Below are 144,179 nucleotides of genomic sequence, written 5' to 3'. Positions count from 1 at the left end.
TTCTAGTGAACATTTTGTCACTCTAAAACTGGTGCTGAGCTTTGGTCAAAGTTCCAGAGTGTTGGGATTTTATTTCAACTGGAAAAAAATAATTAGGCCATTCTGGAGGATTATTTGCACCAGGAATTTGAAGAAGTGCAAGACTGGAAACAGACCAAAGTATATGAAGAGCATGGTTGAGGCAGTTGGCCTATATAAATACCAAATCTTATTTCTCCTTCTCCAGAAAGAACACAAAGTGATCTGCAGCATTTTACTTCAGCTGAATGGCCCTTCCATCCCCTGCTCTGACAACTATTTTAAGAGAAGCCTTTATGTGACAGTATCAGATTTTCTGTGTCACACCTCCCATACCCACATTTCAATTATCATGTTCCATGGGACAGCAGCAGCAAACAAATTTAAGCAGCTTTTTCCACAGAGCTCTGTGGGCCCACACAGGCACGAAGAGGGATGACATCTAATTCATTCCCACTATTGTGTGTGATGAAAAACAAAGCTCAAGGGGACTCAAATGGGAATTGAACACTTTAATTGTGATCTGTGCCTCTCAAAAACCCTGAAATTTTAATATAAAAATGGCTCTGACAGAGCAGAGCCATATTGCTATTATATTCAGTGTTAAAATCTGACTGCTACTGGCACATTATGGTATACTATTTGAATTCACTATGCTTAGAAACCTCTTCCATTCTCATCTGTCTCACTTTTTCACTGAACTGCACTCCTTTCCATTGCCAAAATGCTTTTGGAATACATTCTTCTAAACAACAGGATGGAGAGACATCCAAACAGTGTCTAATACCAAGGGTCTTCCTGCAATAATTGCACTCCCATTAACTCGTCCTCATTTGCAAGGTATATCAATTTCTAATCTACCCTGAAGTCCTCACAATTAATTAAGTCTGACGTTTCAAATGACATCTTTTATCACAGAAAACTTTGTACATGGTATACTTGGTGTTCCCTTCACAATAAAAAGGAACATTGATTGAAAAGCTGACAATCATTGCAACACTTTTGGGTCACAGCCAAAAAGTTTGCATACAGAAATAAGCCTCCAGTGCCCACCTCCCCTTCTCTGAGCTAGCTTTAATTTTCCTTCTTGCACCATGGTCACAGACTCTCAGATGCAAACTCACAGGGTTGTTCAATGGGAAAAGACAGGGATTCAGACTGAAATCCCAAAGCACCACCAGGGCCCTTGCAAGTAGCTCTTCTCAGATCCTGACCAGGAGCTTTTGGCAGAAAACTGTACTATTCAGTCCCAAATTTTTCATTCCCAGTTTTCATCACTTTGACCAAAAGAGAAGCAGGTAATTATGAAATCCTAACCAGCCCTGTAAAGGATATGAAGTTATTTTGAAATGTGAGTTGTTGGAAAGATAAAAGATAAACAGGGGTTAACCCACACCTCACATAAGTGCTGTCAGTGCTGCCCAGGCTCTGGCTACTCACTGAACTCCCCCACATTATTGTATCACCTGAGTAATGATGAATTGTGTACAAGATCATTCCAATCAATCAGCCTCTACTTTACCTAGGAAAGCTCAATATTATTGAGGGAAGTAGCTGTGAGCTAAGGAGAAAAAAATGCAATTCATTATTTCTAAGGAGTAATTTGAAATATACACCCATATGCATTTGCAAACCCAAGTCACTGCCATCCTTCAAATCCTTCCTGAAATCTCCATGCTACAACACACCCTGAACCCAACCAGGAAACCACCAGGCTCAGCAGCAGTGCACCCTTTATCCCCATTTGTCTGGGACCATGGGATCCTTAGGCACAGTGTATTTTCTGTTTTGTATTTCTAGTATGACCAACACAATGACTGCAGTTTCTCTGCAGCACCAGGGGCCATCCATGTGAACATTCCTGAGTTTTTTTCCTTTCATTTTTGGTTTGATGCTTGTTAGATACATTATATAAAATGCTTCCAAAAAAACCCCAAAAGAATACTCCCTTATTTGCACAACTTCCTATTTCCTTATTTAAATGGTTCAGTGCAGTTCTTCCTAGGAATAGCATTTTTTGTAGGAGAAGGAAGGTGAAATCCGCCTTTAGACCCCCTTTCCAGAGGGACTCCATACTCCTTTACCAAGTGTTTGTTAATAGCCTCTCTGACAAACATACTATTTGGCCTAAGAAGACAATGAAGTAACGTGGGGCTGCTGTCATCACCACGTGTGACCAATTCTGGTCACTTGCAGGTCACTTATTGTCCCCTCTCCACTCAGCCTCTCCCCAGGAGCAGAACCCCTGCAGGCAGTCAGGACCCCAGATGGGGAGCAGTGATGTGAATAAATCCTTCTTTCCAGCAGTCCCTCCCTGGAGCTGCATCCTGCAGCTTCACTGCTGGCACCCTCTGGAGGTACCAGACTGATCAGGAAGAAGAGAACCAACAATGCCTTGAGGAACAGGGCCTGTGTCCAAATCTCTTTGTGATTTACAAGGGCACTGAAAGAACATCCACCCTTTTCTTACCTGCTGCATCCCTGCCAACAGTGAAAGGTGAGTCACCAATGACTTTCCCATTGTCCTTCCAGCCACAGGGACTGTGTCCCACTGCACATCCAGGGGAATTGGAGCTTTCTGGGTTCAGGAATTAACTTCTCACAACACTCCCAGTGTGGGACCAGTCTCTGCCCATCCTTGTCCAATTTGCACAAGTTCTTAGACAGAGAACTAAGCTAAGAAAGATAAACTCACTGGAAAGTTTTCCCATAAAAGAGAAATAAAAAGTATGAGCAATTCACAGGAAATAAAAAATGGCAATTGTAACAACTTGGAGCCACCAGCTCTGAGATGAACAACCACTCTCCAATAAGCAAAGCAAACACGATGTCTGATTACATTAACAAAAAGAATAGAATTTAAATCACATGTAACTGGATTTCTAAAAATTGCATAGATCTCTAACAAACCGTGTCAATCACTTCAATGACATTCCAGTAACTAATAAAATAATAGAAAAAGGAACAAGAGGTAGAGCACTCTGTCATAATTCTGTGGATGTAAAAGAAAGAATGTACTTAACCAATTTAATAATGCAGTTGTAAAATATCTGTGTCTGGGTCAGCAAAGGGATTACCAGGCTCACAGTGGCAGGAAAGCAAGACACCAGAATACTTGAAAGAGGGGAGGGAACAACATCTTCCTTCCACAGTACTGCTTTTTGGATCTGTGGGGTGCCACATTCTAAACTAAATTATTATTTGTGACACTCAGCAGGAAACATTTTGCATATAAACAATTTTGCTGAGTTAAATCTGTCAAAAAGTGGTGCACTGATTATATTTTTAGCTACAGCTAAAATTATGCCCTGGAAACTCAATACCAATTTAATATGTTTATATAAAGAAAAAAAAAAAAACAATTATTCTGAGGTTGTTGAACCATGCTACTTCTACATGATTCACATGTTTTAAGCCCATGTTTCACACTTGGCCTATTTGCTTCTCAGAGGAGGCAAACAGCAGAAAACTCACAAGAAACTATGAACTGCAAGGAGCTGGGGATGTGGGTTTTAATGAGTTACAGCAAACAGACCCTCTCACTTGGGACCAAAGCAGCCATGTGAGCATAAAACAGAGCAACTCCATTCCCAGTCTGCCAAGTGTCATCACACCTGCAACTCAATGGGATGGAAAATATTTGGTCATGGACAAGACAAGACTAGACTTGCACTCCTCTCCTTCCCTTAAAGCTTGTTGTCATTTATTAGAAAGCAAAACATGAAAAGAGGATATAGGTGCATGGTAGTGTTAAAATAAGGTCATTTGGGGACTAAAATTTCTGAGACATCCAGGGGAGATGCCATTAGTTCATGTAAGTCAAGACTTCATTCAGAACAACAGGCAGACACATAGAAGATTAAACCTCCCATAATGGTGCACACTCTTCCTTCCATTTTGCTGTTCATAAGGATCATTTCATATTGCTTACTCAGAAAACAGTTGAGAAATTATGTGTAATAAATATTTCCTTAAGTTGAGCTGGCAGAATCTATTTCTTCTTTTAAAATATATTGTTCCCAGTTTACTTATTACTCTGTGCTGGGACTTGCCTCCTAAAGAGAAATATGGCTTGAGGGACCACTCCTCATTTAAACAAATGCTATTAAGCTGGAGTGTGAAGATAGCATGGAAAGAACTGAAAGGCTTCCCTGGCTGCACTAAATCAAAGCTAATGGTTCGAGATAAAGTAAGTGGAGTTGTTCTTCTGTTCTTTGTCAGTATTAATATTTTAAGTTACAGCTTCTCACTAGACTGTCTCTGCTTCCACATCCTCTTATTTTAGGCCAGGACTTCTAGAAGGCTCCTCTTACGCACAGCTCATGCTTTTTTTCCTGGTGTTTTGCTGCTGCTGCCTCCTGACTCGGCTGTCTGACATTTACTGAGCTTGGAGTAGTGCTCACATGACATTCAATTTTTCATCTGAATGCTTGTTAATCACAAACAAGCACCAGGCCAATTGCAAGCACAATTTACCTGGAATATGTGGTCTGGTAAACTAATTAGGGCAACATGGAGTGCTAATGCCCTGCTTCACAGAGGGTAATTACATCAGGAATTAAGAGCTTTCAGAAGCTTTTGCTCTTGAACTACAAATTGTTTCCTGACCTTTAAATATACTTTTCTGCCTTGCAACAAGCAGTTTTTCCATCGCTGTAGCCCAAATCTCACTCTTGAATGCACCCCAGAGTTAAGTCTTTTAATGACTCTTTCCCACTCCCTTTAATTGAAAAAAGATCTTCAAAGTATCTTTCCTGTAAGCATTAGATGGTCTTTTTGGCTGTTTCTGAATAAAAGATTTCTCAGGGACCACAGAAACTCTCCCCCATATATTATAGTGCTCCAATAATTTCCAATAATGCAATTAGATCTGGGGGTATTTTTTTCAAAAAGCAGTACAACCATTAGAGAGTGTGGTTTTAGAGGCATCAAAATTCTCATAAATCTGATTTCAGTTTAGGGAACAGACTCTGCCAAAATGAGAGCAAGGAGACATTTTTAGAAAAGTCCAGGCTTTGGGCTTTTGTAATTATTTTTGTCACCCAGTCTAGCAACCATCAGGAAGCAGTTGCCCATGACTCTTGGCTGGAGGGAAGGAGAAAAATGGAGAAGATAAACCATGGATAATGATAAGAAAATATCTATGGTGTGGCAGAAAAAACAGCAGCTCCACATAAATAAATGTGGGATGAGGACAACCCAGGAAAGTGTAAGAAAGGCTTGAAAAGAGAAGACTGTGGAGAGAGGGTGCTTTCTTTTTTTCCCTTAGATAAATTAAGTAGTTAATGTTATAGGGAATTTGTAAAGAATGAGAAATATATGTTTATTCACTAAAAAAGTGTATGGACAAAATCAGAGAGATCAAGACTCACAGCTGTAAAAGATGTGAAGAATAAGGAATCACTCTCAAGTAACATCAGGAAGAGAAGGAAGTCCAAAGAAAAAGAAAATATCAACAGTGAACACAAGAGAACAATATACAGAGGAGAGCCCTGCAATATCAGTGGCCTTTCTGAATGAACCTTTATTTAAAACATTACTTTGCAAGTAAATGGTTGGTAATGAAATGAGCAAACTTTCAGACAGACAGAGCCTGACAAACACTATTGAGGCTGCCAAAAGAGCTGGTGGAAGCTATCAAAGAACTATTAGCATTCATCTTTGTGATCCTACAGAGGAGGGATAAGCTACTGAAAGACTGAAAAAAGATCAGCATAGTGCAGTTCTTTAAAGAGAGAAAAAAGAAGTAGCTGGGAGATTGATAAATCAATCGGATTAACTCCAGTTCCTGCAGAAACAAATCAAACCATTTGTCAGAATCAGGAAGATAACAAGGAGATGAGATGCAGCCAGCAGTAGATTTGTTAAGAGTAAAGCATGGCAAAGAAATGTGTTTTATTTCTACAGCAGGTAACAAACTTCTGGAGGTAAAAACAGTAGCTGTCATCGATCTCAAAGCAAGACCTTCAATGCTGTTCCACTCACCAGTCTCAGAAACAAACCAGGGAAAATTTCTTGCTAAACTTTTTCTCTGTTATAGGTGAAGCAGAGCATGACAGGGTGGCTGTATCCAAAGACTCTTCCCCCATGGAACAATCACAGTACTTTAGAATCTACTCGTGGATGCTGCAGGGCCTCTCCCAAATCTCACAGTGTTACCAAAATTTTCATTAATTATCAAGGTGACAGAATGGGGAGTATGCTATTCAATTTTCAGGTGAGGGGAAGTCTGGAAGTACTGTGGTCATAATAAATGACCCATTCAGAATTCAAAATGCTTTTAAGAAATAGAGGAAAATATCTCTGGTATTCAGCCATGACATGCACATTGCTGCTTACCTTAGATAGGATAATCCACTGCTGAAATTCGGAAATCCTTTGAACAAATAAAATGAAATCAGTCTGAGGGTAGTGGACTACCAGGGAAAGTTGGGCTGTGCAATAATACCCTGTTGGGAGGGTTTAATGGGAGGATAGTTTCAAGCATCACCTTCCCCTGCTCTGTGTTAGCCTTATCTGAAAGACTGCAAAAATCCTAAAGAAACACCAAATCCTTGAGGTTGAATTTTGGTTTGTTGTCTTGTAGGGTTTTTGTTTTTTTGTGGTTTTTTTTTGTTTGTTTGTTTTTTTGGTTTTTTTTTTTTGTTTGTTTTTTGTAATGCAAGTACACCATTAAGCCAGCCATCAAACCATCCTCTCTCACTCTGTTCAAATACCAATTGCACCTCCACGTTTCTTATTGCTGCTGTCCTCAAATCCCTCATTTGCAGTGACCCTCAGCCTCCTCTCAGGCAGTTTCTATAGGGCAAGGACTACTTTTTCTTCTGGGACATGTGCTTGCTGTTTACTCCAGATTAATGGAAAATAAAGGCACTGGCTAGAAACCAAAACAAGCAAAGGATTATTGAAAAACAGCAACTTTCAAAAATTCAGAGAACTTGATAATACAAACAAATTAACATGAAGAAACTCTGCAGGGGATTTGAGATACAGGTGAGGCAAAAGAATTATTCCATTCTGGCTGATGTTGAAAGCAACTAAGGACTGCCCAAAATCTTATTCCAAGTCTAGTGTAAATCACTAAGAGAGCAGCATACTAATCCTCCCTTCTACATGAACAGTTCCTGAAAACAAAGTCAGTGGCAGAGATTTGTCACAGGGCACATGCTACCCTGCACTGTCACCTGAGCTAAAAGGGATGAGCATCACTTACAGCCTCATCTTTGATAGACACAGCAGCTTCCCTCTCCTTATGAGAATGGTCTCTCATGTTGAGTAGGTGATGATGCACTTTTCTCCTCCAAGGACTTTTTTAGCCTTTTTCTTTGGAGTATTAGGCTTTGCTCTCTGCATGCAGTGCCACAGCATCACTGTCCTGGGTTGTGGTTTGTGCCAAGGGAGATCTGGTCTGGCAGAAAAAGGCATTTTTAGAACCAACCTAAGCTTTGAAGCAGAGCAGAATAGAGCAGCTTTTTGTGAATCCAAAAGTTCCATTCAAACTGTTATTCTGAGATGCTGAGTCCTTCAGAGCTCAGAGACTTCCAGCAGTTTGAGTGCAAACTTGCAACACCCAAGTCCCAGGTAAGGCTTTTTCTCTTCAAGGTGTGAAAAATATTTAGGCACGTTTTCATAGCAGCAGTTCCACCACACCTTTCTCAAATCCTGGTTTTCATGTGAGTGAGTGCTCCAGCACCAGCACACATTTGAGTTCTGCTCTTCCAGCTGAGGCCCCTTCCCCAAGCTGCCATTCCCACCCATTGCTCACAGCCACAGGAAACTCAAAATTTCAGTGCATATCTGTTGAAACAGTAATACACAGCAATCTAGCTGAGTGAAGCAGCCCTGTGAGTATGTCCTAGCTTGACACTGCCTGGCATTAAGGACTTTATTTTTCCCAGACTCCTGTCTCCGTGAAGCTGTGCCACCAGACTCATCTGTGCATCACAAACTGTTGCTGCTTCAGAGGTTCTTCTTGATTTACTGTCAGGAGCTCAAGGATATGAAACACAAAGTTTCAGCTGCTGCCACAGCAAAACTCCAGACATCAGGGAGCAAACAAAATGACCAGTTGCAGCAAGATAACAGGATATTTATGATTTTCCAGGCAAAGCAGTATATTCTAACCAAGCACAAGCACTCCTATTTTCCTTTATGATCTAGTCTATACATTCTTGTACATGAACACCACATCAGAAAATAAAAGGTATTTCAAAACAATGAATGCATGTAGCTCTAGATGAAGAATTTTTTTTCTTTTCTTCTTTTTTCTCATCTGACTCACCAGCTTGGGTATTTAGCTGTGAGAAAAAGCTTTTAAGATACTGAACATTGGAAGTGTTCAAGAGAAATGATTTCTCAAGACAATAAAGTTACTACTCAATTGTGATGCTTTCTGTGACCAACTGGAAGACCAGCTCAGAAGGCAGAAAATGCCACACTTCAGAAAGCGGTGAACTGGAAATGAATCCACATTTAGCTTATTCACATTTGTGGGAAGACCTTCACACATATTTGAAAGTGTTCAAAAGAGAAATCCCATGGGAGGCAACACAGCAACACTGAAAGTTGTCCTAAAGCTTAAAAGAAAAATAATTGCCCCAAAACAATATCCTTCTTTCTAACAGGTTTAAGGGAAATGTCATTATTTTATTAAAGTGATCCATCTAGTCCTTCAGGACTGGCTCTGTGGCAGTGCTCTGGATTCAAGAGGATGTTATGAGGTGCAGATTCCAATATAAACCTGAAAGAAAATAGCCACGGAAATATTCCTTCAGCAGTCTCTGAGATACATGGTCAGACATTATCATAGAGGGGTTATTATCAGCTTTTATGCCACTGTCCCTTTCTGTTGCAAACAAGATACAGCCAAGAAGAAATTAAAAAAATACATCAGAGAAGTTACAAAAAAGCATCAAATACAATGCCCAACATGCTTTTGGCAGCTTCTCACCTTGCATAGCACACAAATCATTAGAAGTTGGTAAAACCAGAATTTTGGAGTAAGATAAAGCCATCAGTATCTTCTCTGGGCAGAAGGGAAATGGCTGCATAAAATTATTTGTGAGATCTGGCCCTGAGAGAGATGCTCACACAGGAGATGGGCTCCTCACCCACAAAAGTGCCCTGACATGACTGAGATAAAAATTTGCTACACCTCCCATGGCAATGCTTGCTAGACTCTGCACTATGCCAGTGGGTTATAATCCATTTAAAATTCAGTCTTCAACTCTTTCAACCCAATAAAACTGACTATTAGCACTAGCACAAAATTCCTGTTTTGGTACAGAAATTCAAGCATATGAGTCAAATTCATATACCCCTAAATTTAGGTCTGGTATTAATATTCTCTGAGAATCTGGCCTGGAGATGGGCATATGATCAGCCTCTGAAAGAGCACCATATGTTGAGTCCAATACTTTTTAATCTTCTTTTCAGAACCTTAAACTCTGCACTGAAATCAGAATTAAAGGAGGCACAAGTGAAGCACGTGGCACAGCAGTACCTATACCTAAGAACCAGCAGGTTAAACAAGCATCTTCATTGGCCCCAGGAATGATTAAACAGACAGGTCTTCCCTCCAGTTTGGCTTCTTATAAAAAACCAGACTAAGCCAGAGTTAAATAAAGCACACCTATCAGCTGGAACAGCCCTTCCCTTCTGCAGCATAAGAAAGCAGGACAAGGGCAGCTCAATTAATTAATGACACCTTTCTCTGCAAAATGCTGACCTTGTGTATGTATGGATCCTTCCTGCTTCAGACACCTCCTTCTCCTCCACTGCACCAGTCCCAGAGGCCTTTCAGTGGCCTTTCCACATCTTAATGTCAGCACAGCAGTAATCCTGTTACACCTGAAGGATGATGCTGTACAACAGGTACTCTGCCTTGAAGGAAGTGAAACCTTAAAAAAGGACAGGGCTTTCTTGTTAAGATGAACAATGCTCTTAGCACTAATAGTGAGCAACTATTTTAGAGGTTCCTCTCAAAGAGGAATAGTTTAGAGGCTCCTCTAAAATAGGTTCTTCTATTTGTTCCCAAATGACAAAATTTAGTTAAATGTCCAGTGCTAGACTTCTATCTAAAAGCAGGATTTTCATCTCTCCCTTCCAGCCTGTTGTCAATCCTGAAAACAAGAAGCCCCATAACCTTCCTTAGGAGAAGAGGTGCCACTCCTTGCTCCTTCCCACCAGGGAGTTTACAAAAGCCAAATACCAGCACTCCTCTTGGGGTACCACAACCAAGAATTAGTTACCCTCATTACAAAACTGGCCTCAATTAGAATAGAGTTCTCCCCATTCTCCTCTCTATTTCATGTTTCCAAGTCTCTTTATGTCACAAAAGTCTGTGCAGTTTTGGGTCAGTCACTTGTAGGACATCTGTAAAATAACAAGAGTAATACCCTTTTATACAGGATATTTATCTTCCTAAGGTACTCTCGAGAACCAGTAGAGATCCCAGGTTAACAGTATAGTGTTATTTCTAACAGCCTCTTCATTAGGGTCAATTACTGTGACATGTTAAAGAGCAAGAACCAGTTTATAGTTATCTCTATGTAAATGTTATTATATATGATATTTGTCACATAGCAAATCAGTATCTTTCTTGTTCTGATATACAACTAGTTTCTGACAGTAAAATCATATCAGTGCACCCTCCTGCCCTGTGCTCTGCTATTCCCCCTCGTTCCTGGAACATGGATGTCTATAAGCACTCACTTCCTTGTGGCCTGCAAGGTAGGAGTTATTTTAAATGCCGAAGACTTCAGCTTACTCACAAACAAAGGTTTCTGCGCCATCAAGAGCGAGTTTGCCAGACTGCTCAAATCCCCTATTCCCTTCTCATGAGACTCCTGTGTCTTTTATCATCTCAGAAATGCCAATCTAATGCACCTAAAACTGGCAGGCACTTGCACTCCTGCCTGCTGGCATCCCCCTCCCACGGGAGCCAGGGGAAATGTCTGGTGGAAGGCAGGATTTGTGAGAACATCCATGGTGAATGGCAGAGTGCTGAGAGTGACGTTTGGCCCTTGGACCTTCCCACTGCAGACTGACACTTCAGCTTGATTTATTTTGTCATTCTTCCATTTCCCTCCTGGTCACGAAACCTCGTTTGGTTTCACCAGCAAATGAGTGTTTGGCCTTTGATTTTGCTGGGGACCAGAAATTCAATCCATGCCCTGACTGCTCAGCTCTGTCACCAAGTATTCAGAGAATATTAACCTTTCCCAACACCCCCACAAGCAAATCTTGCTCAGGATCTTGGCAGCAGAAAAGCAATGACTTGATTAATACAAAGCATGGTGTGGTTATGGAAGGAGCATTTCTTGTAAGGAAAATCAGCTCTTTCTTGTCAGTAAATGAAAGCTAATACTCTTTCCCTATTAAAGTCGGCTCTTGCTTTAAAACTTTTATACCTTCCATATATCATGTTTTTGGAAGAAAGTTTTGCTATTTAAATAGCTGCCAGAGTGTTACAGGCTTATATGATTGCAATTTACAGTACTTCATAAATCAGCAGACCTTAGATGCATTGGGTAGATGAGAGCTTAAATTGACATCCTGCCTTTTTATTAACATTAAAAGGCTGAATCTCATGACATATTTACACAGAAGTATCCCTGCTGCCTTGGCCAAATTGTTCCTGAAGCACTTTACATGAAGGGACATAATAACGAAAACCTCAAATAATCTAAGCATTACAGCTACTCCAGAGGGGTTAGCTCAAATCCAGGAGAAATCTGTGGTTCCTGCTGCTCCCACATAAAAATGCTGGAAATTTGTCCTGCAAATAAGAATCACATGCAGGAATCCCATGGACAATCTATCCTCACTTGCCTGCAGAAGGCTGGGGCATCCCACTGACTGGATCAACTTCCAAACCAGCCCAGCTTGACAGGGCACTGCTGCAGGCACGACAAAAACAACAGCATGTCTGAATCACAGCTCCTCTCAGCTCCTTCAGCTACACCAAACACATCTCTTCTCTGCTGACATCCTGGCTGGGGTCTGCACTTGGCTCCAGCAGATATTCAGTACCCCCAGCCTCCCTGAGGCACCATTCAGCTCCTGCACAGCAACTCCTGATCCAGACCTGATGCTGGTTTTTACAGACAAACTGGAAGATGATAGCAATATTGAATAGAATTAATGTGGGGGAGGTCTTCTTAGGATTTTGCCTCACAGGCACTTTTTTGGGGTCAGCTGTCTTTGCATAACCTTTACAGACTGGGATTACCTCAGGAGTAGAATAATTTTAATCACTCAGTAGTCAATTCTCCTGCAAATCTAGCTGATACATTTCAAGTAGAAATCACAGTTAAATATTTACATACTGTCACCTAACTAGACTGGTCATCTAATCACCACAGATCTCCCAGCAAAGCCAGAGACAGCTATTTCAGAGCTTCTTTCCATTCAGAGGGCAAGAATACATTTCTTTATGAAGCAAAAGGAGTAAATAAGCCAGGGGAAAATATCACATCATTGGAAACAACCCAGGAGATAGAAGACTGCCTTAAATGATGTAACTAATATTGGCTGTGAGAGGATAACAAAGAAATTACTCTGTTTTTAAGAAGAACCAAGCAAAAGAGATTACCCTCCGGCCTCGATTGCTGGTTCTAATCAAGTAAGCATTCCTGCTCAGTCCTTATCACTGACACACATGCTCCAAAAAGCTGAAAGAATAAAACCAATCCACTTCAATAATAAACTCCACCTTGTTCATGGTAAACTTAATTCACTTTTTCAGTCATACTTCACCACTTAAGAAGTGGTGAAGTATGACTGAAAAAATCACATCCTCCCCCTTCCCTCCTGCCAACAAAAGACAAGGAAAATATTATGGCTATCACTGTTGCCCTTGGATAAGCCAACCTTCCTGAAGAGTTTCCCTTCCCTGCAGCAACAGAGCAGAATGGTCACAGCCAAGAGAGGAGCAAAGAGCAATCCTTGCTGTTGGTTACAGCAGTGTAAAACTCTGTCAGCAGCTGAATCAGTCGTTAACACCAGCAGAATTATTGTTCCAGCCAATTTGCCTCATGGTTGCCTCAGGTTCATTTTCCTAAGCACTGTGGAAGAAACAACCCCTGTATGCAGTCCCTTCTCTGGCTGTGATGTGCAGAAGTTGTGCAGGATCACAGAACACCTCAAACATGGCTGAATTATGGATGAGGGAATTCAGGTGTAGAGATGCTGAAAAAGACATTAAGTAGCCAAATGTACAGTGAGGAGACTCCTAAACATGGATGGGTTTAGCTTCCTTGCTCTCCAGGTACATCTGCATTCCTCCACTGCACAGGGAAATTATGTTGTAGGCAAAAGAGTACTATACTTCAAAGTTATTTTTGACACTTTAGTGTTGGTTTGCCCTGCCTAGTCTCAAGCGCCTGATTTAGGCTAATAAATAGTGGCTATTTTGCAAATCAACTCCCCTTTGTTAGCATATAAATCCCTCTGTGGACTACAACACTCCCAACCAAAGTTACCTCTGCTACTTATGACAAATTCATCCCCCATTTCCCCAAATGCAGACACATCCCAAAAACCCCCAAGCTCAGCAAAGTAGCCACATCAGGAATGAATGAGAGCCAAGTCTGGTCCTCCTCCAGCCACCTGCAGGGCTCTGCTCCTGCAAGGGATCCTGCCCAAACTTCCCACCTGCCAGAGGAACGCACTTTGTCCCTCCTGCTCACTGCCATGGGGCAGCTGACGCTGCAACACAAGGGCTCACATCATCTTTCACCCATTTTTTACTCATAAATATAATAAAATGCATTACATGATAACTAATCTCCAGGTAGACATTAAACATTATAAATTCTGACACTTAAGTATGGTCTCAGACATAACAACATCATCATGTTCTTGGTCATGTCCCCAGAAGAGGCTTCCCAAAATTAAACTTGGTAGAGGCACAAAAGGATCTTTTTTTCCTATGAGCTCAGTCAGCAAGTGTAAGAAAATATAATAAATTCTGTAACAAAGAAACACCATAAGAAACTGCATAATCAATGCAAACTCAGTGGATGTTTTGGAAAATTCAGTAGCACACAAGCAGCAAGTGGGAAAAAACAAAAAAAGCAGGAATAACAGTTCAGTTTGTCTTGATCCTGATATGGAAACCCAGCAAGGCGGTCAGTGCACATGCATTTTGTATTTAGCACTAATTAGCAAGTTTAATCCAATATCTATCTTGATCTTCCCAACTGCTGTGAAGCACCTTCATTGATTGTGTAACAGTTTACAAAGCTCTGCCAATTTTCAGTGATTAAAATCTTGGCAGCAGTTGCCCACCATCATGGTGCAGCCTTTAAAATAATTTTTAAAACCCCACTCGACAAATAATGACAGCATTTAATAACAATATGTGGATGAATGGTGCTTTTCTGGGTAGGACCTAACTCCTGATCTTTGAAATGCAGGGTTATGTTTGCTTAATGTTTTAAACTTTTCTCTGGCTCAGGAAGATGAGAGCCTAACCTTTCCTTTTCTTTCCTTTTTAATGAAAGCTGAGATTTGCCTAAAATATTGTGACTATAGCAACCGGACTAGTTTTGATTATGGGGGTATTTTTAGCTGGTAGACCAGGTGACACAACAGCAGCAGAGCCACTTGGATGCCACCTGCCCAGTTTATTATTGTTGTGGCACAGCCCAAACCAGCCCTGTTACTGCCTGGTTGCTCTGAGGTGACCAGAGTTACTGTGGTGGAGCCAGGTCCCTTTTCTGTTGCCCCCACAGTCTGTGCAGGGTGGGTTTGTGTCCACGGATTTGCAGTGCAAAATGATTTCAGTGTTAGTGCAATGTTCTGTCCAGCTTTCTGAGGGTGCTGCCCCACAGCACAGTCCTGGAGAAGGTCAGGTTCTCTGCGTGATCATCGCCATGGAAATATTCACACCAGGGGAGAGCAAACTCTGAGGAGCATTTTCCTGATCCGTTTTCCTCTTCCTGCCCATACTCAATTTATGTCCTTCTGACAATCATAAAATACAGGCTTTTCCAGTGCAAACTTTGTGAAATTAAGTGGTTTACCTAGCCAGAGCCAAAGGTTAAAGACACATATTTTCCTGCTGACTTCACTGCATTTAACCTTTGAAGTTTGGTTGTGAAAATCCCTAGCCCATCCATGTAAAACAAATGGAAAAACTCAGAGAGCAGCACTATTTGGGATTACTTAAGGATGTTTGAGTAGGTATTACCTTGCCTCTCTCAAAGCACTGCAAAAATGATTTCTCTTCCTCTAAAAAAACAAAGCATCCCTTTTCCCTGCACACACCTGCCCAGGGGCAGGGCAGAGGGGCAAAGTTACTCCCCACCCTCCCTGTTTTAAAGATAATATTGACCCATTTGTCTACCAGCCTGTGTACCATGTCACAGCCACAACCATTTTACACCAGGAAATTCCTCTGGGACAGAGATGGCTCCCAGCAGATCCAGGACAGGACTTGGAGGCACAAGCACAGCAGGACCTGTCCTACAGGCATCTGTGAGAGCAGAGCTGCTCCAGGGATCTGGTGAGAACCCTGGGGACACAGACCTGTCACAGCTTCCTGGGGGAAGGATGAAAAGGCAGAGGGAGGGAAATTTTGGGGTATGTGTTCAATAGGGGAAAAAATTACTATTTAATTAATCAGGTCAACTAAACAGGCAAGAGCTTCAGTCTAGACTAAGATTTTCATTCATATTCCCTCTCAAACTCATGTTTGAGAGGGAAGAGAGCTTTCCAGCTATCTACAGGTTCTCCTGAAAACCCTGCACTGCTTTATCCCTCCCCAAGGGTCTCCTCTCACATCAGTTCTCCAACACGTTTGTGCTGGTAAGGACAAGGATTCATGTGGCGCACGAGGTAAGTTGGAGCTGGGGCAGAGCTCTACAGAAAAGGCCTTTGGAGGATTCTGCCTTGCAAGAGGGCATGTTGGAGCAGGGAGAAATTATTTTCCAAGAGTGTGATACATTTCATTACACTTGCTGTTGTCCAGTGAGGGCTTCAATTCAGAAAAACAAATGCAATTTTGCCCAGTTTGGGTTCATCCAAATCCTTAATTTTTAGCATTCTCCATCAGCAGCATCAGAAGTCAATAAAATCAAACCTACCTGAGTTCCACAGAGGTCAGCAGCCTCAGGAGCTGGAGGCAATGTCCCCACCTGGTCTGTGGGAGTCCCTGTCCCGCTGTGACATGTGTTGCAGAACTCAAGCAGTTTATTGAGCTGAGACTGGCCAAGGGCACGAGTGTCACTGCCTCCTGCTCAGGAAACATCCTTGCTACAGAAAACACGGGCAGCAAACAATCAATTAGAGGAACAAATGAAGAGTTCAGAGCCAGGACCACAAATGCATCAGCATTTTTTTTCTCTTTTGTCACCAGTGTCATCCTGTGCTTCCTGCAAAAGCCTTGGTGAGAGCTGCATGAACATGGCAAGGAGAGACCCTGTGAGGAAAATCACTCAACACTGCCAGAGCACACCTCAGGCAGCTGAAAATGCTTTTGACATGGGGAGAGATGCAGGAGCACACCTGTAGGTATGCAGCACATATGTGAACATCAGCTCTCACTGTGTTTATGAAGAATTTCATTGGATAAAAGATCTGGCAAAACACGCCTTGAGTGATTGCAGTCTGCAGCACACACACCCCAGGACCTGCCTTCTCTCCCCCTAGAGTGTTTTATTTCACCAAACAAGTGTTACGTGCCACAGGCTGCAAACCACCCACAGGGAGCAGTGGTTTCCTCACCATTTGCCCCTGTGCCTTCCCAAGAACAGCAATTCCTGCAGGATGCCAAAGCCCCCACATCTCACACAGGGACACACCCTGTGCTTTAGTGGGAACACAGCACAGGTACAGGGGCCTCTGATAGCAAAAGGTAATTTGTTCAGATCTTTGCCTTCAGGGTGAACACCGAGATGCTGCCAACAGCCAGAAAAATTTGTGATCTAATTTAGAGGCAGCGAGGCATGCCTTTTCTGCAGGCCCTTTGGAAAACAGAGCTGGGTTTCCACTTTTACATGGTATAGCTTTTTTTTTTTTTTTTTTTTTTTACTTTTTTTTTTCTTTTTGAAGTACTAAACAGTGTTCATCTCCACAGAGCAGCATGCTGAGACAGAAATGAAGGCATGCTGTTGGCTGGGCATGAAGCCTCATACTCTCACAGGATGGCAGGTCAGGCACTGGGACACTGAGTTTGGTGCTGGGCAGTGATCAATCACAACCTCCAGAAAAGGGGGAGAGTAGGGGTTTGCAGTTAATTTTTGCCACAGATGCACCACTAAATGTTTAGATGGCTGTTCTACAATTTTCTGTGCACTTTCTCCCTAGTCCTTCATGGCAATACAAAAAAGGTGGTTACAATGAGTGACAGGAGATTTCTGCTGCAATTTTAATACACAACATTCCATTTTCCCTGTTTAACCCTGCCTTCTGTGGAGTGTTAGAGATGGGCTTGGAAATATCTCACAGACAGACTAGGGATCTCTTTTTGCTCTCTCTTCCAGAAAATTTCTGGGTAAAATCTGCTTCTTCCAGTCAAGCTAAACTACCGCAAGAAAGTCTTTCATTGTGAAGCAGCCCTTGGAAAGGTTTCCTTAAAGTCACAGGCTGGGACTGAGAGTTTGAGCTCCTGAGATTTACACTTGGCTCTTGCACTGAGCTGTTGTGTGCTCTATGGTTTTGTTCTCCTTGGACAAGTGACAAGCAGGGCTGGAGGTGCCAGCACAGCCAGATTGCCCAAGCTCTGCCCAGCTGCAGCTGGGGCATGAGGTGCCCACACATCCCTGGCACCACAGATTTGTCAGGGAGACACCGCCTTGGCCCCTGGTAGTTTGGAGGAGGAGGCTCTTTCCTGGGAAAGGCATTCAAGGGTGACACCGCCCCATCTCTTGCCTGTCTCCCCTGTGATACCTCGTTCTGGTTTTGTCCCCTGGAGATCACCCAGCACAGAATGGGTGACATGGATTTGGGACAAAGAGACAAAAAGATATCCCATACCTTGGCACAGCCATCCCTTCTCCTAAAGGAAAAAGCCTCCCCTTTCCCACCTTGTCTTCCCAGAAGCACCAGGTGACTTGTGTCATCTATGCTGACTAAGGCAATGCTGGTTTTTAGCCATCAGCACCTCCTAGCTGTGCCCATTACCAAAAAAAATGTGAGTTTTTTTCAACTCTACCATCCCTGCTTGCCTCCCTAGGACTCTCTCGGTGCAGGGGAGGAGACATGAAAATCCAGAGCCGAAAGTGAGTCCTGAAGATGAAATTTGTACCCCCAGCCCAGCTCCTTGTTTCCAACAGAGTGCAGGGATAGTCAGCGGGATGCATTGCTGCTTCGGTCAGGATAACCCTCCGGAGGTAAGGCCTGGCAAGGGCTCAGCCCTGTGGGGAGCCCGCACCCCTCTCCCTGAGGCAGATCCAGCTTATACGAGGAATTCCTTCCGTGTGCTCTCTTTGGGGCTCTCAAGCAGATATTCAAGAATTTGGAAAGAAAACCCTAAACGCCTGCCTCCCTAGCGAGTGCTTATTTGCAAATAAGCATTTGCGAATAATTATTTGCAAATAAGCCACGCAACAAAAATGTTCCCCGGCTCTTTTCGGTGGCGGCAGCAGCGCTGAGGGGAGGCCGAGGCGGAGCGGCGCTAAGGGGCTCACGAGTGAGACGGGAGAGTGAGCCCTGCGCCTTCAGACAGCCTCAGCGCGACAAGGGGCATCAGTCCGTCAGTCCATCTGTCCCTCAGTCCGCCTGTCCATCTGTCCCTCAGTCCATCTGTCCCTCAGTCCGCCTGTCCATCTGTCCCTCAGTCCGCCTGTCCATCTGTCCCTCAGTCCATCTGTCCCTCAGTCCGCCTGTCCATCTGTCCCTCAGTCCGTCTGTCCATCTGTCCCTCAGTCCGCCAGTCCATCCCTCGATCCGTCAGTCCATCTGTCCCTCAGTCCGTCTGTCCCTCAGTCCATCTGTCCCTCAGTCCGCCTGTCCATCTGTCCCTCAGTCCCTCAGTCCATCTGTCCCTCAGTCCGCCTGTCCATCTGTCCCTCAGTCCATCCCTCGATCCGTCAGTCCATCTGTCCCTCAGTCCGTCAGTCCATCTGTCCCTCAGTCCGCCTGTCCATCTGTCCCTCAGTCCCTCAGTCCATCTGTCCCTCAGTCCGCCTGTCCATCTGTCCCTCAGTCCGTCAGTCCATCCCTCGATCCGTCAGTCCATCTGTCCCTCAGTCCATCTGTCCATCTGTCCCTCGGTCCATCCCTCGCTCCGTCCGTCCCGGGCGCTCCCGGCGCGGTCTCGGGGCCGGGAGCGGCGCGCGGGCGCCACCTGGCGGCGCCGGGCGGTCACTGCAGCGCGGGGACCGGCACGCGGCACTCCCGGGATTCGTTCGGCATTCCCGGGATTCGTTCGGCATTCCCGAGGTTCTGCATTCCCGGGGTTCGTTCGGCATTCCCGGGGTTCTGCATTCCCGGGATTCGTTCGGCATTCCCGGGGTTCGGCATTCCCGGGGTTCGTTCGGCATTCCCGGGGTTCTGCATTCCCGGGGTTCGTTCAGTATTCCCGGGTTCGGCATTCCCGGGGTTCGGTATTCCCGGGGTCCGTTGGCATTCCCGCCCCTGGGAAGAGCCGGGGCACGGCCGGGCCTTCCCTCGCCTGGCAAAAAGGGAGCCGGTCATGGTGTGCCCACGGCCGCTGAGCAGCCAGCAGCCACCTATTCGCTGCCCTCTATAACTGCGTTATTTACAATTATTTACGATTCTACCGGCTCAGGTATCGAGCTCTTTGATGCTCCTTGCCTGGGACAGCGCGGCACAGCTCAGCGTGCTGCCGTGCACAAGAATGGTCACTGTCAGCAAGCAGGATTTGGCTCCCGAGGCAGATTCCCGGGAGACACAATGCCACCTGCACTGTATTCCTAAAACACGTTTCCCGGTGGCTCAGCTGCTCAGCTGGGCTGTGCATGCGAGCTGCAGCGCTGGGCTGGGACCAGCATCACATTGGTGAGCTCTGGCACGGGTGAATTTGGGGCTGGGAATCTGCACCTCCTCTGCAGAGTCTCTGTGTGAGCCCTGGAGAGCCAGCTGCCAGCTCCAGTCAGGAACTGAGCCGGTGATGCCCATTCCTGGCTCCCAAATGACTTTGTCTCACCCAGGATAAGAGCAGGCAGAAATGAGCATTACTGGCATTTGTGTTCAGCTCCTGCCCTGCAGGAATTTATCTCTTCCAGCAGTTAAAGACAGTCAGCAATGTCCTCAACACGTGGAGCAATAATCACTGATATCACTTCCCCATCGGAGCTGCTGGCTGCTGCCACCCCTCCACTTTTCCACTTAATAAAACCTGACCAAGACCACAGCCAAACAAAACAACAAACCATTTTACATTGAACAATCACAACACACCATCTGAGACACACCTGGCTGCATCAGTCCTTAAATCACTTCAGTAGTGTGAAAGAATCTGGCTCAAGCTACTCACGGATGATGGTGGATAATTGGACATGTCCAGTTCCACAGGCTAAGGGTCAGATCCTCAACTGAAGGACTTAGCAATGCAGCACTGTCTGCTTTCAAGGTGAGAAGAGCTGAAATGCAAACTGGAGACTCATCTTTAATTCTCAGCCATTCCCCAAAGCTCCCAAAGCTGATGTGAGAGGCCCTTCCCAGCACCACAACCCGGACATACACAGGCTGTTCCACAGCACTGCAGTATTGGTGATTTTGTATAAGTGGACCTGTAGTTCAGTTTCCATCAGTGGAATGATGGAAACTCTGTGAAACTCTGGTATGTGAGTTAAGCTGGCCACAAACCTTCCCCTTCCAGCTCTCTCCCATCTGAGGGAACAGACACGTCAGCACAGTGCCCTGCTGCCAGCCTGGGACAGCACAGGGGTGACACAGGATATGCCCAGAGGCTGCCTGCTCCCTGCATTGGCACGAGCTGGAGCTGTTGGGAAGCCATCAGCCTGATTTTGCAGATGCCTTGTACAAACATTTACATTTCTCTGCAGACACCAGTTGGTTTTATCTGTCTGCTTAAGCTTTTCTGCTGTAGCCAGCTGGGAGGGAAGAGGGTGATCCCAGACCACACCGTGAGGTGCTGTGGATGCTCCAAGCTCACAGCCCCAAGGAGGATCCCAAGCAGGGGGGTCTGGGGTATTCAGCATCACCAGGGACTAAAGGGGTGCAAAGACAACATTAGGCAAAGGTCAAGTTGTACTTTTGAACTGTATCTTACCTCAGAATTGCTTCTTGGGAGCACTCTGCTTCTCTCAGTGCCTCCTGAGGATGATCTGAATAACCAGTGATGTTCCCTTTCATGGGGGGGTGAGGAGGTGACAAAAGGACTCCACATGTCCCATCAGCCAACTCCACACCAGCAGTCACACCAAGGAATTCCCAGGCTTAAACCTGTCTTTATTTTCTGTCTGCTTTCCACTAGGAAAGGCAACTTAAAAGTATAAATCTCACCAAGGTTGAGTGATATAAAATGAAAGCTTTCCAGAAAGCTGAATTTATGAATTTAAGGGGAAATACTGACATCTCAAAATACATTGTTATTCACTATTAGGAGAAAAACAAGCAAAGACGAAGTCATAGAAATGTTCCGTTTCCATGATATCAAGCCATTTCATTTTGATAATGTCAAAACATTCTAAAATATTGTCTTATGCAAAATAGTAAACAGATTAAGCAGTTCAATAAGGCAAAATGAAATTAATTTACACAAGCAAGTCAAAATTATTTGTTTTGATATCCTCCTTTAAAAATTGTCAAATTACCAGAAACCTGAGATTTCAATACTGACAATACAAGGTAACTGCTCCAGACTGTTTTGGACCAGCTCTTCACATATCAGCCCCAGCAATATCCATTGTTTTGTTGTTACCTGGCCCACACCCCACTCCTCTGGAGGGGTAAAGAGCTGAGCACAGTTATGATGTGTGTACAACACCCGTGCTAAAGCCTTGGGGCTGCCTTTGCTTTATTTTCTACAGGTCCTGTGACTTTACCTGGGCCTGAGCAGGTAAAAGTGAAGAAAGCAGCACTCAGGTGACAGCTCACAGGAAAATTGTGGCAATCAAAGGCAAGAACCTGGAAAAGAATTGTTGTCACTCTGTGGAATCACTGAGAGCACACATGGCTGGAGACTGGGCACTTCCATCTCCACTTCTGAAGCTGTACCAAACCACTCAGTCTGTGCTAACTTGCAATTAGGAGTGGGTGATTTCTTGTATTGACATCTCTTTTAAATCAAGCTGAAAAACTCGTCCTGCTAGAGTCTGTCTGTCAGCATTTCTATTTCTCTCTATGGTTACTGCTACCTAAGAAACTTCAGACTGTGCTGTTCCAGGCTTCACCTTTCATTCACATGAAATATTCAAATATTTCAGCTCCTATGAAAGGGCTGAGACTCTGTTTTTTGATGCTGCAAGACATGGCCCAAAATATCCTCCCTGTGTCTTTTTCTCCTGAAAACACCAAATCTACCCCAGTTTGTGCCCTGCTTTTAAGAAATGCACACAGCTTGAAATTCTGATTACAGCTCCCACAAGTGGCAAGGCCAGCCAGCTACAATGCAGTGCAGGCTCAAAGAAATGAGAGAAAATTTTAATTTTCACAAACCCAGTCTACAGGCAGCCTGGCTCCCTGCACACATCACATGAGTGCCACTGCAGACCATTCTGACAAGGGAAGGATCCTCTCTCTGACATTTTATTTCCCTTCTCCCCTGGCTGTCAGCCCTTGCATCACCACATCCCTTGTCTGAGCCCACTGCTGGGGCATTAAATGGTTTCTCCATCTCTCTTCAAAGGATGGCAAAAGAGAGATCCATAAAACTTTCTCTTAATAGATTTATGCCAGGTAACCCCTCCCACAGGCCAGTCTGGCCTCCCTAGGGAAGGACCACAAAGTCCAGATACATTTTTCCCAGTCTGCCCTTTCAGAGTGGCTTTTCCCAATTTCAACGCTGTGTTTTACTTTTCAGGCTGTTTCTTCCTGACCCCATCAAGTAGTGCCCTGAAACACAACAATAGATCAATTTACTGATGACAGTTTTAATTCAAACCATAATCTCTGTTTTTATAAATGTATCCTAAGTTTCTTGGTTGTTTGCATACTAAATAGCCTGTCTTGTTTTCCCTTTGCCACCTCTTTGTATTATATTATTTTTACAGCTGACAAGCACCGTTAGACTGCGAGAATGCTGCAGTGTCAAAAGCAGATTGAATTTGCTGATTGCTGGAGTTCTTTGTGCTGCTCACACAAAATTCCTTCTTTTCCCCTATAATACATCTGTTGTTTGTATATTCGATAAAGTTAATATCTGTGAAATCAGTCATTTCCCCCAGCTCTAAATTATACTGCAACAGACAGAAGATTGACTTCATTGTATTGACAAGAGACAACTCTCAACACTTATTATTTGTGGGGACTTGGAGAGATTACAAAAGCACACAGCTTTATCTGGAGAGTGTATTTCTGTAAAAGCTGATAAGGTGGATGTATGCACATTAATGTGGGGATAGTTTTAAACAAACTTCTACCTTTCTAACATTTTAGGGATGAAGAACTAAAGAAATAGCATAAATCAATACATCATCCCCTTCCTCTCTTCATGCCAGTGTCCTCTTTAACACCGATCTCATGTGCGATAATTTATGTCTACATAAATAATTCAGGAACCAATTAATCCAATTCTTTTATAATTACCTCTTATAATGGCATACAGCCCAAATCCCAGCAGCTTAATTGCTACTTAGTGGAGATATTTATGACACCAACACTAGTAAAGAATATAGGCACTCTCACTTATGTCAATTAGGGACAGGGTTTAAGCTAATAAATGCCTGATTTGGATTTCAAACACCTCTGAACTCCTGGAATTTGAAGGCAGACAAGTTTTTAATTCAGAGCAGGAGGCTCCAGCTCTCCTGTTTCTCATGAGTGAGGGCTCAGGAGTCAGCCCTCACTCACTGCAAGGTGACAACCCCAAGGTGCTGCCCTGTCCCCAGCTCTCCCAGCAGAGCTCTCTGCTGGGTTTTGTGTCTTTACTCCAGATCTGAGCTCACCTGCCCAGGCTGGCTTCACACCCCATGGGTGCATGAGCACAGATCACCCTGGGCTGAGCCTGAGTGCTGAGGGCATCTCAGATGGGAATTCTGGGGTGCACTATGGACCTGCCCTAAGGAACCACCCTCAGCACCACTTTGAGGACACCACTCAAACAAGGGAGAGCAGAAATGGGGAGATGTCAGAAGGGAAAATTTCCTCTGTCTTGGTTTAGAAATTAAGCTCTTCCCACTTCAATTTACCAGGCCTGGGATTTTCCCATTATCCCTTCAGAAGAACATCTGAAAGAGAAGCCTTGAAAAAAGGAATGAGTGTTTCGTGTCCTACCTAATGTGGTATTTGTACTCAAGTGAGGAGGATATTTCCTGAGCACAGTGTGACACGCACTGCCTGCTATAAAAGCATCTTGCGAGGTTGTCTCACACATCCCTTAAAATAATCCTCCTTGGAAACACGAGAGCATTGCTTGGAATTCCTGTCAGGGATGTTTTAAGCAACCTGCTACAGGGTCAGCCAAAAAAGGCACAGATATTGGGGTAAACAGAGGCAATGTGGTGTTTTTGAGAAAGGCTTTGTCTGCATTTGGCTGTATCAACCTGCTTTGCTTCAGTCCCAGAAACCCTAAAGTTAACAGCCACAGGGTTTAGGCACTTTGGATTCAAGGGACTGCATTCAGCTCAACCTGAATGCATTTTTGATTGATTTAAGGGAAAATAAACAGTTCTTAAATGAAAAATGAACACCCACGGATTGGCTGGCACAGGTTTAAGTACATTCACAGAAAATCACTCCTTCTCCCAGTGCAATTTTCCCTTTGTTACTAAGTTCTAAAATGTTAATGGCTTTCAACTTGAAAAAACCACAAATGCTCTGAAACTTTGTCCTGTTACTTGTAAAGTGCATTGCATCGAGAAATATTGGTAATTAGAGGGAATGTGCATTTAAAAGCTTAAGGATACAGCTCCTAACTGAGTCACTTAGTTTTTATGATTGCTTTTACCTTTACAAGCAGCTGAAGACATCCTCTGAAGTCTTAAACTTGTCCTAATCAAATGTTTCAGTCAGTGTATTTTGATGAGACCTGGCAAATTTATTCCATTATGCTGCTATTAATGGTGGATATTTATGCATTAGGATGCAAAGAGGTGACTCCTGCAACTAACATTTCACTAAGGAAAGTTTTGTAATTACACCAAGAGATTGGGAATTGGAATTCCTGGGTTTCTGCTGAGCTGTGGGACAGACACAATGTGCTATTCCTTTATCCTCTGAAGGCACAGTAATGTTTGTAAGGAATTACTGTGAACTTATTTGATAAAAAGGCGACTTTCTTTGGCATTTAAACCCTTCACCTGCATGCTCACTCCAGGGCATGTTAGAGCTCCTAATGTTTTTAAGAGATCCTCAGAGTTTTATTGGTGTTTATGGGTGGTTAATGAGTTAATCCCTTTCTCTCTGACCTGGGTCACAAAGCTGAAAAGCAGAATTTCAAGCAACAACCCTGGATAAGAGGTAGAACAGAGAAGTTTATGAGGAAATCAAAGAGAAATTGAGTTGTTACTAAAGGTGTTTTCAAATCAGTCCTTTTCATTTGGGGAGAGGATTAAATTTTTTTCTGAAATTATCCATTCTTTGAATTTTATCTAAATTTCAGAAAGAAAATGAAGCCACTACTACTCCAAGACCCAAAGACTGAAAGCTTCTCCATTTCTAATACAATCTTAGAGATTTGTTTGTTCAGTAAAAACAGAAGAACATCTGACCTTCATGCTGCTCAATCCTTCACTCCCAGCAGGTGATGAGCAGCAGGGCAGACAGGCAGTAGGATCCCCTGGAGAACAGCAGGCAGCAGAAGGGCCACAGGGACTCAGCTCCAGCTGCTGCAGAGACCCCAAGGGAAGCTTGGAGGGAGCATCCAGGTTCCTCTCCCACACTGCAGAGAGCCAGGCAGGTAGCTCCAGCCAGGGATTGTTCTGATCTCAGCCTCTGGTTCTAATAGACCTGTCCCCAAGGACAAGGATGTGAACAATTCCCTGGAGAATCCAGGGTCTTTTAGCCTTGCTTGTTTCTCCTGTGAGAACTTCATCACCAGTGGTGCCACACCAGCATGGTGCTGGACCAGCACAGATGCTGGGGGCCACTGCTGATCTCCAGGGTCTTCCCTTGCCCTGGGGACCAAATACCCAGGAATATTCAAGATATGGGAACAAAACTGAGCCCTGTCAAAGCCTCTCATGAAAAAAAGGGAAGAATCCCATGCCAGGACAGCCTCTAGCCTAGGACAGGTCTCCAGTGGTGCCCTCTCTGGTCTGCCACGTGCCAGGTGGGCAGCCCAGCCTTTGGCTTTTGCATGTGCAGGTGTAGCCCAGAGACCAAGGATCTGCTGGGTTGAAATTTCCCATTGAAACAGCTCTATCTGGCTGAAATGCTCAGCAAAAGATTTTGCAGAGAAATATATTTTATTCAAAGGAGTGTCTTGATTTTTATAACTGCCCTGACTTTGGTGGAAGAAGTCTCCTCTCTGAGCTGATGGTGATTTATCTGCTCTATTAAGTCCAGTGACAAAGCCCTGGTGCTTTCAATGGGACCAGAAATTAGACTGTCTGTGAAAAGGCAGGAATGGAGGTTTCACCTCAGTTGCTCTGATTTAAATGCAGAGAAGCTCTTGTGGCTCCTTTTGTATTATTTCAGCTCTAAAGGAACAGAATGGGGAGCAGAGCTGTGCCATAATTGCCTAGGCTGAAACCAGCAAGGAGTTCAATCAAAAATATTTTATCTGGAATTCCCAAGCACATTTGGGAAACTACTGATTAATTTCTCAAAAGTGACTTAATTTCTTTTAATTTAATTCTAACAAAACCAACAAGTGATAATAATAAAAAAATAACCCACGAACCCCCAAAAAACCAAACAAAATCCTTTACCACTTCTCACATTAAGAATATACTTACCTGGACGTGTGTATTTTTTTCCCTCACTCTTCTCTCAAGCTACAATTCAGCCAACAATAAATGCCTACATTTTATCCTCTGATTTAACAAATAAAATTCTATGGTAATTTCACAATCAACAATGCCTCGTGTTAGGAATTCCATTATTAAATCTGATTGAATATGATTAAATATGGCTCATGCTTTCCAAAATGGGTTGCATGATGGATTTAAATGAACTCATTAGTGGCTAATGCAGCAAAGCACTTTCTAAATGCTAATGTTTGGCTGCCTTTGGCTCGTTAATTAATTTGAAGATTGTGTAATTATGGGAGCTTTCGATTAGCATACGTCTCTTCTTTTTATTCCCAAACGACAGTTGTTTGTGTGCAACTACTGGAAATTCAATTATATTTATAATAAAAATAGGACATCAAACTGTCCAAACAAGCACGCTCTGCAGGGGACGGCATCTTTTCCTTTAAAGTCTCCTTTATTACTGTTATTTTTGAAAAGAACATGGGCCCAGCAGCTTTCTCCCAGCACAGAGAAGGGAGAGCAAAGTACACAGCACTGCCAGATAATTACACACCCCTGAAGAGCTGTGCAGGATGTGTGAGGGCTGAATATGGCTTGGGAAGAAGCAGGAGCAGAGCCTGGCTTGTTTCCTCACTCTCTTCCCTCCCCCTCTTTCCTTTTTTCAGATTTATTTATTTTGTACTTTGTTTTTAAAGGCCAGCAGCCCTGGAATGAGCTGGTATGTGTGAGCCAGGGCAGGCACAGCCCTGGGCTCCTGGTGGATGAGCAGAGCCACAGATTCCAAGGATTCTGCACCAGCTGGAAAAGCACCACCTGTTAAACTCTGCTGGTATTTTGGGCAATGAATGCACTGGCAGCTCCACTTTAAATAACACCACAAATGGACATAAAGCAGAAATGGCCTCTTAGGCAGATATCAGGCACAAGGATGGGGCTATAAATGTAACAGGAACAGAACTGAGCCAAGTGCTTCAGTCAAGGCTTGTGCCTGCAGCAGAGACATGGGTTAAAAGAGCTGTGGACTCGTGGGGGATGCTACAGGATAACCCATGCCAAGACTCCTGGAGCTGGAAGGCTCCTGGGTGGCAGAAGAAAAAAAGAGCTGAACCTCCTGGAGGCATTTTGACTGACAATGACTAAAAAATAAAATCAACTCCCTCAAGCATTCCTCCCATGCTTTTCAAAGGCACATCTGATCTCTCCAACAGGTCCATGGTTGTCTTCCCAGCACACACTGAAGTCACATCAGTCCTCATCATAACAGGAAACTTGTTTGTCATCAATAGGTTTGGTTTCCACTAAGTACAGGGTTCTCTGCTGTATATCCAGGGCCACACACAGCTGGATGGAGGGGCATCACAAGTGTAAAAACCAGGAAAGCAAACCTTGGGATTCATTAGTATGCACAACACTGCCCGAAAGGAGCCTTTCTCTGCCAGCAGCTGCAAGAGCAGCAAGGCACTAACATATGGAATAATTAAGCCAAATAAGTAACTACTGCATTTTCTAGTGAAACAGAACAACTTCATTTTCTCAGTCAACTTGTATCTCCAAAACACCCAATGTGCATCACTTAGATAAATCACCTGAGGACTGTGTTTTTTTTAATTGCTGTTAACCATGGATGTTCATCCTCTGCACTTCTATATGGCTAAATAATATTAAAAAAATGAGCAACTAGGCATGATTTAATAGGTAGCATCAAAATCTCAACACCCTCACCACATCTTCCTTCAGGGGAAAAGGGCAAGGAATGACTATGAAGAAAGACCTGTTGGCTGAGCTGAACCACTGCTGCTTCCAAAACCAGAACCCCTGATCCATTCAGCTCCAGAGAGCCCTGGGACGGTGCCAGAGATGACCTGCACTGAAATGTCACCTCCTAAGGCAGCTGGGGAAGTGCATCACTGCCTCAGCAGCTGACTGAAACCAGCAGAAGATGCAGGGACAGACAAATACCAGGAAAATCAGCAGAGCTTCTGCCAGTCTCTGGAGGGAGTGAGAAGGAAGGAACCAGGCTCCCAGACAGCTCCTGCCACCTGCAAAGCCTCTTGGGCAGATGAAAAATAAATGAAACAAAACCCAAAACGTGCATCTCAACCATGGCATTGGCACTAGGAAAAGGTGTGGCACAGTTAAACAGGACAGCATCAAAAATGACAGAAAAGCAGTGGATTTTCATTCAAAACTTCAACCCCTGAGATTACACCAAATGTAGTCAATGTTTAAAGCCAAAGTCACAGAAACAGGGGTTGGGTTTTTTTGTACTGCATTTCCCAGGGATTTGGCTGCTGAACTTAAAGTCAGCCACCCTAGAAATATCTATAATTTCAAGAGGGAAAAAGCCTTCCCCCTCCTGGGATATAACATTTATGGCATTGCTCCTAGCCCCCTCCCTGTTGCTGTTAGGGGACTGCTCTGCTGTTAATGACATCCAGCCCTGTCCTGATGCTGACGGTGCCTCGGGAGCCAGGACAGGGGAGAGCCACTCCTGCAGGACAAACTGATGCAAGGAAACACCAGGAACGTCTGGAAGCACACAGCAGCCATTTCCAACATCCAACTGTGCCTGTGGAAGTTTCCCTGTTGCTCTGTGAAGCTGACAGCCTGGTACTCTTCCTGAAATCCTCATCCTTCCCTGCACCCCCCATACACCCACACAGACACCTGCACCTGCTGTAATTCCCTTTGGAAGAGCACTCCATGCACCCTTCAGCTGGAAGGATCACGGTCCCAGTGCATCAGCTCTTTTATCTGCCTTTTAATCTCCTTTTCTCCACCCTTGAGGCATGCTCCATCTTCCCATCTGCAGACAGGGAGGGCCTGTACCACCATCATTTACTCAGCGGACGGTGAATCTGACAGTCTAATCTTAACTTCTTAACAGCTGTGTTTATTTACTTAAGTAGTAAATTGTTTCCTCTAAAGCACAGAGGGGTTGGTTTGAACAGACACACATCTCTGCAGTTGGAGGAGGTTTGGTACTTGCACATGCTTTCTCTAGAAACTGCACATTTTTCTATCACTGAAGTATCTGAATTACAGGCAATCTTGGGATCCCAGCTTTGTTTTAATGACTCCTGGCTGCTGCTTTGTATGGAGGGGAAGGCAGGCTTGAAGTGCAGCAAATTGCCTTGCAGGAACTGGGAAATAATAACACCATTTATGCTCTGAATCTGCCTGACTACACTTGCTCCCATTCCAAGGCACTTCTCTGTTACCCATCTGCAGTTCAGTTCAGGTTGCACGAGCAATTGCAGCAGCACATTGCCCTTTGCTGTCTCACACTTACCCACATGGGATAGCCCTGTACAAACAGCATCACTCGAGGTCAGAAGAGCTGCCAGGATACTTTAGTGAGTCACTCACCCACACCTGACACTTACAATCCAGCCCTATTAGTCCAGATCAAGCTGGGGTTTGTATTTCCTGGTTTTTGAGGGAACTATCCCTCGTGGCAGGTCCTGCTGGGACAGCAGCAGCTCCTGAGCTCTGCTGGATGCTCCTGCTCACAACAGACTGTGACTGCTTAGGAACCTGCCCAAAGCACTAACAACTCCTGCCCTAACACTGGGAGAAGGAAACAAACCTAAATCTCACAGTTTACCGTGAACCAAGCACTGCTGCAGCCATCCCAGCAGGAATTGCAAGTTTTGGAAAAGAGAGGAGATGCAGAAATCTCATGGGAAAAGAGCACATCCTTCCTGCTCAGCAGCAGTGGTAATTTCTTCACGTTAATGAACACGTACCGTGATATGTGATCCCCTGCTAATAAAATCTCTTCTGGCATCCACTTCTCCTAGGGGATATGGAGGCAGCTGAAAATACAGCACACACCTACCCTCTCTGCCACCACTGGGACTGTGGCTCCTTAAAACTGCTCTCTCAAACAGGGCTGTAAAAGGAGATGCATTTTCTCCATGGCAGCAGTCTCAGTTGAGCAATGGTCTGTGTTTAGCCTACCGGTGTTTGGGGTTTTCCAGTTCTAAAACATTGTGTGTGCTTAAAGCTTAAAGTGTTTTAAATCTATTCACAATAGATTTGGATGTTGTTGAAGCCTTATGACTTTGGTCTATTTAAAAGAAGTCCTTCTTAAGACAGAAACTGGTCAGAAACCAGGAATATGTGGGTCTCCATGAGACAGAAGCAGCCCTGTCTGAAATACATTTTTACCATATTAAAAAGCATTTATTGCCTGAAAGCATATTTAATATAGAGCAGTTAAAATTTTTAATGCCTTTGTCACTATTAACGGTGTCTGAATGTATCACTGGAGCATTTCCTAAATTCACTTTTCTGTTTTGCTTCAGTGCAGGTCCTGCTTCCCAGGGGCCCTTCTCCACTCTCACTGCTTCTGGAACATTTCTGTCACAGTGTTGGTTTGGGAGCAGGGTCCCAGGTGGAAGCCCTGGGCAGATACAACCTCAGCCTGGTCCCCTGTCCAATTTGGGGGAAATTTTGAGTTTAATTCCTAGCTTTGCCACAGACCTGCTGGGCAGCCTTGGACAAAAACCTGTCACTAGCTGAAAACCATGAAGGGAGAACAGCACAAAGGTTGCAGAAAGGAAAAAAGGTGTTTATGTAAAACTTCCAAAAACCTGGGGGGTCATTGCTGGGACATCAGCCAAGGAAAAATTATAAATTTCTATAAATTACTGAGCTACTTCTCAGAGTTGTTATAGCTGAACTGCAAAATCAGAAATCTTATTTTGTTTTCAGTTTCTCCCTGCCTTGTTTCAGAGACTGTATTTCTTATAAATAAGATTCTTATTTCAGTATTCATTAGATTGTCTGTCAAGGAGAGCAGCTGGTGTTGATGAATTGATTAAGACACTCTGAGGACGATTCAGTTTAAAGAAGAAAAGACACAGATTTCAAAGATGTAAAAGGCTGCTGTGAACAATAAACAGCTTTCTTCCCCCCCCACATTCAGGATGGACAAAATGCCACGTTTTTAATTGCACAGAAGATTCAGAATAGAGAGGGAAGTGTTTTACCATTAAGGTAACTGCAGTATTTCAACAGGAAAGCCTTGGAGAACAGCCTGGCAGGACCAGGCACGTGCAGCTCCCCGAGTGCCAAGAGTCATCCCACACCTCCAGCCTCAGACATTGCTCCTCACCTTCCTCACCTTCATCATTTGGTGACTCCCATTATTTTCAAACAGAAACTCCAAAAAGCAAAAGTATTCCCCTTTATTCTGCTCACTTACAAGTCCTCACAGAGAAAGTGAAATAAAATGGCTGAAGAGCTGGACAGAACTCTTGGAATTCCTATATCCATGTAAAAAAGTGATCCAGCTGCAAATGCAAAGAAAGTCACAATGTGCTGATTCCAAACTAACAGAGCACTATGGGCACAGATTTCTCATCCTTATTGTTTCTTATTGTCCAATTCAGAGGCACAATTTACGTGCAACTAGAAAAGCATTTGATGGAAACACTGAGTCAATTTATCCACCCAGCCAAGCAAACAGTAATAAGCCAGGAGATAAATAAATAAATGGGTCAACAAGTATTTCACTCTTGAATGCTCAAGGTAAGGAATCATATACCTAAAGCCCCAAATTGGAGATCAATCACTGTGCAAGACAGCAGCACCAAACTACATCTCTATAGAGCTGACATTTCCAAGAAGTACTGGAGAATTTCCTGCTTGAACAACACACAGGGCAAAGTTATAATTTGTTCCCTATGAAAACTATACTGAATGATTTTCCCATAGAATTAGCTGCAGGAACTGGATAGAAATAAATAGAATAAAATAATAGAATATTTAATGCAGCACACACAGCAAGTTTTATCAATCTGAGCATGAGATGGTAAGCAACAGAACTGCAGCTACACAAACTCCTACTTCTGTGTCTTGGGAATTGGCTCCTGGCTTCGAATTACTCACTGCTAGAAAGCAGTTTGTTCCCATCCACCTGATCAGCACCTGACCTTTCTACAGTGTTCAAGCAAACTCAAGACAGATGGGCTGCAGCAATAGAAAGGGAAAGAACTGCAAAACTTTCCAGTAACTATTTAAGACGTAAACTAAGTGCAATTCTTCACTATTGTCCTGTGGTGGGGATTTGCTACTTTAAAAACTAATCACTTATGAGAAATTAAGTGATCTATGTCAAAATTACTGTGACTCCCAAGTAATATGAATACATGGTGTTGTGTCATAAAATAAAAGGTCTTTTTCTGTATTTATAAAGCAGAGAGCCCCAGTGCAGCCTGAGTGCAGCAGGACACTGTGCTCCAGGTGGCTTCTGGAACTGCAAATGATGCAGCAACACAACTCCCTGAGCAAGAAACGCTGTGGGGACCCAGTGCAGCTTTGGAGAGCCTCCCCTGTGCCCCTCTGCCTGGCATTTATTAAAGGCAGGCCCCACACCTTCAGATATTCTCATCAGCAGAAAACATTTGAAGCAAGGACAAAGGTACAAATTAAACTAAATGGAGCCTGCAGAATGTCATGGTTTCCATCAAGGCTGAGACAACGCACAAGGAGCAAATGGTGCCTTAGGCTTGTGGTATGAGCACTTCAGCACAGTGGCACAGGAAACTTGATCTTTAATGGATGGGTTTTTGATGTGTCAGAATAAAAAGTCCTTCAACCACCAACATCTCTTTTCAGAAGTGCTGCCCTAGGTCTGCTTGCACTGAAGTAATTGGGAATTTCCCGTCAGCATCACTGTGAGCTGGCCCTTTGATTCTCTAATTGGGAAGGCAGAACACTCAGTCTGAGCTGTCACCAGTCCAGTGAAGTCTTGAAAATGTCCAAGGACATGCAACTGAGAAAACTCAAAATACAGTGTTCTCAAGGTTATAATCAGGGCACTCAGCATCTAGAACAAGACAGAAAAACTCTGTGGAAAAAAAGAAAATAGTCTGTTGAAAGTACTCAACCACTGTCAAGATGTCTTGACATTTTTTTGAAGCAAAAATCTTGACTTAGTAACTGAAGAATTAATCTGGAAGCAGAACCTTTTCATATGACATCTGCTAAGAAAACCTGTCTTTATTAATGCTTCAACCAAGCCTTTATGGCACCAATTTTCAGTTAGTCAGATAAAGCCCCTGCACTGCAGAACTCCTGGGTCAGCTTTTCTTAAGGACAAAATACTAACTGGGGCATCATCATTCTCTACAGAATCATCAATAAACTCCTCCCAAATTATTATTCCATTACAGCTGCCCTGTGCTGACATCAGCAAACCAAAGATATTGCTTCAACTTCCATTAAATCATTTCCCTGTGAGGTAGGGAACATGGACTTTATGAATACCTGAGACCAAAAGCTCCTACAGAGTTGTAAGAATCTGGCTGTAACTGAAGTCCAAAGGGAAGATTTGGGAAGCAGTGAAATAAGGCACCTACCTGGAATGCTGTCTCCTCTTCACAGGATCCGGCCATTCACTACCACGTGAGAGCAACGTGTATATAACACAACACTGCTCTGTGGCTGCTGCATTAATGAAACATCAGCTCACAGTCTGTCCCAGAACCATGAAACTGCTCCAACACTGCTGCCTCAAAATCCAGGTGATGCAGAAATCCTGCAATGAGCTCGAACTCCAGGTGAAGGGAAAGCAAGACTGGTTTTACACTTGTAAATCCAGAGTCCCTCCTTTGTTTTCAATTAATGACAGGCACTTTTCAACAGCAAGTTTCAAACTATTAGAAACAATTTTGATTTCATTACTGAGAAAGCTATTACTTTTGGATATAGAGCAAATCAGCAATCTATGAGAAAAAGCAGCAATTTCACCATAAATTGGTGACACATTGAAAAGAAACATTGACACATTGAAAAGAAACTGTCCAGGTTCCCTCACTTGGATTATGACATGGCCCACAGTTCCAAAGGAATTAAATCATTGTATGTATGATGGATGTATGTTATTTTACATGTGAATCTGGATGGTTTCACACATCTGAAATACAGTAACACAAGCAATGTTGCTCTGCACAGCCAAATTGAGTCACTCTGTAGCACCAGATCTCCCCCACGTGAGATTCCATCACCAGGGAGGAGCTGCTCCCATGCCTCCAGCATCTTCCACACAGCTGGGCTGCAGCTGCAAGCACCACTGGACTCTGCTTCTGTTCCACAGGTGTAGGGGTGAGGGGAAGATAGAGCATGTAAAACACAAAATAAATAATTTCCCCTAAATTAAACAGCAGGACACGGTGGCAGGGGATGGTGTCACCATCACAGGACAAACTGTGTGCTCACAAAGATCCTGCAGTCTCACACTGCATTAGCTCCTGCTGCTGTTTGCACCTTGTCTTATGTGAAAATGTGCCAAACCAAATATTAAAAATAGTGTTTCAGTCTGTCACTTCCCCAGCCTAATGATCTGAAAATCTTCCATCCTAAGCATCTAAAAATATTGGTATATAACATTCAGCCAAGGTAATATCAAAATATATTTTATTCTGGACCTCTTTCAGATCTGATTCAAATTACAGTTGTCAAAGCAATACAATGCAAAGGGAAACTGCAACAGAAAATGTGCCTAGAAGGGATATAAGGGCCTTGGGGACAAATCATTGTGATGTAGAACCAAAATACATCATAAAGTGTAATTAACATGGTCCAGGACAGTATAGAACATCTATATCAGTCTTCTTTAGACAATAATCATGAAAACTGAACAATAAAAGTCCTTTAAACAAGTACAAAAAACTGTCATGGGCTGGTTTACACTTTTACAACAGTTGTAGTTTAACTGGATAACTGAAGAAATGATGCAGACATTTTAATCCAGTGCTATAGGTAGGCTCACAGAATTAGACCCAAAGGATTTGTAACTCCAAATGAAACCATTACAACTACAATGTCAATGTCAGGAGAGAGAGAAAATTACTTCTGTATTCTAGAATTACTGTTCTGCACACTGCAGTCTGTTGAGGACAAGATTGCAAAGTACACTGGACTAGCAACAACATGCAGACTGTTTTCTTGTATTTACCCACAAATGTCAAAAAACATTATGAAGTAAAAATGAATGATTATTTAAAAATAAAAAAAACCCAAAAACAAAACAAAAACATGCCTCAAGTTATTGTCAAGCTTCAAACTTAAAGGCAGAGAAAGCGAATTATGTACTCAAAACTACTGATCTGAAGCACTATTAACACTAAATCTGCAATCCACTCGAAACGGCAGATTTTCCTGCTCCGTCTGCCTCCCACCAGACTGACAGTGAAGACAGTCACACTTTCACAGCTCGTGGTATTTCAGAGCTTTCTCTAGAGGGAGAAGTGAGGACTGCTCCATGTCTCTCTCCCTATGGAAAATGTCAGGGATCTCGATGGAGATTACTGCTGTCTCCTGAAGCCGCATTTGCTTCTAACATGCCACAATGCTGCTTCTGCTTTCTTCAGGCGTCTGGAGAGGGTGGAAGCGATCCCACCGGGGAATGGCTCTACAGGGCTTTGGGAAGGGAGGAGCTATCCTCTCATCAGCCAAAAAGGAATGGGCTAAATCCAGCAGCCCTGCTGTGGCAAAACCCCACAGACACCGGGGCACCCTCGGCTCGAGGGGGATGAGGCCGATTTTGTCCCCGCACCGCCAGCGCTCGCCTGGCAAGGCTGAAGTGACGGGACAGCGGGATTCCTGGTGAAGTAAAGACTGGAAAATTCGGGTCCCAAGGCTCCCCTCTGCTGAGCAGAAAACCCTCTATTTACAGGCTGAACCCCCAGTCTGCAGTGGCAATGAAGCTCCTTTAGTGAATTCATGTGTCAGCTGCTGCGGTCGCCCTGTGCCACCCACTGCTCTCCCTAAACACAAAGGACATTCCCAAGGAACAACGCCCCATCAGATGCCCCAGCATGAGGTAAGCAGTGCAAGGAAAAAGGAGTGCTTTCTAAAATGAAAAATCAATTAAAACTGGTAGAAATCTTTGGCCTTTCTCTCAAGATGCATTAAAGTGTCACAAAATCAAGAAACATGCTTCGAAATGCCACGTCGCTCTGACTCTGGTAACTACTACCTCCCCTCCACCCAACCCAGAAAAAGAGGCACTTTTAGTGTTTCATATAAGATTTCCAATCATCTAGTAGACATGCTAAATAACCCTGCACAATGGTAGTCCCAGAATAAACTCAGTTTATCAACATTACAAAGAGTCTAAAAAAGCTTTTATGAAGACCTAGATATTGTCTTAACTACACTAAAAAGTCCACTGGTTGGGAATCTTTACATCAATTTAAAAATGCAGAAAAAGGTGAAGTAAAAATAGAAAAAGACGAACTCTACAGAAATCTGGATCTGGTCATGCAAAAATGACAAACGGGATTCTGAGATGAATGCACAGAAAGACAGCGAACTCAAGAGCAGTTCATTTCTTATCCCATGATTAATTCTGAGCCCAGCTCTTCTCCTTCCTTTTATCCCCTGTTTGGATTTTTGCCTGTTATGGTGTTGAACTGATAAAAACAGGAACGACTCCATCCGTAAGACTGAGCTTGCACGGACACGCTACACAAAGTCAGGGCCTTGCTGCCATTTGGCTTCCCCTTTGAAAGGAGCAACGTGGGCAGTCTACCCCACCCTGGAACACGAGGCCTTTGTGCTGTAAGAGCCAGCAATTAACGTCACGGCTGTGTGGTGCTCTGGTTTTTGGCTGGCGGGGTGGCAGAACGCGGCGTGCGCGGCTCCGGGAGCAGGAGCAGCACTGTGGCATGCGAGGCAGGACAGCTACGGCTGGAGCTCGGCTCGGGGACACGGCCTGGGGACACTGGCCTGGCCCCAAGGCAGCAGGACACCTCGGCTCAGGGATGCTGGCCTGTCCCCAGGGCAGCGGGACACCCGGCTGGGGGACGATGGAGCCGACGGAGCCGCCGCTCCTGCCGGCCCCACACCTCACCTGGACGCGCTGGAGCTCTGCTGTTCTCTAGTTCTGAGTGTGGGATGCTATGCTGAAGCCATCAGAATTGCAACCAAAAGAGCTGATGATTGAGAAAGAGGAAAATGGCAATACCCTAAAACGTGGCTGTGTGATTTTGCAGCTATGTCACAGAATTCCACCACAATTCGGTTTAGATTGGCTGAAAGAATCATCCAATAACTTTTATGAAAATGAATAAACTGTCCATATTAAAATACAAAAGTACTATCAAGAATCACTTCTGACTTTCAGATTTAAATTCAGTGCAATTGACAAATGCATTGCTAAACGAAAAATGCAGCTTAAACATACTCAAAACATTTGTGTCTATTCCTGGGAGCACAGTTTAAAATTATTGCACAGATTTTTTTTTTATTTTTATTTTTTTTCATTAAATGACAGAGGTCAGCCACAGTCATGGACCTCCAGCAATAAAAGCAATATTTCAAGTGCCAGACACTCAATATATTAGGTTTCCTACATATTGTAACTCACAGGGTAATTGCTCTAAACATTTGCAATATGTTCCAAAACCCTAAAAATAGCTGGCACAGAACCACCACAGATAACTGTCTTATGGATATGACTTGGTGTTGGTTTTAAATGCTGTGTATGATAGCAGTATAATCCTGGGGTGTATATAAACCATGTATTATTGTTGACTTGTCTTAACCACTGGCAAATTGCTACCCTACCTTAGCCAAACTCAGACTTGCTTCAAGTCATGTTTATTTCATGGAAATAGCAGAAATTGATGCCTAAAGAACAATGGTTAAAATGTCAAAGCTGCATTATCTCAATTAAATGAATTTATACTTAACTTGGAGGGGGGGAAAAAACCCCAAATGAATAAAAAAATAGGTTAGAGACTAACAATCATAAGTCACAAAATTAATTGTGATTGAAATAGTGTTATAAAACCGATAACTTTGCAAAGCTCTGTAATATAAACCATTCCTTAAGTAAAATGTCTGTGACATAAATTTGACAACCTCTCTTTTTATAAATTTACACTCTTGGAATCTTATGCAAGACATGATGCAACCTTTTCAACTACACATACGCATAAACACAACCTCATGCTATCATTTACAAATAAAATCACTATTAGTATACTTTTAATCACATGAGCAGAAAAAGGTTTGCCATATACATCTGTCATTGTAAGAAAAATACTTGATATTGTAAACAGAGTAAAAGACACTATATAGTAGTGATTATTAAAAAAATAGCAGCTTACATCTACCCTATATTTGGAAAAAAATGTAGTCACGAGATACAATAAACTGCAGGACTGGAGCAGCAGGGGAATTAGTGCAAGTATTCATCTTTTAAATAAGCTGAATCACTGCTATTAAAATAAACTTGAAGCAAGTCCTCTGTTTAAGATCTTTCTTTTTAAAATCTAAGGTAGTAAACATTTTGCCTCTTAATGGCAGTGTTATCAAATATATGCCAAAGATTTCATTTTAATAAAGAAAAATTACATGAAATACTTTTAATACTGGAGTTTGGTTACATTTATAAATCTAAGCTCCTACAAATAATGATGGGCAACTCTCAAAGAAGCTGTGGCATGAACCCTTGTCCAGAAAGATCTTAACCTCTTAAACAAAATCCCCCAGCTATACTTTGCTCCTTTTCACAATAGTGCACAATTTAACCATATTTTAGCTATGGTCTTAAAGCAACAGAAGATGCATTTTTCCTCTATCTTTTTCTCTTTTTTTTTTGCATCCCTGTTTGTTTTCTTTTTCCTGTGTTTTTGTGCCCTTCTGTTCTTAAGTTTGGCAGAATTATGTCCCAAATAAGAAATTACTGCATTTCAGCCATGTCACCAGAAAATCAAACTTAGCATTATACCCATTTCCATCCTGCTTTGTAGATGAGGATGTGGAATATCACGCCACAAAGAAGGATTTTTTTTTTTTTTTTTTTTTAATTCTTCTCTCTCCCTAATCCCTTTTCCACCCTCCCTCTGTTCACAAAATTGTGCTCTGGGAGCCACAAAATGTACCAAACATTATCAGGTTCAAACTACCTCTTCAAAGAATGCATCAAAACATGTTTCAAAGAAATGCCTCTTTTTTTTTTTTTTTCCCAAGGTGAAAAAATATAAACAAGAAACTAAATCACTCCCTTACTTCATGCATCCGTAAACTTAACCAAAACAAAACAGAAAACCCAATGTTTAAAAGCGAAGAAAAAAAACTACTGCTGCAGATTTCTGTAAGTCCATTTTCTCTGTACACACAAACTGCTCAACTACTGAGAAGGAAAACAAAAATACCCCATAAATCCACATGAGAATGGATTTCATGGGGGAAGGGGTAATGAAGGCTGCCATTAGTATCTTCTGATTTTGGTATGTATATGGGTCTGCTCTTGTATATGGTATATTTCTCTCTCTCGCTCTCTTCTGTTTTTCATATCCAAAAACCTTTAAATGTTATTTTGGGGCACAGCAGATTCCAGCACTTGGTGAACAGGATTCACAAGCTGTGACAAAACTCTGTCATCCTCTTCAGGGTGTAATATTTTTTTTTTTTTCTTTCTCCTCTTTTTTTTTTTTTCCTCCTTTTTTTTTTTTATATACAGTATATGTATATATTTCTTTTACATTTGGCTGTAGTGGACTGGCCATGGTTCGATTGGGACTATAGCAGTACATGGGTCAGGGACAGTCATTTTGGCTATGTACACATTCATAGTCGGTCCATGGCTTCCAACTAAGAGCGCTATTTCCGGAGGTCTAGTACACAAACCTGCAAAGAGAGAGACACACATACAGCAGCTGCACAGCACCACGTGCTTCTGCAGCTCTGGGGGAATACCAGAGCAAAACCTGCCACAGGGATTGGGTAAGCTTAGCCTTGTATCTATCACAATGATTAAATAATGACCAGGTGAGCCCTCTATGAACTAAGGGCACTGCTGCCTCCAGAATTGCTATCAGAGCAGCAGCAATATCTTATGTAAGCTGTTTGTCTGTTATTAAATACTTTGAGGCTCAGAACTTACTCGAATCTAGTTTGTAAAAATAGAAAATGAAATTAAAGTACATGGACAAGTACTAAAATAGATCAGAAATCCAGTTAACGGTGTACAAATTCCAGTTTTAGTTTTCCCAAAATCTCCACTAAATAGTGCTTCTGGGTCTATCAGATAGAGAAATCTATCAGTAAAATGTAACCACACACCAGCTGCAAGCACATTTAAAACAGAGTGGAGGAGAAGGGCTTTTGCTACCTTCTACAATAGAGAACTAACTCTCTACAATGGAGAACAAAATAAGCCAAACATTTTTCAAAATACCAGAATCTAAGTGAAAACAAATGTATTCCAAGTACAATCAGCCTCTTGGGCCAAATTAATTGGAGGACTGGAAAGGTTACACAGCATGTATAAAAAAGGATCATCTGAGGAGAGTGACAATCAACTTCTACTCAGGATATGCCTTGAGCTTTTGTCCTTTTATGATATTCCCTATACTTAAAAGACTAAGATGATATAAAGACCAATCAAAATTAATTCTCTAAAATTTAGGCTTCTTAAAATCCAGAACTTCCTATTTTGTGATTTGAATTCTAACAAAACAACCTTACTTACAAGCAAGGAGCATTCAGGAGGGAATTGCTTTGGCACCTGTGCTAAGATGCCACCTGAGACTGCACTACTAAACTGCCAGGATGGCTTTTTGCTGATGTTTGTTAAAGGAAGCTGCAGCACTTCAGAACACAATTCCCTCATCAGCCTTATTTTATTTAATTTTGCTTTTCCTTAGGTTTTCCTCTTCTTTCTTTGCAAGACAGAGGCAAGCAAAAGCCCCAGGACTGTGCTCCTGATGCAGGCCCTACACATTCCCCTCCCACTGCAGCTCTCTGCAGGGCAGTGTCAGAGCAGCCAGGAGCTGATGCTCCAACACCCTGCAGTGAAATGACAGTGGGAGCATTCACGATTAGTTAAACATGATTTTGTTCCCTGCTTTTCCTAGGCAAAGTAAGCAGACTGATATTTATATATAGCTGCTGACATTTTTAGGAACTTTTTAATTACAAGCATTTAGAAATCTGCACTTTGTTTTGCTGTTGAATGCAATGCAGAAGGCATTTCATTCCTGTCATGCATTAAAATAATATCACCTACACTGAGCATTTTCCCTCAAAAAGGGCAGAGAAAAAAAAACAAATTTCTTTCCAAACCAGCCACACTGAACACACTGACATAGTAGGCACCAGAAGGAACAAAAAATATAGATTGGAGGTATCTCCACCTTCTGAGGTTTTTGGACTGGAATAAAGGTATTCTCCTTAAAATACCACAGCAGGTTTACAGTTGAAAATCTACAGGTGAGCTGGCTGTATTCAACCTTCAGCTAGAGAAGGAAATTTTGCCTCCATTGTTGGTTAAATGATTTCCAGAAGATGTTTGTTATTAGAACACCAGCCAAGTCAAGCAACACTTACTGAACCATCTGAAGCACTTGCTCCAACTTTGTCTCCTGCTGCATTCCAGCAAACCTCAAAAATCCCTCCTGTTCCCCGATAACTGTGAACTAGGGCACCTGTCTAAAAAAGGGACAAAGAAAGAAATTAATACAAAAAAATCAGAGTGAACAAGCACAATTTGTACATGTAACATTTCCCCACTGCTTTGAAAAGCTAGAATTCTCAGAAGAAAGTGGTCCAGAAGGGACTGTGGACAGTCTCAGCACCTTGGTCAACAACGTGGAACAACCATTGCATCTTGAGCTCCTGTGTTGGACGGGCAAAACTGGGCATGGTCACGACTACTTCCAATTACTAAAATGAACCTTTCAGAAATTAATACCCCATGCCCAATAGCCAGAGATTGCAGCATAACTGACAACAAGGTCTTTAGACTTTCAAACATTACAAGCCCTTTTTTTCTGTCAGAAAAACAGAACAAGTAATAGTATCCTTTTTGAGAAAGTTTCACAGAAATACTTACGTCATCATTATCTTCCCTCACTTTGCATTCTCTTGTTTGTCAGTGAAATTCAATGAAACAACCAATCAGATTAGTATGTCTACACCCATTCATCATTTATCACAAAAGCCCCTGTTTTATCAGGAATTTAAAATTCAGAGTTAATGAAGACTATTTTTAGATTAAATATGTTCTTAGAAAACTTTTTTCAAGGGGTGGGGTTTTGTTGGAGAGTTTTTAGTTGGGTCTTTTTGGTTTGTTTTTTATCTTTTTGGTTTTTTGCTAAGACAATGTAAAGACAAGTATTACTTCATCACAGCAAGCATTCAAAGTGAGAAATTACATGTACAACCATTAAAAGAAATTATCTCAAAACAAAGAGAAACCAAACCACAACCTCCTCAACACTGACAAGAGCAATACCTGTGTATTCCAGATGTGTACACATTTGTCAAAGGAGCCACTGGCCAGGTACCTGCCATCAGGACTGAAAGCTACACTGTACACAGGTTCTTGATGTTTTGTCAGAGTATGAATACAAATTCCTCTGTCTACATCCCATAACCTAACAGTAGAATCAAAGGATGCACTGTCAAGGGAAAAAAAAAACACATTAATTACATCTCAACACAACATATTTTTGTACTAATACAAACAGAATATGATTGACAATGATAAAGTTTCTTAGGTGCTTCAAAACATTCTGTGAACTTACATTTGTAGAAAATGAGGTAAAATAATGTTTAACAAGCATTTAAAATGAGGAATAAATAGTACCTTGCTAACATAAGATTGGCATTTGGATTATTTGTTCCTGGTCCTGTAGGACTCCATTTGATAGTATAAATTTCTTTGTTGTGTGCTTGTAAATCATGGACACAACTGTCTTGTTTCATACTCCAGATCTATGATAAAAAGAGAGGAAAACACAAATAATTTAGCACAATATTATACTAAAATATGTTTTACATGTTTCTTCTGTATCATTTGCAGGCTGGTTGGTCTTTTAGGCTACTCCAAACATTTACTATGAGTTCTAGATTTCTAGAGTAAGTATGCCAAATTTTATTCCAAGATGTTTCATTCTTTGTGTTCTAAGTCCCCAGTGAGGTTAATTAATAATAAAGGTGCTGCCTGTAGAAATCAAACTGCCTGAGTGAACTGTAAGCCCCTTGAAAAATGCAGGGATGAGAGCAGATGCTTAAATGAGAAGAGCAATATGTAAATGTTCACGTCTGAGTTTATAAAATATCATGGTCCTATTTTTAAATGAACTTCTTGCTACACAGACTGAGTGAAATAAAGGGATAGTAGAGAAATCTTCTGTTTTCATACAAATCCAGAGACACAAATACCACTATGGCATTTTCCTGACTTAGTATTTGCCAGATTTCGGTGTTCAGTACTTCACAGAGTTCATTAGAGGACTCCAACTACTGTATGATCATGCTCAACAAACAAAATAACTTTATTCTATTCAGAGTTTACATGTCTTCTACAGAAGGGATTTGGGAAGGCTTTTATACCTTTTCCTACATGTGACATTTGATACAGCAGATAACCACCAGAATGATATTTATAATAATATCTGCCGCAGTAATGCTTTTAGTTCACTTTTTGTTGGAAAAAGCTACCAGGAGCATGTTGAAGCCCATTCATGTTTAAGATGCAATTGAGGTGCATGTGTAAATAAATGGTGCTTTTCAGAAATGCTGCTTTGCTGAAGAGGAAATTGATTTTCAATGTGCAGATAGAACTGAAATTGTTTTCAGCTTAATAGTTTCAGTTTAATTCAGTTTAATCTAGCTTCTCTTCCCAAAACTAGCACAGATGAAAGAGTCCGTATCAGCTGCCCTAGAGAACATTATGTTATAGATAGAAACTGACCAAGTAAATAAATCACTAGGCACCTTCCATGTGCTTCCAAACCTGGTATTTATTCCTTCTGCCATTGAAAAGTGATCCACAAGTAATTAGTGATGTGTAGACTTATCCTCCAGCACTTGGCTTTTGAGTTAATCCTGAACAAAACAGTAACAATTCTTTCCAGCCTGGGCTCCATTCAAAATAGCCACCAAGAAGTTAATTACCTGAATCTCAAAAATGCTGACACATTCCCAATTGTCACCTCTTCTCATGAAGAGGCAGCAGCAACAGCAGCTCAAGCTCCAGACTGGAATTCATCACCCTGGAGTTTCAGCTGTTTAAGTATTAAATACCTGGCTCAAGCTGGCTATTTTGACTCCATCCCATGCCAGTGGAGAACAACTGATGCTCTCAGGGTTTTCCTCATCACACTTGACTTAAGACACTTAACTTAGGAAAGGATAACTTGCTCTTCAGCAGTGCTAGACAGTGCTGATGACTGGAGATGTCTAGACATCCAGCTTTAGACTGGAGGCTTAATGCTTAAGTGTTTGTATTTAGATAAGGTGATTTCCCTTGCCAGAGCCTGACCGTGTGCCAGCAGGAAGGATATGTGGCTACTCATTCAGCCATTCCCTGATTAAATAACAGTGAGCTGGATGGAATTAACTGTCCCAAGGGTTACTAGTAGGACAGTGCTGTCAATGTAAAAAATGTATCCTGAAACTCTACCAAGCACAGTGCTGAAGGTCCCAGTGAATGCAAAGCATCTGTACCATGGAAGCAGCACAGGCCTGTCAGGCATTAACAACCTCACTTCTGCTGGTGGCAGGTTTGTAAGGATCTCTAGAGTGCCCCGCAGTGACATGTGTAAGCAGCAGTGTCCTCTGCACTCACAAGTTTGCCCCTGTTGTACAAGAAAGCACACAGCTGTGAATCACTTGGAGGACAAGTGTAGGTGTGATAGAAAACTGCAGAATGACTCCTGATGAACTAGAAAAGCCCAGGAGTGCACATGGCCTCTGAAGAAACAACATGCCAAAGATCTTAACCAGAAAGAAGAGGAAAGCAGAAGAAAACCAGGAAAGGAGCAAGTCACCCATTCTTGTATGTGCTACCTGACATGCATTCCAACTGTTTTCTTTTAACCAAAAGCAACCATCAAGCGTGACAGCTTAATGATTAATGACCTGATTCTGTGAACAGCTAAAAGCACCTAATAAATCATGCTCCAAGTCTCAGGCTGGCAGCCTGTAACAAGCTCTCTAGACCAAAGCTTAGCCCTGATTAATACAGATTTCTAGGATTGCCTAACATTGTTATATTAAAAAAGAACAAATACTGGACACAGCAAGTACAGTGATACTGCCACCATGTCCAGGCTAATGGAGTGCATTCCAGAGTCTACAAAGACAAGGGCCAGCCCCAGAACTACCATTACCTTTAGAGTCATGTCATCAGAGCAGGATGCCAGCAGATTGCCAGTTGGATCCCATTTGATTGCATTTACTTCATTCTAAAAGTGAACAATGAGAGTAAGTTGGAGTCTTCCATTATAAAATTATAGCTTGCTTACAAAAGATAAAACTGGACAGCAATTATGAGCATTTGTGTAATTATCAGGATTTTAACACTTAATTTTTATTCATAACTTTGCCTTCAGTAACAACTAAGAGCTTTTTGCTATCCATTTATCACATTTTCCATGCATTCTTGTATACCACCTGGTAAAGTTTTTGGAGTTGCCATGCTTCTTCCAAAGCTCACTCTTGCACCCTGGCACTGGTAAAACAAGCTGCACATGGGGGTGAGAATTGTTCTGATAATCACAGAGACTGTGATTACTATAAGACCTTGACCACAATTACCTCTGTGTGCATCTACTGCCTGTAGCCAATTACACAAGTGCTGGGTATTGGTAAGTTTACTGAGCCCCAATCTCTCAGGAATAAAAATATCACTTTTTGCAGTACTTACTGTGTGACCCTGGAAGGTTTTGATGGGCCTATCTTGTCCTAGTTTACAAACGTGAATACACATGTCTGTACTGCAAGAGGCAAATGTGTTGTTACTCTGCCAATCAACATCTAATGCTGGTGCTAAAAGAAAAAGAAAGATATTTAAAGCTATGGTACACACTCTGCAGGAATCTGATGTACAAATTTAGCATGCACCACCTTGGAACATAAGGAAGCAATCATAAATTTTACAGCAGTTCTGAAGATAAACAATATGAACAGTAAAAAATGCAGCTAAAACGAGTCATACACTAAATGGAACAAATTTAATATAAGTCATCATATTATGGAACATATTTGAAATCAAAGTTACACAGAAGACAGTGCAGCAGGACATCAAGCTGTAGTTAAGTCATCTTTAAACAAACCTCAAGAGTCAGCACAAGGAACAGGTTCCCACAACTTCACACATCATCATGCATGAGCTCATCTCCACCAGCAGCTCCTGCTCGTGCTCAGGGATGGGTGAGGATTTATTTCCTTTCTTAATTCTAGTATTTAAGGTGTGGTAACTTGAAGCTTAATCATGGGCAACATCAAGCCAGCTATTTATGGCAGACAGCACAGAGAGAACTGCCTGGAGTAAATGCTGAGTTGATGTTTCTGACTGCTGTCATGGCACTGGAAATGTGGCACGAGGGGAAGGACTGGGAATGAGACACGTTTCTGAAAGCCCTTCAATGGCACGTCTGCCACCCTGTCCGTTCTGTTTTCCACCTAATTCTGGCAGGATTGCTCAGCATGCAGCCCACAGAACAATCTGTCTGACCTCCTGCACTCCCACCCCAGCTGGCCAGTGAACAGCTTTCAGCTGGCTTGTGACCAGACAATCCAGGGATAATGGGACACAGGGTGGGATCTCTGCAGCAGGAGGATGAAACGCAGTCCTTAGATGATAAACAATAATCCCCTGTGGCCTGGCCACATCATCTGTCTGCCATCATACTACAGAAAGTCAAGAATATTTGTATTATTTATCTCTTATGGCTTTGCTGGAACTGCAGTAAAACTACAAGTTATAAAATCAGAACAAATCTACCTTTGTTTACATTCTCAATATTCCAATATGGGAATAAGTAACCAAAGACTAGCTGTAAGATTTTTAAATTATGCAAATAAGTACCACAAACATCAGACTTTTAAATTTATTTTTTAAAATAACATGTTTTTGTCCTTTCAGATGAAAAATCTGAATGATGAAATCAAGACTTACCAGAATGAAAAGGAAACTGTTGCTTGGCTTCGCCAGTGTGGGCATCCCAAATAATTGTGGTCTGTGTTAAACAGATAAATAAATAATAAACAAACTTGTACAAATTGCTGATTCCCCCACAACTACCACCACTCACAAGTATGAGAATACCTACCCTGCCCACCATCACCCAAACCTACTCTTGATTATACATTTCTAGAGTTTGATCCAGTACTAAAAGAAATAGTAGTAGATGTACAGAAAACAGTAGAAAATTTAAGATTGCAGCAGAAAGATCTTTAGCCACAACATTTTGGGGTCTAGAGAAAAAGGGAATTTGTGGGCTTTTAAACAGTTTTATCCCCTTAGCCCTATTTATATTCTTGTCATCCATTCCACACACCTATTTTAAATTCAAATACTTGTATATTCAAATTACAGTATCAGCTCCTCACTTGCTCCTAAGGAGATGTTATTAACAATTAGTCACATATTGAAAAATTTAAGGGTGTAATTTCCTTTTATGTTGTTCTCTGCCAATACTTCCATAACCTTCTGGTTAAAGAAATCTTACATGACAAAATCGGTATCTTATCAGTATGTTATATGCCAATATCCCTGCCCTACCTCAATGATCAATGAAAATTTTAACACCAAATACAATGGAAGCATGAACTGACCACACAAAATTATGGAAAAGGAGCCTAAGGTTGGTCATTCTCTCTGCTAAAGTGGAATATTTTTCAAAGCATAATCTCAGTTTGTCTAAGTAGTTTTATTGACTGAAATAAGGTTTCTATTTCTTCCTTAATTATTTTCCTGCAAACGAAAGCTGTACCTCCACAAATATTTAAAAACTGGCATAACCATCACAGATGCCAAAAGAGTAAACACAATCCTTTCCATGCTTTGAGACATTAAATTTTCCTTCCTTTGTGCCAGCACAAGCATTTATAAAGCTGGCCAATAAAGCAAACCAAGTAAATGCATGCAGGGGAAAAACAAATAAAGGAGAAAATTTACTACTTTACATTGACACTGCCAGTTTTAAGTGGTTGTACTGAGGTTGCAGTTTGCCACTCTAAGAGAGAACCTTTGCTGACTTCTGCAACTTGAATCAGTTACAGAGGAAAAAATCAACTCTCCTAACTCTTGCTATAGTCTATTTGATTCTCTGGAATCACTTTAGGTGCATTTCCCCATCACTCTGTGCCCTTCCTACCATCCATACATAGAACCTCTCATACTAACAGCAGCTCTGAACTGGAAGACCTTGTAAACCTGAATTTGTTTAGACATGTGAAATAAAACACAGTAAACAATGAGCTCTGTGGCATTACACAACTGGCAGCTCCCCAGTCACATATATCAACTTCCCCTATGTTCCAGCTCTAATCTTTATACTTATTCTCAGGTTTGACTGATATCCAACTCAGCCTCGACCTACCCCTCTAGTACATTTATTTTTCCTAAGGCTTTGCATGAAGTGCTTCACTGAATTTAGATGGTTTGGTTTTACAAAGGTTTAATGTTTCTGGTTTCAATTAGTTTCCAACTCAGACTAACCTAAATGGGAAGAGATCAACAGACACTGTAATCTAGGAAATTAAAATATCTCAACAAACTACTATAAAACCCAAGGAAACATAGTTAAGCATAACAAGATCTTTGTAAGCACACATTTACATCCTATGCCTTTAGTGTCAGTTACTTACTTTGCATAGTTTTGCTATTTTGCTTACAGTTAGATTATAATGGTGAAGGAAAGAATTTTAATTTTACCAAAGATTATCTCACCTTGTCCACTCCTGCACTTAAAATGAAGTTTCCTTTCTTGTTCCATTTTAACGCAAATATAGGACCTTTATGTTGCCCTAAGGTGCTGGCAAGATTACCTGAAAATTTATATTGATATGAATACATTAAAAAATAAAAAACTATGCCGTGAGCCACAATATAGGAAAATATATCGTAAATTAAAAAGCATTTTGCTTACCATCTTTAGTCCATATCCTTGCAAAGCCATCGTAAGACCCAGTTGCTAGAAGTGTACCTTCACTCTGCCAGCAAAAAGGTTATTTATTTATTTATTTATTTTTACTGCTTAACTCAAAGAGCACTAAGCAAATTTGAGGTAGAATAGATCTGCATAGGATTTAGGATATTTTACTGACTGCAAGTTATTAGAAAGAAGTATAACAGAAGAAGTTACAAGAGTCATCAAAACAGAACTATTTCAGGTGCTGCCACAGAGGCACCGCTGCCGTCACCTAGAAGTTGCCCGTGAGGTGCTGTCGGCAGGGTTTTCCTGGGAGCACTGGAGCGCTGCCAGGAGCTCTGCTGCCAGGAGCTGTGCTGCCGGGAGCTGTGCTGCCGGGAGCTGTGCTGCCAGGAGCTGTGCTGCCAGGAGCTGTGCTGCCAGGAGCTGTGCTGCCAGGAGCTGTGCTGCCAGGAGCTCTGCTGCCAGGAGCACTTACGTTCCAGTCCAGCGAGGTCACGTCCTTGTTGCTGGGCACGTCCTGCCCGCCCTCGCGGATGCAGTGCCGCAGCACCAGCTGCGTGGAGCCGCTCGTGCTGTTCTCGCTCAGGTTCCAGATCCGCGCCGTCGAATCGCCGGACCTGCAGCACACCCGTGGGGACACAAACCCTGCGGGTCACCCGTGGGCCGGCCACGTGTGGGCATCGACACGTGTGGTTATAGTGACAGGCTGTAGTGTTAGGTAACATGCAGTGTGCCATATACCAATAATACACACTGTGCGGCATTATAATATGTGGTATGAAAAATAATAGAAAATATACATTGTACTTTTATATATACAGTCATATAAAGCACCATCTCTATTTTATACATATTACATATACACATTTATATTTACATTTTATGTATTACACATACTTTTAACATATATTACATTTATATGTACATTATAAAAATATTTATATAATATATATTATATATACTATACATTTTATATATATTACACATACATATATACACATATGTATATATAGTATGTAATATAGAATATAATGATATATGATACATGCTGCACAATATATATGCTATATGATGTATATTATAATATATAGACTATATATTATAATAAATATATTTATATATTATAACATTATATTATATTATATTTTATTATAAAACATTATATTATATTTTATTATATAACATTATATTATATTATATAACATTATATTATATTATATAACATTATATAACATTATATTATATAACATTATATTATATTATATTATATTATATTATATTATATTATATTATATTATATTATATTATATTATATTATATTATATTATATTATATTATATTATATATTGGTTATTTATTAATTATATATTAATAAGAAATAATAATAAAAGTCCATTTTAAAGCACTATTCTGTAAAGAACAAACACTGTGGCTATTTGATGTTTGGGGCAGGTATTCCCTGAGCCTTCTTCCCTTGCATAATCATCAATAATAATAATAATAAAAATCTCCATTTAAAAGCATAATAATAATAATAATAATAATAATAATAATCTAAATTTTAAATCACTAAAATAATATTATAACATTAATATTTAATAATTATAATAAAGATAATAATTATTATAATACTACTAATAATAATTTCAAAGCACTGTTTTCTACACAGCACCGTGCCATTTGACGCTCGGGGTAGGTGTACCCTGAGCCTGCTGCCTCCCATGCAGCAGCAGCGTGCCCCAGCACAGACCCTGCACACACTCACAGCAGGCAGTGCACATACCCTGAGGCCAGAAGGTCACTAACGGGATTCCAGGCACAGATGAACACTTCGGATTCGTGGCCACGCAGCACCACTGCCTTGTTGGGAGGGATTTCCACATCTCCATCTACTTCCATCATATCCGTGTGATTATCTGCATTATGGGAAACAACAGTACACAGAGGTGGATTTTAGTATTTGGGGATATTGTGATTCCTGTATGGTTCAGATTCTTCTGCCATGAGTGCAAGAATTCACAATTTATGTGATTCAAAAATTTGACAGAGCTGTCATGCTCTTTTATTTTTTAAGTTCCAATTAATGAAGCACTATAAACAGATGGGGAGTTTCGAAAATGTGAGAAAACTCTTCGCCCCTGTAAACCTTCCCCATCCGCATGGATTTAAATTTGGAGCTTTAGAATTAGGGCCAAAAGTGAATTTTTTGCTATGTTAAAAAATAAATGCTGTTACAAGTACTCTTGTTTTTCAGGCCCAATACTGCAGAGTACAATATGTTACTAGTCTAGCTTGTGCTGAAAGAATACATTTATAACACATTCATTTTCAAAAATCTCTCTTTTCACCAATTGCAGTCTAACAGGTTTTAAATCCGTATCTCTGACACTCCATTTACAAAATGCCTTTAATGAATATAATTACATTTGGTGATAGAGTTAACATAACCAAGCTTCTCAAACTTCATCAGCAATTACCATGGAATTATGGCAGTGTAACTTTCTGCGTGGAAGTGAGATTGAAACCATATTGTTCTGTAGAACGTACTAGGGGTAATTCAACTGACAAAATAGTTTTCTTGGCATCTACCATCAATCATTTTCTATTATTAAAAATAAATTCATGATGAGTGCAAATGCAGAATGTAAGGAATGCTGCACAGTTCACCTGCTCCATATTTATTCACTGCAGTTAAAGAAAACATTTCACAGCTATTGCTTAATTTAGCATTAAGGGTTTCTGCCACTGTTTGTGAATGTGAGAAAATAGAGGAGGCTATTAAAACATCAGTATTTTTTCAGAAAGAGCACCAACATAAAGCATTGCTTCAGTCAGAGGATCTGTGCCAGTCTGAAGTGCTGTACAGCCAGCAGGGGTTGCTGGTAGATCACATTTAACAGGGCTGAGATCCAAGGTCTACCTCTATCCAGCTCACAGTTATCAAGTAAACACTCCTTTGAGATTTTTAAATTAAAGCATCAAAGTAGAGACCTCATTTGTTTCAGCCAAAGAACATTTCTAGCTTTTTATCATATATACTAACGAAAAAAATCTAGTAAAATCAGTCTGTAAAACTTGTACGTGGCTCAATATTAGTATTTTCTCCAAAATGGCATTTTTTCAGGTGTTTTTACAGAAAGAACTGTAAATCCCACACTTAAACATACAATTCAGGCTTCCAGAAGAGTATTTACAAAATCACAGTTTAATGCCTGACCCAAACTTTTCCATACTAAGCCTTATTGCAAGATATGTTCTTTTGACCAGTGATGACAAACAGAACCCATTTATTTCACCAATCACAACTGAAATGGAATTCATGAATAAAGCAAACTTGAGAGCAGTTGCATCGAGCAATTTTGAATAAAAAAATAATGAAATTGATAAAAGTGACAAGGGACACAGGGCTTGTCCCAGCAACCCCTGACCTCAATATCACTAGAACAGCTCTTGGATTCATGTGTTTTACAGAACTTTTTGGAAGAAGTTTGAAGAGCTTCGCCAGCAATACTCAGTTTTAACCGGCCATGGACTGGCAGACTCCTTTCCTCATTTCTTGTACAGGAGTCTTTTTTTTCTTTTTCTCCTTTTTATGCAAGGGCCCTGTGACAAACATTTAGGTGATGGAAAAGAAGCAGTACTGGAACTGAGACCAGTCAAGGGAATATTGTGAATTAATGAATTCAGAACTTTGATTCCTGCAACCCCAGATATCAAAAATGGAGACAGCCAAAGGTGAGACACGATCTGTTCAAGGATGACCCATGATGAAGGAATTCTCAGCAAGATGAAGGGTTACTCCAAACTCCACATTTTTACCTCATTGTCTACAAGCTCATACAATGATAAACAACTACAAAGTGCTAACCCAGCTTAAAGCAATTTCTGTCTCAACTTACTTGCTATAGTGTGTGCTCCGTTTTCCTCTCCATTTGCAGTATTTTCTCCATTTTTTGCTGATCCCTGTTGGTTGGTAGCAGCTGCAGCTGCAGCAGCTGCTGCCTGCTGTTGTGCAAGTTTGTCTCTGTAGGCCTGTTGTCTTGTCTGTACCACATCAGGCATCACTGCATCTATCAGTGAGAGAGACTCTATCGGCCTACCATCAAACAAGGTACCATCCTAAATTACAGCACAGGGAGAAAAGAAAAAAAAAAGATAACACCAAGTACAAATTAACATTATGGACAAAGATTCCAAGCAAAACTAAAGAAAATATTTTGATTTAATATAATAAACACCATATGGTGTTGGAAGTGGTATCTCATCATTGTTGTGGTCAGGACTGGAATTTTAGTTTAAAGTGGCCACCATAAATATGTAAAAAAAGCCACCACAGGCCTCTGGGAGAGTCTGTGGAATCAAAAGTTACTTGTTTTGACTTTGCTGAATTGCCTGCTAAAGCAAAAAATTCTGTAAGCTATCTATGAATACGATTTCAAACATGAATGGCTGCAGCAAAATCTAATGGTTTGTTTGGAGTGAGAGCTGCAAACATTGCAACTCGGGTCACTGACTTGTGAAGTTATAGTCTTATTAGACTAATACTTTCCATAAACATATTATCTGGGGAGTTGACTAGTTTTCTTCCTTTTTTTAAACTGTGCTGGCATGCTTTCAAACAACAAGGAAGAATTTTATCCTGAAATGGACAAGACCCAGTTAAAAATACCCTTATACATATGCTAGGGCTTTGTAAGGATCTATTTTTAGTGAATACAAGGATTCCTTGCAATAAATATAGGGTCTTCTTCTATTCCTACCACTTGCTTTATTTTTCTGAGGCTTCCTAAAGGAAAGAATTTGCTTCACTAGGACTGTGAAAACCACACAAACAGCAGACATAAGGGAGGACTGGAAAGTGAGCAGAATTAATGGGGGGAAAAAAAAGTTTCCTTCAGTAATCTGACTGACACACAGACAGGTTTCTCACCTTCCAGGCAAAAATGAGAATGGAAATTGAGGGAGAGTGTCTGCAGCATCAGGCAGGAAGATACATAGCTTTCTGTACTGCTGGAATAACCATTTAAACATCAAATTTAACAGATCCTGCTCAAGATGAATTAGCCAGCTGAGGCAAAAGGCAAACTGGCATATACCTTCAGCCTTCCTGCCACAAATCCAAAGCCTCTCTCTCCTTGGAAATCTTGCCTCTGGGCTCACATTACTTCACTGTGATGACACAAGAGCCCAAACAAAAGCTGCACAGTGCTCTCCCCACATCCCTAGTGCCAGTCTACAAAACTAAAAAATGAAGAGATTACTGGTCTCAATTATCCTAGGATGCACTACAACATTAGAGTAGGGTCAAATCTCTGCAGACAATGGACCTTTAAGCAATGAGCCACAGCACCATGCCTGGTGTTGTGCACTGGGCAGAACCCCCACCCAGCTGTGTCACTCTGGTTCCACCACTAGAGTCATGGTGAGCAACAGAAGCAGGGAATCTGAAGTAAAAGTAAATAGGACACAAGAAAGTTAAAAAATATTAACATTCAAACTTACTGCAAGCAAGGACACAACGCTCCAGCAGGCAAAGCCTCCTTACCTCATTAATACTGACTTCTGCCTCTACATACTGCAGACCTTTCTGGATGATGGAAATCAAAGCAGCTGGTGGCACCAGAGCACCATTTATATTAGACTGGCTGATATGGCTCTCTATACCAAAGGTAAATGCTGAATGGGAAAACCCTAAAGACAAGGCAAAGACATCAGAATTGATTTACAGATAGACAATGCTACTTGCTGTACCACGGTCAGACCTTCTGTTAAAAACCTGTGCAAATTATACCAAATAAATGCTATACTTGTCAAAAACTTGTCAAAACACCTCAATTCCCTCATAGTTTAAATGTACAAAGACAGAAAAGCAAAGTTCGTCTATAAACACAACAATTATTAATTACAGTATCAATGGCAAAACATTTGTGCACGAGTCAATATAAAATACACAATTCACTGTAGCATTTAAATATGTTTGTATATTCAAAAACTAAATGTTTTGACATTGTATCATATGTAGTATTTAATTAAAAAATATATATCCAAGACACAAGACTCACTTGCTATTTTCACTCACTGATTTGATACCCATCAAAGTGAAATGGATCTGTCTGTGAACAGAATTCAGCTCATGGTACAGTGCTGCCATAATTGTACATGCTCTGGCATTTAGAGCTACATCAGCACTGTGCACTGATTAAGAAGTGGCAAACATGTTATGGTGCAGCAATGGTAGCTGCTTGCTATTTATTTGAACACCTTGAGAAAGTGAATTTAAGCAAGAGAAAAATAGTTGTTTCAGCAAGTTAACTATTGTCATGGCATTTTTTCTTAAACCATTTTATTTTTTTTCCTTTTTCCCTGCCACGTAAGCAAGAAGCTGCCTGCAAATTTTCAAATGAAGATGAAGCAATTTTGTAAGTTTGGCTTCTATGACAAAAGCAATTTGCAACTGGCATAAGAGTGTGTAGTAGTTTTCAGTACATTCAGGCAGAAAAATGAGGTTTTGCTTTCTTTTGACAAGCAGAAACTGTAAAAGTCTGCCATCCACCATTGCTTCTGGTGCTTCTCTTCTCAATTTGGGAAGTCCATGAGCAGTGGACATATGTTGCATCAGTCAAATGCATTTCCAACAAGCCTGAAGCCACCTATCAGCAATCACTAAACAAAAACTATGAATCAATAAACATTGAAACACCAAGGTAAAATATGAAATATATGTGTATATTTTCTTATATATCTGTATGTATATACATTAAAGATGATCTCTTAAAGCTCCAGTCTTAAATAACAGTGTATTTTGCTTTAATATGCAGATTTCTTTTATGTACTGCTGAGATCATATTCCCTCCTTCCAGCTGACAATCATCACTTGTTCATTTACTAGGGCATGCCCTGACTTCCAGTCAGATCTTCCCATTCTAAATGTAGGCTGTGTTAAGCAATCAATATCACAGTTGTGAGTAAAAGATGATGTTGTCTCTTACAGAGCTTCACAAATAACCACCACCACAAAACTCCCTGAAGCCATATGGCTGCATCTAGAAACCCAAACATGCAACACAAACTCAAACTGCTGATCCGACTGGGCTGGGGAAGCTTTAAAAATAAGGCAGCACTGCTGCATTCTTGTGTTGTACAGACACAGTCAGTGTGGAGGGATATGATAAGAAAAAGGTTTATTTTCAAGTCTGACAACATTCAAGTGTCTTTTGCTCTTTCTTCTAAGAAGCAGGAGAATCCAGCTACTCAGAAGGACAAGATCCTCCAAAAAAAGGTCCTGGAGGGATGGAGGCTTTTTGGGTTATTCCTCTAAAAAATCTGTTTATCTCTATTTAGAGTCAAGTGATACAAGCCATAGTCACAGTTGTCACTTCTTCCTTTCAAACACAGCCACATCTGCCCTCCCAGTCATGTTCAGGCAAGGAATTCGGCTACACAAGACCAGCTGGCAGAAACACCATCACTCCAAAACAACAGGAAAAACCAGCATTTTGCTGATCTTTCTATTTTCTTCTTCAGGCAGCCCTGAAGAAAATGGTGCAAAGTGCCATCATCACCCTGCAGAGAAGCGATCTCCAGAAAAATGCATTTTAGCAATCGAGTGAGTCCTTGACTGCCATCTGAAGACTACAAATGACTAAATCTGATTAAGTTACAGAAGGTAACTTGGCAGGAATTCATTCTCTTGTTGAGAAGAAACACCAAGAAACAGTTCAGACAGAAGCACATGCCTACTGGCAAAATAGTTAAATAAGCCTGTGTTTGCTAAAGCCAGTTGCAGATGAAGATCAAATAAATTATGCATTGTTTAATAACCAGAAGTGTAAAAACTCACCTGACTCTTGCAAGTATCTATATACCAGGAAGTTAACCTCATCACTGCTTATACTCATCTTTATTCCCAGTTAAACCATGAGGTCACAACAAAGGACACAACCCTGCAAATAATAAAAAAAAAGTAGGTCAATTAAGTATTTTTAGTACCTAATAGGTATTTCCCAACAAATGCTATATTTATAAAGTAAGTAGCTCCCTGGCAGCATTGACAATGGCTTTATTTTATAATGCAAATAAGTCTACTGGAGTCATTAAAAAGTCATTTGTCTCACCACAAAATAAAGGTCAGTAAATTAAATATTAATGGGACAGATTCTCATACGATGCAAGTTGGTATGGACTGGGGAACTCTGCTGTTTAATACCAGTACTAAAAAAGGCTTCATATCACAGGTTTTACAAAATAATCGAGCAAGCTTCATCCCATCTACATTACTGCTATGGAATACATTTTTTATAACATGGGGCTCTCTCTGCCTGGTTAACAAAGACCAAGACCGTGATTTCACATTGGCATCCTGGCAGGTTCTCACTTTTATGTTCTTATCTACTCCAGTTTTCAGGTTATGTTCTTATCTACTCCAGTTTTCAGGTACTCCTGCTCTAGTAAAAAGGTGCAGAACAGTACGAGCTACAACATGGTGTCTGTTCAAACAAGCCCAGCTAATCCCACTAAAGATTAGAAAACAGCCATGTCTTTTGGCTTTGCAAAAGGAATTCTTGACATTAGAAACAAACTTTAAACAGTCTATTTTTAGTAACATTTCCCTAGGCTTTCAATCAATGCTTCAAAAATATTGATGGGATATATATATACTTACACACACAGTTTTTTTCTTGATTTTAGTAATGGCCAATATTTAGCAAGACAAATCACGTATCGGACTATAAATACTTTTGATTATAAACTTGGAAAATATGAGGCAACAGCAGTCTTTAAGACATGAAGAGACAGAATACAGTAATTTTTCTAACTCAAAGTCTTGTTTTTGAGAACATTCTCATGATGTCTGAATGTTTGAAAACTCTGACCTTTCCAAGTAAACAAGTGAAAACATCAGCTTTCAGAACATGTTATGAAATAATGTCCACCTCCTGCTCCAATTATCTGTCCAGCACTTTCCATCAGCAAACCTTCCCAGGTTTTTACCCAGCTGACCACCACTGCTGCTTCTCCTATAGAACTGGAATCTGAGAAGGCAAAGTGACTTTCCTACTGCTATTTGACAAAGTTTTACCTGGGATCTGATGTATAAAAGTACTAGAGAATGGGTTTTCCTACATCATTCAAAATAAAAAGCTTTTGCTACATGGCTGCATGGTCAGACCACATCCCACTGCTGCTCCAGTGGGAAAATGGTGAATACAACAGAAAGTAACAACTACAAAGTTGTGATTGGCATTATAAGGCTGCCATGTGGATTCCCCCTGGGCATCTTTTCCTAGCAAAAACTCCCAAGGTAACAGGAGAAAACAACCATACTGTTTTTCTTATCATCCAACTCTGAGTTTTACCAGTCAGCTGCAACTCAGCTGGACAGTGGGAACAGTGCTCCAGGATTGACTTTCCTACAAGTCCCATCGTGCTGTAAAAACAAGACTCAAGCCCCTCATGATGAGTAGAGGCTGAAGGATGAACTCAGGTATGAAGAGGAGTTTATCTGCCTGAAACCACACATGGATATCCCCAAAACTGCCCCAGGCATGAAATCACCCAGCTCACAGCCATGCTGTGGGGGAGATGGCTTTAGTTTCTCAAGGAAAAAAATTAAATTGTAGTTCTACTTAAATCCTTTTCATTTCTAAAGGAAAAAGTTGCCCCAAGACAATTACTTCTAATTAGGTGCAACATGACTGGTACAGGGAGGTACTTGATACCAACCTTAGTCCACCTCTCCACAGCCCCAGCCACGCCTGGGGTACAAGACATCCCTGCCAAACTCCAATACATCTTTGAGGACTGTTTTACTGAGCAGAATGTAAAAGGAATGGCATTTTTAGCCATTTAATGCATTAGCAACCAATTCCACCATGTGCAGGACCAAACACTAATTTTATTCAGCTAAGTTTTGTTGCCATACGTGGAGCAAATTATCTTTCTTTAAGACTTTTTTACACAAAAATGCTGTAGGAAGAGGAACAATATTTTCCTTCAGAGAAGGTAATTAATTTTAAAGAGGCTCATAAAGAAGGTTTTTTTTACATTACATACACATACACAATTGGCAGTATTTTTTTCACAGGTCTGTCACAGAGTTTCAAAATCCTGCTGCATCACCAAAAACGATAGATCAAACCACAGAAATCTGATGAAACTGCTATTTGTCACACAGAGCGGTCCTGAATTATTTATATAAAGAGGGCTCCCCCCTCAAAGCAGAACTGTGGAGGTGCCACATCAATTCACCTGTTATGTAGCTGGGTAGCTGAAAGAAGAAAAAAAAAACCCAATGTTTTGCTTGTCTGTCAAAAGTGTTCTTCACCCTGCCTGAATCAAAGGAGCCTCAATTTTCCAAGGCTGGTTGCGAGTGTTTTCACAAGCAGCTCCTGCCCGGCCATCAGGAGGTGGCACTGCAGCACCAGCTGTGGCACCAAAAACACAGAAACAGCTCCAAGGAACGCATGGTTCGCCTGATGAGGGGCTTGAAACTGGAAATAGTGCAAAAGGTTTTACCAAAATACTGCTTTGTGCACGTTTTCAGTGCTCCTTTACATTTTGTCGGGAGGTCTTTTCTGTGTTTCCCCCACCCCAGGCTCTGTGGCTCGGGCAGAGCCTGGGGACAGCATCCCACAGCCAAGTGACACAAGAAATGTGAGAAGAATGAGCAGCAGCAAACCACCTTCCTTCCAACCCAAAGCAAAATGTCACTTTAAAAATACAGTAGAAGAGGACACACGCTGAATTAACACCAGGCTTACACTGCCAACCCTCATATTGTTTGTGACAAGGGACCCATGACTATACACATGTACCCTACATCCTAAAAAAATTACTTCATCAATGCTGGCTGATTCCCCCCCAGGTTCACTATTTCCACAAGCAATCAACTACTCATTTTGGACACTTTAATAGATATTAATATTGCTCTTCATTTTATATGCAGAAATTAAATCACCAAAGAGACACATAAAAATGAGACAAAAGTAAGTAGAAGTTAACATGCAATTCCTAGCAATCTTAGATTTGTAGCCTAATTTGCATAGGGACCATTAAAATATCTTAAAATATTTGCAGCTTTATGCCCCATTCCAAAAATGTGATGAGATCCTTAAGGCCCTTTATCTTCCTTGCCCTTAGAAACATTCCAGGTCTTCCTCAAATCATTCTGTGGAATTACATGGCAAAGAATGATGCACCCACATTGCTGTTTTAGATCCAATTCTGCTTTTAAAGGAAATCTCTCCCACTTGCCTCTACTTCTGTTTTGCACACTGGAGCAAGCACAGCACATGTGAAGTGGATTCCTCACTGGTAAAACCAGGATTAAATAAATAAATAAAATACCCTATAACAGGTAACAAAAGGATGGGCCTGAGAGCTTATGAATGATGCTCAAATTGCTCATGGGACCACACCAGGATCGATATTCCCTGCTCAAAAAAAACTCCATTTCAGCAGGCCTCTTCCCAGGATTAATTTCCCTTCCCAGAGGATGGGCCTGTAGTTTGTAACACCACTATTCAGAATCAGCACAACATCCAGATATCCCAGGTAATTTTTAAGTCTGCTATAGAAAGTCCCTAAAGTCCCAAAATTTATCAGGCATAACACACATCAGCCATAAAAGTCAACAGTCTATAGAGATGCCAGCCTTGAGATTTACTCAGTAACAGGTCAGGAGCAGACAAGACACACACACCTGTGCTTTAGACAAACTGACCCACTCAATGCATGCCAGGAATCACACAAAAATTCACTTGGAAGCTACTTTTTCCAAAGGAAAGGCAGTTTATTATCCCAGAGACAACACCAGCTCTGGCTTTGCTCCCAAGCTGTCAGAAGCATGGCTGTGTTTCTGTGCCTGCCCCAAGGGAGACAGGGCAGGTCTCACCCCAGCACCTCTGTCCCTTGAGGACCATTCACACACTTCATACCTGGGGGAAAATCTACAACTAAAATCCGTTAAAAAGGAGATTGAATTCTACTCTCAGCAACACCAGGTCTAATCAGTGCCCAACAGTGCAAACCTGGCTGTGCTTCTGACAAATCATTATTCCACCCCACATGTTTGTGCTAGCTTTGCACTCCTTTGTCCAGGTTCATGCCAAATGCTGGAGAACAGATGCCACCTGATATGGCTCCTGGCCTAATAGGTTTTTTTGGTTGTTTAGGGGATTTTTCCAGACAAACCTGAACTGGCAGAGAAGGTTTATACATCAGATTATTACTGGGTATCTCTTAATCACCATTTGATAATGTATACTGGAGTTACACTACAATTAGTGTTATTGTATCATCAAATAACAGCCTAAGAAAGTGGTATTTCTGCAGTTGTAGCTGGGCTCCAACAGATTCCCAACAGGTAGGATAACAGGAAAACCTGACATGCTGCTGTGAATAATAGTTCCCCAAAACCATACCAGTCATTAGTTTGCTACAAATATGATATGTTAAAGGGAGCAGCTAAGGCTCTGGGTAGCCCTGAAGAATGCTTAATGTTCAGACATAAACAGACTGCTACATTAATCCATGGAAAACAGAAGTCTGTCTGCAGAAACAATAAATCCCCTACAACAAAAATATTGCCATTGGAGCTTTTATTTTTCCTCTTTTGCAAGAAATCTAGACAAGTACTTTGCTAGCATATGCACACATAGATATTTTATCAATTGTTGCTTAAGATTATTTCTTGGTTTTAATGGCCATGATGATTAAAATAAAAAGAGCAAAGGGTGCTGTTTCAATACAGCCACTCAAACCTGGCAAACTCCTGGATATGTGAGGTTTCAGCAGATTTCATTCAGATACCAAAGCCAGCACAGGTCACAGAACTGGAGATTTAAACCACGAAACACCATTCCTTGTGGCTGCTGTTCTACTAAAGCTTTCTCCCAATGCTCTTCCCTGAGACACGGTGGGTCCATCCCCATTGGCTGAAGAAATTCCTAAGTTTACATCCAGAAGAGCTGTGCACAGCCTTTAGAAATGCTTTATAAAGGAAAACTCAGAAAATTAATTAATAGTTTCTTTCTATCAAGCATGCAGTCTACGACTCTTGTTGTACATCCTCTGCGTCAGAATTTATTAGACACCAATTTCAATCAAAATGAACATTTTGTCACACTGTAAAAAGGCAAAAAAGGTTGACTTTTCTTCAAGTGTACCCTTTCACATGTTTGCTTGAGCAATGGGGGCCAATATTGTATTGGACACAGTACAATTGAACCCTCAGAAAAGTTTTCCTACTATCTGATGATCTGCAGTTAGGAATTCTAACATTCTGAATGAAAAGAAAAACATTTTTTTTCAAGTTAAATGCCCAGATGTTTTCTGTAATATCTCAAAATAGTGTTCTCATTTTCTGCATTTTTACCTGTGCCTCTAAGTTGCTATTAGCTAAATGCCCTTTTGTTTTAGATTTAATAATATGTCAGATGTGCACTTGCACAAAAATTATCTGTAATTCTATCTCATTAACCTTCTTACTGATTTCTCATATCATCAGGCTTTGCTATTTTTCCTTCTAGTAATTTAAACCAAGAGATGCTTCTCATGTTCATTGTTTAACTAAACTGCTTTGCGCTCAACCTCAGGAATATAGCTTAATTCCTGAATACAAAAAAAAAAAAACAAACAAAACCACTTTTCCTTTCTTCATAATTGCCTTCCTTAGCTCAGGCAATAAATATTTGTATTCTGTACTTCAGCTTTAGTGACCTAATTTATGGCAACAGTCTCTGCCTTTCCATGCCAATTTGAGAGTATGAAGAATACGAGATGACAAAGCCAGTCTGAAATCTTCTGAAGAAAAAGAATTACAACCCTGAAAGGGAAGAGAAGGAAAAAAATAAAAACCAAACAAAACCCACAACAAAACACAAAATCACCCGGAACCTTGGCTAAAAGTAAGTTACTGTCTACTTATCTGAAAAATGCAGCCCAGTCCTGAGTACAGTTACAAAACATGCTGCAGATGAAGCCCATTTGTTGATTTTGCCTAGAGCAAAGTAGTATTTAATTACTGAACTCTGAATCTCCTCCCCAAAGTCCCATGCTGTGTGACCCAGGAGGCTGGAATTCCGGATGTGACAGCACAGACACAAGGACAGCATATCCAGTATTGTGTTTCCAGAGCTATGGCTACAGAGCTGCAAACTTCTGTGCTTTCTAGAGCTGAAAACACATCTTCCTGGACAGCTATAGGGCATCTTGCAGTGATTCTTGGCAGCCACATTTTGTAAATTCCTAGGCTGAGCAAAGATACAGGGATATTTCTGGTATTGACGCTTTAGTCAACATTTTAGGTTCTTAAACCTTCTTTTCTTTTTGTTATTACAATGCAACAGCAGAAGAAATTATGTTTGGGGAAGATTCTTCTTATTTCCTCTACAGGAACAGTAAAGACATATTGTTTATTAGTATTTTAAAGATTTTTCAACTCTCTGGGTAACAGTGAAAGTAGACACAGATGGACTAAAGGATCTCCAGAGGTCCCTTCCAATGCCAATTATTCTGTGATTCTGTGACACCTCTTTAAAGGCACAACTGTCCCGCATGACAATTACAACCTTGCTGAAATGGAGCTAGTCCTGATACAGCCTTCTGCAGATGCAAATACATTCCTTCATAACTTAAAAGCCAAACTCAGCTGCTCAGAATATGCAACAAAACCTCGAGCAGTAAATCCTGCATCGTTTTTGATTACTTCATGAAAGCCATCCCTCCCTGATTCCCCACAAGATCCCAAGCCCAAACATCTTGTTTTGGGAAGGATTTTTAATCACCGAGCTCAGGCTCCCTGATGGAGACAAACTGGGATTAAATGAAAACTGTCCAGACAGATTAAACCACCATTCTTTTTCAATACTTAAATAATTATCAGAATGCACCAGGAAATACAGCTAAACGTTATGGAATGCTCCTTGATCAATTGTCTAGTCCAGATCAAAGGCATTTTTAGAAAGGAAGAACCTGTGGTTTGATAGGATGACCTTCAGGGTTAGACTGTCCTACCCATAGGACAAGTTGGACAGATGACTATAGCAGCAAAACTGGAATGTGGCATTTGTAGAACTGATTAGAAAGTGATTGGTCCTGACTGATAACCAGAATCAGCACAATCACCTGAGGGAGCACTGGTGTAGGTTTGGCCAGTATGGATTACTTCAAGATGACCTGCAAGGTCCAAATTCTAGGCTCTGTGTGCTAAATATATCTCTGTAATGGAGAGGGAAGCACCAGACAAATGCTTGGCATTCCTCCAGGGAGAGACATCTGTCCATCTGTCCCTCAAAAAGGGAAAATCACCTTATTAGAGAGGCATCTCAGGAACAGCGGTAACATCAAACAAGCTCTGCAGCTTCCATTCCATTAGGCCATTAGAAAGATGTCCTTTTAGAGAGAGTTAGAGTCCTTCAGGAATACCTAATTCCAATAAAGACAGGCTTCTGCAATCAAACTTTTAGACCCTATCTCAAGAAGGCTTTGTGAAATTGTTCAATGGCTTTATAAGTGCTAAAATAGCTGCCTGCTAATGCTGCCTGGATCTAGACACAGAACAGCTGCTGGAATCAAGCCCAAGAAAGGTGAAAACTGGAAAAAGCCTTTTCTGCAACATTGTTTAAAATCTTCTATATGCTTTTTTGGCATGCACCTGGTTTTAAGTATGCAACTATATGGCTGCTGATCTCCTGTGCCGCATTAAAGCCTTTGCAAGAAATTAATTATGGATGAATGTGGGAGCACACCCATAAAACCTTGCTTGGATCAAACTGTAAAAAATTCTGAGAAAATAACAGATTGAGAAGAGCCCTTGAGTCAGCCAAAATGAGCCCCATCAAGGGCTTCTGCTGAGACTAAGGAGGGGAGGGGTAAGGTCCAAAAGTGCTTTTCTATTTGTGAACACCACCACTAAAAATAAACAACTCAACTCCTGTGGTTCAATGTTTTTGATCAAGAACCTGTAGAAATTAACAGCTAAATGGGGTTAAAAATCTCCATACCGTGCTAAGTTTCTGCTCTCACTTGGTTTATTCTCATTTTCACTGCTAGAAAACCCACTAAATAACATGGCCTGTAAGTCTGATCAGGAACATTCCATTTTTTCCAATATGTTCTTCCTGATGTTCCCACAATAGATCATTCAGGGCTCTAAGGGACTGTGTCAATTGAATTGAATGATGTGGTTGCCTGCTGGTACATAAATGCAAAAGCAAAGCTGAGGGGGTTTATTTTCAAAACAGGAGACATTGATCCTGTGACAATGTTCCATTACCCTGACTTTATTTCTATTAGAGACAGTGATTACATCTACATCAATTGCTTGAGCTGATGGATACTGGTGCACTAACAGTGACACAGTTTTTCACTAGGCTGCTGCTGGATGCTGATGGCTTACAAAACAAGACTCATTCTCCAGCTAATGCCACTTATTTCTCCATGGAAAACTGATGCTGTTTGGGCAGACTTTTGTAATTAGTCAGTTCTCAGCTGTCTGTGATTTTTGGGGGGAGTTTTGTGTGTTCTGTAAATCTTTTTGTAGAATGGTGATTAGTGATTGTATAGCCTGGCATGGATTCTATTTGTTATGATTGAAATATTTACATTGCTACCTGCTGGTAATAAAACAGCAGATGTAGTTCCCAGAAGCAGCTGTGGGAAGGTATTTCTGCACTCCTACAACAGCAGCCCTATCTTGTCTGGGTTTTTTTCATATGACTGTATGGGCTCCTCTTCCCTTTTCATGCAGTGTCACCCTTTTGCAGCTTCTGCCCACTGCCCTTGCTATCCTTCCCAAGCTGGTGATCCATCTTCCAGCTTTCATCTCTTCATCTGACATCCTATCTCAAGCCTGTGGCCACACATTTGCCGTGGTTTTCACCTACTCACCAAGCACTGCCCAGACATTCTCTGCACTCCTAAGCCCACCTCTCCATCTGCTCTTCAGAGCATTCATCTGTACCTCCTTCAGTCACTCCTTTTTCTATGCCCTTCTTTCATTACTTTTCCATTACAACACAAGTTGCTAACGTTTTGCACAAATAAATTCTGCTGGTTGGAAAAAAAAAAAATTTCAATTCATCATCAACAGCAGTGTTTTCTAGTCCAAGTAAACCCTGTTCATTTTATTTGTCCTTGTTTGTTTAGCCTGGTGCCCTGAGTCACGTCCTGAACAGCCTGCAGGAGAAAGGCCTTTGTCTGACGCACGTCAGTGAATTTACCAGCATGGGTTCCCTCACCCTTGATAAGGAAGTTTTTTTTAATGTTGCCATAACAACAAGAATTGGAGGTGATTCAGAGTGACACCTGCACAGAGTAACGGAGCACTGCTCTGAGCTCCCAGCACCTGGTCAGGTGCAGAAACTGGGACCAGAGCAGGTCTGCAGAGCCAGCCAGCACCTCCCCTCTGCCCCAGGCTGGTGCCCACAGCTCAGCACAGCATCTCAGCTGGGCACCTACCTACTCAAGTCCATTTCAGACTGCACATCTAGAATTTCTGCACAACCAACAGCAAAATAAAAATACTCCAAACTGTGCTTTGTGGTGTGACTGGGGACTTGCAAGGCTGAGCCTGCAGGGATCCGAGCAGCCCATGCCCAGCAGTTCTGAGAGCAGTGAATTCTGTCCAAGAGTCCAAGTTTGGAAACACTCATCAGTGGCCACTTTTTCTTGATGGTTCTCAAATAGGCTTTTTTTTTTTCAAAACACTGTATTTTTGGTGTTTATGAAGGTTGATATCATTACGTGGGTAACTAAATTAAATTTCTGCAGGTTTTCTGGGACTGGCTCCTCTTCCCTAGTGAACAACTAAATTAAAACTGAAGGCCAAACATGCATCAGTCTGGGCACAAACAGCTCCATGAAAACGACCTTTCCTAACAAAGGATCCACTCCCTCATTTACTCTGCCCCTCAGGATGAACCTGAACACTCTCATCTCACCTTTTAAGCACCTACAAAGTTATTTGGGTAGGTATTATTTTCAGTGTAAAAAGTTGACATAAATACTCCATAAATAATACTGACCACACAAATGGAGAAGAAGCATTTCCTGGAGTGGAAGGATGCTCTGTGTGTGTGTGAGCATCTTTCCTGCCCCCTACGTTATTTTAGAAAACATCAGGGATTATCAGGCACAGTACAGCTTCAGCAGTGTTGAGGATATAAACATACGAAAAAGACAGAGGCAGTAACGAGGTGCTCAGTGCACAGAACAGGTCTTGAAGAGGCTTTGATCCATTCTAAACGCAAATAAACCCAGCTTATTTCCCCATAGTTAAACCTAGGCTTTTATGCCTTTCCCATGAGAAAAGACGTTTTAGAATTATGTACTCTGGCAGAATCTAATTTGGGAATAAATAATTTTTCTGAAATTCCTTTGTGATGCATAAAAGCTGCCAATTCTTTTCCTGAGGCAGATGTCTTGTTGAACAGTAACAGCCCTGAGTCCCGGGTTTCTGAAAATTTAAGGATGAAACACAAAACCCCTGTGAGGGAATACCATAATGGGGTGAAAAAGGAAAAAAATCCAACCTAACAACCCCACAGGACATAGAGAAGATCCTTTAGTTACAATTTATTGAAATTTCAAGTCAAGAAAATATGAACTGTTAACAAGGAAAGATAATTTCCAGCTTTAGTGGCCATTAATCACAGAATCCGCTCAAGAGCAACTACATCAGAACTTGCTATTACTGAAGAGGAGGCCAGATTTCTTTGCCTATTTTTAAAATTGTGATGAAGAAAAAGAAGAGGGTGCCCTTTGGACAGGGAAAACAATTAATTAGTTATACTAACAATGCTGGGGTTTGCTGTGGATTTTTTAAAGACAAAAACCTTGAATACCTCTGACTTCTTAGGACAGGGTCAGTATTACTCATAAGTTGTGGATTAATGGCAAACAGATTGCTACTTGTGAACATTAATAGCAGAAATACACTGCACTTTAAACAAGCTTTTTTCCATTTACCCAGATATGAAACATGTTAAAAATCTAATGGAGTTTGCCAGCAGAATTTGGTATCGAAAATATAGGCTAACATTCATCATATTTAGTATTCAAACTTTTCCACAGCCATGAAACATATCCTAAAGCCTGGAATATATTAAATGTAAAATGACAAGTTCTTCTAGACCCAATATGTTCACCTCAAGAGATTTAAAGACATGTAACTCGCAACTGACTGCAGCATTATGCATGAATGGAGGTCTAAAGAAAGCTTAAGAAGTTTACCCTCAGATTAAAAACGCAACTCTTTGCTTTGCCCAAGCAGTTTCACATCCACCTCTGTTCAGTAAAGCAGCCTGAAATGAGCCTGCAGGAATCTGCAGGTAAACAACCATTATGAGTGTAGGATCTTGAAAAAAGTGGGAAACCTCCCCCCAGTTTTTGCCAAACCAAGAGTCCCAAATAACACGTTTCTTCAACTGGTCACATGAATACAAAACCAGAATACATGTGAACTTCTAAGAGCAATGTCTACTCCCACACTCCTGCACTATCCCTGCCCTACTGGCTGCTAATCTGCAGAAAAAAAAAGCCTCTTTTCCACATACCACTACACCAATGCCACCCACAACACCATCTTATTCTTTTAAATAAAACCAAAAGCAGCCCCAGTATGAAAAAGTGCAAACCACAGCTCTGAGTCTTTAAGAAGCCATCTTAGAACTACAGTACATTTTTGTTCAGGAATAATTCATCTGCAGTGTCTGAGGACAAATTACAGAAATCAGTTACCAGTGTAAACAACATCAGGTGCAAAAGGGCTGTACAAAACCATCTTCACCTGGGGGCTTTTTTTCAATAATTAAAGACCAATTAGCAGGCAAAAAATATTAAATCAGATGTTCCTCATTTAAAAAAAAAAGATGTGCTAATTAAAACAAATTTAATACTTACAAATTTATTTCAGAAAAAAGGCCTATGAAATGGATCAGAAAACCAACTACATTCACTTTGGCACCTCACAATTTAATTTCAAGTGAACTTTGAAGTTAGGCAGCTAAATTTTCCAGAAGCACCTAGATCACTTAGATGCCATATCAGAATTATTTCTAATGAAGAACAGGATGTGGAGTTCTTGCCTTTTGTGGCTACTTCCTACATCTCTCAAAAACCATAAAGAAATTAAGAAACTATGTCTGACAAACATTATTTTTGGTATTCAAAGAGGCAGAGCTCTTCTTATTTGATAAACTTAAATCAAATATTAGGGAAGGAGTACCCATTATCTAGCCCTGCCAGCTTCACTGGGCATGGCCACTCAGGAACACGAGAGACTGCAGCTGCAGACAGCCCTGATTCTCTGTCCTAGGCAGTGACACAGCATCGTCACCGTACTCATCCTATTTTCCATCTCAACCCAGAATATCAGCAATCTGAGACCAATGTAAAAATTCCCATCTCTTTTTCCATTGCTCTGCGTGTCAAGCTGCAATGCTGGTGTGGTCTATCATGAAGTGATAGAGGAATAAAGCAACAGCAACCCCAGCAACATCTCAGCAGCCGAGGCAGGAGGGAGGGAGGGAGGGAGGAGTGTGGTCCTGAGACAGCCTGGAAAAGGTGGCCCTCAGGTGGGGTAGGGGACACAGGGCTCTGTCATTAGGGCAGAGTGCTGCTTTACTTTTCCAAAATGAAAGGCTGGGCATTCCTAGGCCACCATTCTGTCATCATGGTCCCTTGAGGGCTCAGGAGGCAGTGAGGTGACAGCCAAGGGACAGAGGGGCAGGGCAGTGCCCCTCGGTCAGGTCCCACTGTGGGAGCGGACACTCAGCTCACAACACGAGACCCTGCTGGGCACACAGGCAGCTCTGACAAACACACACAGTTCCCCCAGGAACTCTGCAACACGGGACAGATTGTTTTCCAAGCCTGCAAGTATCTCTTCCCTTAATTTATACAATTTTCAGTTTCTGCTATAGGAACCACCCTCAATGCAGACATTCCATTTCTGCATCCCTACGTCCTACCCTGTACCATACCTCAAATCTGACTGGAGGTTTTCATGAGCAAAACCTGCACTGTCTAGGTATTAGTGTTGTGTATTTTGGCAGAGACATCTCCATTTGTATTAGCTATACCCAAAGTTCAATAAGAAGTTGTATTGATTTTTCCCTTCAAGCATATATATATTTTATGAAAAACTCACTCGTGCCTCCAAAAGTTGCCTAGACATTAAGCTGATCCCCCTTCTGCCTTCAGCATCTTTTTTTTCCCCTCAAAATGCAGCTCTACCAGGGGTCTTTTGACAGAATATAAAGAATAGCATGTATGCTGAAGTGATATGCCTATAATACATGGAAGAGGCACATGACACTGTCAGTGTCATCAGCCTCCTTAACCAGATTTTCCATACCCTGCAATATACTTTTTTTTTTTTTAAACTGGGAACAGTTCCAATATCTGAATCATCAAGACAAGTCTTTTCTTTCACAGAAAGCCTTGAAAAATAAAAACAAGCTTCCCTTCTTGCCTGTAGAAATTGGAATATTTTGCCTAACTCAAATTATCCCACACTAAGGACAACTTTGAATAAATGCCAAGTTCTGATACTTCATCAGTGCTTAAGTCTAAAGGCATATTTATACTACTGTAAAGGAAAAATTCCCAGAGGTTGGATGAGTGTGCCTGCCATAACACAGCCCCAGACGGCTCCTACACATTGCAAAGTCACCTGCATCTCTAGAAGTAATTGCATTGTTGATCTGAGAAGATTAAAGCAGCATACCAAATGTTCCTCTTGCTAATTTGGTACTCTACAGAAGGTCTAACTGGTAAAAGGAACCTGAACACACCTGTACACTAATATATTATGACATTCAAAAATACATTTAAAAGTAGTTTAAAAGAACACTATTTTGCTTTTCTGTATAGCACATTGGATATAAAAAAGCAGCCTGTGGTATATAAAGTTTTTGTTTTGTTGAAGACATCATCCTCCCAAGCTGTATGCAAAATCTTGCCTGAGTGCCTAACCCATACATAAAAACCTTAAAATTTAAAGCTGTTGGCTTTGTACAGTAGAAGCAGGAGACTCTACTGAATAAACTCTTATCAAATGGGCTGAGTCACAAGGGATCCAATTAAGATAAAGAGTTCAAACCCAGGACATTTCCTCTACTTTCTGACTGCTCAGGCCAACATCAGACATCTGTTCTCACTAATTTTTTAATTAATCCCCTTTGAAGCAAACTATTCAAAACCTGACAATACCTCATCTGTCTGATAAGGACCCCCCTCCAGCAGAAGGTGCTATTTTGAATTAAAATGCTCCTCCACTGATGCAATTGGAAACACAACCACAGCTTTGTGGAGAAAAACCAGTTTTGCTGAGTCAAGCTAAAACATTAGCAGAGATGGAAATACACCCTGTCCTGTAACTGCAGGCCACTGTTACACAGGCAGCTGCACTGACATGGTCTGCAGCTTGTCCCACAAGTGACCTCTGCCCTGCTTTTTGCAGAATTAACCAGTCACAGTCACTACTTCTGCTAGTTCAGCGTCAAACAAATTAGACAGGATGGCTTTTCACAAAAAGAAGCTCGTCATCTCTGGTTATCTTTACCTTACCTCAAACAGATTCTATGCACGTAAAATTCTGCTCACCCAATTCCAGTAATGGGAGCATTATTTGAAAATAAAGAGATTATAGAGATTAAGAAATACATGACTTCTCCAGATGACATTATGCTTTAATAAGTACTGCACAAATTGCTCACAACATTTTGAAAAATTTTCAGTATTTCTCAGACTCTAAAGAGCTCCCATCATCTTTCTTTTCTTACAATATTTATAAAGCTATGATGTTTTTACTTTGCAGAATTTCCATTTAACATTCTTGAGTGATGCTACTCAAACCTTCCCAAAGCCATTTCTCTCCTGTAAATCTGAAAGCCCATTTTCTGCCACTCCAAGACATAGAAACTCTAAAGTAAGCCTACATGCATGAGTGGTGCATGCTTGAGGCATTATGGACTTACAGGACTGGAAATCACACAGTGTGAGTAGTGCCATGCCCAATTATTTTAGATAAACCAACCTAATGCCATGGCAGAAGGGAAAAATGGCTTTATTCACTCAACTTCCAACACCTTTTGTTTTCTCCACTAATCAGTCCAGAGACTTCTCAAGCAAGGACACCCCTCTCTCTCCTCAGTATCTCCAACACACAAAGACCTTATTTGTTTCCTTGACCAGAAAACCCCATTGAGAAGTTCTTGTGAACCCCGCCTTGCGTTTAGAAAGTCCACATGGGTACAGATAAATCCAGAAGAATATTTAAACATATTCCAGCCCCACTGCCTCCAACTGCTTAAGTGATGTGTTGGAGCAGAGCCAGTGCAACACTACCCTGCAAGGCCACAAAGAACATCAGCAAAATCCTAATCTACCTTGTGGGGGTCTACTTGCGAGGTAAGGTTTGTTAAAATAAATTCCCTCTGTCTTTGAGTGCCCTCTAATGACCTAGGACAGCACACAAAGTTTGCCAAAAATTTTAAGGGATTGCAAATTTTAAAAATAAATAAATAAATAAATAAATAAAAGGAGGGGGGGTGCAGGGGAAAGAAAAGACATCTGCTACACCCACAAGACATTTGTTAAATTATGGTATATATTAAAAAATTCTACAGATACAAATGTGATCTCAGTTATCTCCTGATGAAAGAACAAATGCTCAGTTGTGCTCTTGCAAAATACTTGAGCATTGCTGCTGATGGCCTGGTGGCACAAGGAATTTTCCCTTAGAATAAATATAGGTAATCTCATCTCCCTTGTAACTCTAGCCATGGGGAAGAGATAAGAAAATATATTTAAGGGAAGTTTCCAAAATCAAAGGAAATGATACAGGGATTGCCATTACATACATTTAAAGAAAACAACCACAAAATCATGACTGCATATCACATTTTAGAAGACACTAACAACAACACACAGTCTGGATATCTGCCCTCTGAACCACACACTTGTATTTTCCTTTAGAAAGACAAGACTCTAGCACTTGAAAAAAACAGACTATAATCAAAATACAGTAATTTTACACTCCCTTTAAAAAACTGTTAAACACCGAGGCAATAGTGACTCCACACTTCAAGGAGACAATACAGTTTTTATAATGTGTTTTGACAAATGGTCTATTTATTAATATTTCCATACTGTGAATTGATGCATTATAACTCTCAACAAAATGAATATGGATTTACACATGAGACACTAACAGCTCCAAAAGGAGCTGTTAAAGACCACTGAATAAAAGAACACTTAATGTAAGGATTCAGTGAACTGCAGAAACTGATACCTAACAAATACTGTAAGCGCACGTAATACTAAATTGTACCAAACTACAGTCCACTTTTATGACAAATAAATAGATAAATCATTGAGTGTCCTTACCAGAACTACTCTCTGAAACCCCACAAAATTGTGATGTGGCAGCAGTACAGCCCTTGGTATTACACCACCTGTAACACAAACCATATTATGATAGTTTCTATCAATATTTATTTTAAAGGATGAAAAAAGGATAAAAAGCTATTTTTCTACCAGTGTTTTTACTGAAAGAATTAAAACAACATTCAGTTTCCTACTGATAACAATATATGTTTAGTTAAGAAAAACAAAAATTAGAGACCTTGATTATTTACATGGAATTTATTCAAAAAACAAATTACAGTTTCAACTCTATCCTCTCTCACTCTTTTAGTTGAAAGCAAATCCCCACCACAGAACAGCACATTAGCTTCAAAGAAATTTCTGTTCTTTTTGTCTGTCCACATTGACAAAGGGGAATTTTATCAGACTCCAGAAAAAGTTTACAAAGGGGTAAGTATTGATGCAATAGATATTGCAGTGTTAACCAATGCAAATAAAATTATTCAATAGGAAGATAAAAAACTGGGAAACACAAGGCCATGATCAAACCATCCAGCGTTTTCAAAAGTAACCATTCAGGAGCTGAATTTCGCACCAACAAATTATAAAGAGCCAGTTATATGAACAATCCTTAAAATATCCTCATGAAGTTAATTTCTACAGGTGACTTCAAAATTAAAACATTATACACCTGTGATCAGAATAATTACTGATCCTGTATTAGCACAATGGTGATTCCTACCAACAATATTCATTACAGATTAAATCATTAGAAAGTGATCTTATGTAAACGAAGGGATTAAGGAGAGATTTGAAAGCAGAAGCACAGGAACACTGTCTGGGCACCACAAGAAAAGAATCCACATGTCAAAAAAATGCTGTTTGAAGCAGGATGCACTCAATAGTGAAACAGCTAGTTCTGAAGAGGAGCTGGGCAAGAACAAATAAGCTTCTAAGTACTAAACTCCAGCTACAAAGGCTCACAAAATACATTACAAATAACACTAAAACTTCCAAAGCACCTCCTTAATACTAGGATTAAAACAGAGGAAGGCAACACATGCCTTAAACAGGACTTAGCATTTCAGATTTTCCATCATCCTGAAAGCAACCACTGACCTCTAAGAAACCCTCTGCTATTTAGTCTGTTGCTAAGCCCAGTAAAACTTGAAAATGTTTTTTTCCTCTTTTGACTGGGGAACCACAGGGTATTTTTGTCAGTAATCATTTTCCATGTGTAAATTCCCAAGAGAATCAAGTAAACTTCTCCTTCCCTCCCGAAAAGCCTCCAATGGCCAAATGGACAAAAATCTCCAAAACCATGAAACAGCCATCCTGGACTGGAAATGTGTCCTGGTCCTCCCTGTAACACTGACAGTAGTTCACAAGAACTGAGTGAAAAGGTCCTGACCCTCCATTAATGTCGTTTTAATTCCCTGCTAGGCTATTATGTACTGCTTTGATCATTTCTACAAACCTAACTGTATATGCCAACTGCATCGCTAAAATTTAATTTGGAAAAAACAATCAGAAGCAAAGTTTAAAAAGCTTATAAAATTTTAACTCCAAGGCAAAAGGTCATTAAAAGGGGATGTTGATCCTGCTGGTTGAACAAACAAGACAGAGCAGTAAGTTTCAACTCTTATGCTTTGAACCTTGTACACTTTATGTTTACATTAAGGATTTTTCATTCCTTTGGAACAAACTCTGCTCAAGTAAATAAGTGGAATTACCCCCAAAATGATGCCAAATGAGAGAAAGAAGCTGGAGGCCCTACAGGAGAGCAGAGAACCACCACACCCTCAACAGGAGCTGCTTTAAGAGGAATTCCTTCCTCTCCACAGAGCATACACAGAAAACACAAAACACTGAACACAGAAATTCACCATTGCATGAACCTCCCTACAAGAGCAGAAACCTGCTCACTTACCTCAGCCAAGGCACGGAGAGGGCTGAGGAACAGCAACAATTAAATGCATGGCCTAACTTACCACGGCTTTTAGGAATGACTAAGCAACAAAAGTAATTTTTCAGATGGATCCTGATAGTCAGCTACTTCTGCAGGCACTTGCAGACCATCAGAGAATCCTCTAAATTATAATTTAAGTGTTTCAAATTAGTAAATAAGAGTAAAAATTATTGCATGTGCTACAGAGATACATTACTTAAAGACTATATATAGCTATTATTTTTAATTTATGCTAGTGATGTGAATAGAATTTGTAGCAAAAAACCCCTTCACATACAGTGAAGGATGTAGGATAAAAACTTCACATTAAATTCTATTCCTACCAAGTGACATGATGAAATTAATCCCATCTCAGGGAGTTCACCTATAATCACAGGGCATAATTTCCCTTACTATATCTGCTCTTCAGCTCTGGATTGCTTCATAGTTACTTACTTAGCATTTTATTTTTATTTCTTATGAGATGCGTATCTATCTATGTGTATTTCAGAAATCTGAAGAGAATCAAACTGTAAATCTACAGTCTCATTACAGAAAAAAAAAAAGTTGAACGAGAGAGGAAGGAGTAAAGAAATTTTCCAGCCTCAGGGAGAGGACTAGAACAGAAAACACTGCAAAAATGTGCAAGGCTTCAGAGCCCAACATTTTATGTGATGCTAACAGGCAGGCTTAACAACTGTGTCTGTTACTAAAATGCTCACACTCCATAAGAATTTGTGCATCGTGAGCATGAAGTCGTCCCCTCTGCAGCTTAAAATATCTATGCATTTAAAAACCATCTGCAAAAATAGACATATACTTCCCCACTGCAAAATTAATTAGAGAGCAGGAATTTCATCTCACTACCACCAATACATGTGATGATGCCACATGTAAACACATTGCACTTACTTTGGCACTGGAGAGCAACAGAAATGGTAAATTTAATAAGATTCTGTGAAAATGTCACTTTCTTGAAGAAGCTGATTAATACCAGTGAAGGTGGAGGATGGGCACCCGAGAAGGCCATGCTGGATTAACCTGCCACTAGAGCGTGCTCCTTGATCAGCACGGAGCCCATTTACCCATTCCACTGGTGGGGGTTTTTCCACATCATTTTTTGATTTTTCTTCTCTTGTATTTCTTTTAAACAAAATCCCTACTGCTGTTAGATTGGGACTTAATCTTTAAATTAAAAAAAAAAAAAAGTATAAATAATCAAAAGTTTTTTGTTGGGTTTTTTTTTAACAAACAAGTAACCTTTTTTTTTTAATGACTGACTAGGGTTTTGCTTGTTTTCATTTTAAATCATATGCAGCTAGGGAAAACAAAACAAAAAATAAACTATGATGTCATAAAAAATAATGATGTGTATTTTAAAAATTGAATGTGGCCCATTAGGGAGAGAGGAATTACCCACTTTTAGGAAGTATTGTTTACTGCTGCCTTCCCACTAGACCACCTGTTAATAATATTTGATGTTGTTTTCTTTCTGTGCGATGAGTATGACTATAAACGAGATATTTGATCTGCTCGCTACAACTTATTCCCTCTAATGCCTCTATTTCAAAGACCATCCAACCAACAAATGACACCAGCCTCAAGGCAATGTCCCAAGTGAATGTGCATCTTTGCTTCTCTTCCTTATCCACTGTCATTTCCATAATTCATCCTCTTAACGATTTACGAAGTGCAGAGGATATTTTCAGAGCACATCAATGGTGCTCAAGAAGTCTTATAGCTGACTGACTGCCAAGGGCACATGAAGGAAGCAAGAAGTATGTACAACTATTTTGGAAACAAGATGCTGAAATTCTCATTCTTTCTATTTGACAGATATTCCAATTCTTTGGCCTGACCATAATGCACGCTATTTGGCTTAAAGCATTTAAGTTTTATAAGGATACAATTATTGGAAAAAATCAAATACAGCAATCATTTTTACAAAGCTGGAAGGCAGAACTATTTAATTTTTAAAGACTGCCTCCAATAGCACTGGTTCATGACTGGCGTTGCAAATACTACAGCCAGTATTTTGCATACTCATTAAAAATGATGTCTGGAGCTTGCAGCTCTTTTTCCAAAAAAAAGCCACCCTTCAAAACGTAAGCCACTCAAAAGCACATTAAAGCTGGTCATCATTCTCATTCCTGAAAATCCTCCATTTTACCATTTTAGAATTTGGTAAATAAATACTTTTTTTTCCCCTCCTTTTCTCCCTTGCCACTCTACACAATCTCTTTAGGAGCTTTATTTAATGCCATCAACCAACATCACTGTCAGCACTCAGAGCAGAAGGCTGCCTCTGAATTCATGACCAGAGATTCACCCTCACCACGCACAGAAAACGAGCAGCTTTCATCTTCCCATTTACCCCCATTAAGTCAGTGCCATCATGTTCTCCCAGGAGAGAAGTGCAGGAGCTGAAGCACCGCAAGCGACAGCAGCCAAGGACACTCAGAAATAAGGTCTGCCCTTGCTGCTCTTGGACTGTGAAAAGGAAAGCTCCAAACTGCAGGGAGTGACCATGTACTGCTGGAGTCTCCCTTCATTTGAACGGTTATCAAGTAGCAGGGATGGAGCACATACTCAGACTGGGCTTTAATTTGCTTGGAAATGCATATAGAAATAGTGGGACTTGGTCCTAAAACTGGACCAAAAGCAGTTGTATCATAATTATGTCATGTCTAATTAAAGTGCTTATCACTAAAAGAGACTTGCCAGCATAGATACAAATGTCACTTTGGCAGCCACAGTGGTTCTCAAACCTGCAGCTGGAACACAGCTCAGGACAGAAAAGTGTAAAAAAGCTTCTGATTGAATAGCCTGATTGCTAGAATGTAGTAGATTTTGCCTTGTTTTATAGTGCTGTAGTAACACCTTACTCCATGGGATGACAGGTTCTTGGATTTCAGAGATCCAATTCCGTTGGTACATGGAGTTACCACATCGATAGCTCCTGCATTCTGCCAGGAGACTTGAGCTCGAGTTTGTAGTGAAAATAAGCAGGCAGCATTAATCTAGCCACCATTTATCCATAAATTACAATTAACCTCCCAAATCTTAGCTTTAAAAGTGTCAGCCCAAAAGACTGTGACTGCATCTGCCAGCACAAACAGTAAAAAGAAGGTACCTGACCTTCTTAAAGTCTTAAATGTAGCTCTTGTAACCTGTCTCTCAACTACTCACAGAGAAAATAATCTTGGGACAGATGGATTCACAAAGTCCACTGAACAACTCAAACCAGACCTGCTCTGTGGAAAAAATTTTGACAGGGAAATAAGAATCTATTTTTCTTCAATTTCACAAGTGTTGCAGCTGCGTATTGCTTTATAATTTAGTTTATTAAAGGCAACAACTGTCAAAACTATACAAACTAATTTGTTGTGCAGCAATTTTACATTATTGGAATCTTGTTATAATCTAACGCACACGATTGCCTTCTAACCATGCCTATAATTGGGCTCTTGGCTCCACAGGCCTAAAGACAGTAATCCAAAACATCTTCCAATTACACTGAAAAATATGCATGCTTGTGGGAAGCTACATTACTTAATTTCCAGACTCAATGGGTCTTTAATAATATGACAGAAGGGAAAAAATGTTTGCAAAAGGACAATCATTTGTGCTACTCAGAAAATTGTGCATTCGAAAACACCACCTCAAAACCTATAAACACCAAAGCAGCACTAACAAGACACTTATGGAATATAAGAGAAACTAAAGCAAAAACAGTCAAAAATACATTCAGATGGAAGACTATATTCCAAGTCAATACATCCAAACCAAACAAGGATCCCAGCCATTAAAAAAGTCCATACTTCAAAGCTAGGGTATGTGTGAGAGTCACTCATAACTTCACTTGTTTACTTCCAACACATGAACTGTCTATTGCTCCTGCTCACAACCAGATGTGAAGTTCTTTGAATTTATTGGTAGGTCAGAAGCAGCTCAAGACACAAGAACTTTGCACAAGAACCATTGCTTCACATTTTCAGTGAAGTGCTTCACATTTCTGGAAGACACTTCCAGTGCACTACCAGGACTGACAGATAATTTTTAAGATGCCTGAAGTATTGTGACCTGCTATATTATTTCACAAACATAGTTTACAATTTTAATACAAAAGGTTAGCAAGTAAATATTACAAGGGCAAGAAGGATTGCCCAGGTATAGATATGCTTTTTATAGAGGAGAAAACACTGAAATTGCCATAGAATCATTTAGGTTGGAAAAGACCTCTGAGATCGTCAAATCCAACCTACAACCTAACACCATGTCAACACATGAAATACAAGAGAATTTTTGCAATTTTTTTAAATATTAAGAGGTCTTCTTTTATTATTGATAGAGAATTACAAAACATCTATAAATCTTGTCAGATTAAGACTGCACCTTTTGATGGGTTCTCATTATTACATGAGAATCAGCACGACTATATTAAATACTGCCTGCAATAAGCAGATACACAGAGAAAAGATTCCCTGAGTCACAGGGAACTGAAAATAAAAACATGAACTGTCACACAAAAAGAGTCAGAAAAATATACAGGGACAAAAACTTCAAAACAACACCCTGACAGTCACTTCCAACATGCCTCAAACTGTCTCTGAAATTAGAGAAATCAGAGAAATCAAACCTGATGTGTCCTGTGGAGTTTGTGTGCCTCTTTTGGCCCCACACACAACCCTCAGCAGCACGAGTGCATTACTGGTGTCAGCTCTGTCCTTTGAGCTGGACAAACACTGCCAGCTGTGTTTTATCAATGGACAACAACCTCAAGCACTTCTTGAAATGGCCTGCATCCCAAGCGATGCCTGGAACACCAACCTCCCGCATCTGTGACTCAGGATTTCCAGGATTGGTTCTCTGCCCAGAGCTGCCCTCTGCACAGCAAAGCACATAAGAGCTAGGAAAAGGAAACCACCCCCACACTCCTCAAAAAACCCAAAACAAACAAAAAAACCCCAAAACAAACAAACAAACAAACAAAAAAAAACTGTGCAAAACAAAAAAAAGAAATCCAAAAAACCAAACCAACAAACAAAAAAACCACCAAACAAAAGCACTTTGAGATTGCAATCTCTGGATAGCTGTAAAAAAATGGAAGAAGGAAGCTTGCTCCAAGGGATCTGTCTATCCACAGCTCTTTGATTCATAGCAATGATACTGTGAACTATGCTGGAACACAGAGACACAGCTTTCGGGAGACAAATACAGAGGAGCTCAGCACCTTTGTAAAGGCACAGAAGCTAAAAGCCCCACACAATTGTTTCCTTTATCATCAATGCCATGCCCTGTAACAGGCAAACAGCTGCAACCCCCACCCACCCTCTGCAGGTATGAAAAGCCAGAATGCTGTTATCTTCTTGTTGTTATACATCTGCTGCTAATATGGGCTTTTCCTCACACCCGCAACAAATGCTGAGAAGACCTGAATGCAGCAGATGCAGCGTGTGGTTGAAGGGAGCATGGGTGCTTCCACCAACAGGTGAGTTCCACTGGTAACTGCAGCAGGGTTTTAATCCAGCAACAGGAAACACTTCCAAGGACACAGCTTAAAACCTCCTAGGACAGTAGCTCAAGGAGTAATGCAGACTCTAGAGATAGAGGGAAACCATTTTTGTTCCCTGTGAGTTGAGCACTCACAGCAAAGTTATTCACACAAGAGGGATGAGGTGCAAAGACAGTGCACACAAATTCCACAGCTAACAGTCAAGGCCCAGATATAACAGCATTGCTCTGTGGAGTTTGGTGGAATACATTTAAAAATGTTTGTGACAAAACAGAACTAAAAATATCAGACGTGTACAAAGTACAATGAATCTCTCACACAGTCTTCCTGCCTTATTATCAATTCAATTAAGAATTCATTAAAAGGACAAGTATCACAAATATTATTAATTTACAGATGAATGTGAGAGAGAAGGCAGGAGACAGGGGGAATAGGTAGAAGAGACAAAACCCTATGTTGAAGTTTTTCCCATCAGAGCAAACAAAAACATCACAGCTCTTTGGTATAGTAACACACATGCTGTGAGAAGCAATGAGAAGTTGAATGCATGTTTCATTCTGATCCCAAAGGATCAAGCTGCCTGTGAGATGCTCCTTCTTATTTTATTCCTCTTCATTTTGTCTCTGAGCAACACACCTTCAACAGAAGCCTAGAAACTGCTCTGTATTCTACTTTAAAACACAGGATACCTACAGGAGTGATGCTGATTTAGGATTCACAAATACAGGTGAGATGTAGACAATGCATCACTGGCTTCCCTCTTAGGCCTCGCTTCAAGAGGGAGACTTCCCTCAGTGGTTGAAGTGTCACTACTTTGAAACTGTCATCCTCAAAAAGTGGGTTTGAAGAACATACCAACTTTGCTATCAAGCTTTTGATTGCAAAGCCTGACTGTTACCGAAGCAAAAGTTTCAGAATTAAACATATATGCAAAGAAGGATACACAGCATAGATGAATAATAGATGCCTATAAATAAGCAGAAAAATAGACTTAAAATATCCACATAACTATTAATTAGTTATTAATATTAGATCACTGGTCTATTTCCTTTCAAATTAGCCACCCACTAGCAAAATGTCAATTGCAAAACAAGGGACTATATTTATAGTACAACCTACTTTGAGTTTTGAGCGACATGTCAGCCACTGCTCAATTACAATACCTCTATTGTGTGCCTTCCCAAATTAATACCTTACTTTCACTACAGGCAACTATGTACAAAAGCCATGTTGGATTTTTATAGCCTTTATTACATCACATAAACTGTGACAAAACAAACATTTTTCCATCTAGAAGCATACACAGAAGAAAATAAAAAGGAATTAATGCACTGGAATGAAGCTGAGTGGGATGCTGGACACAGTGAGGCTAGGAGGAGTGAGTGTCCAGGAGATGATAATAAGAAATTGCTGGATCTGATTTTGTTATTTCCCAGAGAAAGACCAGCTTTGATTGCTGGTACCAGCAGCAGTGCACCAAGAGCTGCAATACAATGTACTACTCCAGCTTCAGACTGGATTTAAATGGAAGAGTCACCAACAAAGGGGAAAAACCCCAAACTCCTCTGGCAAAACTTGACTCTGTTGGGACTTCAGAAGAGGAGGGTTAAATTTTTTAAAAATATCACCTATTTCACTGAGTTTTCTTCTAGTTTAGGTTTTGTGATTTCCCCTGAAAACAGTTCCCCTCCCTTTATCTCTCCAGATGCCTGACACTATCTGCAGAAGAGCAGAAAAAAGAGCATCCTGCAGAGGATGCTCAGTGGAGCCAGAAAGCTGGCAGGAGAAACCCTGCAAACACACACTGAATTGCATCAAGCCTTCTGCTGGGAGAGAAGCAGGACTCATTGTTTCAGGTATGTCTGCCACAGAGAGAAAACAGAAATTGAGACAATCATATAGGAACAAGTCTTGAAACAAATTTAAGACTAAGGAACACCATCCCATCAACAAGAGGGGACTTGTATTCATTCATGTCTCAGTGGATAAATAATCCATTTGTACAGCTGTACAACAAAATAATTTGGAATACTCAGAAATGCTGGAAAGACAGACTTGAGGAGAAACACAGATTTTTGTGCTCAGATTTTCTCTTAGTGTAAAATCACATCACTTCCCATCAGCTTGCAGGAGGCACACTCCTAATAATGCCATTTACAGAACTTCCTTCTATAGCTAGCTCTTTGAATCTTGAAGAAAAAAAAATTAAAATTCATCCTCCTAGCCGAAGATTTACACAAAACCAGGAGGCCTTTGCCAGCTGTTTAATTTCTCATGTATTTATGTATACCAAAGCACTTGTACAAGGAAATCAATTGGAACCGTAACTAATATTGCACATTGCCAATTCACCTTTAACTCCAAAGGGAGTGAAGAGAATCCTGACTTAAGACCATAATTTTCTGTCTGAGAACAGGATTGTCTATGGTTTTCCATTTCCTTGACTTTTTTTTAATCCTAAAATTCACTCTAACACTATAACTATTAAAAAACTGTAAGAAAAAAATCAGGAAAGGGAAACAAAATCTGCAGGAAACAAATACAAAACTAGCTGGGATCCAAAGCCACTTTCATCACATGGGCTATTTTTATATCCATTGTACACTTTATCTTTTCTAATAACTGCCACACTTCTAAGCAAAAAAGCTGCAAGGTACTCGAAAAGAAGGTAAGAAAGAAGACACGAATGTGGTTACATCTATCCCCTGACAGGTTTTTTTCTTTATATATACTAAAAATATTTAACCCTTTAGGAGATCATTTAAAAATGGTCAGTATTAGAGTGGGCTTGACCAACTAAGTAAACATCTCTATTATCAGCAAATTCCACTCCAGCAATAGCTGTAGGAATCCACGTGTCTCTTAATTTTGAATAAAAACTGGAGCCCAATAATCAATAAGCAGTTTTGCCTCTGCACCTGTAACACCACAACCACCTTCACACCACCCCTGCTTTATATAAAACCAGCACCAAGTCAAGACCTAGTTCATATCTTCTGATTTTTCTCCTATTCCAAATCATTTTACTTGCAACACTCACGTTAAAACTTGTAAGCACTATCAGCAGTAGGAAGATTTTTTTCTTGGGTTTTTTTTAACTTGTTTTTTTGTTGCACTTACCCTAGGCAAAATTTGCTTTACAGACAGAAGGACATGTGACATCATTTTTATTATTTTATTTAATCTTTAATAGAAATAGGGATAGAATTTAGAAAGTTAGGCATGTTTTGGAAGTGAAGACAAGTGGTTTTCTACAAAGTCCGGCCTCGTACAGATCACTCAAAAAATCCACACCAAAATTTTCTTCAAATCACAGGAAAAATAATAATATAAAAAAAATCAAGCAAAAAATGGACACTTTAACCCTTTTGCTGACAGATGAACACTCTTTTGTAAATAGTATATTTTCAGACTGTTATTATGTAGCCCACAGGTTTTGTGACACTACTGAGGGAATGAATTTCCACCAGACAAACCACAGACTCCACAGTCAGCCTAAAGTGAATCTCTTGGTAAGAGATTTCTCCCTCCAAGATGCCACAGAAGCTGCCTTTCCGCTGAATTTAACCTAATTAATTGAAATTATTGTTACTGACTATCCTGTTTTATAACCACAGGAACAATAAATCCTTTGCCACTGTGCTCTTCACCTGAACTGAAGTTGAGAAAAGTGCAATATCCAATGACCCTGTGCACCACAGCAAGAAAAGCAGCCAGAGTTATTCCTGAACACAACCTCTGGGTAACCCATGAGGTACAGGGTCTGGAAGGCAGTCAGAGGCACAAGGATGAGCCAGCACTGCCAACTGATCATGGACTTGAATTTCTGCTTCTTAATCTGCTAGAAAAAGCAACTCAAAATATACTGAAAATGTTCTTTTCTGCCTCAGGTTCTGTGAACTGGTCTGTCTGTTCAGCATAGCAATACTGGGATGAGAAGAGACTCACTGTAGATATGCCACAAGATATAGTATTGAAAAACAAATATAGCTCATTTTGTCATGAAGAAAACTGAGATCACTTCTAAGTAGGGCTTTCTAGGCCTGTAGTACTTCAGGTTTATACATCTACATGATAATTTTAGAAATGCTTTGGAAAGTTAATAGCAGATCCATTTTTGTTGCCTATTATATTGAGAAGCAAACTGCTTAAGCATTAACTACCCTTGACAATGCAATTAAAACCTGACCCATTTTCTAGACACAAACGACCTGCATTTTTCACAGCACAGCCATATGTAACCAAATTCATCTCTATTTACTCTGTCCTCAATTCCACTTGTAATTCTGAAATCTGAGAAAAAAAAAAAAAAACCAAAACAAAAGACTACCATAAATCAGCACTTGGCAGGAAAACAAGCAGGTACTGTGCAGAGGAGGGGTGGCCACCCCCTCAGCTGTGATTCCATGACTTGTAGAGAAGGAAAAGTCAAACAAGTGCAAAGTTTTATCACTGTTCTTGCACTCTAAAACAGACAGCAAGCGAATTACGAGGCTGCAAATCCAGGATTATATAAAACTAAAAAACCTCTGGCAGTCATCATCTTTACTACTGAGTATAAATCACAAAATGCACTGATAGAACCCTTGTAAAATCTCTGATGTGGTTTTATACACACTTGGATAAAACGGAGCGGCACAAAAACATCTACAAAACAGACAAAAAGCAACATATGCAAAGGATCATGGGGACTTCACTCATTTCACTTAAAATGTTGCTGTGCTGCTTCAGGCACATCTCTCTCTGCTCAAGGAACCTTCACAACAACTCAAACCAGATATAATGAACATTATTATTACCACCATTTATTTGAACAACTGCATCATCCAAAAGATCTCTTTTTAAGATGGGGCCCCCATTGTGCTAAGGTTGCATAAACAGGTAAGACTTCGTTCCTGTACTGAAGAGATTGTAATCTCACCAGACAAGGTCAATAAACAACACCAAAGGTCAACAACAAAGTCTCCTGTCCAGGACTTTTGTTGTTTTGTTTTAATATATGTTAGACCATCTGCTACTCTCTCTTAGGGACCAAAGTCCTCCAGAGAGTCAGCACCACTGCTGCTGCCAGGTCTGTCCTCCTAGCACACCCATTAAAAAAAAAGAAAAATAAATATTCCTCTTCTGTGGGAGACAAAATACACTGAAGAGTTTTCAGTGATTATGGAAGCACTGAGATGTAACACAGCTTTTCTACACATTCCTGAAAGTGCCAGTTGTTACTGAGTTAAGATAAATACAATGTTGAATATTGTCATCTTTGTCTAAATTCAGTAACTTCTCTGGCCAGTGGAATGAAATATTTGCAGTACTAAATGAGGAACACATGCTAGCCCCCGGTTTATTTTAGGAAAAGAGCTAGATAAAGAGCTATGTAACGAGTGTAATTGTGTCTGGAAAAAAAACCACATAGAGCTAGCAGTGAAAGAATTGGATTCTCTTATTTTCTAACCATATAGCAACCAGCCTCCTACAGGCAGGAACTTGCTCAGCCCCAGTGAGCCCAGCAGAAACACAGGCACTGAGCTACGCCAGAGCTGAGCAAGCAGGGAAGTGTTTTGCAGGAACAGGCTGAGAGAGGGAAGGTAAAAGCATCACAGGAAAAGGCACTTTTTTCTGTTCTTGGCTCTGGCTGTTGGGCTGAGTTAGGGAATGTCTTATTAAACAGCTGAAGCTCTAGAAATTTGCAGCCATTATCCTAGTGTGAGGCAAAACGTTACACAGGCACTTCTGCCTGGCTACGATTCTTTCCTCACTCAGCAAATATTTAGTATGTTTAAGGTTCCCAAAACAAATTATTTTTTTCCTAGGTGTTACTGAAACCATCCGTACAGCTCACTTAGATTTGACTCAAAGTGATAAACAGATGCATTTCCTACAGTGAAGACTACACTTTACAGATCCTACAATCCTCCTGTACTAAGATAAAATGAGAGAAGGAAAAAGAAGCAAAACCCCTACTTCAAAATGCTGCATTTTTGAGGATTTTATGGCATTCACAAATTACAACAGAAACAACTGTCCCCCTCCCCCTTTTCAGTATATCCCTTTCCATTTAACCCAAGATATCTGTCATGAAATCCTCCTAGGAATTCATAGCAAGTTAGGGAGCACTTTGCTTTTTGACAAATCCTCTGTACTTAAGGGATGCAAGTGTTTCCTTCACCCAATTTTCCAACTAAGCTTCCTAATTATAGCACTCTTACAGGATTTCAACATATGCTGACAGAGGCGCTGTGTATCACACTGAATTTAAAGCTGAGGTAGCCACAAAACTGCTCTTCAAACCCCCTAAAACCATGCACATGGTAAGACTGCACTGGTATTTCTCAACCCTGACACAGGGTGCAGTGAGCTGCTTGTGGAATTGAGCCACAGCATCATCTTCCCAATTGTCCTAAGTGCTACTCAGCTCCCATAAACTGTCCAAGAGAGGGCTGTGAATTCACCCACTTCCTAAACAGACCCTTTTGCAGCTGACCTCCAGGCAATTTTTCAGTTGACCTCTTGGCAATTTTCATGGGTGTAGCCAGGGAAATGCTTGAGGCAAAGCTGGATTTATTTTAAATAAATAATTCCTCTAACATGAATTAATTTTCCAGTGGAAGATTCCTGTGGATATAGCACTGCAAATACATAACTGCCATGCTACCAGGGCAAGAGAATAAGGAAGGAAGTGTGTTACTCTGTGGACCCAGACCTCCAGGGATGTCCAAACTCCTTTCCCTACTCAGAGCACTGTGCCTACAAATCACTGCAGATTTTTCACCAGTTAAGTCACAAAAATATCTGGAACAATTGACTTCACTTAAGCTGCAATGCTTTTTTCTTCAAAAGCAAGCACAGAGGTTCCTAACTTATGAGTCCTGCATAGTTGACATCTTTTTAAGTTGATGTCACACATCACAGCTGTAACTTGGCACTTCTAGTAACACTCTGCTCGAGATTTGCCTTTCCTGATGTTTCTCCATTCCTGCACTTGCAAAACGTCCCACATTTATCTTGGGGTAACAACAGAACCTCAGGAACCCTAAAAATGACTATTTTTTCGCCATAGGTTTGCTATGTATAGATGCCATGAGTTCTTTTCAGAAAGATTTAGAATTTGCGCACATAACACTCCTTTTTCAAAGCATAAATTTAAAGATTTATGTAACGGATTAAATTGTCTTCCAAATCAGACAAAAAATGAGTCCAGGACTTGCTTATGTGCTTCTGAATTTACTGAACTATAGTGCTTCTGATCATTACACTGTTTTCTCCCAGGGTACAGTTTCTGCCCCATATCTGAGTTCCCTCACAACCCAACCCCCACGAACTCCAGACACTTGGACATCAGGTCCAAGATATTTCAGAGGATCATGTAACACTCATTCCTCTTCCAAATATGCCACAATCCCCATCCACTTTTGGACAGACTGAAAAGCAGTCTGATGAAAATGGGAAGCTTTAACAAAGACAGTCCAAGTGCAAGTCAACCTCAACAGGGTAAACCCTGCAACTACCTTGACATGGGCATTTTGCAAGAAAAAAAAAACAAACAGTAGCTTAAGTAGTTTGCATTATGATGAAAAGTAAATTCAACTGAAATATATGGACCACCGTGGATACACATGTGAATAATAAAAAACATAATCCACCAAACAAAAAAAAACCACCAGAACAAAATGGCAACAGTTTGTGGGCAATGAGGAGGCCAATCCGCTGAGAAATTTGTCAGCTTCAGCAAAAAGGATGTTTAAACAAAACTGGATGGGTCAGTGGGAGCAACTTTGCTCCCCAACAGCTGATTCACCACAGGTCCCAGTCTGTCCCAAGAACTGGAACATGCAAGAGTCTCCTCATCAACTGGGGAGGACTTTAAAACAGGAACCTCGTAAACTGCAGCAGCATAGGAAAAATCTTAATAATAACCAAAATTGAACAGTTCAGCAAAAAAAGGATTTTGTTTTTAGAAAAAGTTAAATATAAAAGAAGCCAGGAATTAGGCCAGTGGAAAGGTATTCCAACAATCTATTCTAAGCTGCATTCACAGTCACAAATTCAAACACATAGCAGTTACTTGCTTATCATAAGTAGTATGAAATGTGTACAAAAAAATGATCCTGCCTAAAGAGCAGCACATCACCTTGGGGTACCAATGGTAGGAAATATTAAATTGTATTTTATCTTCTGTTTAGAGCAAAACCCCAGCATCCCTAATGTGGTTTCCATTTGCTATTTACGTAATTAAGTCACCTCCACACGGTTCAAATACCCTTACTTACTACTCAGGTTACTTCCAATTTCCCAGATGGTCAGTCTCCAGAAAACACTATCTGAGCCTCAGCCACTTCTTGGTTAAATCCATTCTGATGGCTTATTAGTAGAATAATTTATCAGCTGTTAAAAGAATATTTGCTACAAATTTGTTTTCTTATGTAAATCAGGTTCCATGAACTAGGATGGAATTCCAGTCTTTTCAAATTCATTTTAATGTGAAATGCTGACATCAAGTCATAACTTCATTTGATTATTTTTTCTGTTTATGTTATTAGCAACCATTTTTTCTGGCACTCTTTCCTGTTCCAGTTCAATCACTCGGTTGAATTACTTGAACTCCTGATGAACTGCACCAAAAAAAGGAAAATTAACTAATGCCTCATTTGATCTTGTGACCATAAAACTTGTGTTTTCATTCCCTCTTTAACCTTTGACCATCTATTTTCCCCTTAATTTGTGTGTTATGTACCTGATAGTTTTAAAATTGTTTCTTTTATTCATGGAAAAAGACTCTGCTCTAATGGTTGATCTGCCCTCTATTCATTTTAACCACCAGTGGCTTTATTCTGGATTCTCATCAGTAAGCAGACACTTAAAATCACTTCTTCATAGCCCATCATGTATATGTAATTTGGCTTACTGTGTACCCTTTACCAGAAGCACATGGCTGTTCTCATAAAAAGTGTCACCTAAGCTAAAAGAGAAAACAAATTACAAGCAAGCGAAATGGCTGATTTTATAAAAGCTCCTTTGCCAGAATCAGCAAAGTTGGAAGAGACCCACAAGGGTCATCGAGTCCAACTCCTTGCCCCACACAGAACCATCCCCAGGTCACACCACATGCCCAGTTCATTACTTTATTCAAGTCCTCTCTTTTCCACATTGTTATGATGGAATTTAATTTATCTTATGCCACTGGACTTAGCTTTTTTTTTAAGTAGTTGTTAAACACCTGAACACCAGGTAAAATATTTTTAAAATACATGTAGACTGCAATAAAATATGGTCTATCTACAACCCAAAGCGAAAGGAGAAGATTTCATAAATATCATTAAGGTCAAAGATTCCAATTATGGCTCACATTTGACATCAATACCCTCCATTTGTGTGAATATGAAATTCATGGATGCCAATCCTACATACAGATGCTCAGTATGGGATTCAAATCCCTTGTCTTGAATAGTTTCTTACATTTGTTCACTAAATTACAATAAGAACGCCACACATGACCTTTATTTACAAATATGGGTGCACTAATCCACTGACTACAATTTTTGCTTCTATCCACTGGGTGAACTGGAGACTTGAAAAGCAGATACAGGCTTCTAGCCATGCCATCCATGCTGATGGCCACACAGAGTCCTGGATTTGAAGGCCAGCAGGTCTCTGATTCTCCTGAGTAAATAGAAGTCAGCATCAGCAGTGTCATTCCACACAGCCTACAGGCTTCCTACTGTTCTGCAGCAATATTCATTACCTCCCAGCATCAGCACTGCTGAAGATAAGGGCAGCTTTTACTTTTGTTAACTTGAGCTAACACCAACTTTCTGTTGACAAGAAGGAAACCAGGATCAAGGCCTAATGATTCAAGTGACACAATTACATGGTCTCCTGTGAAATCAGCCTTGCTTTTCTGCAGATGGCAACACTCATGTGGTGGGACACAAAAGAGCCTGTCCTTGGGTTTTCTCTAACATCCTACTTCATGTACACCCAAAGGCCAATTAAATTTTTTAACTATGCAACAAACTTTGTCAATTTTGAGAAGACTTTATGCTGTATTTATAATTCTTTCATATAATAGAGCAGGAAAAAGGTCATTTCAGGTTATACAACTTCACTACGGGCATATGGCAGTGAATCCAGAGCAGAAACACAAAATCTCCCTCTCCTCTAAAGCAGATGGCATGCTGATCAAGTAAGATATAATCTAATACTAACTGCACTACTATTATATATTGAACCAACACCAGTAGAAAACAATAAAGACAGAAAAAACCTAAGGCAGGGGAGATGAAGCAGAGGAAGACAACAATGAAAAAAACAAAGCCAGCTGTAAGAAAAGACCATCCATTGCAGCAGAAACAGCCTCTTTTCAGGTACATTTAAGATTTAAAACCTAGAAATGGCAGTAGATAAGGAATAGCAATGGCCCTCACCCTGTTTTAGATGTTCTTCTAGCTCAAGATACTGGCCCAGTTCCCTTTGCTCTTGCACTACACTGGGCACCTGCCAGGGGCTAAATATCCCAGCTGCTTAGATAATTACATATTTATGATTTTGCCGAGAATTCTTAGTCAAAGCTTATTTTTGAACTGTAAAATGCTTAGAGAAACAGCAGAGAAAGTTCTCTGACAAATGCTACTTCAAAAGAGAGCCAACACTTCAATTTTTTTAAAGGACGTTCATTTCCGTTTCAGTTGATTCATTCAGTGGTGAACTTTAATGACAGAAGAAGGAGAAAAGGGTGTTTTCCCTCTCAGTCAGAAAGGAATCTTGCTAGTGTATTTAACTTGCTCTCTGACAAGAAACAGAAAATTCCAAAACCCTTCCAAAAATGGTACAGAATAGTGTACATACAATTTTTAATGCTTACCACAGTTTGCACCCTACCACACGATGGAACTTTGCTTTTTTATCACATTATTGGTAGTATTTCCTCTTCCACACATAAACCACTAGATTAGCTAATTCATGCTGATCCAATAAATAGAATGATGTATGAACAATTTTAAATACAATTGTATAGCCACAACAAATTATCAGACAAAATACATTGCTCTTCACCTTCCTGCATTGATAATAGCATTCACTGATTTCAGAAGGAGCAAAACAGTCCAAAATTTCATGTTGCTGGTTATTTTAGACTATTTCAGAACCTGCTAGAAATAACTTTTTTTTAATCCTTTTACGGCTGCACTCCATAAACTGTACAACCAACAGCCTCAACAATAAATTTCATGAACACTTTTAGGCCCTACTGTTCAAAGTGCTTTCAAGCTTGCTTAGCTTTATGCATGCAAATGCTCCTTATTTATATGGCAAAAGAACTACTCCTACACTAAATGTTACATGTAGGCACATGTATTTGTATTTCATAGAATAAGGGCCTTAGTCTTGCAGGGTTATTTATTTTGAATCAGTTATTCTAGGTTCTTGAGGACAACATTTTTAGTACTGTCAAGTTTCATAAACTTTGGAAAGCAGGGGTCCTGTTCTCAGTATAATGACAACCAACCTTCAGCTCCACCACCTTACACAGAGCTGCTCATCTGCAGATAGGCATTTTAGATACCTCTAGCTGAGAGATGCCATTCAGCTCCTCTTGAAGCAAAGCCAGTTTTGCAATTCCAGTGCAAAAGCCTTGGAGCTAGCAGCACAGACCTCCAGCTGCCCTTGGCAGGTGCCAGCAGAGACAAGGCTTCCACACCAAACCCAAATGTCCAGCTCATATCCCCTCCCTTGGTTGTCTTCCTTTGCATGGAAGCATTTCAACATGCTGGCCTGGCAGATCAGTATTTGGATGGGTTTAGCTGCTGGGGAAGCACAGGCTAATAGTTATATCCATTTATTCATTCACCTGTCTCCTAAGGAGTGTGAAGGTCACAGGACCTGTACCTGAAGGCACCACAAAGGCATTAAAATGAAAAACAACTTGCTGCAATCTTGGGGAAATTCTTGCACACATCTTCCAGTGCCTTCACTTAGTGTGTGACTTACTCATTCTCCCCAGCTCCTCCAAGCCTTCCTGCTGTTTCTGAGCTAAATCCCCTGTAGGTAATTACACTGAAATGTTGCACCCATGGATTTGCTGGCCCAAGAGACTCAGAGCCTGCAGAGCTGTTCTATCCCATCTCTTAAGTGTAGGAACAGTTGACAGAACACACAATATGTATGTTACACCCTCCAAACACAGTATAATATGTTCACCTAAAAGTAGGCAGCACTGAAAAGAATGGATTTAAATCACCTGCTTGGTATTCCCCCCAAGACTGTGAGGACATGCCTTAGCTGTTGATAAATCTGCTTGCCTGGGGACTAGGTAATTTTGTGTTCCATCCAGAGACCTTATCTGTGCCAGCTTGTAACAAACAATAATATCCTCTATTCTCCTCTGCACTGGACTTTTTAACTGACCAGGGTGTTGATCTTTGTCAAACTATCCATGTAAAGGCTCAGAACCTGGACACAGTGTTTTCCAGGAGGCCTGTAAGAAGGGCACCACATGGCCCTGCTTGAGCCCTTCACAGCCCTTTCTGGTTACCTCTGCAAAATTAAACCCATCCCAGCAAGCTGTCATAGGACAGTCACAAACTGGTAGCTCCCACCCTTCTGTAAGCTCCTGGGTTTTGCACAGTCCATTCTGTATTTCTAAATTTAGATATACATCTATAGGTGTGTATAAATACATGCACAGATAAGCACACTCCTATATTCCCACATTATTTATCTGAATACACACAAACCTGCTTCAGTGACTTGCAAAGGCAGAAAGGCAAACTGGTTTGCTTCCAAAACCCACAAAGAAGCCTTGCAAGACACAATGGAAAATCTCTCTTGGGTAAGCTACAAGTTCCATCACATAATAAGAAAATTTATTTGCAAAAGCCCTTGTTGAAATCCTGATGTCATCTTTTGCTTAGACCCAAGACTTTAAATTTCTATTTCCAACACATTCATTAATTCTTGTGAGCACAGATTAAGTACCCAGGTATCAGCCTCCACATAAACCTTCAAAATCCTAGAAAAGTAGCAACAGACACTTTCCTGCAATTACCAGGCCTTTTTCATTACGCCTTTGTAGCTTTCCTTTGACATTGTGAGGAACATTAAGTTTGGCTGGAAAAATGGGGAGGAGAACTTACACCCACTGAACACAGCCATGCTCTATCACAATATCAATTTTTAATTTTCTAAAGAATTGCCAACAACTACAATAATTTTTAAGGAGTAACTAGTATTTTACCCTATTTGGTTTATCAGTTAACATATATATAACATATATATACATATCATAACATAATATGATACAAAAAGTAAGCTTCTTTTAATTACTTTGAAAATTAAAAGTCTAAGAAAACAAGAGAAGAGGATGGAGTATGTGCCAAATGTTATTTTGGGGTTTTTTACTACAAAGAAATGGAATTGACAATCAGGATTAAAACATGACAAAAATGCTACAACCATTTCTCAAGGGAATCAGAAATTAATTTCTTATTCAAATGTAAGTGTTGAACATGGGCAACCATGGTTAAAGCAAAGCCTGTTTGGGACACGTACATAACCTGCTTACCTCAGCAGCCTCTGGCCCACATTTTGTTTACACACAGCAAAGACAAAAACATAAAAACCTCTAAAAGTCTTTCTTACTGTACAGGTTTAGTTACAGTTACTTTGGGGATGGTAAAAAATATGTCTAGATTGTCTCTTAAATCTACATTCAAACTATTTCAAAGTTAATCAGTGGTGAGTCATGGTTTAGAAATCTCTTGAATAATAAAGTATAACAACTTCTATCACAAAAACAGCCCTCAAAGACAAAAGTGGGGAGTACTTCACTTCACTGCAAGTAACAGTTGAGTATGTTTTATGATCACTGTAACAACTACCATGCCCTTGAGACTGCAGTTCTGAATTTCTAATATAATTTGTAGGGGGAAAATTAGGACAAAATGCAGTAACATTTCAAGTATAGTCTTACAGTATTTTAAAATTTTATGAAGTATAAGGACTAGGTTAATATGAAATTAGTCATATTTTTAAGAGAGGCAGTAATACAGATCAGTATCTTAAATTATAACTAAAATAACACTCAACCACTACAAAATAAAAAGAAAAGAGTAGCTTTTTGCTGGAAAAAGGTCAACAACAACAATAAAGATTTAACAATACTAGAAAAGGCTGAGAGTGCTGCTTATTTCAGGACTGAAAAGTTAAAATACCAGTCTGAGTGACCAGGTATATGCTATTCTTTCTCACTCAACAAATCCATTCCCACATGAAGTTCATCCCAAATTAATATAAACTCTACTCATACCAACTCTGAGCCTAAAAACCAGACTATTAAACAACATCCATGCTTGGTGCAGATCTTCTGATTTTAGAGGTCTATTTGCTTTACTTTGTAACAAATATATTACATTTCACTCCATCATGTCTTTGGGAGTTAATAGAATTTCTCACTACCTCTAAGTCAAGGAGTTACATCCATGCAGACTCTCTTCGAGCATCATTTTCCTCACAGGGCAAAGACAGTGGAGTTGCAAAGGTGTAAGTGAGGCTGTAATTGATTTACATATTCTTTAGATCCATTTCCACATGCAAACCAAAGGAAACCAGCTCAGCTCTCAGATCCAAAATAGAGTTTTCAAAGCAAAAAGTTCAAACATTATGCCTTTAACTTCTGTACTGAGCACAAGGAGAGATGCTTCAAATACAGAATTCACACTGGCACTTTATGCATTTAATTCTTAAGGCTAATGCTGAAGGTACCACTCTTGTACACCTCAACTGTGACAACACAAGATACCAGAACTGCTAGAAAGAGGTTGTTTGATCAAAGCTGAAGCAGTAAGTTCCAGTCCTTCCCTTCAGGCCTCAGCTCTGCTTTCCATCTGCACAGCTGTCAGGAAGCACCAGCAAACCATAAGCACAGCCTGAAAATATGAATTTGCAGCAGTCTGTAACACTAACATTCAGACATGGAGTAAGAAGATTGCCCCTTTCTACAGAAACTAAGATTTTAACTTCACTGGTCTTACACTGCCAAATGGGCTGAAGTAAAATACACCTGACAGTGCAGAGCTGGTTCTGGTACTTCTTCTGGGAAAAGCTGTTAATATTGAAACAAACTGCAGAGAGCTCCCAAGTGGGGGCAACAGAACACTCGGCTTGGCTACAGCTCACCCCAAACAGGCTCTGGGCCAAAAGAGGAAGCAACACCAGTTACCAACAGGATGAGCTATGTCACTGTCAAGTCACTTCTCACTTCAAAATTAACATGCTGCCCTATTTTCCACAGGATAAAACCAGGTGCAATTGTAATATTTCTGTCAAACAGTGGAATGGTCTAGATGTTCCTTAAAAAATGAAAATAATCCACTTAAATACTAAAAAGTAGTTATTCTAAGAATACTATTTACAGTGTAAGCCTGCTAATGGCATGTGTGCAGAGAGAAACCATGCCACCTTTAGTCAGTTAAAAAGGTACTTACCATTGGCAGTGCATTGATATGCAGAAGTTTTCCTTTCGGGTGCCTCTTGCCACAGAAGGGTGATGCTGACAGGGGAATAAGGAGATAAAATAGGAAATGTTAGTATTTATTATCTTGAAACCACAGCTACTGACATCTAAACACTTTGAAAAGCCCCAGACAAAAATCAACATTCCAGTCGTATGACTTTCAAAATAGTTATATCCACTGTGAAGCAGTAAAAGAAAAATAAATCTGTTTTCCTAACACATCTTGCACTAAATAACTCCATTTATATACACAGGTGTGCCCCAGAGTTACCAACTCCAGCAGTGACCTCAGTGATTAAAAAAAAACACCAGCTCACACTAATTGCTATCAACACTTGACAACATGTAAATAACAGAAATCTTCATAGTGCAAAATTCAAGAGAAATCTTGTCCACCTTTAAAAACCCAAAAAAAAAACTTAATCCAAACAAATCCAACTCTCCTACATTTTAGTAATTTTCTTTACATATCAGTAGTAATTTTATGCGCCCTAAAAGAAAAAACTAAGTATAAGCACACAGATTTTGACATCCAAATATGAGGTAACTCCATCCACTACAACATTCATTTTTATTCATCAGTGACAAATGATTTTTATCCACACTAATATTCCTGAGTGGTTGCCCTCCATACAAATACTTGCCAGACCACTTTTCTTTAGGACATAATCTAATCACGCACTCAAAGAGCAGGAAGGGTGACAGATGGACATGGGTGACTAATGAAGTATTACCAGACTATTTTTAGATTAAATTCTTTACCAAGCATCTGCAACCTGTGGTCAAAAAACTTTTACTATGAGTAAAGAGTAACTATAGTTTACGGGACTCATGATCAACACGAGGTTCTCACATGCAATTTTCAAGCTCAACCAGCAGGAAATCATTCATTATAGAGCCATTTTCTGACCCAGCCATTAAAAAAAAAAAAAAAACCACACCACCAAAAGACAAAGCTGCAGCATTTGGGCTTATTTTATTCTTAGAAGATCCCACAAGGCAGGCAGTAACATCACCTTCACACAGTGCAAGCAAGAGGCACTGCAGAGGATGCTGAGGAATGCAGGAATGCTGGGAATTGAAAGAATTTGCAAACATGCTCTTATTTCCTTGCTTAGTTGTACTTGTGTTGCAGAAAATATGTAAATAGGCTGAGTGAAACTCCACTCCTCAAGAGGTACAGTAGCAAGGCTACTCAGAAAGCTTTTTTTTCCACAGCCAGAGCTGCTGACCAGCTGAGAAGAGAAAGCTTTAACACCCACCCTGCAGACCCCATATAAATATTATTTACTTATAACAAGTGTTTTCCTTAAAAGCAGAACAAAACAGCAACCAACCAATATTCTTTTGAGAACAATCTAAATCATGATGAAAGCTGTGTGCAGAGAAATGCAGAGGAGGGCCCTGTTTCTGAGTGCTACGCTTGATTTGGGTTATCCATTTGGGAAGGAACACCGCAAACATAAATAAAGGGATGATTGCACAGACATAAACCATTTTCTTCAAGGAAAAAAAGGCTTTCTTCAGTACACACTGCCCAAACTGTCTCCTTCCAACATCTCTTTGCCCTTGTGCAATCTCTAGTGCAGTACTTATCATCGAAGCCAGAGAGGGAAACCTTTCCGCCTGATCCGTGGAAGAGGCTTCTTGTCCTTTGCTTTACATCTAAACAGGGCAGTGACACGGAAAGAAGCTGGAAGCAAAGACTCAAGAGAGCAGAGAATTAGAAAAGAAAGGGTTCACTGACTTCACTTCATTCCTCACTCAATGTTAATTGGTTGTAGGCTCCAGTTTTAAATAAGGGCGCTTGAAGCGACGTGTAAACATTTAGAAAACTCTGCAATGTCCTTCTTCAGAATCAACTGCTGAGTACAAATGCCTCATCAGCAGCTTTTTTTCCTTTCCAAATTTATCTTACTGGATTTTGGCATGTACCTTGAAACAATGCAGGTGACAGTTGTAATTTATTGATTTCAGACTATCTTTCACCTTTATATTACAGCATGTTACAGCGATTTAAACAGGTGGCCATACGTAGTAACAGCTACTCTACATGACACTTAAAGGGCATCTGGTGGATTATTTTTAAGTTGATAAAGCACACCTGAAGAATGCACAACAGCTTGTGAGTTTGGATTCTTCATTTTGGAGGGGCTGGGAACAGCTCACCACTGCCTGGTGACTGACGTGCTCCACATCAATTGAAAACTGCTCCCCTCAACTTGAAAAGAAAGATGATTTTGATGAGCACAACCTGTGCTCAGAGCCAGTGCTTACAAGCCTTGCCCACACCAGTTTTTTCTGCACAAAATGACATAACTGATGCCCGTGTCCCTCGGAGATTTGGGGCCGAACACTCAACATCATCTCCCTGTGAAGAGCATCCTACCCTGCTGTGGTGTACAGAGACCAGCCATGCCCCAGGCCTTAAACCCAGGCTGCATGAGCCAGGCAGTTCCCACTTGCAGGGCTAAAACCAACACACCAAACCACCTTCAGCAAAGCAGCAAATACACATCCAGGCTGTTTGCACAGATCGGGCTGCTGCTGTCAACCAAGAAATAATTGTGTGGTACCAAGGAAACCACAGATAAAAACAACCCTGGCACCAACAGAGTGACAGATCTGGTTATAAGCACACAGTCCAGATGTGCACTGATGTTAGTCCCTACCGGTTTCCAAACACAATCAGTTCAAAGCAAGGATTTCCTTAAATGCTACTTGCAGAAATGTTTAACCATTTCCTTTCAGAAATGCTGCTATTGGTGCTACTTTCTCCTTCCCAGACATTATACTGGGTTTGTGTTACAGTTAAATCAGTGTTTTTTGCATGAGCTTTGAATTGCTCCTGCTCCCCATGTGAACTTGTGCTTCTTTCTAATCCTCTTAGGATCACACTGTTTAAACTACTTTCTGACATTTTGGTGCTATTTGATTTTAACAACAAATTTCGTCACTAGATGTTGTGCCTTCTGAATCACAAAAGCCTTCTAAGGACACAGTCTCTTTTCTTCTAAATTATCCTTGAGTATGCTGCTTTTATCTGAATTCAGTATCTGGAAAAAGTGTCCCAATCAAAACAGAATTAAAAATAACTAAATCCTGGATATTCCCTTCAGTAACTAGGCTGCAAAAAACCATGAGACAATAACTTTAAAAGCCTAAATTGAAAACTAATCACTCCATTGAATCCTTCCTTTCATTTGGTTAATAGGCACATACAAAGCTAATGGTGATTCTACTACTGCTGTGCTTGGAACATAAACAGAGAAAACCAAAGTTATTTCTTTTAATCACAGTTCCACAGTGATGTATGGCAATTTTTTTAAAGCAATTCAGCACATTTACAACAACATCTGCTTTTCAGTTCTGACAGAGAGGCTAAACTGAGACAAATACCAACTTAGAAAATTCAGGAGAAACAAATACATGCAAGTGTGTACTGGGGGGGGGAATCAGCAGCACACACAGGACATCGTTAAAAACTGTCATTACTTGAAAGTGGTAGGCAGCAATAGAGTTCCTAGTGACAAAATAACATGCAGACTGCTCCTGTACTTCACTCAGGAGCATGGTGTAGGTGAGGTTGCCTTACAAAAAGCCTTGAGAGTATCTAAGACCTTCCCAGAGACATATCCACACAAATTCCTAAACTCTACCTGAAACAGCTCTTCTCTGTCAATTTAGTAATTTTTATTTCCTGATCTTTGTTCTTTTATCTTTATTCCATCAGAAATATAGAAAAACCTGATGTAAGCTGACCTTCCAGATGTTTGAAAGAAGAAATGCTTAACTTGTACATTAGTATCACATTAAAGCTACACAACGTTCCATACGTCAGGAATACTCTTACTTAGAATAAGCACCTGTATGTCCATGGACACATATTAATCAATGCCCAACATCAACAAAGGGTATCTGAGGGGATAAAGAATAAAAACTGAGCAAGCAGACAGAGAGAAAAGTATTCTGGAGAAAAGTTCATCCAGACACAGCAACCACTCATTGCAAACCCACAGAAACAGGATTCTCTGTGCAATGAGAAACACAGGACAAGTCAGACCAGAACAGAACAATACTGCAGAAATTTAAACACCAATTTCTGTAAGAGTCAAGAACAGAGGCAATCACAGAAAACAGCTCATAGCCAACTGAAAGGGAAGGAAGCTGAATTGCTGGAGAGGAAACCAACTCAGCCAACTCCATTAAAGCCAATAATGCACCCCAGTAATCTTGTCAATACCAATCAGCTGGTAGGAAGGCAAGCAGCGCAGCAGCACCATTTCACTTGCAAGGCATTTAAATGAAATTCATTAGCAAGTAATCCAATTCACATAAACTGGAAGTTAGAAGGTCCTAGAGAATGAAGTTAAACCCAGTCTAGACTGGGAAAGAGTATAAAGAGTTATTACCCAAAGCACTCTTATGCCAAAGCACCTTAAAGCACTCACAAAACCCTACCTGCTATCTGCAGGATGGGGGTGAAAATTCAAGACAGTTTCCAATTTGTGGAGTTTTTCTTCCAAAAATAGTGGACATAAGGACTATTGACATATTGATCAAAACAGTAGCACATTGGCAAATATTTTTTCTGTGTTTATAGTCTTAGAACTGAGTTTTAAATTTAAATTAATTGCTGGAATATTAATCAATAATAAAACAACTTGTCAAACTGGGTGCTCTCAGCAAACACACTTCAAATAGGAAAAAAGATTTTTCCTTCTCTAAAAAAAATAAAATGTGATGTGTAACATTCGGGGGCCACTCTGTTATTATAGATTTCAAATATATACCTAAAAAACTGAACCAAAACACAAAAAAAAAAAAAAAAATCAGATTTTTTTTTTCCATTCCCTTTCCTCAAAGTAAGAACTGACGTATTTTCCATGATACTAATTCAGCTTTATCCAGCTCACTAAACCAATTCGGCTGCACTGGTGGGGTGAGAACCATTCCCTCCTCCACTCAGAACTCGGTCCCAGTTAACTCAGATAAGCCTTCACAGCTGAAGGAAGGCCACAGCTGCTTTAGCCAACATGGAAATGTGCTTGCAGGGAACTGATAGTTGCAAGGTTAGAGGGACTTTTAAATTGGTCTCCAACGCGGGATATGGAACAAAGCTCAAACTGGGAAAAATCACCTTCTGCTAGCAGTGCTTGCTTCATCTGTGTTCAGAACAATATATTCTTCTGTTTTGGGATTCACAGTAGCCATGCAGAAGAGCTTATCTAGATTATAGCAAGCTTAATTTACTGAATTAATTAAAACTGTGTCTCAAATATGCCATGATTTGGTGAGGTGAGACATGTTTTACACAGACATCACATTTGGAACTAGGCTTAAAATGTTTACATAAGGAAATCTCCCAAACTAATAAAAGGACTTGACAATATTGTGTTATTTCCAACCTCAACGAGTGTAACCACCATGGGAGCCCTGGCTGGGTTTCCCTCAGTGGTGGTACCACCACCACCTTTAGTTCTTTGGGCACCCAACAGTCCAACAGGGCATTCTTTCAAACAGCTCAGATGTACATTTGTGCCAAGGCAAGCTAAGGAGCTGCTGAGGACATCCAGACAATGCAGTGGGGCTTGGTTTCTGCTGCAAGAGGTGTTTGCAGATAGCCTGACGTCAACAGGCTCAAGCTGTCCCGCTGTGGCCACTGACCCTCAACGCTGGGCACACCCAGTGGTGCTGAAGTGACTCTCCCTGCCTGAGGACACAGAAAGGGCAGGTTTAAAAACAAAGGTATTCCAAAATGTTCTTAAAAATCTACCTTGCTTGTGATATTGGGTTGGTGATTGTAGTAGCATAGAGGCTGAAGAGCTGGGATCCAAGGATTCCTTTAAAATAACCCTCAAAATTATAAGTTACTCTTAAAACTCAAAAGGACTTAGAAAGGTATGAAAACATTTTTCTGAAAACTTTAAGTTGTACCAGAGGCCAAAAGCAAAGTTGGCAGTGGAGCTTGGGCTCATACACTCCGGTGTTCCTGGGATACAGCTTCACTAGAATAAGGTACTTATAATAAAGTTTTCTTCCACTCAGCTCTTTAAGCATCCCACTGCAGTGCCAGAGGAGGACAGAACTGGCCCAAGAAAGGAAGAGGGAACACAGCCCTGAAAGGGAAGAAATGCAGGAGCAGCACTGCCCTATAGCTCCATCATCAAAATTCATGTTTCCAAAGGATGCCTGGTGCCTCGGGCAGCGAAAGCGAGCCCAGCACAAAGAGCTCTCAGCAAACATGGAATGATGTACTAGGTACGAGCTGTACCAGAAACAGCACAGACACTAACTGCATGAAACAGGTACCTGCTATTCTGTTGTCTTTTCAAGCCATTGGGTTACCAGAGCTGTTTGTCTGTCACACTGACTGAATAGCAAAACAGCTCCAGCAATATTAGACTCGTACATGGAGTAAGAGACACCAGAACCTGTTCCAAAGAATAAGGAGCTTACAGTACAGAGAGAAACATAGCAAAATATTTACTTTAGCACTATGGTCAAGGAGAACAACATCTATTAAATAAATGGACTAAAGTCATTAATCAACAGCAGCATATTAAACTAATATAATCATGCCACTTGTTCTTTGGTTTGTTTCTTGGTTGGTTTTTTTTTTTTTTTTTTAACAACAGAACTTAAGCATGACCAAGGAAAAGATGTATTTGATTCATCAAAGACAACATAGACAAAAGAACTGAGCACTCAGGAAATGAAACCACAGCAGGGAGGTTTTACAAAGATCATCAACTAGGCCATGATTAATTGGTAACAACCTAACAGTGCCCTTATTCAAGCCTGTCTTAAGCAGTAAAGAAGGTTTAGCTATGTGTATACATCTGAAGTATTAAACTATGTACCTCTGGGACAGACCTAGGTGGTATATCCTGAAATTAAAAGAAAAAATCCTTCTTCTAAAAATACTGTTTCATATGTTAATTAACATTTCAATTATGTTGGTTTTCCTGCTTGTAGGAAAAGGATTTTCCCTATTGAAAATGAGTGTGAAAAACCCTATGCAAACTTATTTTGTTGCCAAAATGAATGAAGTCAGTATTTTTGTTTCACTGGAAATATTTTCTGTTGGATTTCCTATGGTCATTGCAGCTGTACAGATCAGTTTATATCCCTTTGAACTTATGTGTTACACATACAGAACAACACACAGCAGGTGTTTATCCTACAAACAAGCAAAAGTGGGATTACATAACCTATTGCACCACTTTACAAACAATTTAAAAAGCAGAAAAAAGAATGCTGGTGTTAGTGAAGGGATCAGTTTCAAGTACAGCTATGTAACATCACCAACAGGAGAAAAAACGGCAATTTCACAGGAGCAAATGTTAAGGGCAAGGCTTTGGTTTTTCTGGTGAAGGTTGGGTAGCTGCAAATACATTTTACATAACCAGGAAAAACTTCCCCATGGCAAAATCATGAAGCTGAAGACAAGGGAAACTCTCGGTGCCATGGGACTTCTGTTATTTTAAACAAGAGCAGTAAGGACTCTGGAAGGAGTAATTCTGCCTAAGGAGAAAGATTAGTGTATACTGTTTGATCTAACAGGGCTTTTCCCTTTCTTTACTTCTTGATTCTTATCTTGATTGTTTCACACCAGGAATCTGAAACTGGCTGAGCTGTGCATCCTGCAAATCTTGTTCAAACTGGAATAGGCTGGGGATAGAATTTCACCGTTTGGGAATTTCATTTACAGAATTCTGCCTCTGCAGTCACCTCCAGAATTCTCATTCTCTGTAACTGCTGTCAGGGCTTCATGAAACCGGTGGGTTTGGGACTTTTTCTTCTATTTTTTAAGTCAACTCACATTTATCAATGTGATCTAATAGACTGGTCAGAGAAAGTAACAAACTCAAGACCTCTGTTCTTGGTATTTGGAAAATAAAATTTTCTTATCGTTTGCCTTGTTAAAAGATGGAAAATTTACCCACATCTTAATATTAAAATATGCCAGGTAGCTACCACCACTGAAGAGATTTGCTCCTGATGTGGTTTTGCTGCTCTGATACAGATTCACTAAAGCATCCACAGACCAGCCCAGTTTTCATTTTTAAAAGGAAAAAAGTGATAAATGTTTATGAACTCAAAAAAAAAAAAAAAAAAAAAAAAGCCTCTATTTTCCATTTGAACCTACAGATATTTAGTTCCTTTTACTGATGGAGAACAGAAGGCCTGCAAATTTTGCTGCTTTCTTTTGTGATCATGCTAACATACTTTGGTTAAGCAAGGAAGCAAGTGACAAATGCTCAGGGGAGGAGTATCGAACACACTTGTCAAAAATACTCCACCTAGCAAAAGTATTTCCTCTCAATATCAAACACCAAATATTGGGGTCTGGTTCATCTCCAAACAGAACACTGTAGATATTATTTCAGTCACACCTAGTCAAGGGCTTTTCTTCCCTGTTTTTTTGGTTTTTTGGGTTTTTTTTTTGAGGATACTTTTATGCTGTATTTTTCCAAGTCAGTGGCAGAATGTTGAAATGGAACAATATGAGGTATTTAGCACTAATAAATACACAGACTCTATACAGCACAGAGTAATAAATGCACAAGACTTGGCAACCCAATCATGATGCAACAACAAGTAATAAAAACCCAGGTTTATACAATGCTGCACTCCAGAAGAGAGTGTTTACTGTATCAGATAAAAACAAGGTTCAATACATATATTTTTTGTTGTATGACACAGTACAGCTGCAATCATTTATCAGACTTTTTCTTCTGCCTTATCTTTTTTATCACTGCCTAAGGAACAAGTAAAATCTTGGAATTATAAAAACATCTCAAACACCAGCACTTCTGACCCATTTAACATATCCCCTTCTTTTTTTACAGCAACTTTACCCAGAAATAAATCCACTTGCCATATTCTCCCAGGAATACTACTACTGGACTGGCTTTGACACCTTTTCAGAGAAGTCTTGGACTTGTAGCAGGCTGGGTGTGCTTGCCACCTACACAGTGACACTCCCTCCCCCACAAAAACAAAAAAGATGCAGTTTATTCTGCAACATCTGCAGACTAAACAAGTTCAGTCTAAGAGCAATTAGCACTATTTGTTCTTTGGTCAAGATAATTTCCATGGGGCATTTTTAGCCAATCCATTAATTCAGTGATTCAGAGAACTTTACTAGTTTTACCTTTTTGTTCCTAATAATTTCCTGTAAAGCAGTAAAAATCAAAATACACTCATTTACTTTCACCAGCATATGAAGAGTTAATTTTTATAACTTCACTGTGTAATGACTTCACTGCAAAATTCTTAACTGACTTGAGCAATTGCCAGTCCTCAAAACACTTGCCAAATGTTCTTACCAAATTTTGAAGAGTGGCTGCGCGGACCATGGGCTCACAGGGCAAAGATGAGTGTGGATGAAGGGAGGCAGCCACAGGGAAGTGCAAATAATTCATGCCAGAGAAGCACCAACAGTGTGAAGTGTCAGTAACACATGTATGGAAGTGATCTACAAAGGCTCCCATCACTGCATGGAATTCCTCTGTCCCAGCACAAGCTGCAGAGCCATAAAGGGTAAGATAAGGAAATAAAACTGGATTCCTGCAGTGTGCTGCAATGGAACACTGCAGCTGCTTCTCCTTTCTGGTAGTACTTCATACTGCAGGGGCAGTCTGATTTCACATGTTACTCTCCATGTACAAACATGTCACATCTCTCATGTGACATTCCAGGAAGAGAGGTGTACTTGGAAAAGCATTAAAGCCAACATCTGGGTTTCTTTTGATTAAGAAACCAGAAAGGTACTCCTGCTCATCCTTAGTCACCAGCAGACTTGACCTGGTGAGGTAATTTCAGCAGTCCTATCTCAGGCACTCCACCAAATCCTCCTGAGGCTTTTATTTTTCTCTTTTAAATTAACCAAATCTCTTGCAAAGAAAAACCGTGGGCAATGCCCAAGAAGAGTAGCTGAGTTACTCATGGCCAGAGACCCAAAAAGCCAAAACAGAGGTAGGCTGAACTTAAAAATTCTGGTAAAGTAGATAGATGCTTCCATTACATTATTATTAAATATGTTTAGAATTAAGAAACATTAAAATACACATCCCTACAGATACCACACAGTAAATTTTAAATCGTGCTGCTTGCTATTTTAACCAGCTAGAACAAAACACAACTAAATGGTGGTGCCTGAAGAGAAATGGAGGGCAGTGTCTCCACTGCCCAGAGCAGGGCTGTGTCCCCTGCCCAGTGCTGCTGCCTCACAGAAGAGAGAATACTACAGAAGCATTTCTGTTTATTCCTTTAAAAAACAGGAAGTTATTTTCCTATTTGCAAAGAATTTACATTTTTTAAAAGCGAGTAAAAAATCCTTTTGCAATTCTCTAACTGGAATTCTTCAGTGTTTTGACAAGAGAACAAAGTGCAGATATAGATATTATAGAAATACCACATCAAAACTGAGTTTAGATTTTAATTTCAAATTGAAATTAAAATTTTGGCAACCTGTACCAAAATCTGATTGAAGCCACTAGAAAAAATATCAGATAAATGAAATAATCAAGCAATATTTACAGTTTGAAGAAAACTAAGCAATCATTGGAACTGCTGGAAATCACAGGAAGAATGTTCATGAACTAAAAGTGTTAAGTGGCCAGTTTTTACAGTGGCACAAAAATTATTTTTAATACCACAACTATTTTGCATTTAAGTGGCTTCAGTGCTTTGCATGTGCTCCAGACATTCATGGATAAGAAATTTATCTGCCAGTTATGAGACTACAAACCCCTACTAATCCCAAAATACTGAACAAGAAAATCAGTTCATTTCACTACTGTTAAAAGAGTACTTTTCCCTATCTGAAATGCAGCAGTCTCACTCTTTATCCAGTACACTGCAGCAGCAAACCAAGTGAAGATTTTGTGCATTAGATACACACCTTCCTCTAAATGCATTTTTACACAATAAATTAGAAACACAGCATTCATCAACATGAAGCTTCCTAAAAAGTCATAAAAACTTAATTTGTATAAATAAAGGTTATGTGCTTTAACAAAAGCAGAGCAAAGCAGTAAATCAGCCTGATTAGCAAAATAAATAGCACTTCTACTACAACAATTCAATCTTAGTAGCAAATCAAACATTTTAATAGATTGCAGCACAGTTATTTTCTAGACAAAGTTTGATTTCTCTAAATCCAAAGCAAAATTACAATCAATTACTTCAAACAAGGACTTCTACCTGTTGATTAAATTGTTTTCCTTTCGATCCACCCTGGGCTTAGACATTTCATCTGGAATTAAACAGTCAAAGGTGTAAATGAAAGCCTAAAAGGCCTCCTTAAAATAACATCTATAATCAGCCTTGATGTTCACTACTCTCAAAAGAAAAAGATTTCAAATAGGGCAGCAAAAGCACACAGCACTAGGTAGTCCCTGTGTCTCGGGATGCAAGTCATTGAAAACAGATCCAAGGAAAACCCTAGCAGGACCTAAGCCACATCCTGAGGTGCTCCTTCGGAGGTAGAACAGTGAGCACCAAAAAAACAAATAAAGGAAATTTAATCATTCAGTCCGGAGTGGGATGATTTTTGTTTGTTTGTTTGTTTTTAAGCTTAGCTTTACCACTGAATTCAAAACCAGCAAATATATTGAAATAAACCACAAAGTTGTATCCAGACTACAGCAATCTTCAGGTCATTACACTGAGGAAGGAAGAATAAGAGGACAGTTGCCACAGGAAGTCACCTATAGTAATTGTGCCTGCAATTATTTTTGTATTCAGTATGCATTAAAAATTAAACTTTTTTTTACACTTCACTTCTGTAATTCACTCCAGCAGTGCCACACTTGCTCTTACTTCTGCAGGGAAGCATTCCCCACAAGTTCATTGTGGGTATCATAAAATCTCAGCTCATTGATAATTAACTCATACATCTCATCCAGAAGTTTCTTTACAGTGCCTCCTCTGTATCCCTTCTGGAACATCAATGAGAAACACCAAAGACTGGACCAAGAGGGCTGATTTTAACTAAAAGTCATGTCAGAAGAATAATAAAGTTGTTTCCCATTTCTACAGTAGCAACTAAGTAATCAATAACATAAAATACATACATTATAAAAGAACAAACCTCAGAAACACCTTCTGAATTTAGGCTTCACTGTCTTACACACTTCAAAAAACATGAAAGGCCGTGAAAGATCAATACAACCCATAAGAATCTAAGGTGCAGAAATCCATAATTTGATTTTTTTTAATATGGTAAATTGTACAGTAGCAAACACTGAGATAAATCAAAGATCTCCATACAAGAAACAAAACAGGTTATAAATCCAGAATTTATAAACTTCCCATATCCTCAAACAGGGAATGTGGTACAAAGAACATTCTTTAGGGAATGTGGTGCAAAGAACCATACAGAACTTGTTTTCTAGTGGGCATCCAGGTATTTCTCATTTCAAGTAAAAACTTCTATTAAAGTAACATGATCTCTAAGGATTTATCTCTGGGCTTTCTCCCCCACAATATTGTAAATTTTTAATGAGCTTTCTGAAAATTCCCTTTGCACTGAATCTCACTGGCTGGGGATGCCAAAGGACCCTTTGATCAGCAGACACAACCCTTTTGCTAGTTTTGGAGGGATTTTACTCATGGAAACTACAAAAAATTCTTTTGATCATAGCACCAAAACTCTCATTTCAGATTGCTGCTGGTTTGGAGCCATGGGGGGTTCGTGTTCTGCCGAGTCATTCCTCCACTGGAGCAGCTGAGCTCAGGCTGGATCCCGAGCAGAGAGGGCACTGAAGGGTCTGGGAGCCTGCTCTGGCATTTAATGGTCACCCTGGCTCCCTCAGCATCCTGCCTGATTCACTTTGATTCAGTTCAGTGCCTGAGAAATTCCCAAACAAGGCAGAACCAATCTGCCAAGCCCTGCTGTACGTCCACACCACAAGGACACATGCTGGACTGTTTCTAAGAATGGGACACCATTTGGGAGAGCTAAGAAAACAACTCATTAGAGCACCAGGAGAAAATCCTTTCCTCCCAGGACACTGCTGTGCCATGGAATAGAAAATGCTATTAAACAAAAATGATCAACTGCAAACAAACACGAATAATTTGCTGAACAAAAAATATCTCGCAGCTAAGAGACAATATAAATTACCATATGCAGACAGCTAGGATGCCAAAGGAGCAGGGGCCTCGCTGCCCGAAAAAATAAATCAGCAAATGCAGAAAGATGGTTAGTGACTATGTTTTGATTTTAGCAATAGAAATCTAAAATAATCCAAAATTGAGGATGTAATTGCCAAAAGGAAGAAACAAACAACACAGAAAAAGAATAATCAAGACTGGAGAAAAACAGATTATCAAAGGCACCTGCTATCACAAGAATAGAAATGAGATCTTCAGAAGCCCTGAAGGACTCCTTGCAGAAAAGAAACAAGAAAAAGCATAAAAACCCCAAGAAAGTGATCATTACTGATTTGATCATTTTAGCATACAAACAGAGATGTACTAGGGACAGTAGAGACTGCCAAAGGGAACAAAACTCAGAAAGGTGTGTGTGGGGGGTGTATATTTCTGTATTCCTCTTGTTTATGCCATGCCAAACACATTTCCCTTTTTTCCACTGCATCCAAACCCCTGCAACTTGTTGGCTCTGCAGCAGCTGCCACAGTGCCAGACCACAGAGCTGCAGGGAAACAAACTCTGGCATGGGGGACTGAACACCTCGGTGAGACTAAAGCATCATCTCCTCAAACATTCCCCCACCTGCTCCGGCCATGGCATTGCTGTCACTGCTGTCATTTCTCCACTCTGAGCAGCAAACACTCTCCATCCAGACAAAGCAGGAGGCTCTCTGTGCTTTCTGCTCTGATCAGAGATGTTTCTCCATCCCTCACCCCTGGCACACACACACCACAGAGCCCTTTGGGGCCTCTCTCAGAGACTGCACTCCCAGCAGATGGGCTGATCAAACACACCGAATGCACAACGCATTTGACTCCCACATATTTAATTATGTGCCTCTAAATACTAATGATTTCTCAAATAATTTTCTTACAGAACTTAAAATTCCCACAAAAAGATCCCCTTTGATATCTGAACATTGTTCTGTAGGTATCAGAGACACTGTAAATATTGTTTTACAACAAACAGAAATTCTATACATTTCTACTCATTTGCAAGATGATCAAAACAAGTGAGAAGCTCTAAGCAGAGAACTTTAATTTCGTTCATTCACCCCCTGCATCTACCAGCTCCTTGAGTTCCTGTGGGAGCTCCGTAAGCCTTTGGAGAAACCAGAAGATCCTGCTGGGAAGGGATAGGGAGAGTGCACATTATTTAATAACCAGAAACTATGTATGAGAGACCTTCCTGCTTTTATTTTTGGCACAGCTTATCTGCTGGTAGAAAGACTGTATTTTAACACTGAGAGGAATGTAATGGGAAATTTATTTCAAGAATACAATTCTAGCAGGTCATAAAGATTGCATCATTATCCTCCTTGGACAGTAATTGACAATAAGAAAACATGTTCTTTTAGTTTTTGTTCATTTGATGAGTTGAAAGAGAAAGGCTGTTCATCCAACATGCTGTTTATTTGATATTCAGCTTTCCTGAACTCTTCTTATGCAAAGCACAAATGCCGATGATCAATTATTTCAGTAATCATAATTCAAGCTCAAATTTTACACTCTGTAAACACATTATCATGACCACCACATTATGCATTTGAAAAATTCCAGTTGCAGCAATCCATACAAATGAGCACACTGCATTAGGTTTACAGTAAAATTCTGTTCTGGCTAGACATACAAGGGGTTTTTTCATAACAGTAAAATGAATGAAGCACACATAAAGGCTGAGTATTTTTCTATACAGTGTACAAATGCACACATTCACACACAAACAGTCACAGCATTTGTTTCAAATATTGAATAAAAGTGAAAAATATTTATACATATCACTAACAAGAAGTTATTTCAAATACTGGATTTTATGTTTTTAAAATTAAATCATTGGGTACGATACAGAAGTCAGAGGAGAGCTGCTGTCATTTTTGCAGGAAGATTTCCTATCAACTTCATCAGGTTGACAAGAACTAAGTTTTCCCGAAGCAACCGGTAGCTCTTTGGAAGCAATCTAGAACGCCCTCACACTCAGTGGGTGGCCTAATACATCCTGAAATGTAAGTCTATAATTAAATAAAAATTTGCAAAATTTAGTTTAGACTTCTTATGGGAACGGTTAATGCACACGTAATTGGGGTGTAACATACGCTGCATTACATTTCACTGATAAATCGTAACTTTTCAAATCAACGTTTCATGGAAATGCTTAGAAAATAGTTTGACGTTTAATGCTGCAAATAATAGTAAAAGGCTAAGCAAGGAAAAAGTGGGGCTGTTGCTGAAGGAGGCAGATGATTTAGTGACAGCAGATGGGAGACAAGGCTGAGGCTTGTATTGGGGATTATTTGATTGTGACCCATGGCACCAGATGGGCAGAGAACCAAGGTCACACCACTGTCATGTCAGAAAGCTCATGGAGATGGAGGGGTCCTCAGTGGCTACAGAAAGGTAGGTTTTCTGCCACCCTCAAATAAAAAGGGAGAGCAGCAGAGGGTATTGCCCCAATGGATATCCCACAATATGGACCTATCCAGTCTGGGATGTGGCCAGAGGGATGAATGACCACCCAGTGGGTGGAAACACAGCAGTTATGGGTCCTTCAGCATCTGACAGGAGGCCACAAAGTTGTTCAGAAGACTGGAGCACCACTGCTATGAAGCCATGCTGAGAGAGCTGGAGAAGAAAAAGCTTCAGAGAGACCTTAGAGCACCCTCCAGTACCTAAAGGGGACCTCCAAAAAAAAAAAAAACAGAGATGGACTTTGTACAAGGGCACACAGTGACAGGAAAAGGGGGAATGGCTTTAAACAGAGGGCAGGCTTAGATTGGATATGAGGAAGAAATTGTTTACTGTGAGGGAACACTGGAACAGGTTTCCCAGAGAAGATATGGATGCCCCATCCCTGGAATTGTTCCAGGCCAAGTTGGAGTCAGAATGAGATGGCCTTTAATGTACCTTCCAACACAAACCATTCTGTGGTGACCAGGAGGCCAGTAACACCTGGGATCCTGCAGCCATCTCTCCTGGGACCAGACCTATCCAGTGACTTGGAGGAAGTCCAGGAATGCACTCTCATCATGCTTGCAGGTAACACCAGTCTGGGGGCGACCAGCAGCTACTCCTGAAAGCAGGGCTGGCATCCAGAGAAACCAGGAACCCTCTGGAATTCTGCAAGGACCTGTGCAGAATTGTTCCAGGGAGGGAAGAGCCCTTCCATCAATCCAGGCTGGGAGTCACGGCTGAGAAGAACCTGTGTGTCTTGGCCAGCCAAGCAGCAGCCAGTGGTGTTGTGTGCTCTTGGACATCTTGGTCCTACAATGGTTTATTCTGTCTATTCAGTGCCGTTGGGATATTTGACTTTGAAACCTAAATAATATGGTTTTCAGCAGTTCTTTTGTAAAATTAATCCTGGTAGAAAAAACAATTCCAGCACATCCATGTCCAACACGTACTGCTGGATTTTTTGTTCCCAAAATGTGCACTTTGTCTTCCGAGAGAGCCAGTGCACAGCCTTCAGCAAAACTACTTAAAATTGTGATTTCTGCGTCTATAATTAAGCCACAATTGGCACTTTAAGGGGCATGTTCTACAGTTCATGCTGCTAAAATAAATACTGTGTGCATGAAAAACTGCCACATGATGAGTGCAATGAGCATCTATGCTTATTTGCCAAAGGAGCTCCTTGAGTTTGCATTTCATTCCAATTCGTTATCAAGCATCTTAAAAGTCAAGCAATTGCAAAGTCGCATAAATATAGGTGACTATTAGAGTTTGCATTAATACAGTACTTAACAAGCAAAACCAAATTAATTTATTTCCACATGCAAAAACCAGAATAGGTTGGAGAGGCAACACACACTCACACAGGCTTGGAACTGAGCAAACTGTTACAAATTTACTGGAAAAACTGTATACTGGGCATATGTAATAGGCAATTCGTTAGCACATAATTGCTATTTCTAACCTAAACCAAGGCAACTCTATCCAAGAAGCATGTTCATATAAACACTGTATTTTATATACATATGTATATAGGCACAAACACTCTTAAATATTGTATATTGAAGCACATTTTTGAAAGATAAAAAACAAAGCATGCTAGGGACATAAAGAACCCAGCTTCATTTCCACTAAACACCAGGGGAGCTGAACATGTGTACCCACACTGTAACCAGTGCTACCTCCAAGTTATCCTCTGCCAGGAAGAAGAACAGCAGCTGCATGGAAAGTTGGAGATTTAACTGTGAACATCTTGGGGGTGGTGGGGGAGGAGAGGAAAAAGAGGCAAGAAACTTTAACATAACTGTCTTCCCAAGCTTGAACAGCAGCCCTACCTTCATCCCATCCCACCTTGCCAATATTCAAATATGCAACATTGACCACACATGGGACATATTTTAACTGTATGGGGACATATTCTAATGGTGCGAGTACAAGGCTTCTAATCAAACCTTTATGTAGATAAAAATCAGAGATGTTAAAAGGAATTATCTTAAAAATTAAGGTTTAAACCACATCCTGAGGTTAAAATTTAATTTGGTAGGGTGATGCTTAGAGTGCTCCTAGAATTTTTAAATACCTGCAAAATTCTTCCCTTTAACTATCTGCTTAGTACAGAACTTCTTCCTACAATCAAACTCAATCTCCTAACAAAAATATGAGAAAAATATCATAAACATTCACAAATCAAGGTTTAAAAAAGAAGACTTTATGACATTTAGCTGAGCAATACTTAGCAGATTCCAGGAATATTCTATGAAAAAACTACTTGTGTTTATTTTGGACATCACCTTTTATTTTCAGTTGATGCCTTTAGTCTTTGCATTAGAGTAACCACAATGTCATGTAATGATCACTTTAGAAGAAAAAAAAAAAGATTAATTAAAGCATATAGTTGGCATATTAGCTGAACGGCTGACATACCCCACCATTCCATTTCCACTGCTCCTCAAAGAATCCTCTTAACTAAGCCTGCACAATCAGAGCATTTACTCTTTAAATAACACAAATAAAAGCAAGATTGCTTTACTTCTTGAAGCTTCATTGTACATTCCAGGGCTCCTTATACTTGAAGCAAATGGCATTAAAAAACAAAGGTATTCTTATTTTGAAAGCCTTTCCAAAGCCTTAGAAACTGTGACTCCACATCTTAAAACGCCCAAGTACATATACAAGACGTACAATGCCACTCATTAAAAACTCACATTTTTACTGGTGTACATGCCTCTGTCTTTATAGAGACTATAGATTTAACTAGGTTATAGGGAAGTTCAGCAATTCTTTCTGCTTAGCAGCAGTAGAACATGGCCTATATCATCCAACCAACTGAAGTTTTTTGTTATCTCACACTTGAGCTTATGCTGCCCCTGACAAAGGCAGTCTCACCTCACTCACAACCACTTAAAATCCCTCTGAAAAGGTGACTGGCTTTTGTCTTGCCATGTTTCTTTGTAGTCCTGTAACAGCTTCACCTTCTCACGCCTCAAACATAACACACTTACCAGGCTTCTCTTTCATTAGCCAAGAAGGGCCTTTGCACTTTGCTTATCACTGATTTGGTACCAGAGAGCAACTCCAGCTCCCTCCAAATGGCTAATGATGCACTTGATGTATTTGCTGAGGAGCATCAGCATGCTTTCTCACACAGTGCTCATTATGAAAGCTGTTCCTAAATTCACAAGTCTCCTTTCAATCCCTTTTCAAAAGTCTCCCTTTCCATGTCAGCTCAAAAACTGAGTGTTCAATAGCTCCAGGTCAATTTTTCTTCCATGAATATATAATGGCTTTCTGAATTCACATCAACTTTTAGCATTACCATGTCCTGAGGCATAAAAGTCCGCAGGAATATTCTAGGAAAAAAAAAATACCTGTGTTTATTTTGGATATCACTTCTTAGTTTCATTTGATGCCTTTAGTCTTTGCATTAGAGCAACAGCAATCACTCTGTAATTACCTTCACCACAGTGCTCCCCAATTTACAAATCTCTCCCATCCTCTCCGTCAGCTACTAATGGGTTCCTGCCACTCAAACTGGAGACTACTCGACTGCCTAATGAAACTCCTCCACTGCCAACTCTGACTGTGGGGATGACCCAGCAGACACCTCCCTAAGTTTTTAAAAAAGCCTTTAAAAGAAATCACTTTTTTTTTTTCTCATTAGCAGGACAGGCTTCCAGAATTGTTCTGCCTCAAGAACATCAGATGCTGAGTCCAGCATACAAAGAAAGGTGTCAGCACTACTGATGTCTGCTGCCAGGAAAAGAGAGGTGCTCCATGTCACCCAGACCATGGCAGCAGAAGGGGCAGACAGCAAGGACCACTGAGGACTGGCAAATCCTCCCCCACTGCTGAGTTATTCCATCTCCACGCCTCGTCTCACTGCCGTGAAAAATGAATTGGATTTTCTCTCAAGGGCTGAACTTCACTGAGGATGACGAGGTGGCTGTGACGAACCAGAAACCTGCAGGGAAGCTGCAGACCTGGCTCCTGTGCACTTCAGTAGCAGCTCTAACACAACTGCTGTTAGAGCCTAATCTGCCTCTGGTCCAATTCCTTATTCTGCAACAGCAGGAAAAAAGTCATCAGTTCCTGCTTTGGGTAGCAAAAGGGAATGGCTGTGTAAGGAGGTTCAATGCACATGCCTCCATTAATTTTCTAGATGAACAACTTCCACATGATACTCACAGCACAGCAGTAGTGTCCTAATAAATTCATATTTTTAAGTCAGGAAATGCATTTTTGGTATAGATTTGAAGCTGACTGAGACATAAATTAATGAGATTCTCTACCAGTGGTTCTATTTCCTTTGAGCATGAACCTATAAGAACTTTGGCAAACACATTGAAAGGTTCTATGGTTTCACTGCTTTATAGTTTAATAATTTTATATCCTTTTCTGAGATGTCTCGCATCTGTTTACAGAACTGCTGCCTACTGAGTCACAGATATTTCCAGAGCCCCAGCCACACTAGACCACTGTTATTTTTCAGTCTCCAAAAGAAGCAAGATAATCATTAACTATAGCAGCAGGGAAAATAAAATCCATGCTGCCTCACTACGTTAACACTGTACATCCAATAAAAATAATCATTTAAAAAATTATAAAATCATTCAAACAATTTTATCTTTGATGTTTTCCCATAGTTTCTTTCACTACACTTAGCCATTTTTTCATGTTTCTCTTAACAAGGCTTGCATGAGCTGACCTAGTTTATTTGCACTCCTCCCAAACTGTGAAGTAGAATGTGTTAACATAAACCAAATGGTCTCAGTCACTTTGAAACAAGCTTCTCCTCTGCCAGCTACTCACCCTCTGCCACCTCTGTCTACTGCCTCGACACTTTCCAGCCATTTTTCCTCCCCGGCCTTTGCTGTCTCCTCCTTTGTTCTCAAATCCTACCACCCCAAATGCCTGACAGCTCCCTGCTTTTTATCCTGAGGGGTGACACCTTCCTTCTGGCAGCCCCAAGCAGTCGGGTTCTCCCTTGGAACCGACTGCTCCTCACCTCCAGCATCCCAACCACAGCACACGGGATGCAGCTGCTCCAAGAGCTGCTCCCTGAGCACAGGGCCCTGGCTCTGCCTGCTCTTCACCTGGCCACTGTTTGCTTCCCAGCCATGCCACTGGCCACTGGAGCCCAGCCTGGCAGCTGCCATGGGATAATGCCACTGCTCCCCATCACATTCTGCAGAGCAACTGGACACCCTGGCCCACGGGAGAAAGCCCAGCTTGGATTCAGCACCAAAACGTGGAGGAGAGGTCAATCTATCACCTGTCCCACAGCTAAACCTGAGAGTGAGAACTTCATCCACCTCTCCAAAGGAAGTCTCGCTGCCATCCCTGGCATATGGTATTACTCAGGTTACTATTTTTATCTTTGCTAAAGCTGGAGCTATGGTAAGGCAACAGCCCAAAACTTTCACAATATGAAATTGGGGGGGAGGAGGGGGAAAGAATTAAAAAAAAAAAAAAGAAACAAGTCACAGCACTGAGAAAAAGGCCTTTAAAACATTTGTAGTGTTGTGGCTTTGTGCTGCCATTTAGAAAAAAAAATAACACTAAACAACCTTGCAGTAAGCTGCCTGAAGCAAGCTATTTTCGAGTTTCCTCTGGTTTAATGACTCCTCATTTCCTCACTCCAGAGGCATACCTGTAAGTGCTACAGGCCAGAGAGGAGCAAATAAGCACCTGTGGTAGCTAGGAGCAGAAAATGCAGCAAACACTCGCCCATTAAGTGCAAGCCTGAAGGACAGATTGTGAACTGCCAACAGGGGAACCAATGAGGAAATCATATGGAAATGTGAGAGTCTGCCACTCACATAAAATGACTTCCATTTCTTTAAAATTACCTTAACTGCACACTCCTATGTTAGAAGTTCACATCCAGAAATCATCATGGAGTTTGTTTCTTTACTAAGCAAACTCTCTCATACTTATCCTCAAGTTTCATGGAAGTTGTTTCAGCTGTTGTGTTTCTAGAGGAGAGTGGATAAATGCACAGGAGCTTGGAACCACAGACCACCAGCATGCTTAGAACACAAAGGAACTGTACCTAGTGCACACAGTTCTGACTGTAAAATACACCTCTCCCAGCACACTTGTGAACAACACATCAAATCCACAGCAGCAGATTGGTCCACCATGGTGGAACTGCCAGGTTAAACTTCAACATGATTTTTCCTCTAGTGTCTGAAGGCTGAACAGCTAGAGAAGGATACTGGAGAAATACATCTTATTCCAGTACTGACTACCAGAGAATTTCCCTCCATACTCTGCACTGCAATAATTTGAAATTGTTACAATGGCAAATACTGTTGCTTGTATTGAAAGGGTTTTGGGCTTTTGTTACAGATGTGAACCTTTACCCGTTCTCTCTGCAAACACACCAAGGACTTTGGCTAAACCAGGTCAAGGGCTGAACATGAAACACCACATCAAACCACCATGCAAGGCAAAAGGATGAGCTGGTACAAAATTAAGTTGCCAGACTGGATTTGCACAGAAAAGCCCAAAAGGAGCAGCTGTGATCTGGCACACACCTGGTTTCATCAAACACTGCTGCTCCTCCAAAGGCAGGGCGTCAGTTGTGCCCTTGCTGAATTCCTGGTAACAAGCACAGTTACAGAAAGTACACTCACCCATTAGCACAAAGACAGAGCCCTGGCCTAAGGCCAGTCTCTTGGTTTTTTATGTTGTTCAGGTAACTAAAGTGTCTAAATCCCCCCATCAGACTAAAAACAGGACAGAGAATGCAAACAGGATTCTCAGTTTCCATTTGGCCACATACAAAGCGATTGCTGCTGGAAGCATGAAGTGCCATGTAGAGATTTGGGGTTCTCAGATACCTGACCTCTGAAACCGTACAGCTGACTACAGATGTTGCTTAGGACAATGAAAAAATACCAGACTCTCCCACTGCCACACAGAGCTTGTCATTTCCAGGAACACACAGCTCAATGAAATGCAACAGATCAAGAACACATCCAACCACCAATCCAACACCTGCCCCAAGTCCAACCACTCTATGCTGCACAACACGAGCCACATGTCACAAGCAAGGAGAACTAATTCAGTTCCCTCCACACAAACACATTGTCACATTTGTGACTTTGCTGGACTGAACAAAGATTCAGTCTCTCCACCTGCTACTCTTTTCTTAATTCATTGGGTAAACCGACACATCCCCTCCCCCTAAGCCATCAATGAAAATTATAATTAACAAGATGATGACATAGGAGGTCTTAATCATAAATAATTCTTGTGTTCTTGCTTGCTGAGAAAAGAAGGTAAATTTCATTCTGAATTTTTCTCAAATAACTGCAGTCATTCAGCACAGCTTCCTGAGATATTTGCTTTCACTAGTGTTACTAAAAAAAAACAAGTTTCCTAACTGAAATAATAAAATAGAGAAATAAGCTAATGAACAGGAGGCCAAACTTCCATGGCAGCTATATAGGGATAACACAGAATTACACAGCAGGCACCAACCTGCAGAAGTGTCCATGCATGTTTCCCATTTTTTAAGGGAAGATTACCAAAAATCTCCTGCCTTTGCAGTAAAGTGTAAGTGATCACAGGTGTGATGTGTCTGAAACTAGACAGATAAATGACAAATGGGCTATGATGACTACATGTATCAAATAAAAAGCACCAGAAAGGCTCTCCCACAAATACACACACATATTTTAATCTTCAATACACTGAATGTGGTACTGCAACTGTCAATACTACATTTGACTGGGTGGAGGCTGCTGTTGAATAATGCAATGCATTAGCTCCCAAACTAGATCACATTTTTTGCCTTAAAATGTAACCATTTTGTCCAGCTCAACAAGGATGAGGACAATGCAAAAGCATCCAAAACGTAAATATAAACTGCCACCCCATCTTACTGTTCCCAGAACATACTCCAAAAATAGACTTGCCTACAAAAGCAACTCTGTCTTAGATTACCTAAAATTCTGACAAATGGGCAACCAATCATGCATGCTGCTTCTGATGGGGAAGATGATGCTTTCAAAAATTCCACTAGTCCATGCCCAAGGGTGGAACTACAGTGTAGCTTGTATACCCACGCTACTCAGTATCTTCTAGAAATTAATGTGGTGAATTAATTTAGGCAAGTATTCTCGTAGCTCTCAACAGTTTTCAATGAAACTATTAAATGCTCTGCTCAGCTGAGTTCACTGTAAGCACAGTGCTGAAAATTTCACTTTCCCTTTCCACTTTGAAACCTGTTACTTAAGTAACCAACCTTGACCATTCATTCCAAATAAAAAAGCCCCTCTGAAACTGGCTAAAAACCCCCAAAACAGACACACCCAATGCAATCCAAAAGGACAAAAAGTAATTTCCTTCAATTGTGGTGTAAAGATAAGGCACCCATTAGAAAACACTGAAATACAAGTTATTTTAATGATAGTTAAATGTTTCACATGCCCTCCAGCAACAACCCCCAAAAGATCAATCTTCACACCCCTTACTTCAGTAGGTTCCTTGCTCCAGGGCTGTTCCCAAAACCAATTCAATTCTTCCCATGAGCTGGCTTCCCTACAATCATACCTTTCCCTCCCCATGTTTAAAACACACTCCAGTGGTATTTCTGTCAATCCCTGCTGAGGAAACATCAGAAACCCTCTCTTATCAGATCTGTGCACAAGCCACCCAAACCATGACAGATTTTTCTCCCAGCAAAGGCTGGGATCAAAGCCAATGGCATTGTCAGCATGAACAGGGACACAGGAGGAAGTCAGTGCAAGATGGGACATCTCAAACTGAGCCACAGCTCACCATCACGAGCAATAAATGAAAACAGAAGTCCTTTCTCCTCTGGGAGCCATTTATTTTCATAAGACATGAAGCCTGATTTTAAATTGTTCTGAGTCACAGTCAGATCCACACTTCAATGCATGCAAGATGATTAATATCAGTTGAGAACAAGGCATTATTTTGAGCTTCAGAAAACACAGCAGTGTGAGGAAACTAGTCCGGGAGACACCCAAGAAAAGGGAGAAATCTGGTTAAACCTTAATTTCTTGCCTACAACCAGGGTCCTAAAGAGCCTTCCTTACTCCTGTGTGTATCAAAATCCCAGTAAGAGTTGGCTCTTCTGACCCCAGCAGGGTTAGAGATTTAAATCCTCCAGGCAGCCATGAGAACAGCTCTGTCTAGGTGCTCCTAAAATCCTCACCGTGGCATCCCTAGAAAGATAATCCTGGTCGTGTTTCTAATACAAAGGGTTGCTCCGGTTGACCCAAGCTGCTGCTGAATTTCACGTGGAAAACCCAAGAGCAGGACAAAATGCATCTGAAAAACACCATTATGAGGACTTCACTTAGGAAGACTGATGAGAGTCTAGGAATTTTAACTGCACCACACATCCTATTTCTGCACTATTTAAATAATTATTTGCATATAATTTATTTCAATTATTTTCAAGCCTTTCGTAGAAGTCAGGGTGTTTTAATAAAAGGTAAAATAAATACTATTTCACACAAAGCAATTTTACAGGAACCTCATAGTGAATTAATTTCAAGCCAATATAATGAACCACAAAATAAAAATTGCCCCATAAATAATGAAGTCCCTCAATCTTCCCATGCTACCCCATTTCAGCAATCATACTGGTTCACTAAATAATACTGGAATTACTACAGCAATTTCCACCATTCAAATTACACAGAATGCAAACATTTCATTTACATACACAAATGTCCACAGAACATGAGAAAACACATCCAGCCTGCAATCAGAAAGTCACCAAGTTTTCAGTTCTGTGTGGACAATATTCACAATCTTACAATTTTTCCACCTCAAAATACACATTTTGTACAAACATAATAAAAAAAAAAAAAGGTCAAGCTAGAATGATTCAGGGTTTAAAAAAAAAAAAATAGTCTTACTCTGCTCCTCCTGAGTTGTTCACAGCTGATTTTTGTTATAAAATTTCTACCAATAACCTTAGAGAAAATCATCATACACTAGGGTCAGAACGTAGAAATTGGTGGATGCTCCACACCACAGAGAATCCAGTTTGGCATCAGACTTGGATAAAGTTGAATGAGTTTGGGGAACTGGTTGCCAAACTGGAAAGGGATGAAGAATGGGTTTTTATTGAGGAAAGCCAACACTGGATAGAGAGGAGACCAGTAACATTACTACCCTCAAAACCAATTTTGCTCAGGCAATGAGGAGGGGTTTGAGTGGAAAACAGCACAGCATTGTTTTACATGTTTTTCTGTTAAACAAACAAACAAAAAAACCTGAATACATATTCATGAGATGAGAGATAGATCGTGGTCAACTGAGTAACTCACAAATTTCAGTACATAAATACAGCAGGAAAATATCCAGCAGTCTACATTAGAGTATTAAAAAACTCCCAAACCAAACAACAAAATGAAACATAAGAATTCTATTAGACCAGTCTGAAATATACCTGATGCAATTACTAAGTTTCTCCTTATTACAACCAACTGGCATATATTTGTGGAACTACATTTTGTGGCACTTGCATTTTCTATTTTATTCTTACTCCAGTAAGTAAAACCAGTGATCCTGCAAGAACACACACTTGTCACATAGCAGACAATTACCTCATTTAGGCCACAGGTGACCAATTTTGAGAGATTCTTGTCTATATGTCCCATGGAAATAGATTCAGAACAGTCTTCAATATACTGGGATTTTGTTTACTCATGTTTAACAGGCAATAAATTACTTGTTTATTTTTGGATTTAAATCTAAACTATGATTCTGCTCCTTAGCAGCTTAAAACTACACTGCACAGAAAGAGGGTTTTTTTTTTCATTTTTCAGAATTTCATTGAGACACATTCACTGCTTTTAAATAAATAACCAATCAAACAAAAAAAAGGCCACCAAGAAAACCCCAAGTCCCACTTTATCACAAGCATTAGTGATCTTTCAAGGCCAAATCCTGCAGGTGAGGAGGAGACAAAAACCTTCTCAAATTTGGTAATCCCCCTACAAGTGTCCCAACAACAGAGGGAGCTCCCCACTGCTGGGATGACACTTGCTCTGCAGAAGCAGCTCTCACTTCCACCAGCCCAATTCACACTCACCACCTAAATAAAAGTGTAATTAATGGCCTGGTGCAAGGCTTTTCCTAGTTTTGTCTAGTCTGTCCTGCTTTTCAACAAGCACAAGGAGATACAAATCCTAAAACACTGAACATTGTTATACAGCTACCTCCTTGGGAAAATACATTCAAAAAAGTCTCCCCTCATTTCACAGCCCCTGCTCATTTCATTTCCCTTGCTCTTAGTCCTCACTCCACTACTCTTGCTAGCTCTGAGATTTATTAGCTTGAAAAAACATGATTTCAGGGTTTCTACTATAGCAAGTTTCTACTACAGCTCAGCAGATGTCTCACATCTCTATTTATACAACTCTAGAACTGGTAATAAACACAATTTTCCTATTGCCACACTACATTTTTTAATGAGACATCATTCCTCGTCTCTGTTTACCAAGAATTACGTTGGCCACAACGAAGTCCTTCTCCCACATTATTACAGCACATAACAAGGGTTTGGAAAGCTGAGTGGAAACTTGTTATTATGCATGAAAGAATTCTTAATGGTTAAGGATTGGCATTCTCTCTGTGCCTGTGGAGAGCAGGGCTCCTTGGAGGTGTGCAGGAAGGTGTTGAAGGGGAGGGAGATGCCTGGGAAGGCATCAGGCATAAACACTCAGCCTTTCAGAGCTTATTTCCACCCAGATCCCAAGCACAGTGACTTTCACAGGGCTGTGCCAAAGACATTTGCCCAAGACCAAGAGTGTGGTTCCTAAATGACGTCAGATGTCTGGGCAGTCAGCCAGCTTCCTATGGAAGTGATTTCAATATTGCTGGACTTCAATCTAATTGCATTTATCATATGATTATTTATGTAAGGAGCCAGCAGCTTGGATAGGTAACCTGTATTCTTGAATCTAATAAAACAAAGTATGTTTTGAAAATACAAAGAAAGAGATAGATTGAGCTAACAAGAAATCATATTAAAGTTTCATGCCTTCCTTTAAAGCCACTTATTCCAGAAAGGAACAGATGTTAGCCAAGACAAATACCATCCTTGCTCAACTGGGACTTGGAAAGCCTGATGCAAAGTACAGTATTTTTCTCACCTGCAAATTTACAATTGTTCCATACCTATAATTATACAATGAATGCAAAGTCTTGCTTCCCCTACGCAAGCTTCATAGCAGGTTCTCACTGCCCCAAAGCTTTGAACAAATTTTTTTATTAATTCCCTTGTGACCTTTCTCTTAAAATTTTTCTGTAACACACGAAAATCTTCATCCAACCCATCAAAAAGCCAAACAAATTGGAGATAGTTATGCCATGTTCTGAAATTACCATTTCTCCTCCCAGACAATGTAACATCAGTAATTCTATGCACACTTTATCTCTTCCCTACTGCACAATTTTTTCACTGAAGTTCTACCTGCACACAATAAGGCACAATTAAACCCCAGAACACTGATGGGTCCCCGTCCCACAGGCAGTGCCACGTCAGGTGGCCGTGTCCCGTTAAACACTCGTGACCCTAAATCAGTTGATTGTTAACAGGCAGAACAAGGAAGCTGGTGAAGTTCCCACCACCTTAAAGCTGGGCACTGAACTCATGGAATCTGTGTGCCAAAGGGAAGAGCAAGAAAAAGAATTAATGCTACTTCTCCCCTTCCTCAACGTTCTTATGGCCCTGGTCTTCTCTTCCAGTCCTCTAAAAGAAAATATGCCCTTACAACACCCCAGTTCAGATTTCAGATTCTGGCAAGGTGTTTCCAAGGTCTTTGCTGTCCTTTCTGATCATCCCTCTCTCCTAAATAACAGCTTAGAAGTTCAGTGACAACAAAACCAGAAGAACAGCAGAAAAGGCTCCATCCCTCAACAGTGATTTCAATATTCACTGTATGTCTGAAGGACTGTAATAACCATGTGCAGATTCCCTTACTGTTCACTGCAAATCTCAAAACCTTTCTATGGAAATCTCCCATTTGTTTTCCATAAATTAAATTTGGATCATTCTCTAAAAATTTAAATAGGAAACACAATATTTAAAAAACCCAAACCCTACACACACAAACCAAATTTTCCTCTGTGGCATTTTTTTTGGACAGGATGTATTTGCAGCAGTGTTAATCACCCATCACTAGGAAGTGTACAGTGCAGGAACCATGTGTAAAGTGTTTGAAAGCATTCCGAAATTTTGGAGAAAAGTCTTTGCTAAAAATGTTTTATCATAATTTGTTAGCTATGTCACAAATGTGAGGTAGCATTGATGTATTTTATTTCCAAGTCTGTTTTGCTATCTTTACACTTTTGCCTGCATACCAATAAATGGGTTTTTGTCATTTATCGCTTTTTAATGCTACAACACACCCTCTCCACTGTAAGTGGTTCACCAGCCTGAACAGTCTATTAGAAATGCAAAAACTAAGGCTGCCTATGTCAGATTTATGTTTTACACAATAGCCTTACCAATAATAAAAAACCCCAAACCAACAAAACAAATCCAAAACAAAACCAAGCCAAAAATATCCCCTGCTCACACAAAGATCCTATCTCTGCCAAACTTCAAGCACATGTTCTCAAACAGGAAATAAAGCTTTTCAAGAAAAATTTTTAATAGGTAAAAAAATAAAAAACAATACCAAAAAGCAACTGACTAGTTTTTCTTGTTGCTGTTATCACAAAAGCTGACCTATTCTGGCTAAATTGGCAAGAAAAGGGAGACTACTCAATACAAACCTTATCACACAATGTTTTGGCCTACTTATAAAAAATTATTTGTGATCTAACTTCCTCAGCAGAGTTGTTTTTACAAAGCTTTTCCCCACTGCAACCACATTTCCACTGGGACCATAACCAGAAGCGATCACATAAACAACTGAGCTTCTGTAAGGGCCATGACCCCACTTGCAGCTTCCTTTGTCCACCCTGAGCCACCACCTCTGTGATGGAGGTGGAGGGATGGACAACTCCATGCCCAGGTGTTTAAAAAAAAAAAAAAAAAAAAGTATTTCCAAGTTTTGTCAAGGATTTTATCAAGATTAGGCCCAAAACACAGTCCCGGATGAAAGCAAACGCCACAGAAAATTACTAATCAAGATCTACAATTCCAGACTGGTTTTTACCTATGGAAAACATAAGTTGTGACTAGCCTTATTTTGGAAAATTCTAGCACAAAACACCACCTCTGATGGAGCCCATGTTCAGTTGCTGCAGTTATTTTGGTGTTACCACTGTGTGTGCGTGGAGCAACTCGCACATATATTTATTGTCTGACTCCACTGGTAAATCATTGTAAGTAATCTCTATGCAGTAGAGCCATCTTTTTTAGTAAATTGTAATAAATAGGGTTGCACAGCATTCCACAAGACAACAAAAGGATATCAGATCCAAATATAGCTCTTTTAAAACAGTTCTTGGCTAAATAAGAAGTTAAGAAAAACACATAATGGATATAGCTTAATCCTCAACCACCTCACAACAGGCACACAAAGGACACTTCACAGGTAAACACAGAACAGCAAGCATTTTAAAAACTGTCCCGTTTGGGTTACAATTGATTTTTTTAAGCCACATTCTGTTTTTTACTTCAGATATTTTGGGACCAGTTACACAGGGGGAGGGAAAAAAAAAAGTCATTTTTAGCAATTTATAACTACACAGCCACACTCTTTTTAAGAGCAGGCCCAAGGCTGTGTGCACAGATCTAACTCTGCTTTCTCCACACATACATTATGCAATGCAATGTGATAAATATGTAACCATGGAGGCACACACTGTGTTGCAAACAGGACACAGAGCTCCTCGGTGACCCAGGAGAAGGCAGGCTACACCACATTCTAGCTGTGATTCCCTCCTCCCATTTATTTTTCATAATGGTCCAGCACTTATTCTGCAACCTTTTTATACCATCTCCTCTCTGAGGTATGTAAATAATTTAGTCAACAGCAATGCATTATGCAATTTATTTTCAGCCAACAGCACAGCCTTCGTTAGGTGCAATTCATGGGAAGAAGCAGTTAATTATGGTAATTCATCTGCAGACCTAGGTGAGCAATCTCACCGTTATTCTGCTATCCTACTTAATATGCATGTGCTGTATGAGAGCAGTTAAATGGCAACTTTCGAGGCTGACATCCCAAACCCCGATTCCATAACAAGCTTTGAACTTGGGCTTAAGGCAGAGCTACAGTAAACAGGGCTTCTGGGAGGCGAAGGAGTCAATTTACACAAAACAACTTGCAAGCTCAGGGTTTAAGGTAGTCTAGTGAATAGACCTCTACCAGATCCTAGAAATAATTCTATGCTATTGTATTGCACTATTTGTGGAATGGTATGTGATCATATAATTAGAGATCATATAGTACATTCACACAAAGAATACTTTAGGGCTTGCCGGGGTTGGGGGAGGGGACCTCTTTTAAAAAAGAAAATTACATTATCTGGAAATTCAGAGCTAATCTCAACAACCCAGAAATGCTACAGGAGAGCTTTTTCTTCACAAACTTTAGAAAAAAAACATTTTAGGTCTGATTTCTGCCTGAGGAAGAAATAGCTCCAAACAAAACCAGCTGAAGCCTTGAGTCATTAATGTGTTAAAAGCCTAAATAAAATATTTAGGAAAACAGATTGAAATATGTGCAAATAATTAAAAATATAATAAATTCTAAACTGCAGTTCTATGCTTGCAATGACAGGGAAGTGAAGACAGCATTTGGTTCAGAAGCAACACTGAAGAAGTGCTTTGGGCAGGTGTAGGAAGGATGCCATGGGTTTGTTTGGAGGCTAAACCTGGGGAGAGAAGAAGGGTGGGAGCCTCCTGGAGAAGGGCTGTGCTCCAGCTTGGCACCTGTGTTGAGGGGAAGGCTCCAAGCTTGTCTCCTGTCCAGAGGCCAGCCTGAGTGTCCCCCGTGTCCTTCCCTTGGGGTGACAGCCTGGCCAGGGCACAGCACACCCTCCCTCGCAGCCTTGGCAGGAGAGCCCTTGATCTTGGGGCTCCACTGCACCTCACCTCGCCCTTGTGCAGCCCTCTGCAGACTTCACCATCCGGTTAAATGGCCCAGCTTGCCTAACTTCCAAGAGCACGCAGCTACCGAAGGGCAGGCTTCTGCCAAATCCCTGCCCTCCCCCGGGAAGCACATTAAATCCTGCAGAAACCACTGGAGCTCCAGCGCTTCGGAGAACCCGCCCAACTCAGCTCTGAGTGTGCAGCGCTGGTCTTCAGCCACAAACCAAGCCTGGAAACCTGAAAACCCCTCCTTGATTAAAAGATTAAAGTCGCAAAAACTAAAAGAGAGTCACTGCTTTAATGACAAAAGAAATAGAATTTTATGGTGAGCATCCTGAAGGGCTCAGTGGAGCACAGGTCCAAGAAGCACAGTCCGACAGACAGTTTTAATTTAACCTTACATGCTTTCCTACAGCCACAGGATGAAAGCCTTAGTGGTCTCTAGTTTGTTTATGACTGACTACATATGCTAGAATGTGCTCTGCCAAAACCCATTGCTAAAACAAAAACCAGCCTTCAAATGGCACAGAACTTCATAAACCAAATAAACAACACATTGCAAATATTTAAGGCTTCCAAGCAAAGGCTACTTCCGTAAAGTCCAACATTTAAACTGGCAATAACACATTTCAGACACTGAAACAAACGACTGGCAAAAAAAACCCTGTTGTCCTCAGCATTTCAAATGGTTCATTTTTCTGTTATCCTGAAACACTCAGGCCACTCAAATTATAACTGAGCAAATATACATATCCCTTCCTATTTAAAACAAAAAAAAAATTGGAAACATTCAATTTAAATCTTTCTGCTTAACCCAGTACTCGAAAACTGTCAGCACTGAAAATTAGTTTCACAGAGCCTTAATGCATCTGAAAATGGCTTATTTGCTACACATGACAAGCAAATTCTGAAATAAAGGGAAACCCTTTCCCTCAACATGCACACTAATATTTTTCTTTCCTGAAGGTTGGATTACTTCCAGAGAACCTGAATTGACTTCAATGGAGCAATAATGTATTTCTTACAAAGAACATGCAAAACTGCCTCAGATCACAGAAAATAGTTCAACCAAGAAAGGCCTTCACTCAGCTCTTCTAAATATACCAAAGAATCACACTTAAGTGACATTTTTTTAAACAATTAGGGCTTGACTACACCAACAGCTAAATCAGCTGATATATAGATATATGTTACTCTAAACAGGAATGAGACACTTTCTTCCTGGAGACATTCCAAAAAAAAAAAAGTGAGCGTACAGTAAATTCCCACATATAACTTCAACCCATGCTGCCAGTGAGTTGTAAATGCATCTTTGCAAAGTTCAAGGTATTTATTTAAGTGCTAGCAGGACTTTATTTTCAAATTAACCAGAGATACTTCTCAAGGTAGAGTATGGTGAAAATAAGAAAAGGCACCCTACAGAAGTACAATTTATAATAGTAAAATGCTAATGTATACAACTTTAGGTACTGCTTCCCAAGTGAAGAGACTCCCCAGAATTACAACATTCCCTAAAATTTCTTTTTTTTTTCTCAGCAGATGAAAGATGTTCAAACAACATATGAAAACAAGATAATTTAACAGCAAATGTCTGCTCATCAGTGCCACAAGCACAGCGGTTACAGCCAGGACCAAGATGTGTTTTAGGAGACACCTATACCAACAAGGAAAACATTCACCAGAAATCAACATCCTCAGACCTGGAAAACACCACTGGCTCCCAGTAAAAAGCATAAAAAAGATTTTCATAAAAGCTTGTAAATTAGTTTACAGTCAAAAGAATCATAAAAAATAATAATTTAGGAAGTTATAAAGGAAGACTCACCCAAATGAAATTACATGCACATGACAAGGATTTATGTGCATTTGATGTATGGGTGAACCCGAGCATACAAGCCTGTATGTGCAGACTGGCTGAGCTGTCAGCTGGCCCACTGCACTCCGAGGAGATTCTGCCTGATAACACAGCTGAGATAAGGAGTTCATGGCCCACCCTTACCTAACCCAAGCTCACTCCAATGGCTCAGCCACAGCCTCCAGAGTAGCAACACCAGTGTTTGTGCAGCCAGGCTGGAAACTGCTGCAGCAAAGCTACCTGGACTTTAATCCCCCCTCCCCACCAAAACAGCTGTTGGGTTTAACACATCCTTGCAGAGATGATGTTTTTAGGGCCCATAAATCTGTCTCAGTATGGCAGAGGACTCAATATACCACAATAGAGGATAGAAACTTTTTTGTGCCTCTTTTGCTCCGTCAAGAACAGGGTCAGCTCAAGGGTCCCACCACCCCCTTTTCCCACCCCCAGTGGGGTAAGTGGCTGCTTGTGTAGTTGTTCTCCAAAAACTCGTTCCTGAAGTGGCTCCACCAAGAAAGTTCCACCTTTCCTCATTCCCAAAACTCTGCCAGGGTCCAAAAAAAAGTGCAGTCATCTTAAAACTTCATATAAGTACTAAGGATAGAAACATGCCTACATTTATGAACCAAGTAGCCTAATTTCAACATGTCCTGGCACTAGTGGAAAATATTTCCATACGAAGCGCCACATTCTGTCCAACAGAAAACAAGAAGACGCAGACAAAACCTATAAATTAAAATGGAGTACTTGCTTAAACTGAAAACTCCGAGTAAGCAGAGACTGAAAAATTAAACAAAAATCACTTTACACTACTACACAGCCTTTCACCAGAAGATCTCGGGGCATTGAACTGGGCTGAAAAAGCTCCTGTTAAGTTTAAATCACTGGTGCATGGGTAAATTTGTTAATCCATTTGCGAAGGTCACACAGTGGCAGAAATAACAGATAATCCTGACACTAGCTTTCTGTCCTAATCATCATGTGGACAGAAAATCTTCAGTGATGTAAACAAAAAATAAAGTAAACACAGTTATCTGTCACATACTCGTATATTAGGTCGACTGAAAAAACAAAATTGTGGGTGTAGGGAGCGGAGGTGCGTCTCTGGGGATCCACCACAGAGCTAGACAGGCCTGTGGAAATGTAGGGAGAGAATTTATACCCAGAAAGTAATTCCATAATTCCCTCCATCAAGCAGTTCCTTTGAAGGGACTTTGTAAACAAACTGCAGTCACACTCAAAAAAAAGTCTGAAAACCTTGAGCAGTAACCCACAGACTATATTCCACTGCTGTATTACACCTACATCAGGATGCCAAAAGTTGACCATTCATCCTGCATCAAAATTAAAGCAGTATTTTACAGACTGCCTGCAAGCCACCCAGACTGGGGAAGTTTTCTAATACCAGAGAGCAGATGGACACACAGCTGACACTGTCGACACACAGTCAAGATTGCTACAAGAATTTCTACCAGCTTGAAAGTTTCTACCACCTTCTATGCCATTAGACATGAAAGCAACTTGGCAACACCTAATGTGGAGCTCTGACAATTCAAGACCATTTTGGTGAACAGTCCTGTAGAGGTATAAAACACATCAAGAACCAGTTTCCAAAGAAGAAAAAGTAAGACTATATGCTGATTAAAAAAAAAAATAAATTAAAAAGAAAAAAACAAACAAAAACCCGCCACAACCATATTTATTCTACAAATCAAAAATACTGGACCAGGCAATGAGCTACACAGGCATTGGTAAGACCTACTAAAAACAATAACATAATAAAAATCACTGTAGGCAGGGAAGACTAATCTTTCTGCTCTTCCTTAAGCAAAACTCAGAGCAATTTCAATGGAATTCTCCCCCAGATACGGCTGGATGACTACATCCACAGCCTACACATGCCAAGTCTGCTCCTGCAGCCAGTCTCTACTGCATCCATCTTAGTTACACTACACATATCCTGATTACAGGGATTTATAAATGGCATGAGTAATTTAGAGGTGATCCACAAAACTGTGACTTCAGTACAGATGAGGTTCACTATTATTGTCTCCATTGTCACTAGCCTTATGGTAAAGGACTTACACCTGGAAGACTTTCAAGCAAAGAACTTTTACTGACTTTCTCAAGAGCACATTCTCCATTGTCTCAGTCCCAAGCACATCCACTCTGGAGCCAGAACATAAGCCCACTATCCATAGGTTTTGCTGGGCAACGAGGTAGGAGAGAGCTCATAATCCATTAAGTCACCTGTGTTTATTTTCTTAGGTTTGGGACAACAAGGCATGAAACAAAAATAGTGTTTAGATATCAAGCAAGAGAGTGTTTTATCATGCAGTTTCTGGATGTGAACTCTTTAAAGAGAAATGGCTCAACTCCGAAGTCACAGTTCCACACAGGACAAAGGCGCCTGTGCTCACGTCCCAGCTCACAGCCTCAAAGCCCTGTTTGTTCACCCAGAACAATGGGGCATGTGACTTGTCAACACTACCCACAATAAAAACAATAAGATAAGGCTGCCACTGATTTCACGATGACTGACTTTGTTTTCACTAATTTTAAGTCACAATGTCAATAAAAACCTTGCATAAAACCCCTTATTTTGAAAAGCCCAAAGCCAACCCCACCTTGCGCCGAGGTTTTCACACCGACTTCCTTAGCTTTTCGTGTCTGTACTAAATGCTCACACCAACTCCCTCCAAAGCCTCCCTCTGACTTCATCAAGAGTTGGATCAATGCTATGTGCCTAGAGCCAAGATTATTTTTATCATATAAGAGCACTGCCAAAATTTGTCCTCTGCATTTCCTGCCCTGTGTGCCCATCCCAACCACCCATGTGCCCGCAGGCAGGCCCCTCGCTCACCTCCTGCTCCCTGCCAGGGGCACACACAGGAAAATGAAACTTCCCCAGCAGCCCAGCAGGTTTTGCTCCACCACTGACTCAGGCTACATCATCCAAACCCATTCAACCCCTCCAGTTCAAGAGGGCTACCTAGGACTGAGTCCTGCATATAAATTTAACATTTTGAGAAAGAGGAAGAAAGCAGAGAAAATCCAGAGAACAGAAACAAAAAGGCACCAATTTGATTTAAAGGACTGACAAGAGAACAGATGGGAAGATCGCAAAAGAAAAAGTCCAAAATAACAAAAAAGGACAGAGAAAGACCAGGGAAAAAAAAAAAAAATCCCAGGCAGGGAATTATTAGAAAAAATCAAATAAAGCCTTAGGAAGGGGTAAGAATAAAATGGTGCAAACTGCCAGTTCACTACACTTATTTGCCACTTTCCCACTACAGCACGGACAAGGAGCAGAGCCAAGAGGAGAAGACAGAGCCACCCTGACACTTGGAATGGGTCAATTCAGAAAGAAAAAACGCAGCACAATCTTGCAACCACTTGTCTTTTTATCACACAGGGGGAGGCTTGGGGGGTTATTTTAATTACACAAAACAGCAGCAGGCCCAGCAGCATCAGATTAACAAATACAACTAGGCAGCAACAGGAAAACAGAAGTACATTGCAGTTCCAAACTTTCACCATTTACAGGAACATTAACACAAATGAAATCAGACTAACCTGATCTCTGAATGTGTTTTTAAAACCTGTGCACTTCTTTCATTTCACCTTGAAAAAACTCCATTCCAGAAGCACGTAGTTACAGGGTTACAAACCCAGGCCACAGCTGGGAAAGTGGGAGGCACATTAAGCACACGAATGAAATTTCACATATTCTAACACCATCAATGGAGCTTTCTGGAGCTCTGCAGCAGTGTCCAACACACACAAGCCTTGCTGCTGGCACAACAGACAGATCTCAGCCTACGTAAGGGACGTTCTCCTAGCCGGAGTCTGACACTGCATTTCACATACCCTCCGAGCCTCGCGTATGAAGTCACCCGTAGCATCAAAGAGCGAGTCAAAACACATCCAGAGTGTTTTCCCTGGCTACCTCTAAAGTTTCCATCCCTTTATCTTTCATGGAATTTTTTTTTTTAATTCTTCCCATCATTTCTGTCGATACGCACAGGATCTCTAGAAGTCCCCAGTACATGCAAGCAGCGAGTACCTCTCTAACATGGGACCTCAGCTGTGTTCCAGGCACCGAGACAACAGCACACTGATGGGAAAATTGAATTTGGTGCTTTCACAACAAGCCCATAGAACCACACAAAGAGAGGGTTCATTTTTTAAGACAAAAGCAATGCCCTTCTTACCAGAAAATAATACACCTGGGAAGGCTGTGGTGCCCAGGCACTTCAATGGGATGACTCTGTGGTAAAGAGGGTTTTTTGTTTTATTTTAATAGAAGAGACTCTTAAAACTTAATAGCTGATGTATTTAAGGTGTATTATATGTACTGTAAGAAAGAATCTTACAAGGGGCCTTGATGAACTAGGATAACTAAAATATAACCTTGCGCATGTAGACAGCAGAAGAACCAACTAACGTGGATTTTGCCAACAGCAAGATAACACTGATATTTCTAATGTACTCAAAGGCCATTCACAATCTGCCCTGGAAGACATTCACAGAAATAAAAAGCATTTTTCTTACAACTCAAACAACTGAGATAAATATTTACTATAAAGGCAAAAGGTGTTTAAAAAAAAAGAAAAATAAGTTGGTTTCTATTAATCGGCTACATTTAGATATCCGTTCCTGCTATCAGATCAAGCTCACCAAAACTGCTTAGCAGGTTGTTTCAACGTATTTGTGTTCGAGTCACAATTCACCATATTGAAGTTTCATATTGCTGACATTTTCATGCCCACAATGGTAGATACTTACAGTCTAAACAAGACACCAGATTGTGAAATTTAGTTGTGCATTAAAAATAAAGTGTAAAATCAGGTACCACATTGGCATCAAGAAAACATTCACATTGTTCAGGAAGTACAGACTCCACTTCTATAAACCCCACATTTGTTGCACTGGCAATGGAAAACAGCTAATCCATTGCTACACAAGATGTACATCTAGCACAATTTATTTATGTCAGCATTAATAGATGGTCTGACCACACCATCCCTCATTTTCCTCCATCCACATTTGTACAAACTTTGCTTTATTAGTACATTAAAAAGTATAAAACCTGATACATTACAGAATCACAAACATCATCATGGCAAAAAATCCGTATTTTTACGACGCACTTCCCAATTAAAATTTATCACCAAGAATCTGCATTTGCGAAAGCGTGTTTGTGCTGATACACAACCAGAAATTTCTGCACTAGGGAAGAATGTGAACATCCACACAAAAATTAGTGGTGATTCATTGTTTAGCAGTTGTCTTCCCTTTACAGCACACCGTAGACTGAAGGACACGTTGCCAAACTGTGCCAAACTGAGAGCACCAACACTTCCTTTAAACTAATATAGGACAAATAAATACACTTCAACAGCTTCTAAATCTTGCACGTCCTACTTTTTTGACCCAGATCTCTTGTTATTTCCCCCATAGGTCTATGCAACATCAAAACTATTTTTTCCCCACAAATTTAGACATAACCTAAAAGAGGAAAAGTTCTCATGCTTACTGTGAGCTAGAGAGACCAGGAAGCAGAGGGGGAGGGTCAGACTCAGTCATCTCTCTTAAGATCAATCGGTATTTTAAGGTAAGCTCCTCTCTCGACTGCTGAAATTAATGGCAAAAATGCTCATTTGTCCAAGAGGATTGCAAGTTAGACCAATATCAGTAATAAGTGAAAAATAATGACATCTTTTTAGTACTGTTTTTACAAAGCAAAATTGTATTTTCAGAAGTCATGCTGACACTCGAGCATGAATCAGTCTGTCCAAAAACCACTAAACAGCTATGAAACTTGTTATTCCACTCCTTGGCCAGCCTGGGCAACTTATTCCAGGAAATCAAACTGTCTCCTCTTTGCTTGGTACTTTTAGGGAACCATCAGAGGATTCAAATCTGCCTCACATGTGCTCACCATACATAACTCCCCGCTCAGTTTGCTGGTGATAGGTCACCCATGTGAAGAGCCTGAACTTTTAACATTGTTAATGTCAAATGGATGCAACTTTACGGATGGGTTCTATTTAGCGCTCTAGACCTAGACAATTTCTGTGGTTTTGGCACTGGGCACAGCATTTAGCACTGCATTTTCACAAACAGTAAATATTTGACCCTTAACTCATAACCTTGGAAAAATACTCCAGGAATAGGCAGCACAGAGATCTTTTCTGCAGCTCTCTGGTTGCCACCAACAGGCACGTAGCTGTGCACAGAGCAAAGTTTCCACTTTCACAGTCCCAATTCATAAAAATCTACCATCAGCCTGACATCAGTGGGGCTGAGGGGGAACTCTGTGTGCAGCCAGAGAAGAGACTGAATCATTCCCCAAACCCACAACGGGTTAAAAGGAGCACCAACATTACTACAGCATTACTACAGCTGCCCACCTGCCCTGCCAGGCTGGCAAAACTATTTCTTGCCCCACTGAAGGGGAAGGGAAGCTCTGCTACTCACACCCCACCAGCTCAAACTTCCAGCACCTCCAGTGATCCCAAATGCCACCCAGCGTGTCTGCATATGGCACATGGTTGTAGAGTGTCTGTAACACACTGACACTGAACACAGCCTCAGATCATAAAACAAGAAAACCCACACAACTGTTTTCTCTGGATGATTCTGATTTTTTACTGCTAGACATTACTAGTAAGCAAGATTGCTCCTCTGCAACATGGAGACTTCAGAATTACAACAATAAACACAAGTCAGAGCACACAACATAGCCTTTTACTAATACTGCTCCCAGGAACAGAAACTACACCCTCACGGGAGTTTGCAGAAGCCTGCAAACCACACAAGAGTTGATTTTTAGAAATGCTAAGCACACACAGAGACTGCCAACTTCACATGCAACTGCGGGGACTCAGCATCTTTGAAAATAAGACTATTAATATCTTACTTTAGAGATGCAGATGCCAGCTTATACTCTTCTTAAGAGGAGTCATGCTTGCACCAAGCACAATTACAGCACTTATTCAGGGACCAGATCCTCACTGCCACCATACCTCCAGCTCCTGAGGCAAGCAGGATGCAGAGGACACCAGGAAGGGCCATGGGCAGGCACTGAACCACACAGCCAGGCTGACACCCAATCTGCCTGCATTATTCATCCTCAAAAAATGGTATATTAGGCCGAGAGCATACCTAGGGATGCTGCTTCTGACATCCCAGCTAGCATATTCCAAAGGACCTCAGCATCTCCACTTAGCACTGAGTTCGGCCATGCACAATTATATCCAAAGTAAACTGAGACTCTCTGAAAGATGTTGCATATATTGGCCAAGACAATTCCATAACACTCCCCCTCATCACTTGGGAGCTTCTTTAAATGAGTTCTTCAGAAAGCTGTGCCAATTCACCAGACTTTGTGATTACTATTTCTACAGGTAAGGAAATACACTCAGAAGTCTTCCCTGCAATCAGCCCATCCAAGAAGCAAGCGAGCAGGTGTGAGCTGCAACACCAGCAATTTCACTCCTTGGTTAGCCAAGCCAGCAAATCCTACACACCCAACCAGTGCGTACATTTTCCCCTACAATTACACAACCTCCAGGTTGGAATGACCACTTACTTCTTATCAAGGCAGAATTATTTTTAAGGCTCCTTATCAATATAAAAAGTTAAGTCTAAAGGATGCCACAGAAAGGTAAGTGGTAAGGTATTAAAGACAAATGTTTCAGAGTGTAAGGTGACTTATGGTTCTGTAGATCCTCCTGAACCAAATAAACACTTAACCTGAGCTCAAACAAGGCCACTAACACTCTAGGGCATTTTGTATAAACAAGTGCAACCTTGTTTTCATTATGAGAAGGAGCCAAAGGGCCTTCTCATCTTGAATTAGATACCACAAGACAGAACCCTAAGAAGTGTGCCAGTTTTCATACAAATTGGCAAATTCCAGACCAGACTTCCAAACCTTTTCACTCAAGCTATCAGCTCTCCAAAAGTGAAAGCTACGCTGCCTCATTTTCACTGCTTCTTACCTCCAGTTAGCTAATTCAATTTTGCAAAATTAGAGGAAAGCCAATATATTCCCCTACAATTTCATATCAAAAGATATTCCTTATTCCTCATTTCACTGTCACACTTTATCTCGGAAGAAACCAATTATGAAATGAATAAAGCAGTCTCCATCTACTCTGCTCGGGATCACTTGAACCTTTTTCTAGTAAAGTCAGTCGTCATTATGTGACTTTACAGAAATTAAGACCATCTAACTTCATACTTCAGCACTTAAAAAACTGAGCACATTTGGGACAGGGGTAGCTAAATCAATAGCAGAAACATAGAAATGGTTTTTCATCACCTGTTAATTTGAAACTACTACATTAATGCAGCAATGCAACTCAAAAAGAGAGAAGAGCTGTCAATCATAGTTCCTAATGGGAAGCTCCTGACACTTCTTCACCTAACACAAACACTTAAATTAGTATTTAAAAATGAGCATGCAATGAGTATATTCTCAGAGCAGCTACTTTTTGCAGGAGCCAAACATGCCTAATTACAGAGTGTGCACACACACACTTTCACTTCTCCCCCCAACCTGCAGCTACTTGTATGAGCTGATGTTTAGGGCACTAAATACAGTCATCATTACACTCTGAACTCTGCGTGCAGGCATGTGCAAACACACACCCAGCGAGGATGGTCAGCACACCGACCAAAATCACACCACTCAATACAAACAACGTGAATTAGATTATGAATGAGTCACACTTGGGTACGATACATCTCAGTATCACAATATTGCAGTACTGACACAACACCGACCTGCAGCACACCCTGTCCTTGCCTCCTCTCCAAAGCACAGACCAGACCACTTCACCACCACCCTGTCCCAGCTGGGAAGGGGAAGAGCTGGCGGGAGACTTGTGTCTGCCTCTCCTCCGCCTGCCAGCAGTGTCCTCGCCAGCAAGGTGTCAGAATTCACACAGGCACCACCATCTTCAGCAGCTGTGGGACCAGGGGACAGAAGAGACAGGCAAAGCAAGCAAAAGCTGGAGGGGTGACTGTCACCCGGGGCTCCCAACCAGCAGAGGAATTAGTGATGAAAAGGCGCCACACCTGCCACTGCCTCAGCCTTCCCAAAACACTTGACAGTGCTGTTCTGTCAAAATAGCATCGGTGTAATGAAAGATTCACATCTTACTGCCCACCACTAACACAAAACACACCCAACTCCTGGGAGCAACTTCACAGAGAGCTGCAGAGCTCATTCAGCTGAACGAGACCACTGATGTTCACAAAGCTGTGTGTTTTACAAGACTTCCTGACTTCTGCACGATTACATCCTTGTAGGATGTGGGTCTTTACTGCCACTACAAAACTTATAACAGCAAACACATTCTGACTCAAATGTGAAGTCCACGTTCTATTAAATTCCAGACCAAAATGAAGTTAGGTAAAATAACTCAATTTGCTTTACGTTATTCAGATCTGTTCTTCCTAACTTAAAACAACATTATCAGCAATTTTGGCCATTTCCCCTAATCCGTCCAGAGCCTCTTTATGCCTAGGGCTCTAGCACTTTTAAGGATCAAACTCTTTCATGATGGGAAAATGACTATGAAGTATTGCTGTTGGGTACTTAGCGCTTATACCCTGCCTTACAACTTCAAAGCATTACACAAACATCAATAATTACCATATATAGAGTAAAACTGAAAGAAGTATTCATATTTAAAAAGAAACTCACAAGAAAAAAAGTTTTAACTACCTGTTTGAAAGAGGAAAAAAAGCTTAAGCAACAGAATCTTCTGTAATTATTGTGTTCTTTATGCTACAAACACACATTCTGGCTGTGCATGTTCGAACAAACAAAAACTATACACTCTTGCAAAGTCTTAAAAATAAATTATAAAGCCCAAAAGCCAAACCCCAACCCTTCTCATACATTTAAATTACATTTCCTTCTCTTTTCCTCAAGGAATGAGAGCTAAGTGCTCTCCAGGTGTTCCCAATAACAGTTTGGGAGGCAGGCCACCAAGCTCCCAAGATAGAGTACCAGAAAACACAGTTCTCATGGAGAAAAATCCAACTTCCCCCAAGAAGCCTTAAGATAGCAACAGTGCAGTGGCTCAGGTGACCTTAGGTAAATAATACAAAATGTTATCATTCCATTAAACCTTAAACAAAACCAAAGGGGGAAAAAACACTAGAGAAAACCACAGAAAGTTTGTTTCAATCAATTACAGGGCACCACCTGTGCCCTAAGCACCATCCCAGCCCCTTTTTCCAATGGATAAGGACAAAAACCCCTTCAGAGCTCATCCACAAGCACATACCCACTCACTTAAATTTAAGGACACACACGGGAGCTTGCAGTCCAGTCCTCATTTGGAACATATTCCAAAAAGCCCTTTAACACACATGTCCAAAGGAAGGCCCCAAATACAATGTGAGCCTCACGTGGACAAGCCTTCAGGTTACTCAGAGCAGGAAGAAGGCTGGAAACTGCCCCAAAGCCCAGGTACAACCAAACCCCAAATACCAACTTTGCATATGGTGCCCTTGATGCTAAAGGAGCACAACGCACAACACCCAAAGGGCAGAGACCATCAACAGTAAAGAACCTTTTTAAAGCACACAACGTGCTCAGACATTTATTTTAGCACAGAAGGAGAGCAAAGCAAGTCAGACAAGCCTACAAAACTCTTTTTTTTATGCAACAAAGACCTGTTTCTCCTGATCATGCCTCCCATGCCTTAACAATAAGGAAGGAATATGTTTTGTGATCCCCTCCCCCATAAATCAGTTAGGAATTTGATTTACACAGACAGGAAAACGAGGAAGTCGAGCACACTGGAGAGTAGTAAAAACTTCACCAGCAAACTTCACTTTCCTACACAGCGACCTACAAACCAAACTTTCCTCCAGACTCACGTGTCATCTGCAGCAACCAGCCCCTGCCATAAAGCACAGACAAAGTTTTGCTGTTCTGGGGATAAAGACAAGCGAGGGAGAGACTTTTATTCTGTCAAGCTGCCTTAAAAGGAAATTCGGTGATGAAAGATTAAATTCACCTGGAACAACACGATAAATTTTAACCCTTTCGAGGGTACAACAATAACAAGCCACATATTTCAGGACTTAAATCCTCCACCAATAAAACAGTACACACTGCATCAACCGTGCGAGCCCCTCTAATTGATGCAAGACACAATTTACACCAGGGTTTCGGACGGGGATAAGCCCTGGCAAGGAGAGACGCTGTGAAATGGGAGAATAAAAGCTTATTTTATGCCCCGAAGCGGGCCCGCTCCCTGCCACCGCGGGGCACCGCATGTTCCAGCCCGAATTCCGCCGGAAAACTGATCAATAACTTGGCTCTGGGGGGGTGAACATCGGGAATGGCCCGGGGGTGGGGGTGTATCCCCTCCCCAGCAACGGGGAGTCGGGATGGGGGAGAACTCCGGGGAGCGGGGGAGGGGAAGGGCCTCCCCTCCCCCATCCCGACCGGGCCCTCCCCCCTTCCCCTCCCCCCCAAGTAAATATGCGGGAAGGGGGGAGGGGAAGCCGCTCTTCCCCACAAATCGGGCTAAAAATAGGCCTCTCGCCATGGCTCCCGTGTGCCATTCGCTGCCGAGGCCGGTGTCCCCCCCATCCCCCGCTCCATTAAACCTTTTCTTCTTTTTTTTTTTTTTTTAAAAAATGAAGGCGGGTGGGGGAGGGGAAGCCAGCGGCGCGGGGTGGGGGAGGGGTGAATATGTGTATATATACATAAATGTGTCTGCATATCTATCTATGCATGTATATATACACATACTAATAACAACGGGGGGTCCAGAGGAGCTCCGGCCCCGTCCCCCTCCCGCCCGCACGGACACAAGCAGGGCGGCCGCCCCCACCCCATCCCCGGCCCCTGCCCGCCCCCGGGGCTCGGAGCCCCCCGGTTCTTACCTTGCGAGCGGCTGCTCCCCCTTTCCCAGGGAACGGAGGCACGAGGAATTCACCCTGGCTTGTCTCTCCTCCTCCCGTGTGTTTTATACCGCCGCGTGTATATACGCGCACATCCCTGCCAGTGTGAGCGTGTGTGTGTGTACACGCGTATAGTTATCGATTATATTTATATATACACACACACATATATATATGTATTTTTAAGGTGTCCACACCGAGAGGAGGAGGAGGAGAAAAAAAAAACACCAGGAAAAAAAAACCAACAAAACCACCACACACACACAGGAGGAGGAAGGAAAAAAAATACCCAGCGCGTAGCGCTGTGATATTCAATTATATCCGAGCCAGGGGCCGGGGGAGGGGAGGGTGGGGAGGGCGGGTGGGGGGGGACTGGAGATTAAGTCCCGAGGAAGGAGGGGAAAAAAAAAAAAAAAGTAATATGTGTGTGTGTGATTGAGATTGAGGAGGGATCGGGGCGGAATGTGGGAGCTGTTACTGGGGGAAGGAGCCAAGCGGCGCGGAGCAGCCGGCGGCCCGCAGACACTCCGGGTGCCCGGCCGCGCCGAAATGGGCGCCGGCGGAGGGAAGGGAAGGGAGGGAAGGGAGGGAAGGAAGGAGGAAGGGAAGCGGCGAGCCTCGGGAGGCGAGGCCAGGCGAGGAGGAGCGGCCGGGCCGGCCGCAGGAGCCCGGCGCGGGGGTCGGACGGGAGCCCGCGGGCCGCCGCCTTCCCCGGCCGTGCGGAGGGAGGCGGCCGGGCACGGCGGGCCCAGGCCGCGGAGCTTTTTCTGGGAAAGACGTTAAACTGCGCTGCCGACAGGGCTTATGTAAATGCAGGATGTAACATGGTGGTTTTGCCTCTCGCGGCCCGTCGCGGTTGGCGATGGCACCTGGCACCGGGGTCCAGCCCCGTGTGGGCACCGCGCTACCGCCTCTGCCCTCTCCTTTCATGAAAATAATCCTCCGCAGCACTAACGCAATGGCCTACCTGGGTGCTGCTCATTTTTACAATTGAAATGCTGTTTGTCATCTATAGGGCCGCATTGTTTGTTTTTGAAAGCGAGCTTTGTTAATCAAAACCACATTCGTCACCAGGCAGCCCTTTCCATCTTAAAATGGTTTTGCAAGAGCATTTCACGCTCTTGGGCGATGGTCCAGCACTCTCATGTCCGGACATTGGCACCCGTGCAGAGTCCCAGTGACCACAAACCCTGCACGGATCCGATGGAAACATCCGATGTTATCCCAGCTCCACACACCCCAGCCCAGCTCTGGTGCTGCTCAAACAGGGTGTCCACATCTCCACATCACCACACTCAATTTCAGAGCTTGATTTCGCTGCAGCTGGCACTGCATAAAGAGCTGGTCATGAATGTAGTGTCTTTTTTCTTTCGTCTTCTTTTTTTTTTTTTTCTTTTTTTTTTTTTTTTGTGAATAGACCATTGCCAGAGAATTATGCTAGTC

The 144,179-nt window shown here is 40.9% G+C and overlaps 1 protein-coding gene across 4 annotated transcripts; it reads right to left on the bottom strand.

Moving 5' to 3' along the window:
- Positions 1-39,836: 39,836 nt before the first annotated feature.
- On the bottom strand, positions 39,837-143,027 carry TBL1XR1 (TBL1X/Y related 1). 4 transcript variants are annotated; one of them, XM_021548234.4, is made up of 17 exons: positions 142,719-143,027; positions 97,257-97,321; positions 74,339-74,406; positions 57,786-57,888; positions 55,491-55,636; positions 53,845-54,064; positions 51,729-51,861; positions 50,421-50,562; positions 49,940-50,003; positions 49,741-49,838; positions 47,965-48,025; positions 46,711-46,832; positions 46,175-46,249; positions 43,645-43,772; positions 43,291-43,456; positions 42,384-42,485; positions 39,837-40,682 (listed from the first exon to the last, which is right to left on the bottom strand). In XM_021548234.4, exons 4-17 carry the CDS (start codon positions 57,841-57,843, stop codon positions 40,656-40,658), a joined length of 1,542 nt encoding a protein of 513 aa, XP_021403909.1. In that variant the 5' UTR covers positions 57,844-57,888; positions 74,339-74,406; positions 97,257-97,321; positions 142,719-143,027; the 3' UTR covers positions 39,837-40,655. The 4 variants fall into 4 exon arrangements, with proteins under 4 accessions (XP_021403909.1, XP_021403911.1, XP_021403910.1 ...); XM_021548236.4 differs by lacking the exon at positions 142,719-143,027 and adding an exon at positions 141,702-141,784; XM_021548235.4 differs by lacking the exon at positions 74,339-74,406.
- Positions 143,028-144,179: the final 1,152 nt, after the last annotated feature.

Source organism: Lonchura striata, chromosome 9 (genome assembly GCF_050655825.1).
Source record: "Lonchura striata isolate lonStrDom1 chromosome 9, ASM5065582v1, whole genome shotgun sequence".
Lineage (NCBI taxonomy): Eukaryota > Metazoa > Chordata > Aves > Passeriformes > Estrildidae > Lonchura > Lonchura striata.
The sequence above is the reverse complement of the archived record's forward strand: the minus strand, read 5'-3'. Positions and strand labels throughout refer to the sequence as shown.

Excerpts from the sequence above, each read along its gene's own strand:
- TBL1XR1 (XM_021548234.4), bottom strand. The coding sequence starts at position 57,843 with ATGAGTATAAGCAGTGATGAGGTTAACTTCCTGGTATATAGATACTTG. Across the intron at positions 55,637-57,785 it reads TAGATACTTGCAAGAGTCAG|GGTTTTCCCATTCAGCATTT; the intron begins GTGAGTTTTTAC and ends CCTTGTCTTTAG. Across the intron at positions 51,862-53,844 it reads CGGAGCACACACTATAGCAA|ATAATCACACGGATATGATG; the intron begins GTAAGTTGAGAC and ends CCCATAATGCAG.